The 138,442-nt window shown below is 41.5% G+C and overlaps 2 protein-coding genes across 11 annotated transcripts; one reads left to right on the forward strand and one right to left on the reverse strand.

The window, feature by feature from the left end:
• Positions 1-18,054: 18,054 nt before the first annotated feature.
• On the forward strand, positions 18,055-28,213 carry METTL21C (methyltransferase like 21C). 3 transcript variants are annotated; one of them, XM_035003079.1, is made up of 6 exons: positions 18,422-18,469; positions 18,923-19,164; positions 20,574-20,705; positions 23,730-23,881; positions 26,679-26,796; positions 27,792-28,213. In XM_035003079.1, exons 2-6 carry the CDS (start codon positions 18,966-18,968, stop codon positions 28,184-28,186), a joined length of 996 nt encoding a protein of 331 aa, XP_034858970.1. In that variant the 5' UTR covers positions 18,422-18,469; positions 18,923-18,965; the 3' UTR covers positions 28,187-28,213. The 3 variants fall into 3 exon arrangements, with proteins under 3 accessions (XP_034858971.1, XP_034858970.1, XP_034858972.1); XM_035003080.1 differs by lacking the exon at positions 18,923-19,164 and having other exon boundaries at positions 18,055-18,469; XM_035003081.1 differs by lacking the exons at positions 18,422-18,469; positions 18,923-19,164 and adding an exon at positions 19,244-19,299.
• Positions 28,214-34,361: 6,148 nt separating this feature from the next.
• On the reverse strand, positions 34,362-104,411 carry TPP2 (tripeptidyl peptidase 2). 8 transcript variants are annotated; one of them, XR_004678856.1, is made up of 31 exons: positions 104,171-104,410; positions 96,849-96,977; positions 87,966-88,061; positions 86,105-86,209; positions 83,169-83,293; positions 79,988-80,151; positions 76,787-76,941; positions 76,074-76,150; positions 73,647-73,774; positions 71,487-71,586; positions 67,629-67,777; positions 65,708-65,823; positions 64,994-65,162; positions 64,132-64,289; positions 63,545-63,621; positions 61,734-61,840; positions 59,915-60,069; positions 58,674-58,790; positions 58,333-58,433; positions 57,617-57,713; positions 56,655-56,792; positions 54,663-54,907; positions 54,327-54,405; positions 51,940-51,978; positions 46,356-46,507; positions 44,160-44,256; positions 42,815-42,956; positions 39,026-39,233; positions 38,861-38,932; positions 37,112-37,231; positions 34,362-35,298 (listed from the first exon to the last, which is right to left on the reverse strand). XR_004678856.1 is itself a non-coding variant. In XM_035003082.1 (31 exons), the coding sequence occupies exons 1-31, from the start codon at positions 104,333-104,335 to the stop codon at positions 35,209-35,211; spliced, it is 3,861 nt and encodes a 1,286-aa protein (XP_034858973.1). In that variant the 5' UTR covers positions 104,336-104,411; the 3' UTR covers positions 34,362-35,208. The 8 variants fall into 8 exon arrangements, 5 of the variants coding, with proteins under 5 accessions (XP_034858973.1, XP_034858978.1, XP_034858974.1 ...); XM_035003082.1 differs by having other exon boundaries at positions 42,826-42,956; positions 104,171-104,411; XM_035003087.1 differs by lacking the exons at positions 38,861-38,932; positions 51,940-51,978 and adding an exon at positions 40,643-40,727 and having other exon boundaries at positions 39,026-39,283; positions 42,826-42,956; positions 104,171-104,411.
• Positions 104,412-138,442: the final 34,031 nt, after the last annotated feature.

The raw sequence follows: 138,442 nt of genomic DNA on the forward strand, positions 1-138,442 counted from the left end.
AGGATAATACATAAACATGCACAGATCGTAAGTGTCCAACTCAGACATTTTTGCAAGAATACACCAATCTAACCATCACCCAAATCAAGATATAGAAAGTTGCCCGCATCTCATGTACCTTCTTCATGACCCCTTCCAGAAATTACCACTCCCACACAGAATCACTATTCTGACTTTCATCACTATAGATTTGTTTTGACTTATTTTGAACTTTATACAAATGGAGTCATAGGATATGTTCTTTTTAAAAAAGTACACCTTTATACCCAGCGTAGGGCTTGAACTCATGACCCCAAGATCAAAAGTTGCATGCTCTACTGACTGAGCCAGCCAGGTGCCCCATAGAATATATGCTTTCTGTGGGTGGCTTCTCTTTTTAAACATTTTATTGGGCCATTCATCCATTTAGAACCGGATGGTTTATTCTCCTTGTATAATATTCCATTGTATGAATGCACCATAATTTATTTATCCATTCTAATACTGATGGACAAACAGGTTGTTTACACTTGTTGGCTATTCCACCCCTATGAAACATGCTGTTACAAGCATTTGTATAGGGGTACATGCGTTTGTGCAGGCCTGTAGGCATACACACTCCATACTCTTACGTGTGGAGTTGCTGGTGCAAAGGGCACACATATGCTCAGCTTCATTAGATACTGCTAAGCGACTGTTCAAAGTAGTTGTACCAGTTCACACTCCCACAGCAGCTTATGAGAATTCCTGTTGCTTCACATCATTGATAGTACTTGTATATAATAATTTTTGCCCCATTTTACCCATTCTGATGGTTACTAGTGATATGTTATTGGGACTTTAATTTGCACAATTGATTCTTATTTAATAAACTGCTATCCAGTAAACTTACTAAATTCAGTTATTAATTCTACTACTCTGCCTATAAATCCTTGGTTTTTTTTCCACATACACCATCATATCTGAAAATAATGGTAGTTTTATTTCTTCTTTTCACTGCTATATGCTTTTTAAATTTTTTCTTGCTAGAACTCCTTGTTCAGGGATGAGAGAAGTGGTGACAGCTGGTCTCATGGTCTCATTCTCAGTCGCAGAAGGAAAGCCTTTGGTACTTCAGCGGGAAGTATGATGGGTGCTAGGGGCTTTTTGCAGATGCTATCCCTAGTTTCCAACAGTTTGTTTAACCATGAATAGGTGTTAAATGTTATCAAATGTGCTTTTCAATCCATGAGATGATCATACAACTCTCCTCCTCCCCACCCCCTTTCTGGTAATGTAATTTTGTGTATTAAACCACCCTGATGTTCTGAAATAAAACCTGTTTAGACATAACATATGCCCTTGTCGTGCATAACTTGATACACTATTATTTTGTCTCCTTCAATTGCCCACTGAATTTTTAAATTTCAAAATAGTATTTTGTTTTGTTTTGTTTTTTAGTTCCAGAGTGAATTCGTATGCCAAAGTCGAGTCTCTTTGAATGTTCTTTTTTATGCACTTATGCTGGAGTTACCATCTGGGGCCATTTTGAAATAGCTCTCTGTTACTAGGCCCTGCAGGTTCAGTGCGTTCTGCTGGTTCTTCCGCCCTCTGCTGCATCCACAGTGTTTCCTTGTGCTCCTTTGTGGCTCTAGTCATCCCAAGGGGCTCAGACCCAGCTCCCAATGTGGCATAAGCAACAGGTCTATAAGTTGCAGGAGTCCCTGGTAGCAAGTTGGCCATTCCCTGTGGACATGGAGGAGTCTATTTTCTCCTAGTCTTCTCAGCTGCAAGGCCAATGCTCTCCCAGCCTTGCAACGTGGGAGGGTTCAGCCCAACTCTGCTCTTTCTCTGCAGGTCCTCAGTGGCAGAGGCACGAGTAGGTAATCCTAAGAAAAGCCATGCGTCTTTCCCTTCTCGGGTCTGTGGATCTGCACAAGCCAACCTTCTTCCATGAGCCCCTTTATCTAGACCATCTCGAACTCTCCCCTGCTGGTCCTTGGGCTGTCTTGTAGATGGTGGTGGGGGAAAACTAGCAAGGTCCCTCCCCATGTGCACCCTGGCAGATCCCAAGGCCCCTTCAGCATATCAAGGCAAACCATGGAAGTCTGGACAACCAGCAGCTATTTTGCTCAAAAGAAGTCTTGGGAGAGGAGGGGGTCAGGGCTGCATTTAGGTCACTGTCTTCCCAGAAAGCAATTTTTCTAATGCACCTACTGAATCTTTTTTTTTTTTTTTAAGATTTTATCTATTTACTTGAAAGAAGAGAGAGAGCATGAGCAGAGGGAGAGGGAGAAGCAGTCTCCCTGTGGAGCGGTGTGCCCGACATGGGGCTCGATCCCAAGACCCCGAGCTCATGTCCTGAGCCAAAGGCAGACACTTAACCGACTAAGCCACCCAGGTGCCCCACACCTACTGAATCTTGAAGGATTCAGATGAATCACCCTCCCAGATGCCTCTCCCTATTTATATCCTATAAATAACACACGGCAGTGTTTTCTTTCACATGATCACATCACATCATTTCTTCGCAATGATCACATACCATCAAATCTTAATTTTTTCCCATCTAATGAATGTTAAATGGTATCTCATTGTATCTCTCCTTAAATAGCTGTATTGAAGTACAGTTGAAGACAATAAACCACATAATCTTAAGGTGTATAGTTTTCTAAGTTTGACTTACTTATGCACAAACATGGTAATGAACATATGCATCACTCCTAAAGTTCCCTTGTGCTGCTGTCTGACCCCCCCACCGTGCCCTCCTCGGCCACCCGGCCCCCGTTCTGCAGGGAACCACTGATCTGCTCTCTGATACTATAGACTGGTCTGGTTTTTGTAGAGTTTTATATAAATAAATGGCACAATTATTTTGAGATTCATTCATGATGTTGCACATATCAGTCACTCACTCCTGCTTATTGCTAAGCCATACTCCATTGTATGGATATACCATAATTTGTTTATCCATCTACCTATTTCTAGATACTAAGTTATGTTCAGTTTTTGGCAATATGTACAAAATTGCTATGAGCATTCATGTACAAATCTTTGTATGAACATATTCTTTCATTTCACTTATATAAATATCTAAGTGAATGGCTGGGACTTAGGACAGGCCTATGTTTAACTTTTTAAGAAACTACCAAATTATTTTCTAAAGTAATTGCATATTTTACATTCCCATCAGCAACGTATGAGAATTCCAGTTTCCCCACACCCTCAGCAATACTTGGTAGTATCAGTCTTTTATTTTTTTTTTAACAATTTTTTTTTTTAAGATTTTATTTATTTATTTGACAGAGAGAGGCACAGCGAGAGAGGGAACACAAGCAGGGGGAGTGGGAGAGGGAGAAGCAGGCTTCCCGCTGAGCAGGGAGCCCGATGCGGGGCTCGATCCCAGGACCCTGGGATCATGACCTGAGCCAAAGGCAGTCACTTAACCGACTGAGCCACCCAGGCGCCCCAGTATCAGTCTTTTAAATTTTAGCCATTATCATAAGTGTTTAATGGTATTTCTTGGCTTGAATTTATGTTTAATTAATGACAAGTGATTTTGATCAGATTTTCATGTGCTTATTTGCTATCAGTATATCTTCTTTGGTAAACTGTGTTCAAGTCTTTTGTGCATTTTTTACTTCGTTGTTTTCTTATTACTGAGTTTTGAGAGTTGCATTTTGTAGACATTTTGTAGAACTGGATATAAGTCTTTTATCAGATATTTGTTTTGCTAATATGTTCTTTCGTTCCAGGCTTGTATTTAATTATTCTAGTGTCTTACAAAGAACAGAACACCAATAGTCCCACCACTTAAAATTTTAACTTTGCCTTGATCATATTTGCTCCCAGGTTTTCTTCCAGATAGAGAAACACTTAAAGGTCTCTTTCCACAGATGTAGTATGCCAATCTTGGACTTCCTGCCTCTCAGCTCCAAATTCACCCTTTCTTGACTGCTCTGAAAATGTATGTGACTCCTCTATAAATTTTTCCTTTGTCCGCTGGACTGGTACTGAGCTTTGTCAGTAGAGAGTGCAGGAGGAAAGGGTTTTGCCCCCTCATTCAGGTGTGGCCCAGCAGTCTGGCAGACTTCCCTGGGGCCCAGCTCCCACGGAGCCTGCAGCTTCTCTGTGCTCTGCATGCAGTGCACATACTGGGGGGTCTGGCGCCAGCCACACCCAGCAGCAGCTGCCCCCAGAACCCTTGGGTAGTTTTGTAGCTCAGTCCTTCCCTCCCAACAGCCTTCTGCGGCACCCTCTAGGGCAGATTTCCAACGAGTATGACCAGCAAAACAACACTTGGACAAGTCTTCTGCCATCCAGCAAACCACAGCCAGCCGTGTCTTCTCATACAAATCTGGACCTCAGCCCTATCGGTTCATGGGTGAGGAGCATGGCAGGGAGTCTTATCCCAGCTCTCAGTGTCGGGGCTGCTCCTTATATTTGCTATTTCTATATTCTTCAGAGTTCTCTTCTTACTAGCCAGTGCCTTATTATTCCAATCCCCTGCCACAGTTATAATTCCTTCCATTTCACTTTCTTTGTTAAATTACTGTGTGGTTTCTTTCTCTTTATTGGACCCAAGCAGAAATAGGTACCAGCAAATGTCCCTTTCAACAAGTATCTTAAATTTATATTTTTCTAATAAGGTATAAAGTTAATTAATACTGCTGATGTAGCTGCTTTTACATCCGGGTGTTTGGTAGGGTGTTTACATTCTATGCTTGTGTTTCCCATCCCATAAGTGCCAAAGGGGATGGTTCTGATCAGGAAGAGCAGATATAGAGAAGTGACAGTACTCTTAGGGACTCACCCTCCCAATTCCTCTGAGCTGTAGTATATCACTGTGACTAATGGATATGTCCAATGGGCAGAGGGACACAGCCTCCACCTCAATGCACAAACTAGGGGGGTGGGACTTGTGACTTCCCTGGTGTGACCACCAAGCACACCCCTTTTGAAAACTGCTATTGACTTGCTCTTGGGCTCTGAAACTGCACGCCTGACTCATGGAGACCATGTGACCTGATAGTCCCATCATGGGGAGGGGCAAGGGGGGGTAAACCCAGACTCAGTGATGAACAGGACGGGAAGGACCCAACGAGTCTCGCTCAAAAAATGGCATCCAGCCAGCCTGGCCTGAGCAACATGTCAGCTTTATGGGAAAAGGTAGCTTCTAGCCCCCTGAGGGAAATGTTATTCCCACTTCACCACTGAAGCAAGCCTTCTGGCTCCATGGGGCCCTCAACTCACAAAGGGGCACAATTGGGGAATAAGAAACTTATAATCATTCAGTTCATTTAATGAGTTGAATATATGAGAGAGATACAGAGAGAGACCCAGCTTATTGGACATCACGGGAAGTACCAGGACACCAATTTCTTCCTCTGAAAATTGGCAATTAAAAGGAAAGAATTAAGCACTCGTCTTGCCTTTCAGGATAATCAAATAGCCCCAGTTGAAGAGAGAAAGTTCTTACTTACAGAGGGAATTCCAGCTAATAATTGTGTAAGGAATGATGGAATCAGAAAATCACCACTTTGTCACCCCTAATGAAATAATTGAGTCATGCAACAATCATCAAAAGATAGTATTACTTGATCAATATTTGGTGGAAAGCTATAGTGGAGAGATCAGGGCTGTCACCACCCGAACCCTTTGATCAATCTTAGCATCACTAAAAATAGAAACCAGATGCCTCCTGATGTAATTCAATATGAAGAACACAGCACCAACTGTAACATATTCTTGCCAAAAAAAAAAAAGTTAAACCTGCTCTAGTCAATTCTCCCGGGTGAGCTAGAGGAAATACAGGGGATGGAGAAGAAAGTTAAGTAAAATCACAAGGAAGCAAAGAAACGAATCAGAACGTGGGACATTCTATGGGACAACTCATCTAACTTACTGAAGAAGCCGTGGCAGGAGAAAGGGCGGGGGGGATTCCATTTGATTAAAAGGGACTAAAAAAGCAAAACAACCAAGTGTAATGAGTGAACCTTGATTCCAACCTAATTTGAATAAACAATCTGTATAGATATTTTTCATACATTTGGGAGAATTTGATCATGGTCTGATTTTAAAATGATTCTGAAGAATTATTGCTGATTTCATTAAGTGTGATAATAACATTGGGTTAAGGAAGATAAAGTTCTTACATGTTAGAGGCTGAAATATGTGGGAGGGGAATGACACAATGTCTAGGATTTTCTTGAAAATAACAAAGGAAAAGGAAAATGGAAATGATAACATGAAACAAATGTGGGAAATCTCAGTGACTGTTGAACCTGGGCAAATGGTATGTGGGGATTCATTGTACTATTCTCTGCAGTTTGTGCATATTTTATGGTAAAATGATTCAAAGCCTTTTAGACCCTAGATTAAATAATATAACAAAATAGAAATTAGAAACCATGAAAATGAACAGCAAGGGAACCACATGTCAAAAATTGGAGGGAGGTGGAAAAAATATTCACAGGAAACCTTGTAGCCTTAAATGTCGCGATTATGAAAAAAAATAGAGTGAAAAAATTAATAAGCATTTAAATGAAAAACTTAGGAAAAGTTATTCTTCTGCTGCTGGCCAAGACGGGGTAGCAAGGGGCTGGGTTTACCCTTCTGCCTGAAACAACAAGAGTGGCTCCCAAAATATTGAGCATCAGGCCACAAAAGAAAGTAATCCCAGAGAGACACCAAAGACGTGAGCACCCCGATTAACGCAGCTCACTTCCTGCATCAGACTTCTGGGCCATGAGTTGAAGAGACAGATATCGTTGTTGGAGAAAAGGCAGCCAAAGCTCAAAGAGCAGAGACACAGAGAGAAGAGAGAGCGGCATGGAGCTGGCAGGGGACAAATAGATAAAGGACCCACCTCCGTTCTTAAACAGAACAGGCAAAAATGGGTGAACTTGGAGCCAAGAGGCAGAAAGTCCATGATCTGCACAAGGTATCTGTTGAAAGGGACCTTTACTTGTATCTTTAACTTGAAAAGTGCCCAGGAACAAATATGATAAAAGGTTAACATTCTAAGTGGTGGGACTTTTGGTGTTTGTGACATGAGCTTTGTAACTTTCTGTATATTTCAAGTTAAGCAAAGAAGTCTTGGTGAAAAAAAGGGACTGATACATTCTTTAAGCTCGAGAAAAGTTGAGCTAGTAGTTCAATCCCCCTACATCTACAGAAAGTGATCTACCTCAACTTTTTACACTTTTGTGATCTGAAATGTGTTGAAGAAATAAAAAAGTTGTTCCCAATGCTCACTCATACATTCATTTACTCATCGAACATGTAATGACTATCTTCTCGATGCCAGTAACCAGACCAAGTACAGGCTCTCTACCCTCAAGTTCCTCACAGTCCAGTGGGCAAGACGCAAACCTCAGACAGTTAAACTGGACCATAACCGAAGAGAATGCAAGCGGACTATTTACCAGGAAGAGGTTCTAGAAGTCTTCCCCGTGCAGGGATTTCTGAGCTGTGCTGAAGGAGAGAAGTAACGAGAGACAGGAAAGATTTTTCAGAGACAACAACTGTTTGAAAAAATAAAAAGTCTAGTTCAGTTTTCACCTATAAAATAATTAAACCAAGAGAATGGAAGAAATTAGACTCTACATAAGAAATGTCTGTAAGGAAGAGCTATCTTCTAAATAAAATAATAATTTTGATGGTGTTAAGGCATTTATAAACAATCTGTAATCCTACGGCTCTCATTGTGCCCACAGAGTTTTAAAAAAGGCTGTACTGGGGGTACAGTTAATTTTCTGGTTATCTGCGATGCTGAAGGTTTTAAGCGGTTGGGATAACTGAGCATGCATTTCAGACTGCAATCAACATATTCTGGGATAGGTGACACAGATATCATTCATGAAGTGTGCATTTTAGCACATTCATCTTCTCCTAAGTGAAAGTAGTATGACCTTTGCGTGTTCTCTCCTGCTTATGCTGGGTTTTGCGAAGAAATACTGCAAGTAAGATTGCTGTTTTCCATGTATGTGTAACTGAGAGTATTTCCGATCTCATTGTCTATGAGTTAAGGCATGCTGCATTCCTCTCCTTTGGGAGAAGTCACTGTGTTGTTGTTGTTCCAATACCTGAAGTGATTCACACGTCTGGAATGAAAAGATGATCCCATATCGGTGCCACTGATAAAGCCATCGTTATTGCTGTGCTGGGCAGACAACCAAGGCAGTAACTAAATCAGCTGATCTTTGACACGTGTAAAGCACTTAAGCTACCCTGCAATTCAGGGTTTCAACTTGCACTGACCTGACGATTGAATTCTGATTTCCACTCAGGGCTTTCTATTAACACTGTGAGAAGCGATTGTAAAAGATTGACTCGTTAAATGTTTTCTCACAAAACTAACATGGAACCCACCCTAGTGATTGCGATTAAAGTCTCCTTAACTCACGAGAAATCTGGAGGACTTCTGTTGCCATTTACTTCTGTTAATTAGTACTTTCATTTGGGGGGTAGTTTTAGGTTCACAGCAAAATTGAGCCGCAAGTACATGGAGTTCCCATAGACTCCCTGTCCCCACAGGTGCGTTGACTCCCCTACTAGCCCACAGAGGGGTACATCTGTTACAACGGATGAGCCGACATCGACCCATCGCTGCTACCGCCCAAAGTCCCCGGTTTACACGCTTGGCGTTGCACATCCTGTGGGTTTCGACCAACGTATCATGACATGTCCATTTTTTTACTGTGTCTATGGTTTTGCCTTTTCCAGAATGTCATGTAGTGGGAATTATATGGTAGGTAGCCTTTTCAGACTGGCTTCTTTTACTTAATAACCTGCATTTAAGGTTCCTTCATGGGCTTTTTATGGCTTGGTTGACAGTTCATTTCTCTTTATTGCTGAACAATATTCCATTGTCAGGATGTTTCTTTGCCCATTTACCTACTGAAGGACATCTAGGTTGCTTCGGAATATTGGCAATAATGAGTTTATGAGTAAAGCTGCGATATGTGCGTGCAGGTTTTGTGTGGACACGTGTTCAACTCCTTTGGGTAAATACCAAGGAGCACTAACTGCTGGAGAGCATGGTAAGAATATGTTTTGTAAGAAATGCCACACTGCCTTCCAAAGCGGCTGGACCCTTACGCATTCCCAGAGTTCCTGTTGTTGCACCGTCTGTCCAGCATGTGGCGTCATCACTGCTCTGGATTTTGGCCATTCTCATCGATGCGTAGTGATATCCCATGTGCAGTGTTTCTAGTGATCATTTCCCTGATGACATTCGGCGTGGAGCATCTTGTCATGTGCTTATTTGCCATCTATTTATCTTCTTTAGTGAGGTGACTGTTTAAGGTCTTTGGCTCATTTTTAATCAGGTTGGTTTTTTGTTGTTTGTTGAGTTTTAAGAGTTTTTTTTTTTTTTAATATTTTGGATAACAGTCCTTTATCAGATATGTCTTTTGCAAGTATTTACTTCAGCCTATGGCCTGTCGTATCTTTTGGCATATATTTTCTTTTGCAGAGTAGACGTTTTTAATTTTAATGAAGTCCAGCTTATTAGTTATTTCCTTCATGTTTGAATTTGTTTTTATTTGACTCATTATTTTCCTTTTTACTCTGATAAAGATTACTGTCCTATAAGCATCCTGCTGCCCTCGAAGAGATGACTAACTGAAACTTTCCTCCTCTTCATTCCCCTGGTATCCATGCTGATGCCTTTTCTGCAGATCTCACAAAATTGCTCTTGGCATTAAATGAGATCATGTTTATGAGTAGATTCTGAAAACCGACAGCAGCTGTATACATCGGGTGGCATGAGCGGTCTCTTGAAAACGCACGCACACTGACACACAGGCACACCTTTTTTTCTTTCAGGACACCAGTTTAGATTTTTTTTTTTTTTTTTTTTTGACAGAGAGAGACACAGCAAGAGAGGGAACACAAGCAGCGGGAGTGAGAGAGGGAGAAGCAGGCTTCCCGCTGAGCAGGGAGCCCGATGCGGGGCTCGATGCGGGGCTCGATCCCAGGACCCTGGGATCATGACCTGAGCCGAAGGCAGACGCTTAACGACTGAGCCACCCAGGTGCCCCCAGGGAACCGGTTTAAAAGAAACTGACTTCTCACTACAATTGACAGCAGTCTTTGGAATCTAAGAGATAAGAAGTGGCAAATGTCATTTTTGATCCCCGAAGTTGTCGACCTTCACTGTATTAGAGAGACTGTGGGTCTTTTCCAGTGCTTTTGTCTCTGCAAGCACCAAGAATTATTCTGTGGTTTTGCAAGGTTTCCCCAATTTATGTTCATCTCCTGCTTCAGGTTTTTCTCTCCACTTGTTTTGATATGACTAAATAAAACTGCAGTGAACTTTGAATAATTGAAAACAACAAAAGAAAACAGAGAAATAGGGTGAGGGGAGGGGGGAGGAACAGAGGGAAGGGGTGAGGGAGAGAGGAAAGGAGAGTTTTCTTGCTGCCGATCTAGTTAACAACTCTAGAAAGGAAGGTGTCATTCTTGGCAAATGTCCTAACCGGGCGGTTTGTGATCCGTTCATGTCACCTCTATCCCATCAATTGTGGCAGTTTTGTTTAAGGTCAAAGCCAGCATTTCCGGGAAATTGGGACAGTTTAAACCTTGGTTAAGTGACTAAGTACTTGGTCTGGGGTGTTTGGGAACTGTGGCCACAATCTGTTTTTCCTTTAACAACATCTCCGTTTCCAGTATTTATACTGGTGTGTTCTCTCTCTCCATACATGTGAGTGCGTGTGCGTGTGTGTCCCTGGTCCTTTGTCCCTTGTCACACATGTCCCCATAAGTGCATTAATGTTTTCTTTGTCTGCTTCTTGGAGTCCAAGTCCACAGTACCTGGGGCTCAAGTACTTAGACATAATGCTGCTACCACTTAACAAAAAGGAATAGATAATATGAAGAGATTGAGAAAAGAGATTAAACTTCTGTTTCACATGAAATACAGACAGTGAAGAAGACAAAAATAAAACTTACAACCCATTACAGGGACCGGGGCATTGATCACATCCAGTGGGTAAGGGCCGCCAATTCAAACAATATTTATGATTCATCTATTAATAAGAAAAAATTACTTATTTTTTTAAAGATTTTCTTTACTTATTTGACACAGAGAGAGAGAGAGAGCACAAGCAGGGGGAGTAGCAGAAGGAGAAGCAGACTCCCCACTGAGCAGGGAGCCCAACATGGGGCTGGATCCCAGGAAAAGCCACTTATGGATCACGACCTGAGCTGAAGGCAGACGCTTAACCGACTGAGCCACCCAGGCGCCCCAGTAAGAAAAATTTAAATGCCTTGTGATCTTACAACTCATATAAGAGAAAAGCAAATTTGACAACAATCCTGAAAAGTCACGCGACATTGCCAGTTATAGGTTGTAAAGATAAAAGAAACTTTATCAGAGTATCACTAATTTAAATAAATTTAAATTAACCATGACATTAGAAAAAAAACTTCATTGATGGTTTATCTTTCCTACAGAAGTAGGATAATATATTGGTATCATATAAAGTAATGAAAAAATAGGGAGCCAGAATTTTAGGAAATAATATTTTAAAGCATTGCAGAAAGTTAATTGATATAACATCTAAAATACTATTATATCATAATTATTATATTGTTATAATTCTTATGTGATACGGTTATAAAATTATTTGGTAATATATTATTAGCATTATTTTAAAAATACTTTGTTATTTTTCATCTTTTAAAATTTTATTTTTGATGATTTCTCATCTTAAATATTACTTTTGTATCCAATTCTGTATTTGTAATTTTAATTTTTTTCTTTAAAGAGGATACTCCCTGCAGGTTTATATAAATTTCAGGCTTCCCAAAATGTAGATTTACTCTGGCCCCAGATCTCATGTCCTGTCAACCCAAGGACATACCTTTTGTCCCCCAAGTGCATCAAAACCCCAAAGTCTTTGGATTCCAGAGCCTACACACAAATCTGATACACCCCAGGCTTGTGGTGGCATGAACTCATTCACTCACTAATGTGTCTCTAATTCTCTCCTTTTATGCTATTTAAGGCCTTCCCTCCTTTCAAGGTTGGACATGCATTTTTTTTGTTTTGTTTATGACAATCTATTTTTTATTATTAACATATAATGTACTATTTGTTTCAGGGGTACAGGTCTGTGATTCATCATTCTTACACAACACACAGTGCTCACCACAACACATACCCTCCCCAGTGTCCATCACCCAGCCACCCCATCCCTCCCACCCCCCGCACTCCAGCAACCCTCAGTTTATTTCCTGAGATTAGAAGTCTCTTATGGTTTGTTTGTCTCCCTCTCTGGTTTTGTCTTGTTTCATTTTTTCTCTCTTCCCCTATGATCCTCTGCCTTGTTTCTCAAATTCCTCATATCAGTGAGATCATGTGATACTTGTCTTTCTCTGATTGACTTATTTCGCTTCACATAATACCTTCTGGTTCCATCCACATCATTGCAAATGGCAAGATTTCATTTTTTTGATGGTTGTGTAATAGTCCATTGTATATATGAACCACATCTTCTTTATCTATTCATCTGTTGATGGACATCTAGGCTCTTTCCATAGTTTGGCTATTGTGGACATTGCTGCTATGAACGCTGGGGTGCAGGTGCCCCTTCGGATCACTACCTTTGTATCTTTGGGGTAATACCCAGTAGTGCAATTGCTGGGTTCAACTTTTTGAGGAACCTCCATACTGTTTTCCAGAGTGGCTGCACCAGCTTGCATTCCCACCAACAGTGTAGGAGGGTTCCCCTTTCTCCGCATCCCCGCCAACATCTGTCCATTCCTGTCTTGTTAATTTTAGTCATCCTGACTGGTGTGAGGTGGTATCTCATTGTGGTTTTGATTTGGATTTCCCTGATGCCAAGTGATGTTGAGCACTTTTTCATGTGTCTGTTGGCCATTTGGATGTCTTCTTTGGAGAAATGTCTGTTCATGTCTTCTGCCCTTTTCTTGTCTGGATTATTTGTTCTTTGGGTGTTGAGTTTGATAAGTTCTTTATAGATTTTTGGATACTAGTCCTTCATCTGGTAAGACATTTGCAAATATCTTCTCACGTTCTGGACATGCATTTTTAAAGCATATTTAAAAACACTTTACCCAGTACCTTATGTGTTCAGAGTGGGAAGGAATGTGTCTATCAGCTTTGTCAGCTAACATGACTGGAGTGAACTTTTATTTTCTTCTGTAACTTTATGGATGCACACATATCCTAGGGTCCAAATTCCTCTCGAATGAACTAATGATAATCCCGACATAGTCCCTGTAATGTCCAAAAGTGTTTCATATGCTCTGCCTCACTTGACCTGTAAGAGAACCCGGGGCATGGTAGAGCTGTTCTCACCCCAAACAGACGGGGCAACAGAGCCTGGAGATGTGGCTTCCCTGCGATCGATCCCCCAGCTGGAGCCCAGGAGCTGCCCCGTCCTCCCTGCTGCTTTCCATCTGGACTGAGACTCAGATACCTCTGCCTGTTTCCCCCGAACCATGACAACACAGCTGCAGATGAAAACATGCCTTTCTCAGATCCAGTCCGCCCTGGAATGGGGGGAAAGAATGAAAGGAATTCCCCTTTTGTGCCACATCCCAGAATAGGGCCACCAGGTAAACATTCTTTCCTAATAGAAATCTGTTGGGAAAACATTATTACCTTCCTGAACGCTAGTCAACTGCTGTTGCTAAAATCGGAGCATGATTCATGACCACTAAGTCCCTCTAAAAAGTGCCATTTCCAAGCAGCTGTTGGCCATGTGGAAGGAACGGCTGGCTTTGGAGATGTCTGCCTCTGGGGGAGGGCGGCTGTCAGGCTCGTCACGGTCACGGTCACAGGAGCCTGGTGGTGCTGACAGGAACCCTGGAACTGAGGGGTGGCCTCTCACCCTCACTCTCCAAGTTCAATCACTGTGAGAGAGTTTTTTCCTTACTGATAGATTCATTTGGTTCCATAAGCCATTATTTACTAAATTGTATTGTATTTAAAAAAAATTTTTTTAAGATGTATTTATTTGATAGAGAACGGGAGAGAGAGTGAGAGAAAGCACAAGCAGGGGGAGCAGCAGAGGGAGAGGGAGAAGCACACTCCCCACCGAGCAGGGAGCCCAATACGGGGCTTGATCTCAGGACCCCGGGATCATGACCTGAGCCGAAGGCAGACTCCCAACCAACTGAGCCACCCAGGCGCCCCTATTTACTAAATTTTAAATTAGGAGGACTGTTGTTATTACCCAACAGACCCCAAATTCCTAGACATTTCAATGTCAGAATCTCCTATCTAAACCCGTTTCCCAAGCGTGACATCCCTCCCTGTAATTAATATCACAGGCGTATGGCTCAGCTCCAAGCGTTCTTGGCCGTGTGGATGACATGACCCCTGGCTATTACCAATTGTGATTTACACACTGTTGCAGGGGAAGATGCTTCTAAAATAAAAGAGAATTTCTTTGAGGGCGAAATCTGTCTTAAGACCTGGCTTGGGGAAAAATTAAAATAGCGACCAACAGCTCAGTGCATCTCCTCTCCAAAATGCTCCCGAGGCCGTCGAGGCTGCTCCTGGGCATCTGGTGAGAGCCGCTCTCTAAGGCCGATGATTTAGGCTCCTTTCCTTGTGGTGGGTGTGGGGGGCAGCCATGCGCTATTTTTAAGATAAAATGACTATAACTTCACTTGCCGTTTCCAAACGGATTGGATTCTTTCACTCGTATTCTCCTCCCTTGCTGGTAACATGATGTAGATTTGAAATGACACAGAAGGAAATTCTTCCATGTCCACCAACTATAAAATTTCTGATGGTGGTCTTTCTTCAGCGGGAGGAGGAAGCCATCGTGCTCATGCCCCAGGCAAACCCCGACAAGAAGAGTCGCATTCCTGTCCTGCCGCCTTGGATGTCCGTGGGTGGTGGCCGCACAGCTGGGTGCTCTGAATCCTTCCATCCTGCTGGCGGCGTTTTGGACCAACCCCCGCCCAGGCATTCAGGGGCTGCCCCCGATGGCTGGCAAACGAGTGGGCGTTGAAGCAGACCCTAAATCATTCAGCAGAGAGGATTATGAACCCAGAGCCACTGTGTTGCCAGAGAGTTGAGGGACCATAAGTTATGGAATTACGTTTCACTCTGAGCAAACACACTGGAAACCCCACGCATCCCTGAGTGTTGGTTACCAGGTTGTTTCGAGAACATCAAGTTCTGCCATGACACCCCAGTGCCCTGGAAGGGGGAGTTCTTACACCGTCTCCCCTGTAAGTAAGTATGGTGGACATATCTTCTTTCGTCTGGTCAGCAACCCTTCCTTTGTAGAAATTTGGGGAAGGTCATGTGAAAAGCAGGGAGCCCCCACTTTGCATTCCCGGGGAGCAGCAATGCATCGTGAGCAGTGACGAAATAGCTCATCAGGTTCTTGTCCGTGGTCGCTGGGGAGCTCGTGCCCACTGAGGGAGAGGCAGGGAACCTCATCTGGAGGTTCTGAGTTAGGAACAGCTCCGTTCCCTCCACAGGTGATAGCCAATGAGACTTAGACCATCCTCCGTCGTAGAGAGGATGGGTATCCATTTTGAAGTTGTATTTACGGAAATAAGAGAGAATGTACACACAGGGTGGCCAGGAAAGGGAAGAAGGCCATCCAGAACTCTTGCTTGTTGTGCAGCCAACAGCCCTCCTTTAGTTCCCAGTCCTACTCCTCATGATTTGCTGGGATGCTTCTCACATCATCCAGCCCTACCTCTAGGGCTAGCTTATGACAAAGTTAGACCAGTTGGAACCTTCTCCCCTGGATCTTGAAGCTGTTGGGCATCACTCACCTCTCTCAGACACATCTGCGTCCTCCAGCTGCTGGTTTCTGCATCCGTGCTGAGGTGTTGGAATCCTCCGGAAGCCCTCTGAACCTGGAATGGAATCGTTCTGAGCTGTGTATTTTTTTTTTAAGATTTATTTATTTATTTGAGAGAGCGAGAATGAGAGAGAGAGAGAGAGTACATGAGATGGGGGAGGGTTAGAGGGAGAAGCAGGCTCCTCGCTGAGCAGGGAGCCCGATGCGTGACTCATCCAGGGACTCCAGGATCATGACCTAAGCTGAAGGCAGTCGCTCAACCAACTGAGCCACCCAGGCGCCCTTGAGCTGTGTATTTTGCCTCATCTCCCAGCCTTGCCCCAGGGGTGCAAGTGTTCTTGCCCCCTGCGGCAGCTGGCTGTGCAGAACACCCCTTCCCTGGATGATTCCCCCCCGCACCCCCAAATCCTTTCTCTCAAATCCTCATCTCCAGGTCTGCTCCCAGGAGAAATCTGATGGAGCCAGAGGGTGTGATGTTGGATCTCTCTATTGGACAGTCTGCAAATGCTAACCCACCCCATTTTATAGGCAAGGATACTGAGGCTGAGGAGGCAGGGATCACCCAGCTAGCAGACCGTGTCTGTAGGATGGAAATTAGAATTGACCCTGTGGCCCCCGGCTGGCTCAGGCAGTAGAGTATGAGACTCTTGATCTCGGGGTCATGAGTTTGAGCCCCATGTTGTAGGCAGAGTTTACTTAAAAAAAAAAAAAGTGTCCTGAGAATTCACCCTGCAACTCCGATCCCCCCCCACAAGACAAGGGTTTCTCAGGCTTAGCCCTAGAGACATTTTGGGCAGGATCACTCTTTCCTGTGAAGGGTTATCCTGTGTAAAGCAGACCATTTGTCAACCCCCCCCCTCCCCGGCCTCTATGCACTAGATACCAATAGCTCCCCGCCCTAGCTGTGACGAACTACAAAATCTCCAAATTGCCAAGGGTCCCTGGGAGGAGGGGCGGATTCCTCCATGGTGAGGACCACTGGCTAAGAAAGTTAGGTTCAGTTGGAAAAACGCTGTGAGAGATCAGAGGTCTACACCGTTGAAGAAAGGCAGAGAGACCGCACACTCACGGCCTGTTTATTGACCCTGTATAAACCTCTGGTCCAATCTCGTGTGTTCTGACTCCAAGTCTGGCCCATTTTCCATTACGCTGGCTCCCTGAGATCAATTGTTCCATTGTTCTGCTTGTTAGAAAGTTCTTTCCTATTGAGACTAAATGTGCTTCCCAGGCACTTACTTCATCCGTGTGTCCTCCCAAGCCATGCCCCAAGCCTAATCCCTCGTCAGGGGCTGACATTTCAACTATGTGACAGTCAGTCATGAGTCCCCTCCCCTATAGATTGGCACTGGCCGGGCGCCAGGTGCTGAAAACACACAGAGACGGCTGTTGGACTTGGAACTCAAACGTCTGGAATTTCCAGGGGCCTGGAGTCTATGTGTTTTAAAGCTTCCAGGTAATTCTGATGTAGCCAGTATTTAGGGACACATTCATATACATTGCAATCAGTTTTTAAAAGTTATTTATACAATTGTAATGATGACCATCTTTTTGCTACTGCTTATATCTAGGGATGCTTACATAGCAGTGCTGACCCCTGGTGGAAACCAGTTACCCAACTGACACCATCAGAGACCTGGACCACTTGGGGAGTAGGCAGCATTCGAATGACACGTTTGAGCAAGGCTCCAGGTCACCTCCCCTAATTTAAGGGAATGGGAAAGCAAACCTAATGGTCATGGGACCACAGCACATCCAGATGAAGATCCTAACTTAAAAGAAATGCACATAAAGAAAAAAAAAGTGACAGCAGCGAAGAGAGTACCAAGGTGGGGTGAAAAAATTAAAATAGGCTCTTGTATGCACTCAAGCTCAATCACTATTCGCTCAGCCCCTCATAAACACGAGTGATTGTTTAAGTCCCATTGCCAAGGTTTTAATTTACATGCCCTATATTCTATTTTAAGGGTTCCCAGGCTTCCCAAATGAACACATGATTTTCCTCCTTCTTTTTTAACTGCCTTTTTTTTTTTTTTCAATGAAGGAAATTGCAATGGCTTGCTTTTTTCTTGGAAGAGTTTTTCCTGGTTTCCTGTTCATTGTTGCCCCAGCTAAATACTCCTCATGCAACCTTAAGCCTTTAACTCACGTCCCTTCTAGTTAGATGTTCTCCTGTCTTCTCTTGGTAGAGTCCTGTGTTATTTCCGCCTGCTCGGAGCAGGGTCCAGGACGGTTCACAGCAGGCACGACTCCTCCCTTCAGCCACAGCAGTTTGGCTGATGAGCACAGAGAAAGTCTGCACGTCTGTACAAAACCCTGACCAGCCCAACCCCCACTTCTTTTTAAAGTGAAATATGTCTACATTTCAAACTCCATCACAGCAACCGGATACCATGGAGGAGAGCCTCTGTCTTGCTGGAGGCATTTTCTGGATCTTTTGAGGGTGATTCCATTTCACATTGCAAGGATTGCATGTGGGTATGTAGGAAAGAGAGAAAGAGAACACTGAGAATTGAGAGAGGGAGAGAGAATGGATATTCTAGCAAAGTAATGTGTCGAGTCCTGGTGGGTCATGCTACCCTAAATAACTTGGGCTTGCACTGGCTGGCTTTTGTTCATAAAATGCTAATCCTTTCAGGTGCAGATCTATATAAAACATTGGGGAGTCAAGGGTGCACAGAAATCTCACCTCTCTTCTGCTACGTAAGGTAATGTTTAAGCTAACAGTTTGAAATGATTTTGAGGGGACTAACAAGACATTGTTTGAAAAACTTCCGGAATCTTTATCGAATACTAACACGTGCCATATGGCATATGTGATGTTAGACTAACAGCATCAGGTAGAGAGCACCGTCATTGTTTTCTAGATTGCCTTCCAGTGCACACATGTCAGGGAAAAAGTTAATTTCTCATGTCAACTATGATGATGGGGGAGGGGGTCGTTTCCTTTCATAAGGAAAAGCACACCTGGTATTGGAAAACAATTCTTTGCTTGCAGGCAAAATGAGGAAATGTCTTAAATGTAATGCCCAGAGTCCCCTGGTGCTGGATGGAGTGTGGCTTGAGTGACCGCCCTCCTCGCTTCGCACAGAGCGGTTGCTGTTGTTGTACGTGCGATGCTTTGCATGGCTTACCTCTCCTAATTCCCACAACCACCATAGGAGGTCGTATCCCCATTATCTGCATCTTCGATAAGGAACGTGCATGGCGGAGCTAAGATTCAGTGGAGGCTTCCTCCCTGAAGACGCAGTGTGTTCTCATCAGCAACCAGGCTGCCCTCAGTTTAGGGGAATAATTAACTTCCTGGAGTTGGGGAAACTTGAAAGGAATGCAGGAGGAAGTATCTGCAAGAGAAAGAACTTCGGCGTGAAGCACAGACCCCCAGGGCACTCGGGCTGGTTTGGTGAGTTGGAGGAGTGGGACAAATATTTGGTTATTCAATTCTAGAGCCAATGAAAATGTTAAATTGCTTTCACAGAGATCTCATTTGTTTGCAATCCTGGTGCGCATTAACGTGAGGGACAAGCGACCTGCCCAGGTGTGCAGTGGAATGACATTTGCTTCAGGGGATGTGCTTTCTTGCATTTTGTCTGTTTGCTCACTGGAGTAAGCCAGTGCCCGAATGGCTCTTGGTCAGCTAGGCAGTGATGGTGTATGGCTGGCGAGTCTGGTTGCTATCCCCGGCTGGCTGGAACGATGGGATTGGGCAACTCGGAGACTTGGAGTGGTGGAGACTAACTCAGGGTGGTAAACAGCTTTTTGTAAAATAAATAAATAAACAAATAAAAGACTCGGAAACATCACTGTGGTAATTTCAGGGCAAAGTAGGCAACGGAACCCAAGGCTGAACAAGCCCACCCAAGGGGTACCTGCCGGGCGGTTAAGAGCGTAGATTCTGCAGCTGGACCTCCTGGGCTTGACTCCGCCTCTGCTCTTGGGCTGCTTTTCGAGCTCTCTGCGCCTGGATTGCTCGCATCTGAGAAGAGGCATAATAATAGCATCTACTTCATAGGAGCGATTGCTAGGACTAGATGAATCGATAGACGTAAAGCAGCAGAACAGGGTTTGGCCACGGTACACGCCCTGCGGTGATGTCCTGTGTTACTATTTTGATGCCGACCAGTGATCCCCACAGCCAGGTCTCCTTTTCTAAATCAGGTGGTTTTCTTCTCCGTACTTATCACTTTCACTCTCCTGTTTCCCACTGTGGCCCTGGGAAGTCAGCAGATACTATATTATCCCCTTTATGCTGATGAGGAAGTGGCGCGGGAGGGGATTATGTGAGTTGCCAGGTGCCCGGTCAGGCTCCTGGCTCAGTCCCCAGCACTTTCTACGATCTTGCAATAAAGTCTCAGAAGAGAAGGGAGCAGCCCTGTGTTTGGTCCAAATGCTGCCTTCTCATCCACGATATCATTAACCCCTCCATCCACATGGTGCCCCCGATGGTAGGATGTGCTGCTGGCTCAGAGTTTCTTCATTAAGGTTCATTTCCAAAAGCTATTAGAAAGACATTTTAGACCCCAGCCACATTGTGCCTGTCCTCCGGCGACACTTGCTCTGTTTTTGCATTTCTTGATGCAGAGAACAGGCGCGGTGATGGTTAATGGTCCCCCCTTCTCCTTTGCTTTGCAAAACTAGGAGGGCAGCTCCTTGGGTAGCTGCTTTGCTCACTGGGGGAAACGAAGCTGAAAAGCAGGGGTTCTTTTCGGCTCAGCAGATGCTAAGGCGATAAGCTGCACCTTTTAGAGCCTCCAGGAGGCTCAGCCAGCCTGGGCTGAGCTCGTGGGGCCTGTCTGGTTCTCTGCTCTCCAGTGGCTGCGGTTATGGACGTGTGTCTGAGCTCCGAGCTGCGGGAAGCACCGTGCACCCCAGATGGCTGCTTAGAGCCGGCGGCGGCGGCGGCGGGGTCTCTCCAGGAGGATGGCACCGGCGGACCCCCAGGAGGTAACCTCCTTCCTCACCGCCACACCGTGTCAGTTGCTTTCCTGGCCACGGCATTTCCCAGTTAACTTCAGTGACAAGAATTCCCATCCCCTTCTAATTCTAGATTGTTCCTATTAGTGAAGCTTAGTAGGAAAGTGCCTTTAGGCAAGCGTGAGCATAGCATTAAAAGTAACCTCTATTTTTTCATTATTTACTTATCTAAATTTGTCTTGTGCTGTGTATAAATCTCAAATGGTCATATTTTTATCACAAGAACTTTTTAAAAAGAAACAAAATCTTGATTCGTGTCTGCTTTTCGCCAACATGTTCTCCTGGCACAGCTGGGTCACACGTGGGTTGCATTTCTGGACAGGGACTCGGTAGTAATAAATAATAGACCTAACAGGTAATGTCAGAAAAGCCGAGGTATGGCATTTCAAACATTTATAATCATTTAACATGGTAAAATTATGTTCCAACTCAACTAGGACGGGATGCTATTTATTTTTACTAAACTAGTTTACGTAAAAAGGCAATTCTGCCTCTAAAATCTGATCTCTCTAAACTCTCAGACTAGCATCGATACAATAAATGAAAACATTTAGTGTGCAATAAGCATACATTTCTTTATCTTTGTCGAAATAGAAGGGTCTTATGGGAGAATATTTATGTGCCCGCGTTTCTTTACGATGTTGGTTGGGAAAACATATCTATCAGCTCGTTCGCCTGTGAAATGATGAGCTGTTCCAATTCAGCCCATTGACTTTTTCTACCGTCTTGAGAGAAAAATAGGTCCCCAGCTGGTGAGACATGGGAGGAAGGGAAGAAGGACCTGCCTGAGCCACAGTGGGGAGGGAAGTCTGCAGGGGCTGGCATGGGTCCTGGCTGGTCTGGCTGCCCCCAGTCACCTACCCCAGGGACGAAACCTCAGAGGAAAAGGGGGCAGCCCTGTATTGACTCCTTGCCCCAACCGGCCTGTACCAGCCCCTGAATTTCAGGGATTTTTTTTGAGGGTTATTGTTAAACATGGCCATTATTGAAATTGAGTTATGAAAACTTACCACTAAATAGATGATATAAAAGCCAAAGATATATTAAAAAACCAAGGTAATGAATACTCACAACGCATCATGACTTACTTTACTACATTTTGAGATTATCTTTATGAGTACCTATGCTCTTCAGCTTCCTGGTGTCTGTTGCCCTGCCTGGTGGAAAGCACCCGTCTCAGTGGGCAGCGCACGTCCTTTCCTGGGGACGTCTGCGGAGAGTGTGGGAGCATTCCCACCGTGGTGACCATCAAACCCTACAGATCAGTGCTTCCTCCCCTCGCCCCAAGCTGATGGTTGAACATGTCCCAGCACACCTTTTTATCATCTCTCCAACAGTTCCATCAGCCTCTCAGCTCGAGGGGAGAGGCTAGGGCCTCTTTGGTCATTCACAGAAAATGAGCTGGTGGTGTTGGATGTTAGGAGCTTCCCCTAAGTGGTGGGTGCAGGCCATGTCTCCCTCCCGCCCCTCCTGCCTCCCCACAGCCCCTACCAGGACGATGTTTCTCGCCTTGGTCACTATTTATTAGCAGGTTCCTGCAAGCTCAGTGAAGTCCCAGGTCTCTGGAAGCTCCCCTTGCAGGTCAGGGCACAGAATTCTCCCCCCCGGGGGGTGGAACTCAGGCTACGTCAGACCCGGGGGCGGGGGAGGGAGGGGGTGGGGAGGGGGCAAGAGTAGCACCCTGGAGAGCTGTGGACATCCCTCATGCTCCTTGACAACCCAGTCACTGTGCTCAAAGACCATTTCTCAATCTGCTGCACACGGACACTTTTTGGGTAAAATAGAACAAAAATTCATTTCTAGAAAAACACAGTGAAAATACATGCGAAGATAAAACCCAAGCCCTGTGTTTGGATAAGGGGACGTGGTCACGTTGCTGGAAACATTTCTAAGAGCTGACTCCCAATGCCTGAGCTCTTCCGTGAGCCCGTTCGGGTTTGCAGACTAGCAGTACGGACGGCTCTGGTGCGGGTGCTCGTCGGTGACCCCCGGCGTCGCCTGCCTCTGAGGGGCGCGCTCCCGAGTGGGTTTCTCCAAACGCCCTCCACCCTCCACCCTGGATTCGCGCCCCGCCCCCGCCCCCTCTAACGCCTCGAGGGGACGTTCCTGATTAGAGCACCCCCAAGGTTAGCGGCCCACTCGTTGCAGCTCTTTTCCGAAGCCCACATTCCACCTGCGGTTAGGAAGGTCCCGGGCGGATCTCGGGGAGCAGGGGCCGGTTTCACGCCGGCTCCCCGGCAGCTCCTCGCCGCTGATCCCCTCCCACCGCCGGTACCCGCCGCCTCTCTTGTGCGGGCGACCCCTAGTGCGAGTGCGCTCGGCGTCCCCACCCCTGACATTTCCCCACGCTGCTCGTGTTATCCTGGAGACTCAGCAGGATCGGCACAGTCTGTGCTTCTATGATGTCAGCCCCGGTCGGGTGCTCTTTCCTGCTCATTTTATATGACCTATGAGAGCGGCTCACGAGTTTAAAGGGTATTTAAAGCCGTTGTAACTTAATAGGCTGAGCTCATCTGGCCGCCTCCCCGGGCTGTGGAGCGAGCTCGTCTTTGGGTGACCGGTACCTTTTGAGGAGCAGCTGCAGGAAGGACTTAAGGAACATGCTCCAGCCAACATGCGGGGATGTTGCTTCGCCTCAAGTCCTAAAAATAGCCAGGTCCGTGTGTGCCTAGGTCCTCATCTTGCCGTTCTGCGGTAAGCTGGCTTTCTCCGGCCACCAGAACAGAGGCTGGGGAGAGAGCTGTCCTCGGCTACGTCGCGGAACGGACCCAGGGCATCGCCGGGCGCTTGGGCATCTCACGGAAACACCGCGGCTGAACTCCGCGTCCCCAGCGCCCCGTGTCACTCGGCGCTGTGCCAGCTCGCGGCGGTCACTGCTGGCGTCAGCCCCTCTGGGGGAAAACCGCCCGGTCCGCTCCCATTTACCAGTGGCCTAGTGTGTGCTTGTTCGGCAGCAACAACTCACGGAACCTATTTTATTTTCTGCCCCCACAGATTCTAACAAGATAGAACCGTCTCTGCATAGCCTCCAGAGATTTGTCCCTACAGATTACGCCAGCTACACGCAGGAGCATTACCTGTTTGCCGGCACAAAGATCGTCATCCAAGAATCCATAGAGAGCTATGGAGCGGTGGTGTGGCCCGGGGTGAGACAGCCATTACCCTCGGGATGTCGGGGCTGCTGGGGGCGACAGTTGCACCGTGGACAGGTCGCTGAGTGCGTTCACCTTCTGTGCTTCTGCAGGGGAGGACCATGTGTTGGCCCGGGGCCGGGGGTGCGCTTGGCTCCGCAAAAGCCCAGCATCTCTCCCAGAAGCATCATTTCCCTCTGTGCCATGTTTCCTGAAACATTATTTTTTACATCAGCTCAGCTTGAATATATCAGGAAGTAAGATGAAAAAATCATACGAATTTTGAGGAAAAAAACAATCGGAGCCGGGTGCTCGCTTCCCTTCCACGCCGTGGGTGTTCCCGCAAAAGCGGGTAGGAAGCCGCCCCCCTCTCCTCCCTGCAGCCCCCCATGCGAGGGGGGCATGGGAATGTGGGAGACGCTCTGAATTGCGAGCCAATCTGCTAGTTCCTGGCTGTTTGCTTCGCCTCCCCCACCTTCCCCCCCCCCCCCCCGCCCGCACTGGGGAGGTTGGGCGGTGTGAGCACTTGTGGAAGCTGCGTGTCACGCCGGCCACCTGGGATTACCAACGCGCCACTGTTTGCACCTGCCAGTTGGGGAGGTGGGGGCTCAAAAAGTCGACTCATTTGGGAGAGCTGTGCCACCGGCTTTGGGACATTGGCCCTCCGATGCCCGCTGGGTTGTTCTTTGAGAGGCCTGGGCTCCAAGCTGCTCTGTCGCTGGCGGGGAATGGCCTGGGGTTTGTCTTCCAATGCAGACCTGGGACTCAGAGGTGCCGCCACTCCTGGGGGGGTGGGGGGGGGCAGGCGCCTGCTCCAGGGACTGCAGCTGAGCATCAGGGGTGGAGATGCCATGGAGCTCCCTGGGGCGGGGGCCTGGGTACCAGTGGCAGGTGACGGGGGACAAGGAGGCTGGACAAGGGGAGGGGCAGACAAAGGGCTCCAGGCTCCTAGAGCTGCCCACCCCCATCCCCTAGCTAAGGAAGCTCAGTGTTTCCCCCCATGCATGTTAAGTATGATTTCCTTCGTAGGGAAATCCTCTTCTCTGGCTTAATAACAAGTTTGAAAACCACCAACCTGCTCCCCAGCTTCCTACTGTAATAAATTTGGCAAATGGACAACCATAAGCAGGGCTACCAGGAGATCAGGAATGGAAGAGTATTTGTCCGCAGGACCCTTTTATTCCAAGGCCTCAACCTTCCGCGCACCAAACCCTGGCTTCTCCTGGCACCCCCATTTCCCGAAAGCTGCCAAGGAAGGGTTTACATACGTGCGAAAACACGCTTCCTCGTGGGACTCCAAGGGCCGCTGTCGGTGAAGGAGCTCACTCTTGCGCGTTTGCTGACGGGGCTGGGAAGCTGGGGGTGGCGCAGTGCCGGGCTTCCTGAGAAAAGCTTGGTCGCCAGGCTGCTCACCCGCCAGGGCACTGAGGGACGCTTGGAAAACCCCTCAAAGCACGTCTCTTTGGTGGCTCTAGGTGACACTCTTCCTCACAGGGAAACCCCTGCCATCACAAGTCACTGTCCTTCCTCTTCATCCAGAAGCTCCCTCCCCAGCGCCAGAGCTCTTGGCAATGCGCCGTGCGTGGCCGTTTCACCCGCCGCCCCCCGCTGGACACTCGGGGGGCTGGACACTCCCCATCCTTCAGCGCCTGGGGCACCGCCGCGCCCCCAGCGTGTGCCCCGTTGACGCCGCTCGCCCGTCTGAGTCGGCGCACAGGCCCCTTCCCAGCCCAGCCTGCGTCCCCTGGAGAGGAGCCGTGACCGCACGTTCGTCCGGGCGTGTGGCCTCTTCACTATGAACACAGGGCGGGGCGGGGCGGGGCGGGGCGGGGGGCGACAGCAGCCCCTCCCCCAAAACGTGGCGTCCCATCAAGTTCTGAGCAGCCACAGGAAGAGAAGAGCTGAGAGTGCACACAGACTAGAGCTCGGTTTGCTTTGTCATCTCAGGATTCACGTCCTCGTGCCGAACCCTCCCGATCTCTCACATCCGCGGCGCTGCTGAGACCCCACTGGCATAAAGGCGAACGCCTCATCAGTCAGTGCAAATCCGATACCCTTGATCTCTCCGTGGAAAGGTCAGGAGAAGGTGGAGGCAGAAGCGAATGAAGGGAGAAGGAAAGGAACGTTTGAGCTTCTGTCTACAAAGTTATCCCAATTCATTCACATGCTTTTTAGCATCTCCTCGCCGCTCCGCAAAGTGTGGTCCACGGACCAGCAGCACCGCCCTCGCCCGGTGCCCTGCAGAAACGCAGTCTGGAGACCCCCACCCCCGACCGCCCCAGAGTGTGCGCCCCTTAGAAGCACGGTATTGACAGTCTGTTTCTTAGATGACCGCTTAAAAAAATAAACTGCCCAGCCGTCCAGGGGAGCAGACAAAGTTCTAACCCACCCGAACTTCGAGAAAGGAGTCAGGAGGGAAGTGGGGAAGACGTACAGCAATGCTCCTGAAGCAGGTGGCGGCCGGCGGGACCAAACCAGAGCAAGAGGTCGCTGGTTTCAGGCCTCCTTCCCGGACTTGTAAGAGCCGAGGGGACCTTCCTCTTCCCGGACACTGACCCAGAGTCTTCAGATAGAGGATAGAGGCGATTTAGCAAGTCTGTCTCCAGTTCCTCTGATGCGTGTCATACCTTTCATACTCCAGAGGTCCAAATAGGGCATTCAGTGCATATTTTGATTCTTCGGAGCCCCTCGATAAACTGCAACTATTAATAACATCTCTTGTAGTATTTCGCTTGGGGTAGGGAAGGGAGGTCGGGCCGCCACTGTTTTCCAATGTTCCAATGCTCGGGTGACGCCTGCCAATGTTTTTTAGGCTACGGCTTTGTGTCAGTATTTGGAGGAACATACAGAGGAACTGAATCTCCAAGATGCCAAGATACTTGAGATTGGTGCTGGACCAGGCCTTGTCTCCATTGTGGCCAGTATTTTAGGTTTGTCTGCTTATTCCTGACTTTGTTTCCAAAACACTTTGACAGCAATGATAGGGAGCGCTTTCTCTCTGGCCAGCTGTGACTCAGGTGCTTGGCCATGATTTCACTCACTGAATCTCCCAAAATATCATGAGCTAGGAATTAGTACTGTTGGCCCAGAAATAAGATAATCGCAGGTGAGAGAGAGGTTAGGGGACCTGCCTGGCCCACCGAGGACCGTGTGATGAAGCTGTAATTCTGGAGCTGTGACTCTCCTGTTGTAAACCGCTACGTTACGCTGTCTCCTGCTTTTCGTTGCGAATATTGTAACATTCTGAAGAAAAGTAAGTGAGTTAATCCAAGGTGGAGACAGGTTGATACACCAAATGCAGGTTGTGAGTTCCGGGCACTGAGCAAGAGGTGGGTACAGATGTGGCGTACTTCTGACTACACCGTTACAGAGCTTCTTCTATTAAATCCAGTCTGGAAATGGGGTGGTCCACTTTGTGAACTCTTGTCACTAGCTTTAAAACGCCTAATGATTAATTTAAAAATTTAGGTTGGAGGCAGGCAGTCGTACAAAATAGATCAAATCTTCAGATAAGAGTTTTAGAAGGAAAACATGATTTATTAAGCAGCTAATCTCCCAACACCACACAACTATTTCTTAAAAAATGATACCATTATTCTATTTCAGTGGTTCTCAACCAAAGGTGATTTTGCCCCATAAAGGACACTTGGCCACTTCTAGAGACATTTTTGATCGCCAGGAGCTGGGGGTGGAGTCCGGGGGTAGAGACCTGGGACGCTGTGAAACAGCGGACAGTGCACAGGGCAGAGCTCCCCATGGGAAATTATCCAGCGGGATTGGGTCAAGTATGTCCAGTCCACGCGCAAATGTGGACAAAGCTGAGAAGCCCAGTTCCATTTCTTGTGTCTCCCTGAGTGTCTATGTCCACTGTGGCTGCCTGCATGTTTCCAGGTAATTGTTACAATTTTTCTCTTTTATCTCTTAGGAGCTCAAGTCACAGCAACGGATTTGCCTGATGTCCTAGGAAACCTTCAATACAATCTTTTGAAGAACACAGTAAAACGTGCAGCATATCTGCCGGAAGTGAGAGAGCTGGTTTGGGGAGAGAGCCTGGAGCAACACTTCCCCAAGTCGACGTTTTATTACGACTACGTTCTGGCCTCGGACGTGGTCTACCACCACTACTTCCTGGACAAGCTGCTCACCACCATGGCGTACCTTTGTCAGCCAGGGACGGTGTTGCTTTGGGCAAACAAATTCAGGTTCAGCACCGATTACGAATTCTTAGATAAATTCAAGCAAGTTTTTGACACAACACTCTTGGCTGAATTTCCAGAGTCATCAGTCAAAATTTTCAAAGGAATACTAAAATGGGATTAAATTAAACAGAATGCCTTTCGAAACATTAGTGTCTTTTGAGCAGTGTTGGAAACTGTATTGTCAATAAAAGACTTGTGAGATTGAGAAGGTAGTGCATAAAAATGACTTGTATGCCTAGATAAACATAATTTAGTATTACAGCAGCTTTCTAAAATAACCTATTTAAGATTATCTGTTTAATCTAAATATCTACAAAGAGTAATATGAAAACTTAAAAGTAGCTGTGTTGGCTTCCAAAAAGTCTCAATTGTTTAACAAACTTTACGTGAATAAATTTGTAAACAAATGGATTTCCCCCTTGTTCTTTCTACTGCAAATCTGTCAATACTACACTTTGGTCACATGCTTTTTGAAACTGAGCTTGAAAGGGTCCTTCTTAGGGCGCCTGGGTGGCTCAGTTGGTTGGGCGACTGCCTTCAGCTCAGGTCATGATCCCGAAGTCCTGGGATCTAGTCCCACATCGGGCTCCCGGCTCGGCGGGGAGTCTGCTTCTCCCTCTGACCCTATCCCCTCTCATGCTGTTTCTCTCTCTCTCTCAAATAAATAAATAAAATCTTTAAAAAAAGAAAGGGTCCTTCTTAATTTTGAAGAATCTACTTATACAGATTTTAGCTGTAGCAAAAGAAGAGGCTACTGAGTGACAGTGTAAAACAGTAACATGGACTAAAAGTGAAAAATACGGGAATGGTACTAGAATAAGGAAATTGTCAAGGATGTTGTCTTAGGAACTTCCTAAGAGAATCCACTCTACGAATGCCCTGCTTCTGTGCCAATGAATTGCTGGGATCATTTCAAGTTAGATTTCTGGATTGTCTGTTTTCCCCCCACAAATTTATGATTAAAATTTCTAGAAAAGTAGAAAAGAATGGAATTTTTGTGTGTTCTGATAAAGGAAGGCTACAAAAATACCTAAAACATCATGATTATAAAATGTTAAAAAAGCAGGGCGGCCTGGGTGGCTCAGTCTTTAAGCATCCGCCTTTGGCTCAGGTCATGAGCCCAGGGCCCTGGGATGGAGTCCCGCATCGGGCTCCCTGCTCGGCGGGAAGCCTGCTTCTCTCTCTCCCACTCCCCCTGCTTGTGTTCCCTCTCTTGCTGTGTCTCTCTCTGTCAAATAAATAAATAAAATCTTTAAAAAAAAATGTTAAAAGCTTCTTCTCTAATAGGGGAGAACAATAAAAAATCCAGCTACCACCATTTCTCAGCATTATACTAGAGGCTTTAGCCAATGTGGGAAAGCAAGGGAATAAAACATGCACATTTAGAATGCAAGAAAAGGGCACTATTTGCGGATGATAACATTGTTTATGTAAGCCAGGGTCAGCAAACCTTTTCTGTAAAGGGCCAGCTAATAAGTATCTTCAGTCCACATACTGTTTCTACAGAATATGTGTATTATGTATATATTTACAGCCAATTACAAAAATTCAAGATCTACTCTTAGCTTGTTGACCCTGCAAAAAACAGGCTATGGATAATCTACAGTGGAATTACTGGAATTCCTGAGTTTAGCAAAGTTGCCAAATATCAATATTTTATATAAAGCTCAGTGATGTTACAGCATGGGACCTGACCCTTAAATCTCTTCTTAGACTTATAAGTAGATTTCTTTCACATTTCCAGGACAAAAGGATATGATGATCATATGCTTATTTCATTATGTTCTAAATGGATACAGGTCTGCCCTTTTAGAAAAGCCAGACTGATCACAATTCTAAAGACTTTGTCTTCAAACTTCTATAGGAAAATTTAAATATATTAAAAGTAGACGAATTGTACACCTTAAACATGCAGTTTATTGTGCAGCAACTATAATTCAATAATGCTGGTTAAATAAGTGGATGAAAGAATCATGACCTCCCCCCTCCCCAGCTGGCCGCCATGGATTTTCAATTCCTGGCAAATCTTGTTTTATCTGTACCTCCACCTACTTCTCCAATTCTGTATTAATTAGAAGGAAATAATAGATATCCGTTCTTCTGTAGATTTGGTTCATAAATACGATACACATAACCATAACTTTATCACCCTAAAAATATATTTTATGTAATATAAAATTTAAACTAAGTAATTTAGTATTATATATTTTGGAAAATCCAGGGTTCCAATTTCCATTTGTCTCCTAAATGCCATGACATTTATTTTTAGAGTTTGTCTGAACTGGGATCCAGATGAGGTCCACATTTGATTCACTGACTGGCTGGCATGTACCTGAAGTCTCTTTTGACCTGTAGCTTCTCCCTCCCTCTCGCTTTTTCCTCTGGCCATTTATCTGCTGAAGAATCTGAGTTGTCTGTCCGGTAGCATTTCTACCCGCTGCGTTATGTTGAACAGCATCATCAGAGTATCCTTCAAAATGTCCCTCCACCCTGTTCTTCCTGTAAATTGTACATTTTCATGACTCAGCTTTGGGACCACCCAGGCCAAGCGCAGCTTGGACCAAACTCCAGCCAAATTATACTCGTGAGTGAGAAGAAGTGGTTGTTAGAAGCCACCGAGTTTTGAGGTGGCTTGGTAGACACATCAGTGAGGCATATAGGTTAGTACCTTTTAAAATCACACATAAGATGAAGATTATAGAAGATATTTCCGGCTGCTTTATATTCGACTCACATTTTGGATAGGACTTGGCATAGTCAGGTCCTAGAGCTTTCACGTCATGACTGGAAATGCAGGCAGTCCCGGACATCTGTCCCTGATCCTGGAACTGTAATTATTCATGTTTGACCCTTGAGAGCACATGGCTTCATAAATTAGACACTGGCTTGTTGAGTTTTTGAAATCCTCTCATAAAAGCAGGGCTTCTAAGCGACACTAACAAGACCTTTGCAGGAGGCGTGCAGCGAGCCTGTTGCCACACAGTGCACAGCGTCTAGACCGTCTCTGCCTCTTGCCTGGCCCGCCGCCCGCCGTGCACTCCGGGAAGGCCGCTCCTGCGGGTGAGACACCCTGGGGCCTTCACCGGAGAGCAGTACTTACACCTCCCGCTTCTTTCCTAGCTTCCTCCTTCAGTTAGGACTAATGCCGTTTTTTCCTCTTATTAACCATGTTCAGACTAATAAAGTTCAGAGCTTATTCTTACTTTCTTATTCCTTAAGGAAGTCTCTGTTCAAGAGTTTTGAAGATTGAGGGAATGAAAAGGATCCCTCTTTTCCATCTCTATGCATGCTTCTCTGACTTAGATCCTACAGAGAAAGACAAAAACATACCTTTTAATGCTAGGCCACTGAGAGCACAGAGAATGAAATGCTGCAGAGGAAGACTCAAGTTAATTCAGATTCAATAAATTTTGAGTTGTAACAGACACACTGAATATACCGCCTGAATTTCTGGAATAGACCCATGGAGGTCTAGTGATGGGGCTCATCAGGGCCTGAGCCAGGACTAGAGAGCAGAGATCTGGGCTGGGATTCCAGCCATTCGGTCCAGACATCTCACTGTCAAGTGGGTAAGGAGGAGAGGGACCAAGTGGGAAGGAGGGGACCGGGCCGTGCTCTTCCAGGGTGATGACAAGTTATCCAAGGGAGGGGTGAGAAATCCCATGATGGCAAAGCTCCTACTGATGACAACTGGGGAGCTGTCACTGGAAAGGGGCCAGAGACCTGTGCTGAGCACATGCTCTGTACCATCTCTAATGTTTAAGAAGTACCTACCTCTTTCAGTTGTCTTCAGTGGACGTGGTACAAAAATTGGCTGCCATTACCTCAAACAGGAAAACTGTCCCTGGCTTTTTTTTAAGATTTTAGTTTATTTGAGAGAGAGAGCACACGCATAAGAGAGAGAACAGAGTCGGAGGGAGGGGCTGAGACAGAAGCAGGCTCCCCGCCCAGCAGGGAGCCGGAGATGTGGGCCTCCAACCCCGGAACCCGGGATCATGACCTGAGCTGAAGGCAGGCGCTTAAAAGACTGAGCCACCCAGGTGCCCCTGTCCCTGGCTTTTCTGAGTACTATTTTACATTCTACATTCACAGTAATGATTTTATTGAGGACACTTTCTTCTAGAGCTTATTCAGGTTCAGCTATCACCATGGAGGCAGTGTGATCAGGACAGAAAGCAGAGGCTGACAAGACAGCCACCAAGTCAGGGCCTCTCACCATTGGTTCCACAGATGGAGCTGATCTTTCTAGAAATCACAGTTCACAGCAGATTTTGCCAGTCTGTGGATGTATCTGCAACTCCCACAGCAAACTAACCAATCTTCATTTTAAAATTTTACATCTGTGGAAGACTTTAACCCCAATAGAAGAGGTAAGTTGGTAATTAGAGAAGTTTTTGTTACAACTGAGAACTTCCTAATGGCTTATAGAGCCTTAAAAAACAAAAAACAAAAAAACCCAAACTTGCCTGAAAATATTCATGCTTTACCGAATGTACTATTAAAAGCTCCATTATTTCACTACCTCCTTCTGAAAACACATAGCTCACTTGTTTGCTTTTCAGTACTGAAGAGAGGGAGGGCCAGGGGCCGCCGACTCATGACATCACATACAGCAGGCTGCCACTAACTGGCCTGCAGGGAGGGCCCAGCTGCTCCCTGTGCCTGGAGCTCCGCATTGTTCTTGAAAAGCGTATCCAAAATCCACCAGGGGCTGAATTCTTCTTCCACATTATAAAATATAGCACAAGGACCAAAACCTGAGAGAGAAAGTAAGAAATCAGGGAGCTCTGGATTGATGGTGTTTTTATATAAAAATAAGTCGTATTTGAAGGATCCTAGAATTAATTGTATCTTTACCTAACTCAGAAGATAGTCTTTCAAAATAAATGTACTACCAGAAAGTTTCTAACCTTAAATTTATATTAAAATTGGATGCTAAATTCATGTGCTTAAAAAAAAGTGTGATGTCCATGAAAATGGGGGACCCATTGTGTCAGTGAAAAAGCACTATTGTAAAGATTTGCTTTCTAAAGAGTAATGAGAAAACTGGCAAAAATTCTCAAAGGCAACTTTTTTCAGAAGTGTGGGAACTAACCAAAGGCCTGGAGCAAGCTGTGTGTTTTACTCAAGTAAGCTGGCCGAATCTCAGTAAGAACAGCATACTATGATGTTCCTAACTCTCCTGTTCCATCCCATCTCCAGCTCGACAAGTTACCTGGAAAACCAGCAGCCTGGGAATCACTGGAGGGAGCCCAACACGGGTGGGAGCTCTTCCCAAGCTTGTAGTGGTTGTTCCCTAGAAGACCGTCTTCATGAAGGCCATCTTCATTTTACTAGACTCAGCTCTCTCTCAGGCTGAGGGGTCTTTTCCTGAGGGGATGTTTGTCTAGATGATTACAGGCAATTGTGTAATTTTGTGGCTGCCTGAGATGGTGAACAGTTGGGGCTAATCCAAAGGCTTAAAAGGAAAAGCTGGGAAATGAGATGTTCACAGGGGCTTTGAAACCTGGTATCCAGAAGGCCATGCACATCCTAGGGCTGCACACATCCTCATGAAGAACCTGAGAAGGACCCAAGCTTTCACCTCTGGCTGCCCCTGGGGATCTATGCAAGCAGGCAGCACTCACTAGGAATGGCAAAACCTGCGTTATAAAACGGATTCTATAAAATAATCAACCAGTCAGTCACCCTACCCTTTCTGTGCCTCTCAATTTCTCCACTGGATGAACATGTATACATGGGAACCTGTATGACTGAGGATAAAAGTACGTGTTTGTGAGAGAATATACATGTGGTTGTTCGTGGACGGACTTTAAATTCTAGATGGCTCAGAAATTGTTTGCATGCATATTTGTATTTTTTCATAAAGGCTCTTGTTTTTATCATATAAAGGGGTCAACTAACCCAGAAAACAGTTATGAGAGACTAGGTAAGATTAACTGGGAGGTCTTTTATAATAGCAAATTCTAAAGGAACGAGATTTGGAAACCACACACACACACACAAACACGTCTGCTGTCAGTGAGTAGAGGCTTTTCAATATTATCTATGTGTGTCTTTTTATTTTATGGAGGAAGGATGAGAGAAGCAAGTATAGTAGCCAGAAAGATAAAAATAATAAAAAGCCAAAAACATACACAAAAGTTAATCACGTAAGAATTGGCAATATATTCAAATAACTGCAAGCCTATAGGAAATATAAATTACTTCACGTTGAATTTTTTGTCTATTGATTTAATATATTATTTCTGTACTAACCCCAAACCTTATTTATGAAAAATTAAGACCAACTTTAAGAAGCTTCAATATTCACTTTTATTATTTATAAAAAAAATTAAGGTATCAGAATGCATATGGTATATACTGTGATCTTGGTTTTGCACATTTATTCACGTGTTTTACATTATTTCAACTTTAATGAACATACCATATGTGTATCTTTTACAATACCTGATAAAGATTTAGCTGTCTGGCACTTATACATGTATTATTAGTTCATTCTGATGCTCTGCATGTCAAGAGGATGTTAAAAATGATTGACCTGAAATAACGCCAAGATGAAGATCTAGATTTAGTGAAGCAGTTACGCTCCAGCAATTGCCACACATTTATTTGTGCCCGTTTTATTTTTTCCCCTTAATTGAGTGTAAACTTTTGCAAAAAGAAGAAATCTGGAAATGAAGTTGTGTTACTTTTTAGTCCAATAAATAATTTTAGCTACGCTTAATGTAGCTTTTTAAGGCCTTCATACAATTGAAAAAATTAAAGTTGAGCATGTTAAAACCCTGTTCATTTATAAAATAAAAAATAGAATTTTACAGGTTTGCAGTTAAAAGTCACTGTTCAAAACCGATCATGCATGTAATAGCTGCAACCCAACTGACAGTCCTCGGTGCTGGCAGTCAGGGCACAGCCCGCTGCCAGCAATGTGAGGCATTAAAAAAACACCATGATGTCAGAGGTCTAGGTTTACATGTATTAAGCCACACGCCAGCAAATTCTCTGATAAATACACATCATTTTAATAATCAGTATTTGATAGCGGATGAAAACATGCATTAGACTAAAAATGCCACAAATTTGTTTTTATATCCATTCACTATAAAACTTTCTTTTTTAAAATTTAAAGTCTTGGTTCCTATTTTAGAATACACAATAATCAGGAGGATACATGATGGGGAGCCAGTTTTCAGTAAAAGATGCACAATGGGTCCATCCAAGTAACTTCATCAGCTATAACAAAACACAAAAACATATTATTAAAGAACAGATTTTCTAAGCCCAATATTCAGGGTAAATTCTGTATTTAATAATAATGAAGGGTAGCATGCAGAACTTTCCTTCCCTCCAACCCACCCACCAACCACCCTTCCTACTAACTGATCTTCCTTACCATCAACTAACCTACCCACTTTCCTACCAACCAACCTCTACAGGCGATAATGACCATCCCGGCCAACCTTCCTTCCTTCCTGTCTTTCTACTAACCTTTCTGTCTTCCTTTCTTTCTTCATTCCGACTTACTTGCTCCCTTCCTTCCTACCAAACCAGTTGCCTATCTTTCTTAGTCTGACTGTAAGCCAAACACTGTTCTAGACATCGGGAAAACAGCACTGAATAAACTCACTTCCCACTTGCAGGAAAGTTGTGTTTGGAGTTTGGAGAACCAAAGAATAAATAAGCAAATCAATGAACAGATGAATAAATGAGTACGTACTTAAGCTGCATATATCAAGTATACAACAAAAATAAAACCTGATGAGATAACAGAGTGACTGGAAAATGAGATGGTCAAGAATGGGATCTCCGAGGAGGTGACATTTATGGGGAAATCTGAAGAAGAAACCTACTCTGAAAACCTGGGGAAGAGCTTTCCATACAGCTGAACTAGTTAGGTCCCCTGGCGGGAAGGGGCGGGAAGGGGCGGGAAGGGGCGGGAAGGGGCGTGGTCGCTGTTTCAGCCAAAAGCAGAGCCAATCCGGGAAGTGTGACAAGGGATGCGGCTGGGAAGGAAGGCAGGAACCAGATCACCTGGGGCCTTATGGGCCACAGGAAGGAGTCAGGATTTTATCCTAAATGTGATGGGGCTTCACCAAGAGGTGTCTAAAGCTATCTTTTCCAGCGGTGGTGTGGAGAACAGACAGTACGGGAGCAGAGTGGAGGGGACACAAGTTACAAATCCCCTGACGTGAACATGCAGGCCAGTCGCTGGCTTTACCGATGCGGGAGCTCACAGATCATAGTCGACGTGGATGAGAATCACACTATACACATTAACGATTCGTTCCATAAAGAGTTCTCTTAACCTATTCAAAGATCTGAAGATGCTAATTTAAAATGTCTTACAATTTGGACTGACCAGTAAAGGTACACAGAAAAGGTCTAAGAGGGAAGATAACCTACAGTTTACTCTAATTATAAAAAATTTCCCCAGGAACTTACTGATTAGTTTTATATCCAAAGACTACCTTAAATATAGAGACCAGACCTTGGCCACATTTGGCATGACCAAGCTGCCCACCCAACCTCATACGCCCTTTAGGCACAAACCACCTGTGCGTGTCCAGAGACAAGATGAGGCTACGACAACTTCTGAGAAGTTCATTAATTTTTACACTTGACAATTAACTTGTACAGGAGTTTTAAAAATTTAATAATAAGTTTAAAAAAGGTAAAAAGCTTACTGGCTGTCTCTCATGCTTTTTTTTTTTTTTTAATTTATTTATTTGAGAGAGAGAATGAGAGAGCACATGAGAGGGGGGAGGGTCAGAGGGAGAGCCAGGCTCCCCGCCGAGCAGGGAGCCCAATGCGGGACTCGATCCCGGGACTCCAGGATCACGACCTGAGCCGAAGGCAGTCGCTTATCCGACTGAGCCACCCAGGCGCCCCTCATGCTTTTATTTTATAGTTCACATTGCATGAATGAGAGCAGCAATCAGTCATGATAAAGTCAGTATCGCTAAATCACTACAATAAGGCTTTTAGCTATCTGATCACTATGTGATACTGAGGTGACACTTAACAGTGACAATTTAATACCACTTACTTGAATACAATTTTTCCAGTTTTCTTTTGTTGGTTTTTCTTCCACAAGTTTAGTTGCAAATTTAAGGCCTCTCCCATACAATTTATGTACTAATGCATGCTTGTATGCAAATGTTAAAACCTATAATGTAAAACAAGATAAGGCTTATCTGTGAAATATTTACATTTTATGGCTTATAGCTTTAATAATGAAAAAATTAAGGTCTTAACAGAAGTGTAGCTTTTAAAATGAACATTTTATACCAAGCAAATTTCAAAGATGTCTTAAAACAAAAGTTGAATATTCCACAAAAAAACTTATTTGGGGGTAAAAAATTAAACTGGGATAAATCACTAGCTCTTGGAATCTACATCAAAACACCTCTTCATGCAAAGGGGAGCTAACATAAATGATCACAAAAATGCAAATAAGGATAGCAGTACAAAACTATAAAGAGTCATTATAAATTACCAAAACTGTAAAAGGGGATGAAGTAAAAAAAATAAAAATAAAAAACTATATTGTATAAACGTAGTCTTACTTTCAATTAATTCCTTTTGTGTAAGTTTGTACCTTCAATTAGTGCATCTGTCAATTATACTTGTAAGCACTTATTCATATTTTTGGTCTCCACTTTTAGAACGTAGAGGATGACCTCAAAGAAAGGAATCCTATCACGTTTATTTGTATTCTGGAGCCAAGCAAAGTGTAAACGGACAGGTAATACAACGCAGGGCCCCTAGTTCGGTGCCGGTGTCACGGCAGACGGGGCTGCTGCGCGGTCCAGCGCTTACCCCGCCCCCGGCCCTCATTCCTGTGTTTCGCGCAGCAAGCCCAGCACTAGGCGAGCAGCAAACACACCCCAGTCGTGTGTTAGTAACGACAGCAAATACTGCTCAGGTCAGTCCCTGTACTTAAGCCTCATTCACCAGAAACTGTGAGATGTCACTCTCCTCATTCATCAGGGAAGAAACGGAGGCATCAGAATTCAGTCACTTGCCCAGGGTCATACAGATAAAAATGGCAGAAGGGGGATTCGAACTCCAGGGTCTGATTCCAGATCCAAATTCTCACCCTCTGGTGCCACACTGACTCCTTCAGCTTCCTGACTCTAACTCCCTTCCTTCAGCATGAGCACAACTGCACTGTGGTGGGAAAACCTCAAGCATTTAGGAAACTTTTCCTCCTTTCTCATAGGTCTTCACTACAAATTATCGTAGTTTATCTAGAAAACAAGCATCTGTCCAGTAAAACAAAACTAATGGCTTGTACTGGGTTAGGAGAATTCTACTGATTTCATTTACTTTATTTTTATCTTCAGAAGAAAGGAAGATTGACAAAAACTTGTAATTATATAATCCCTACTGTACGAATTATAGTAGAGAGCTACGAGATTTAACATGTTTTTATAGCCCAAATCCAAAAAGTTCGTCAATGTTACTTTTTCTTAACTGGGTCTTAAAACTGATGAGCTATAAATCCAGTTGATAATTATTTAAAAGTCAAAGAGCTTTGAGAAAAATAACATCTAAAGTAAACAGAATGCCCACCCCCCCCCCCCCCCCCCGACAAATCAGTACATAAACAGATACGGGAAGGCATGAACACAATTTCTAGATGTTCTTAATTCTAGCTTCATACATAACTGGCTTAACCAAAAGGCACATTCTCAAACTGTTTTCCAAATTAGTTTGGCTAAAGAGCCACTGTGCAGATAGAGAAAATAATAGTAAAATGGTTCTAAAACAGGTAAGACAAAGGAGGTCTCACTAAACACAATGTCTTCTTCAGAGCCCAGCTTAGCCACACTCCATATATTTTCTTCCTCTTCTGGCCAGGGAGCTGGGAAACAGTAAAGAGTAGGCAATGGGGCACAAGGGAGGTTTGTGAGGTAACCCCCAAGAACTGTGCCAGAGCAAGAAGCACAAAGATTACCTTATTGTCAAAAAGATCAGTCCATTTTGTAGTTTCCCAAAAAGTTTCCATCACAGAATCCAGAGTGTTTTCTCTTTCCTCCTCTCTTCCTTCGGTGTCGCTTGAGACAGCCCCGTCTTGATCTTGGGCGTGAAGAAGATGGTCGGCCAGGGCACAGCCTTTTCTACAAAGGGCATCCACGAGGGTAGATTTCTGTTTGTCCATATCACTGTGCGCCAAATCAAAAACAATGCACAGATCAGTAAAATTCCTTAAAAAGTACAGACTTGTCTGAAACTAATAAGCTCATGCATTCTTTGCGTCAGATTTACAATGCAGAAATATTATTATACATCAAATAAGAGTCCTTATTTTTAATAAACATCAAAGAAGCCACTACATTGTACATACGGATTAAATGAGTTAGGAGAGCTGTCTTCGGTTGAAACAGAATACCATAAAGCAAAAGAAGTGAAAGGCTGTTCAGCTCTAAATTCCGCCAGCTTACATCAGAACAGCATCTTTTAGGTATTTAGATTTCTTGTAAATAGCAATCATCACACATTTATGCACCGAAGTACAGAAGTTCTTTCAGGGCTGAACCTAACTTTCATTTATAAATCGAGCACACCCTGTAAAATGCTTCCTCTATGCCAGCAAACTGCTTTAGCACTTTCACATATTAACTCATTTACAGTCAAAACAATTCTGTAAGTAAGATACTATTAATTACCCCCATTTTGCAAAGGAGGAAACTGAGGCACATAGAGATTTGTTCAAGGTCCAACGGTTAGGAAGTAACAGATCCAGGACTTGAAGCTACTTAGGTCTGCTTCTAGAATCCCTGCTCTTAATCACTACGGTAAAATTGCCTTGCTGTATAGGGCAGGCATCTGGGTTGTTCTGATGTATTCCAAGTGCCCAGACAATGCCTGGCATAGGACAGGACAGAAACTCAATAAATCATTGCTGGATGAAATACAGTAACGACCTACACTCCAGGGGATAGCGGTAGTCTTTAGGATACTTGCTTATCTGAGGCATTTTGTCCAACTCATATCCCACATGTGTGAAGACAATGAGGATTAAAAGTGCTGAGAAGGTGCCCACAGGGCACTCAGACATGGAAACAGACTGTCTAACAGTAAGAACGATTCTGAAGGACTCAGGAGTGGAATGTGCAACATATGAAATCTGCTGGCGCCACGAAATCAACAATTAGTACAAAAGATAATGAAAATGAGAAAACAACAACTTGTTACAACCCAACAAAGTTACCCATCTTAATACGTTTGCAACAGATAAAATTAGGCCAAAAAAGATGCCTAGGACTTTCAGCAAAGAGTTTCAAAGCTTAAAAGAACTAACTTTCACTCTTTTTGGGGAAACGTGTCAGGGAACTGCTTGGTTACTTTGGACTCAGGAACAAAAGGATTTCTGAATTGAAGGACATGTACATAGCTTCTCATTTACTAAGCGCCCCCCGCCCCCATCCCACCTTTTCGATGCCAGTCACCTTCTGAAATGTCTTACACCAGTATTTCATTTATGCTTTACAGGAGTCGGACACAATTATTGTCCCCATTTTGTGAAGAAGGGGGCCTTGGTACAGAACTGGATTGGCAAGGCGGGTTTGATCATCCATGGCAGTGCTGACTGATTGGTCCTAGCTGCCCAGAGAAGGGCTGGAAGGACGCAGAACTTAGGGGGTGACATAGGTGTGCTGTACGTGCCAGTCCTCGATTAAACTACCTGCCAGACCCAATAACCCAGTAACTCCACATATTTGGAATATTCCTTCCCTACCCTCATCTAACTCAGAACGGATCAGCTCAGATCAAATACTTTATCCACAAGGCTTTCTCCACTCCATTTCAAGTGAAATCAGCTCTCCTCCCTACAGGCTTTCACAGTTTAAAATATTCACTATAACTCTTAATCACATCCTAGCTAGTACCTTCACCTTCTGCATCAGAGGACTAATAAGATTGAAACACAGCTAGTCTTGGTCTGTGACTCACTTTAACCTGGAATTAAGAGTTTCCTCTGTGGACAGGAAGACGTAGGAAAGACAGGCCAAACTACCAGCAGGGCTAAATGGACCTTCATATTTAAGTTTTAAACATTATTTCCTAGACACGTGAGTCTGAAGAGAGGACACCACTTTCACAAACTAAGAAATAACAGATGCTAGAAGGGACGGGGGCAGCTCCTAGCAGAGGCCACAGTGAGGTCAAGGCAGCCTCAGAGGGGCCACGGTTTCCCGCAATGAGTTTCTCACGGGCGATCCAGCCCAGACTCCTCCTCTGGCAACAGGGTTAACCTGGAATGGAATTCAGGAAGTAAGTGCAGTGTAGACTACTCCAGCCAGAAGCCAGGGGCCCCAGAGGGGACAGGAGACATCCGGATATGACTATTGGCTGAGGGGTGGACCCTGAAGACCAGGAGAAAAGGACTTGTCAGCGGAGGGTAGCTATGAAGGAAATGGAGGGGAGGATTCAGACCGAGACACAAAGGTCAGCCTCGGAGAGGGGTCCCTGCCCTCTCCGACACAGAAAGGAAGCATGAAGATGGGCAAGGCGGAGCTGATGCCCTATTTTTCTATGAGAAAGAAATGAGGCGTATGAATCTTCTCAAGATGGGCAGGAATGCAAGGGCTGCTTATCAAGAAATGGAAGACCTAGCTTGGGACAGACCCGGCGTGAATCTGGCTCTCCCGTTTCCAGCACTGGCACCCTAGGCCGGCCACGTATGCTCTGAGCCTGTTTGTTCTTCGGCAGATACGGGGTAAAAACGCCCGTGGTTGGCATGTTATTTAGAAGACTAAGTTTAAGTGAGATAATGTATTCAAAATATCTCAAATAATTCCTGGTACATAACTGGCACTTCACAAACGGACAATGACAACACAGCCATGTTTGAGATTATTCCTTTAGAAGGTGGGGAAGGGTGCAGATCATGCCAACAACCTAATTTGAGTAACTTTTATTCTGCTTGAAAACTACTGCTTGTAGACTTATAAGAGCTGTAGTATTAGTATAAACAACATAATACGCAGAGTTCTAGCAGTTTAGAATCAAGAACTTCAGAGAGAAAGAAGTGATCTGACTGAAGCTGCAGGAATCACTGTAACAGCTCTAAGAGGAGGCGATATTTCTACCCTCACAGGTAATGACCTCCGAGTGATAATAAACCAAAGTGAGGGAGGGAAAGCTGGTATCGGAAGAGCTCCCACAAAACGGTCCTGAGAATTCACGGAAGGTGGAGGCTCCGGAGGCTGAGGGGCCATCACACTCCACACGCTCAGGTGCCACCAAGCGACGCCTGTTTCACGTGTTGCGCTGGGTTTCTTGAAGCGAAACCATTACCCCCTTCCCTTCACCCCACGTGATACCGTTATACCAGTTCCTAACTCAAGTTGCTAGGTGACAGTTTCAGCCTGACTTTATTTGTGTTACCAGGCATTACAAACTAAATCTGGGCTTTTCATGCTATTGGTCAATTAACATTTAGAAATTAATCTTTTTTGCCTTCTCCGTATGTCCAGTTCCCACAAATCCCCAAGTGGCGGGACTGTTTGATCACAGCTACTCAAGTCTCTCCACCACAACAGCACCTAACGGCAGCGAAAGCAAACCCCTTTTCTTTTGCTTAATCTCAAACGATTGAAGAAAACTATTATGAAATATCTAAGGGTGGACTATCCAAATACTGATTAACTCCAGGGACGTAACAAATAGCAGAAAAGAAGAATATTCTCATTAATTTTAAAAAGTAACTAAGAAATGAGATGCAAGAAAGATTATTTACTGGTTAGGTACTTTTTTATAGTAGCTGCATCGGGCCTGGGGTCAGTCTTCATTGCCATATAAACTGCTAGGGCCGTTTGATCTATATGAGAAATAACAGCATCTGCAGCTTCAACAATTTCATTAAGTCTTTTCATCCGTTCCTAGGGAGGAAAAAAAAGAAATAAGGAATGGATGTATCAGCGAGTACACCAAAGTACCTTCATTTCTGTCGTCCTAACCGCGAGAGTCACAACTCCGGAGTGAGGGGGCTGGGCAGGCTCCTCGGAGCCCAGAGGGCTCTGTGCTGCCCGTGCTGTGATTTTGCCACGATGTCAGCATCGCGGACCTGAGCTCAGACGGGGAATACCCAAGACACATCCTCACTGCCGTTGGATGGTGAGGGTGGGCAAGATAAAGGGTTCACAGAAACGTAGTGCTTTCTACCAAGGCAACTCCTTTTCTGGGCATCTTAGAAACACGACTGGCTAGGTTACTCCAGTCGCACACCACATGAAAACAGGATGGAAAAAAGCACCTGCTGATGAACATTCTTCCTAGTTTATTATTAAAACCACAAAGATGAGAGTAAACAAGAATAGACCCAACAGAGTCTAACTACAATCACCACGGTGCTCGTGGTGCTCTTAGTAATTTGCTCCTCTCGTGAGTCTTAGAGGTCTCCTTTCAACACCTTCAAGTTCAATCTGAACCCCAGATAATTTTTAATTGTTTATGGCTAGCACTTTCCTACTGGCAACATTAATCAACGAGAGCTGTTAAGACAGTTTGGAACGATGGCCAGTTCTTAAAAATTAGCATCAGTAACAAAGTTAATGCAAAGCAGGAGTTCTTTGTTTGCTGCAGGTCTTTAGATCTGCAGCAGGCCAGGACCTGTGCCCTGGAGGTGAGTGTCAGAAAAGCAACCCTCAGGATATCTTACCTCCTAGTCTTCCCACTGACCAAAAATATGAGCGGGAATTCTACGCTGAACTCAGAGTAATGGCTAAGTCCTGTAATTACCTTAATGAAAATAGTTAATATCTGAGAAACAAACTGAGGGTTCTAGAGGGGAAGGGGTGGAGGGATGGGTTAGCCGGGTGATGGGTATTAAAGAGGGCACGTATTGAATGGAGAAAACAATGAATCATGGAACACTACATCAAAAACTAATGATGTAATGTATGCCGATTAACATAACATAATAAAATAAAAAAAAGTTAACAGAACATGCAATTTGTAGAAACATGTTTTCATTTGGCAAGAACCCAAGACAAATATAAGGCTGCATTTTTATTCAATGTATAAACTTTATCTAATGTTACAAACAAAATGAAATACTCATATTAAGAATGAACATGTCCAACCTTTTCAGCATCCAACTGATGAAGTCTTGCAACATACAGAGGAAGATAATTAGGATATGTTTCTTTCAATTCATTATAAATGTCACTAGAATCCAGCCTATGTATATAAGAAAGAGAGAAACATATTTTGTTTCTTTTAGAAAGAAAACAATTTCTGTCTTCCCTATTATTTAACACTGCTTTGAAGTTCCAGTCCATAACATAAGGCATCAATCTGAAACATAAGTATCATTACTGAGGATTATCATTATTTGCAGTAGTATAAATATGCTTAACCTAGAAAAACCAACTGTAAGAATCAAGTTTTCATACATGCTAGGTATAGATGTATAAAGAGGAGGGAAAAACATTCATATAGCAAGAAAGATGAAAAGATCTAGAAATGTCCAAAATGTATAAGAAAAATGTAAACTCTTCTGAAAAATCTGAAGTCTTGGATGAGTGAAGAGACATTCTGCGTTCTTGAATGGGGAAGCTGAATAAAGCTGACTAAATGGGTGATGAGGAGCAGTAGTCTGGGGTCTTCCTGGCTTGCCTTGCCTGCCCTGAAACCACCACTCCCTGGGCTGGGCTGGGGGGGCCCCAGTGTTCTCAGCAGCACCACCCTAAGGCAGGCCCTCTGTTCCGCGCCCCCCCCCCCCGCCCCCCCCACTGGCTCATCACTCCGCCTCAGCGCTTCTCCCAGGAGGAGAGTCCCCTGTCTGGGAGCCGAGGGGCGAGGGAGCCTGTATTCCTGGTTGCAAGTGGCCTGGATTCGAGGAGGCGTGTCCCTGAGCTGGCGGTGTGGAAGCAGGGAGTGGCCTGGGCTCAAGTACCACAGATTCTCACTTTTCTTCCCAAACTACAGATGTTCTTGAATAGGTGTTTCTTCATCCTTTGCTGTATGCCCTTACGATCATCTCCAGAGGTTTTAAAAGGCTGATTTTTTAAAAAGGATTTTCACTAGTTTCCGGGGGATTGGGTTCCTGGGACTCCTCACGCTTCTGTGCCAGAAGTCAATCTCTGCCGTTTCACTTTTGAAGGATTTACATTGTATTTTCAACTGTTTACAACATCTTACAATCAGCCAGAGACTGACTTACAGACTTTGACTTCTGGTGGAGACGCAGTCTAGTTTTTAAGTGGAAAGGTTAAGTCTGAATGTAGACAGACCCTGTAACCGGTCCAATCCCTGGGAATTATTTTCACCATATGATGACGTCTGTTCTCTAGAAGAGCTCAAGACTGCAAGGATGCACACATGTTCAGCTAATGAGGACTCCCATAGAAAAGCAGTGGTCAGAGAAATATTGCATAACACAAATGGAAAAAGCAATCCATTTGATTAGAGAAAATAAATTTCTACTATGTAAAAAGTAAGCTAAAAGTAAAAAAATAAGCTGGGGGAAAAATGTGTACAAGTACAGCAAAGCATTAATATCTTTTATGTTAAAAAGTTAAAAGAAAAATCTGCTGTCCCAATAGAAAAACAGTACAGAATATGTTCAACTGACAGCACCTACACCAAGAATGCAATGACAGCATTTAAAAACCCCAAATGCAAACCAGCATTTCATAACTTAAGAAATGCAATTTAAGACCACGATAATGGCCTTTTCTTTTTTCGCCCTCTAGCAGCAAGGCTTTGTTTTCAATTCCACGGCGTAATAGGCTCTGCCATACACCACTAGAGGGAGTAGGAATTGTGACATTCCCTCTAGAAGGCAATCTGGCAAAACACTTATCTAGGTGATTTTTTAAGTGTTAATAATACGGATTCAATAATTATACCTTTAAGATGCGATCTGATGGATATTTAAAGAAACTACATGTATAAAAATGTCCATCACGGCACCATAGAGAAAAGCTATAAATGTGGATGCCAAAAAGAGTATTTAAGTGGGTTATATTTCTTCAACAAGACCGCATACCACATAGTCATTAAAATGGCATTTTAAAGGACTATTAAATGACCTAAGAAACACCCAAAATCAAATAGTAATTAGAAAACTAGGACACAACATCATTTACACTGCTACATGCATAACTACAGAGAAAATAATAATAGGACAATGATTACCTTTGGAGAGTAGGCAAAAAAGTGATTTTTATTTTTTTTCTTTTAATGCTTGTCAGTAAAATTCTCTTCCAAGAACAAATCAGAATTAAGTGGTTAAAATAAAAGCCCCTGTAACCTTACCACCCAGTTAAACTTACTTTGTCATCCACTGAATTTTAAGATCTCGTAATGCTTCAGTGAACTCTTCTTTTAAATCTTTCTCTTTTTCTGAATCTTTTTCTTTATCTTTGCTGCCATTCTTAGTCTTTGTTGGCGGAGGTATTAGGTAGTAATGAACAGGGATCACATCCTATGAATGTGGAGAGAGTCTCAGATTAACAGGCTTAATTTTACGTATTTCAAAATCATCTTCAGTACCTGAGTATCTCAGAACACGGGCTGCCCTGAGTTGTACTACGACATATTCCAGATCCTAAGGGCCACAAAACATAAAAAAATCCCAATCTGTGATCAAAGGAATCTTCTCCCAAACTTTAAATTACTGATGCTTCTGAATCTCCTTTAAAATAAAGATGGAAGGGGTGCCTGGCTGGCTCAGTCGGTGGAGCATGCGACTCTTAATCTTGGGTTGTGAGTTCAAGCCCCACATTGGGTGTAGAGATTACTTAAAAATAAAATCTTAAAAAAGTTAAAATAGAGGAGGTAAGAACAAACTTTCCTCCATTTGAGGGTATTTGGTATTCTTAGTTTAACTTGACAGACTGGATTACGGAAAATGCTAATTACCAAAGTCTACTGAGCTTTCATATCTTCTACTTGAAAAGGGAAGGAAATAACTTACAATTTTTAAAAAGATCCTCTTTTCTACATAAATTTAAAGAGAAATCTCTTCATTCCATCAAGAGGACTTACTGAGGCCCTGTGACGTGCTAGGTAATGCTCTAAGAGGTGAAGGGCAAAGCAGACAAGGCCCTCTCTTGCCCCCCGGGAACATATCCTAGTGGGGGAAGACAGACAACATATAGGCAGTGAATCGTTTCAGAAGACACCACATGATATGGAAAAAATGAAACAGAACGCAGGGACAGAGAGCGGCTGCCCGGTGAGGTGGGGAACAATGCGGGCAAATGGTGCTGGGAAGCCACTCTGAACAGGGAATATCCCATCTAAGTGAACGAACCTCCGTGGACCTAATTAACCAAACTGAGGTGAAGAAGAAGTGTCTGAAGACAGAAGACGGGCACATGCAAAGCCCGGAACTTGTGCACAGGGCAAGCGCAGCTGGAGACAGTGGACACGTGGGCAGCAACCACAGGGACTGGGGCTGATAGAAGGTAGTACCAAAATACAGATTTTATTCTAAATGCAACTGGAAGCCTACCAGGAGAGTTGTAGGCAAGGCAGGGAACACGATTCAAGATTTCTGCTTTTTGTTTCATAACTTCATGAAACATGTTCTTCCTACTATTTGGAGAATGGACGATAGAGGGCAGAAGTCGAGAAGGAAGAAGACAAGTTAGGAAGCGAGCCCAGACTCCCAGCACTGCTCTGATCTTTAGATCTGAAGAACAGGCTGTACAAGAGCAGGAAGTGGACGGATTTAGAAATTGTGACGGCAGAACCGACAGTACTTGCTGATGGTGTTTAAAATGAGGGGCTAAATAAAACTGGGCAGGACTGGGGGAGGGGAAGAGGAAGCCCAGGCCTTGATCCAAGGCATTCTGCGGTCTCAAAGATGCCCAGCAGTGAAGGAGACAGACGCCAGACGGGCTCCGCGGAGGAGCCAATGGAAAGAAAGAGGAGAGGTCAACCAGTGGCAGTCGTGGAGGTGGTGCCAGGGAGAGGAGGGCGCGGCCACAGAACCGGGCAACCGTGGCTGGTCCCCACGACAAGAGATGCGGTCTCTGTGCAGAGCGGGGGTGAGGGCTGACCGAGAAAGAGATGCAGAGAGAACAGGAAGTAAAGAAGCTTAGATAGTTCCTTTGAGAAGTTCTGCTTTGAAAAGAGCAGAGAAATGTGTAATTACATCTAATTACATCTATTTCCATCTATTCTGTTAAAGCACATAAGTCTCCACTTGCAAAAACTAACGCAGTATCTGGGAAATGAAATCCTGTTCAGACTCGCTAGATCTGGTTCTGGCACAATAACCAGGTATCCTTAATTAAATCGCGAAGTCAATTTCACCAATTCTAGCTTTAAGTTTACATTAAAAATGCTAAATTAAAACCTTTTTTGTTTTAATCAACAAAATTTCTAAAATCGGGAAAAAAAATATGTACCAAGACTTTTACTCTCCTAATCTCAGTAATTTCAGAAAAAAAACTTTACACAGGTTGAGACAAAAAAATAGTATTGTAAGCCCCCACCTTCCCCTAAATAGGATTTTTAGGTGTAAATACAGCATACTTATGCACATGTTAACAATTTTCACAACTAAATTTTATTTTGGGGTAAAATTATAATAGTAAATATAAGGAACTACTGTTGCAGTAGTTCTAACAGCATTCCAACATAAAACAGTACCTACTACTTCAGTATGACTCCTTTAACACACATAAAACCACTCATGTGACATAACCACACAAATCCGCTTTCAGCCATGTCAGTGCCATGCTCTGTCTGAGGCCAGGAGCCAGCGCCTGCAAGCCAAGGTCGCATGTGCAGTGTGGGATGGGGCAAAAGAAGCAGGGTTCTGCTTGGGCAAGCTCCTCAGGACCCTGCTACCCATCCTTCTTCCCTCCTCGAGTTCACTTTCCTAGGTGCTGAGGCGAAAAGTGTCTGCAAAATTGGGAGTTGCTAATTAATCACCAAGCTCTTATGGGAACAGATCATTTCCATATCATCTGTACAGCACAGATAATATACTGAAGAACTCGAGGGGCAGAGACAGCCCCCAACATTTACCCTCTGTTCATGTAGTCCTGTACTTCCACAGCACTAGAACAGGGACGACACTTGCCTGGAGGAGGAAACTCGGCAGTCCATGCTGATTCTAACCTAACGTGAGCCTCCCTTAGTCCCCCCCCCCCCCATCCTCGACTGATTAGGGAGAGGGGCAACTTTCAGGATGGGAAGGAAGTCTCTGTTGCGAGGCAATTCCTCCACTGAAGCTCAAAGGTAAGGCATTTGCTATTATGTTTTAGTACAGAAGAGAGAAAACAGAATTGAATTTAAAATGAGCAATCCATTAAACTTAATTTATGATTAACAATAAACTCTAAGAAAGATCTATAAATAGAAAGAAACCCTGTACCATGGCAACCATAAACTGTCACTAAAAACTAAAAGCACAAGAGACAGGGAGAGTTTGTGATGAATGACCTTGTGTGTGCGGGGGCGGGGGGGGGTCAAGGTTTTGTGATCAGCATTTTGTATTTAATATATAAAATATGATATACTTAAATATATCAAATTAGCCATTATAAGTGTTACTATAATCCTAACAAAATATTTCAGGACAGTAATTTTTTATTATTAAAAATTACAAACATGGTAGTTTTAATTCCTAATCAAAAGAAAAATGGAGTTATTTTTTGTTTTATCATGTTCACCAGTTCTTTTTGTATTTTTTCAACTTGCTTCTTGAGGACTTAGTATAGGGTCAATTTAATATAAATCATTTTGTACCATTAAGTCTTGAGAAACTTTGATTACGATTTAAAAAGATAGTCAACAGCAATCTTCAGAGCAGAAATGCTGAAGTTCTTTATAGTAGCTACTTAAGAGTAAGTTTTCTAGGGCGCCTGGGTGGCTCAGTTGGTTAAGCAACTGCCTTCGGCTCAGGTCATGATCCTGGAGTCCCTGGATCGAGTCCCGCATCAGGCTCCCTGCTCTGCGGGGAGTCTGCTTCTCCCTCTGACCCTTCCCCCCTCTCATGTGCTCTCTCTCATTCTCTCTCTCTCAAATAAATAAATAAAATCTTTAAAAAAAAAAAAAAGAGTAAGTTTTCTAAAAAATCATATTATTTCTGCTAGTCACCGAGTATTCTGACAGTGTTTGGACAATATCCTTGAAAGTCAAATCTACCTGCAAAACTCATAATTATTCTTTGGATAACGTAACATACCGCCGTTTAAATTTTGGTTCAAAAATTACAATTTCCTTAAGTTCTTAAGTTATTAACAACTAAATTCAAAACTTTAATACCTTTACACAAACTAAAATAGTTATTTTAAAGATTAAAATCATACTGGAATGCTATTTATCATGTTAAAAGTAACTATACTCCTTCATATGACGATGAACTTAAAAAATGTAACCTGCATTTGCCAAATCGAAAGTCACTGAGACCCAAAGGACAAATCCATTGAGGATTATGCACCAAAAGCTAGTTGGTATTTTGTTCTGACAATAAATTAAGATATAGATCTTTCTGGTAATGAGACTATAAAGCAGGGAGAACTGGGAAGAGGTAACTGTAGTTGCCCAAGTTCTTTATATATAAAGCTTTCCTAACCATCAAGTAATAATAACCTTCCTATTCACTTAAGAGTTTCCTATCTTATACAATCTGATCCAAACAAAATCCACGAAAACTCCCAAAAGGTCAACCAAAATATACAACAGGAAGAAAAAACCCCAGCTATGCTTTTGTGATAAGCACCTTTTATTTTTAATGGGCTCCTAGAAGACCTTTTCCTCATTTTCTAAAGCAGTGGCTTTCAAGCTATTTTCAGGATGACCCAAAGATAAAAAATCTATAAATACACAGAAATTTGTTTTATGAGTCTGATGAATGACATTTCCTACTTTATTGTTTTCATGTTAAAGCTGGTTATATTTCATGAATGTACACGGCCCACAAATGGGTCACAACGCTCAGCTGAGAAACACTGGCCTACGGTGAAGTAGATATTCCTTTAACTGGAGAGATGACTCCCAGTGGGGCATTTCGCTTGAACAAAGTGTTTACCGCTACATGACAATATAAAATTACAGAAGTCTTTTAAATAAAGGAACTTCATCTGTTCTAAAATGGTGATCCCCAGTTTCACATCACTGTGAATTAAGAAACAGAGTTATCTCTTATTTATACTTCAAAATACAAATTCTCCTTGCAAAGCTTCCTGCCTGCAGAGGAGATCACTAACATGCTAAACGATGCCAGAGAGTGGAGTCTGTCTATCCCTTTCACTAAGTGCACTCGAAGTACAATTCTACTTTTTTTTCGTTAAATTTGGCTCTAGCAGTCAATCAGAGATTGTCTAATAAGTTGTAGGAAGTTATGTTCTCAGTGTCAACTTTAACCCGGGGTGGACAGTCCTTGTGCCTGGGCCCCCGGCCACTGCTCTGTCTCTGCTCCCCCAGCACCACGACACAGAGCAGGGAATAAACTTTTTTTTCAAATTCCTTAGTAATATTTTAATAATCAAATCATCCAACTTAAGAATGTTTTTAGACTTTAAAAAGAATTGTTTTGGCTTATATAGCTAAGACAAAAAATTACATTCATTTCTCTGTAGGATTTTAGATATGCAAAATTTCAAATATTACTATTTGGTATCATATCTGTGACTAAGAGATGAAGAGCAATAATTTTTTTTTCTAGACACATGTAAAACAGGGGTCTTCCAGCGATTTATGGCAGGAAAAAAACGCTTCAGGAAAGCAGTATGTCAACACTGACAAGCTATAAGCACTATACTGCAGAACTTAAAGAAAGGAAACTAAGGGAGAGATTTTTTAAAAAAAGATTTATAATAGGTGACAGAAAAAAAAGTTTAACTAATATGCAAATAAGGCTTTAAGACATCTTTTTTAAGAACTGACAATCAGTACCTTTTTAAATTTTCCTTGTCGTTTTGCTGCAGACTGCCCCTGGGAGTTAGAAGGACATTCTGTAAGAAAACATGCACAATCTACACAGGATGGAGACACCACCTCTGTCTAATTGTCTTCCAGTTTACGTCCCACCTGTGTGTGTCTCCGTACTTAGAAGGGTCAGGTCTACGATCAAAATGGCAGGCTTTTAAAGAAAGCAACACTGCCACTTTCACTTTAATAAAAATGCAATCAAATAGGTTATTTCTAAGGGCAAATGTTTTTCAACTCTGTATTTGAAAACTGAGTACAGTAAAATCTATTAGTTATCAAAACACTTTTAAAAACATTAAATTTAGCTGACAGTCTAGAGTCGGATTTCAAGGACGTCACAACGATCACATATGCCCAGGCATCATCATTCAAGGTGACCGTGAGAGGCAGAAGTAAAACAACACTCACCTTCCCAACTACCAAACCGGTGAGAAATGCAAAACTATGAGATAAGATTAAACAAACAAGGTGCTGGCAAGTATAATTAACTCTATGCCTTTAGGTTTTTGCTCTCTCTCAAGAAAATCTATCCCATAAGTAATTACCTGGTAAGTAGTAACTCCAGTTAATCCCATACTTTTATAATTTATGCCTCTGAAAGAAGTAACTATCTCTGAATGGCTAAAAGTGCAGTTTTAATAACAATGCTTTTCTGTCATATCAATCCAAGGAAGCAGACACCTGAGAAGAGTTATCTGGGTGAGAATCCCATCTCCCCATCTAGGGAGCCCCACAATTGGAAGCAGCCCTGCTGCCCAGGAAGTGAAGCCTACAAAAAAAGACTAGGACTTCTTAAATCAGCGCATCTATGAATTCCAGTATCAGTGACTACTGATTCACTTCAAATGATACTAAAGTGTATATATAAATAAGTACAGTTGACCCCTGGACAACACGGGGGCTGGGGACACTACTTCACCCCCCAGCTGAAATTCCTTGTATAGACGACTCCCCCAAAACTTAGTTACAAACAGCCTACTGTTGACTGGAAGCCTTAACGATAACATAAACAGTCAAATAACATATTATTTTGTATATATTCTTATGTTAACGTAAGCTAGAGAAAATGTTATTGAGAAAATCACAAGGAAGAGAAAATATATTTATAGTACTGTACTATATTTACTGGAAAAAAAAACCCCACATATAAGTTGACCGCGCAGTTCAAACCCATGTTGTTCATGGGTCAACTGCAGTATCGACTGAAATGAGACTCAAGAAATGTCAGGGCAAACGATTTTTTCAAAGCACAGAATTCCTAAGTTATGCCTCTAAGACACCAGTAAGTGACTTCTGGTTCAACAGCGGCAAGAAGTAAGTATACTTATTAAGATGCAAGAAATCCATTCAACTTGGTAATGGCATTTATGATTCCAGCATCAGGTAGTAGACCACTATGTAAGAACTGATGCTGAGGAGAAATGCAAAACTGTAAGAATGACAACTTTACTGGCATTGAACTAATATGATGACAGAAGGTGACAGATCCACATAAACACTATTCTCATAATAAATATATAATGAAAACAGATGGAAAAGTTAAAATAGGTACCTATCCAGTTGTAATGTTTATCTCTACAATGTAAAAACCAGAAACATGTTTTTAATAGCATGATTTTAAAACTATAAAATAAAAGGCAATGCCAAAAGAAATACTCCTAATTATCTACACAATTATGCAAAATTCCAACAAGAGAAAGGTCTGTACAAGTGAGGAAAAATACTGCTCGTTAGAAATGATATGACTAGTTTTCTAGAAGTAACCCAAGAAGACCTGACTTATTTTTATATCCACAATATTATGTTGGTTAAAATCCTATAAAATGTTCTAATTTTAAACATCCCATTCACTTAAGCCAAGTTTAATCTGGACCTACATGTTTCAAGGGAAGTTCAAGTATATTAGTCATGAAAGGTAGGACCAGTTCAGGGCCAAGTACTTAGGTCTGGGGAAAAAGAATACTAAATATTTTAAAATACAATCAAATCTTAATTGACCTTTACTGGTAATTTGGGAAAAAACTACTCAATTTTTTTCCCCCAGGGAGAGCTTCTCTTTTACCCATTCTAAAGGGTTAGATTAATTCCCATCTTTTAAAGGAATGGAAATTTTGGAATAGGTAATTACAGTGTTTAAAAAAAAAAAAGAAAGGAGGGGGGCCTGGGTGGCTCAGTCGTTAAGCATCCGCCTTCGGCTCAGGTCATGATCCCAGGGTCCTGGGATCGAGCCCCGCACTGGGTTCCCTGCTCCACGGGAAGCCTGCTTCTCCCTCTCCCACTCCCCCTGCTTGCGTTCCCTCTCTTGGTTAAATAAATAAAATCTTTGGGGGAAAAAAAAAAAGGATACTTACAGCTTTCTTCCCAAGTTCAGTCTTTGATAATGTTAAGGATCCTGCAAGGTAGCATCCAGGTCCTGCCCCTTTAGGTATTCTAGTAAGAAAGTTCAAAAGAGAAAAAAAGGAACTAAAGAGAAAGTCTCAGAAAGAAAATCAAGGGGCAAAACATCAAAACAATCGCATTCTGAAATAATTCCCACAGCTCAGATTTCCAAAATCAAAGGGAGAAATAATCTTAGTCTAAAATGGTAAGTGACAACATACCATAAATTTAGCCCAATGTAATGATCTCACATGAAAAGATTACAGTATTTAAGATACACATTAAGTGTAAGCAACACTGTCACTTACTTGTCATCAGGTAGGGAGGTAACAAAGAATGGTTGGTTATATTTGGGTGGTAATGTCAAATTACTTGATTTCTTCTTTCCTAGAAGTGCAAGGCTATGATTTTCATGAATATCTAAGCTCAAGGTATTAGACAACCTATGAGAAACAATGAATGGGAGATCTTTAAGACGTTCCAAATCACTGATCTGCTCATGACGAATCTGTAGTCGAATTGTATAATCTCCTTTCTCCAGTTTCAAAGAATACTAAAAAAGACAAAGAACATTTGGAAAAAGGAAAGTTTAGCCAAGTCAACAGAAATTATAGTAAGAGGATAAAGAGGAACAGTTACTACATACAGAGTGCTTACACTGTGTGAGGAAGAGTGCATGAGAGTGTGCACGCCTACACACAAGGACCTGAGGGTGCAGGTGAGGAAGCAGGGCCAGGACATCCCGGGAATTGTCCAAGGCCACGTGCAGAGTAAAGGATAAGGGAGCTGAAGGCAGGTATGGCTCCAGAGCCCTCAATTTCCCACAATAAGCTATGCCCATAGTCTCAGCTAAATCTGTATCTGCTCAAGACTGATAAAAGCAATGATCTTCTAGTTCATGAGTCTTTAGAAACATGTATAAACCACCACCAAAACTAGCAAAATTGAGGTGCCATATAATATCTAAGACAAATATACACACACACGTGTATACACAACTGGTACTCTTTATGTTATAACCAAGATGCCACACCTCTTTATCACAGGAAAAATAGGGAGCCAGCAGAGACAAATCCACTCTGCTCCACCTAGTTAACCTGCTCAGGAGCATGGCACGCTGTATTCTGCATCAGCAGTATCTTCTGAGATTTTAAAAGCAACCAAGTAATGGCACTGCAATAATCCAGTCTGTACTGAGGAGATGTGACTTGGCTTGCTTTGAGGAAAAAAAAGAACTCATTCTCTGACTAGTTAACTGAAAAAAACCTGATGAATTATTTTCATTATTTGGCATAATATTATAGATGTTTACAGGAAATACCTCATTTCTTTGTAACAATATTTTATTCAGGGATAAAATTTCTACAAACCACTGATTAAGGGGCACCTGGGTGGCTCAGTCGGTTGAGCTGCTGCCTTTGGCTCACGTCACGATCCCAAGGTCCTGGGATGAAGCCCTGCTCAGTGGGGAGTCTGCTTTTCCCTCTTCCTCTCCCCCATTGCTTGTGCTCTCTCTCTCACTCACTCTAATAAATAAAATCTTAAAAACAAACAACAAAACCCTGTATGATTAAGTTTTTCTCCCTTTAATACAACAGTGTGCCAAGCACAGTGATTGGCATACACCGTGTTGAGTACACAGCTGTCTCGGGAAGAAATAAATCTGAAGTTCTAATAAACACTTGGCACTGCTATTTAGTGCTTTTCATCCAGTTCAGACCCGGGATCATTTCAAGGTGCTCATATTATCTTAGATGATTTGCTCCCAGCCATCAGATGTGTGGAGGCAGTGGGCAGGAAGAAGACATAATTAAAATAAAAAGCTACACTAGGGGTGCCTGGGTGGCACAGTCGGTGAGCGTCCGACACTTGGTTTCAGCTTGGGCCTGATCTCGGGGTCATGAGATCGAGCCCTGTGTTGGGCTCTGTGCTCAGCGTGTGGTTTGCTTGGGTTTCTCTCTCCCTCTGCTCCCTCCCCTTCAAATAAATCTTAAAAAAAAAAAAAAAAAAAAAAAAAGGCTACGCTGGCTAGGGTTCGCAAGCATCATCCATGCCCTCCTCTATCCCAAAACTTGATTTAGCAGATCTACATGGCTGAGAGGCTGTCATAGTCTGTTTTATAATAAGACAACTAACTGAGCTTCTAGTGGTATGTCAAAGAACTAAATACAAAACTATAGCGTTAAAAAAAACTCCAAACAAACCCAGAAAAACAAAAATTACCATAAATAGCAAATCAGAGATTCATTAGTTCAGGAAACAGCCTCAGTTAATTCTAAAAATCACTGCCAATTTTATACCTGATGTGGATAGGCATCTCCTGAACCCATTTGTCTTTTGTTCTGGTCAAATATAATCCACAGTTGGCTGTCAAATTCTGATTCATATAATAGTTCACAAAGTAGTGGGCAGCTTGGAGTTACTTCCCCACTCTTGGGCTATAAAAAAAAGAATAATTACTTGATATAATTTATATGATTTCTAATGCAGATTTGTAATACTGCTGTTGATGAGATTTTTACATTACAAGTATTAAAAATATTTTCCTCTGGTAACCAATTTTAAAAATGCAGAACATCCAATATTTTGGCACTAATTAAAGGTATTTTTCTTTAACAAGTTTTTAAAAATACAAACCTAGCTATTTGTAAGCATTAATGAATACTATATATTCTTCAGTACCTCTAAGTACTTTATAAAACTGAAATTTGACAATTCATTGAAATCAATCATCTCCTGAACATTAAAACCAAATTCATATTATGCTTCAATAAGAGTTTCGCTGAAATCTTACTGATCCTACCTAAACTCTTAAGATTCTATATTTACAGTAGTCTCAACTACCTTTACTGCTCATTCAACCCAAGAGGTATTCTGACTTCTCACTGTTTTAACGCCTGCTTCAGAGAAAAGCAATCAGACCCGCTCTCATAATCAGACAGCATCTGGCGCTGATGAGACCTCTAACCACTGAACAGGTATCAATGAATACAGAAACTACGGCTCAAAGGCCAGGTCACCACTAAATTAGTTTATGACTTCGGACCCAAATAGTACTTGGACCAATTGGTACTTGGTAACCAATTCTCCCAGAGATTATAATTTCCCAAAGAATAATTTCAAATTAACCAGTGTTAATCATTTGACTCTATTTCATACATATACACACACACATCTACACTAAACTGCTTGTCTCTTCGTTTTTCACTTTATGATTCATGAACAAAAAAGTTCATTTTGAGGTTATACTTTAAACACTTACCTGATGAAAGTTATAAGTCAGGATCATCTCATAAAGCTGACGATTATTTGGCAAAACATCTCGTGATCCTAAAGGTTTTGTTTTTGCACTCAGTGGGCTGTAATTAGACAAATGCGTAAGTAATTTGATTCAGGAGTTCATCTACTGAGAGAAAGGAAACTATAACCAAAAAAATCTATTACACAGTACAATAAAAGTGACAATAAGCATTCCTAAACTCTGTCCTTCTCAGTATATTTTATAATATTTTAATCATCAGCTTATAGAGTTCTTCACTGACTGACCCTTAGCAATACGTAGTGTTTAAAATTTGCAATATTATGGAAACATTTTCAAACGTAAACAAATAGTTCTTAACATAATCAGATCCCAATATTAGGGCAATAACTGCTAACAGTGTTAAGGACGGACAGGTTTTGACGTGCGCCCTCCTGTCCACAAACTGCAGATGGCAACGCACATGTCACAGGAGGGGTCCTGTAGGCGCCACACTGAGAGCTTCATCACATATATGTTACTTAAGGCTCGAAGCTACTGCTGGGGCTGCCTCTTAAGAGAGCTGCCAGGATTGCTAGGCTGCGAAGTCAGAAACCGCATTTTCATCTCCAGCACTCAGATGATTTAAAAAGATGACTCTTTTCAAAGAGTGCAAGAGATGTCCCCACTCCCACCATGCCAATGCTCAACACCTGTAGCCCTGAAACACTAAATGATACCGGAGGGTCTGGACCCAGCTCTTCAAAGTTATGCAGGGAGCCAGATCTTCATACTTCAAGGAGGACTGAACATCAAAACGATTGATTCCTTCCGACGCATGCTACAAAGAATATTTATCAAATTAGGTTCTCAAGCTTTATTGATAATAAACCGTATTTTTAAACATTTGGACCTAAAATAAACTTGTCTAATGCAAAGTTTATAAGCATCCATGAACAAAGACGACTGTTATTTTCAGAACCACAAGTAATCTGCCCATTAACACTTAAATCCAACCAGTGAATTATTTCTCAATAACACAAATAACTGACATTAAAAATGATGGAAAGGTGGAACTTACAATGTTTAACTGAGGAGCAGTACACACTATTCCATGGAAAGAAATGGTATAATCAATATTGACATCACTAAGACTTGCCCACCAACGAGCAATGCAAAACTCAATTGCTTTCCCACCCTGTAAAGAACAATAAAAATCACAAATGTGTAAATCCCTTTTCTCCTTTTCTTTCAAATTACTGAATATAAATAGTGTTTTAAAGCAATTCTGGCTTTTTGTACAGCCGTGTGTGGAGTTACAAAATTACAGTTGCAAAGACAGAGTACAGGCGTTTAAACACACGGTTATCCTCTCAGACTCCTACGGTGCTTGTCATAGAAGATCGGAGGCAGCTTTTGGGAGCACACACTACGAAATAATAGTGAAAACAAACTGGAATAAAAACTTCAGACCAAAGGAAAAATGGCAAGAACAATGATAAGAAAAGGCGTGGGACAGCTCCGTCAGGCAGAGTCAATACCCGCAGCTGAGTTTCAGGCTCAGAGCTGCCTGGCCATCAAAGCAAAATGAAATTATGGTCACTTACATCTTTCCCCCTCTTAAAAAAAAATTAAAAACAAACACCATTTTTAGTGCTGAGTTTTAAATTAGGTTTTCTAGTAACCAGTACGTTACGAAGTCTGCGGGGGGGTCAGAGGACACTAGCACAGACAAGAGCACCAGCCGGCATCGGAGACCCAAGAGACCCAGGAAGGCCGCTATCACCGCGTGAACACACGAGGCAGCAGGCTTAAGAAAGAGCATCAGTCCGCTCGGCTTCTGTGGAGGAAGAACCACAGCCCAGCGAGGGTGGGGACCTGCCACACGGAGGTCATTCCGGTGGAAAGCAGCAGCGGCCTCACCTTCACGGCAAAACAGCCTCCTGCAGTCTTCACGGCTGGGCATTAATAAAATAACAAGTAGAAAAATCTTAAATAAGGAAGTAATTTCCTGTGTGATGAGGAAACAATCCCAATCAAGCTCCACGGTATAAGCCATCAGAATCTAGCAGACCAGCACCTTCCTTTGACTACATTTATTGAAGAGTTCAAATGATTACTATTTACCTCCAACTTGGTCTCAAGTACCCCACTGAGACTACCCACCTTCCTACTTTGTTTATTTAGCGTTAATAAAATATTCAGCCCCAATACAGTCTGAATACAAACTATAAAATCAAATTCAAATACTGAGTCTTAGCCTATACCAAAAATAAAAAACGAAATCATTTTTGGGATTTCAAACCGGTAATTAAAACTTACTAAGACAGGAAAAGCTTCAGTCAGTGTTCCTTTTTCTGGAAGGGAACAAAACTTATAGAATTCATGACTTCGATACGCTCTTTGCTTCACAAGCTGCACCGCATGAAGAACAAACTTGGCTGACACCTCAGAAGAACACGAACACACAGTAACTTCTAAAATGAGAGGGGAGGAAGCCAAGTTTTAAACTGAGAGGATTTAAAACCAGACATATGATTGTCTTAATACCAACTTTTTAGAAAACAACGTCTCAAGAAAAAAAAAATGATCTATTCAAAGGAAATCTGCATATTTCCTTAAAAACAAAGAATCAACAGAATATTAATCAAGATGAAAGGGTAGGAAAATAAACAAATCAGTATTAAAATTAACAACTGCTATGCTGCAAACACCACGGAACAGCAAGCTGTCCATGGATGGACACAATTTTCCTAATCAGGTTATTTTCAAAACCCTTTGCCCCTCTGCTGCTATGAGGAAACTTGCTTTTATGAAAAACCAACCAATTCCTGATAAAGAGAATCTTAATTTTAGAAATTTCTATTTGTTATCATGCCTAAATTCCATTAGTGTCTACTTATTCAACTTCATTGATAACTTCCTAGTCTCTCCCTCCTGTCTACTTCTAGAAAGTATGACCATCAACTACACATCCTCAGCTTTATTCTGAGGCCGAGCTGGAGGCAAAACCAAAATCACCGTGAAGCAGAATCAGCATCTTATCTAATGCACACCCACTCTAATACAGAGAACTTAAAGCAAGGCTTACGTCTCTGGTTCACAAGGTCAAGTGGGCGCAGAGCTCTGTGAACCTAATCAATTGCTAAGAATAAAAAATCTAGTGTTAGGACAGTATTTCTAATTATTTGAAATAGGACACATCTGCAGTACATTTTTTTTTTTTTTTGCTTTGATTCTTTATCACCCCCATTTTACTGACACGCAATTGACAAATAACATTGCATAAGTTTAAGGTGTACACTGTGAGGATTTGATATATACATATATACTGTAAAATCATTATCACAATAAGGTTAGTTAACACATCAATCACTTTACATTCACCAATTTTTTTTGGTAGTGAGACTATTTCAGATCTGACTTTTAACAAATTTCAAGTACGTAATACGGTAGAGTTAACTACAGTCAGCTTGCTGGACTTTAGATTCCTCGAACTTATTCACCTTATAAGTGAAAGTCTGTACTCTCTGACAACCATCTTCCCATTTCTTCCCCCTCCCCAGCACATTTCTAATCTAAGACTGCTGAATGCTCTGAGCTACTCCCATTCTGGATCATTCAATAAATTCCTATTTAAAAAAAACCTAATTATTTTCAATACCAACCAAGACAAATCATAATGAGAGCACTGTAATTACTGGCATTTACCGTTGAAAAGATACTAGATTCAATATTAATTAACCATAGATTTTCCTTCAGTATTATTAGTGTACATTTTATCAAAGCTCACTGTTCGACAACCCTATGGGGCCCTGTAAGAATTAGGTAGCCCAGAGTTGTTCAACAATACAATTCTGACTCTAATCATTAACAGATATGGTATTATTCTAAATTAAGTTAAAATCTTGAATGTTAAAACGTCTTAAGATAGCCTGAATGATCTGATGTGTCAACAGTGCAAAATAGTACGTGATCTTAACAATATTTCAAACCTAACAGCAAATCTAGGGTGTCAGATGTTGTACTGTTATGACAAAAGCGTGGATTAGAGACATACACACTTCCTGTGGTCACAATCCTAGCAGAGATAGAAGGTACATAAAGATAAGTGGTCAGGACAGACTCAAATGTTACTTACCAGCCCATGTTGCACCCTCAGGAACCTCAATAAAATGCCTTCGAATCTGACCAGGTTTAAAATGTACATCTGTCAAGGCTAGATCATAATGTGACGATTCGTTTACTCTGAAAATAAAAATAAATGGCCAAATGTGATGCTGTCACCCAGAGAGACTTTATATTATAAGCCCACTGGTACTCTAGATTTTAATAGTTCATCAGAAACAAACACAGGGATTTAAAAGTTGGTTACAAAACAATGTGCACAACATTATCTCATTTTTGCAACATGTCAGTGGTGGTAAGTTCCGGATAGCCCAGTGTAGATGATTTTTCTTTTTACTTGTCTATGCTACAATTTGTCTATAAGACACACATATACAGCTCCCTCATTCACAGGATTTCCCTATTATTAGAATCTGAACTATCATGAGTCCTAAATATTAAAATCAAAGGTGATGTTTTGTGTCACTGATTCGGTCTTATAGCTCTGAGACTGACTGGTATTAAACTCCTTGTATAGCTCCAAAATACCCCGCGCCATCATGACACAGGAAAGAAGAAAACTATTTCCATAGCATTTTTGTAAGAAACCAGTGACATATAAAGGTCAAATGTGTAATTTTCTACTATGGAGACCTAAAGAATATGCAAGGGACAAATTTTAGTCGGTATGACAAACACTTAATGAGCGCCCAGTATATATACGAGGCACTGTTGTTAAGAGCTACAAATACACTGAATACATTTTCCTTTGCCCTGGCCAATCTCAGGAGGACAGAAAAATCACCAGAAACATTTAACATAATATGCTCTGGGTGGACAGAAGTGTTAGTGGAAAAGACATAAAAGATAGGTGGTTCGTGGAAAAGCTTCCTGAAGGAGATGATGTCTCAGCTGATTCCTGAATCTTATAAATTATCTTGTCTAATTTCCTACTGGACTTCAGGGAAAATCTGAGAATTTAAGTGTTCTGCAATTTCTCCATGTGTGTGTCACTTTTTATCTCCTGAATCTCATCTTATGTTTCTTATGGGCTGAGACCTGCTGCATACTTATTATTTACCAGTTAACTAATTCAGTACAAACTATTAACTGAGAGCTCTCCGTTGTCTCCAGAATTCTCATCTCAATTTGTCCTTCATCTACTGAACAGTTTGTTTTGTTCTGAAGATACTGTATAATGGGCACCACAGAGGAACCTGTAGGGCACAGTCCCTGAGTCTTCAGTGGGCTCACAGTCAAATGGGGTAAACCAAAACTAACAACATCTTGGCTAAAGTCTGTACCGCAGACGGGGTGACAGGAAATGCTGGCTCTGAAGGACTGCTGTTTGCTATTTTAGAGAGCATGATTCTGGGCAGAGCCACCAACAGATCTTAAACAGGAAGCAGTACGACGGGAGCAGAGTTCCTCGGTTCTGGGATAAAAGACAAGAAGGGAAGGGAGAGTCTGGAAACAGTGACAGGAGAAGTGGAAGAACCAGAGAAAACAGTGATCCCACAGATGGGGTGCGACGGTGGAGGCGGCTGAGCGATGAAGAAGGGACGAAGTAATACTGTCCAATACTGCAGATGGATCAGACAGGGGCATTGTCATCCCAGTGGAATTTTGGCACAGGGAAAGGGCACGGGAGATGCCACCGGGGATTCTCACAGTCAACAAGCAATAGAAAGACCACATCGCACTTGAATTTTGTGAGCAAGAAGCAGAACTAAAGCCCAGTTACCTGATTCTGGTCTATTCATCCTTTAAAAGTTCACACTATTTCCATAAATAGCCATTAAAAAATTCCATGTAACAGTAAGCTGTTGGTAACTTGTTACTTACTTGGTTGCTATAACTGCAGTGATTGGAACTCTGAACAGAGGACCTGCATTAGGGGATGCTATATCATAGCCACATACCTTGAAAAAAGAGTAAGTTTCAGTAACCATAAACTTTTACAAGAGAAAAAGAAAGAAAAAAAAAAGTGAAATCTATTCACAGAGTAAGTTAATCTAACATTAAAATGTAAATGTCTTGGGGTGCCTGGGTGGCTCAGTCGTTGTCTGCCTTCGGTGCAGGTCATGATCCCACGGTCCTGGGATCAAGCCCCACATCGGGCTCCCTGCTCCGCGGGAAGCCTGCTTCTCCCTCTCCCTCTCCCCCTGCTTGTGTTCCCTCTCTCGCTGTGTCTCTCTCTGTCAAATAAATAAATAAAATCTTAAAAAAAAAAAAAAAAAAGTGAAGATCTTAAACACAAGTTCACGCCAATTTTCTGACGTTGGGTCACATAATTAACAGCAAATAGCCTAAACAAATGCATGCATACCCACCCTTGACCACTTCAGACCAATGGGGAAAGAGACCACCACACAGGGCACTCTCACACATTTCAGAGTATTCAGAAAGTAGCACTGAAGATGCACCAATACCTCTGTATAATGTAATCCTTCTCTTAAGCCCCTGGGATCCACACGTATGTTTATGTGTCTACATTGATTCATGAGTTCCAAATGGCTGGGACACTGAACCCAAGATGAATTTGAAGTTAAAGCTAAATGAAGCTGAAGGGATATTTTCTCAGCGTTTTCTAGCATGAAAAAGACCAAAAATTAAAGATTAGTACTTTTTTCCTTTTCTTCCATTTTAAAAAGTTCTATCTTCTCATAAAATCTAGTAGATGAGTTTAATCAGCTGTAAAACACACTAGGGCCTGGGCTTCCAAAACACAGCTTAAATAAAGCAGTCACAGAACCTTCCCTATGTCTTAGGGCACTTGTGATCCATTCACACTTTTATCCAACATGGCTGTAACCTCAAAATAAGGCGTTTTCGTGAATATCTGTCATTACTGCATGCAGATAACAGCATCTGACTGAAAGGAAGGTGCCAAGTACACAGTGGTGACTACTTCATTTACACCTCCTTGAGCTGCGGTTTTCCCTGGCTGCTTCTACTTCCCATTCTCCAACCGAAACTCTCTCTTACACCCAAGTAGTAAGAGTGGTAAAGAAAAGGAACTGGATGCTTTACCATCCACAATTCGATAAAACCCTGGGTCACTGAAGGCCCAGGCTACTGCTTTCCTCAGTGGTCACCAGGCTGAGCTGCGACGATACTGGGATCCCTGCTTTGCTATCACATCCATCCCCCTTAAAATATATATGATTTAAAATAATATTGTTAACTCATGTTTTCTCTTTAGAACATTAACCCAAATGGCATTTCTCTCATACGACAGTATTCATTCAAACCACAAATGTGAGCCCTTCGGCTTACTGTCCAATTACTAACCGGTATTTTCCGGAAACACAGGTTCAACGCCAACGCCATGATCTGAAGGTGCAGCCACCTGAACAGGGTCTCGGAGGTAGATGCCGCGGTTATTTCCAACAGTAACAGTGAAACCTAATTTATTAGCAAATGATGTATTCTGAACGAGGTAGTCATAGGCTTTATCAACCTAATTAGAAGAATACAAACAGTAAAATATCAGTGGTTCGGTCAAGAAAACATTTCGTTATAAATTACCAATTTGATTTCAGTTGTAAAAAAAGTACAGGCAAAAAGCTGGTTTCTACATTCACCTCTCTAAACTACGTGCTAACCCCACATGAGGGGGCAAGTCTACCTTTTCAGACAAAGCACCAGCCCGACCACTCACCTCCAACTCCGCTCTCTAGATTCACACAGCTCGTCCCAAGTAACCAAAATCAGGCACTCCTCCATACGCCATTAGATTCACAGGTTTTGCCCTCGCCATCTTCGCCTGGAATTTCTACCCTCTCTATGACTTAGGTTTACTGTATTTCTCTCTTACTAAAACAAATCTGTCTCAACTACAAAATCTGATTTCATATCCTCTTTGCTTACCAGTTCAGAAACTATTATGATCATATAACGAAAAATTAGATAAACTCAATCACTGTTACAACAGGAAATGTTATCCAGTAATAGCTAAGACCGTATCTTAATGATTAATCTATCTTTCGTAACAAACAACACTACCTGAATAATACCATGTCCTTGGGCAAATACTTCTATATTGTCAGCCTTTACTGCAGTATTTTCTAGAGCTCTTCTGACTGAATGAACCGTGTAGTTAACGTTATTAGCTTTCAGACCTGAAATGTGAAAAAGCAAAAGCAAGAAAGGAGTATTAGAGAGTTTGCTACTTGAAACCTTCTTCCCCTCACCAGTAGAGAGAACATGTACGTTCTCGGGCTTTAAGGTCCTGTGTTTCAACACTCGTTTCTTAATCTTTTTGAAAAAACTAAACTACAACAGCCTAGCTCAAACTGCTAGCATCACGCAAGGATCTCATTCAGTAAAAATCGAGGTGCGCCCGTTATGCAAGGGCACGAGTGTGCACTCTGCGAAGGTGATGCAAACGTGTGAAGCAGATACCTGAAGGCATTCGAATGACATTTTCTCTAAAACACTGCTGGTCAAGTGGGTACCCGGTTGGCTCAGATGGTAGAACACGTGACTCTTGATCTTGGGGTTGTAAGCTTGAGCCCCACGTTGGGTGTGGAGATTACTTAAATCTTAAAACACTGCTGGTCAAACGATATGGTCGCCAGGGACACTAATCAACCTGGCTGTGTTACAGAAACCAAGGGAACTTAACCAGCAAAAAAGATGCCCAGGCCTGACCACAGCTCAATTAATTCCGCATCTTTGAGACTGAATCCCAGGTACTGATACTGACTAAAAGCTTCCTGGGTGATGCCAGGAGTAGCCAGGCTGGGAATGACTGTTCTGTGGGAAGGGTATGGAAGCCACCAATTTGTCAACTTTGTGTTGAATACTGTTAGAGATAAAACAGTAATACCGCATTCCTGTCCACTCCAGAGTTCATCAAACGTATGCGCACTTACAATATGTTAAGAAACGAACAAAACAAACATGAAAGTATGCTGCTTTAGGAGTGAATCGAGAAAGGGGCGCCTGGGTGGCTCAGTCATGAAGCATCTGCCTTCAGCTCAGGTCATGATCCCAGGGTCCTGGGATCCAGCCCCGCACTGGGCTCCCTGCTCGGCGGGAGGCCTGCTTCTCCCTCTCCTACCCCCCCCCCGCTTGTGTTCCTGCTCTCGCCATCTCTGTCAAATAAGTAAATAAAATCTTTAAGAGTGAATCAAGAAAGCGGCCAATTTTGTCAGTGAGAATCCAAAAGAAGGGGACGCTTTATGAGGGGAAGGAACAGGAGTCGAATCTTACCAGAATGTACGGGAATTTGCAAGGCCAAAAAATGGCACAAAAGAATTCTAGGCAGAGAGACTAAGCTGTACAAGGACGGGAGGCTGGAGCAACCCTGAGATGTGGTGAGGTTGAAGAGAACTAGAAATGAAGGCAGAGAGTCCTGGGACCTCATGAGAGGAACGCTCCTAAGGAGGAAGCTTTGTGACAACCTGGTGACGGTAACTGAGTCCCAGTCAATGCCAATGTCACCTGATCAATACCGTGAGCCTCGGGCGCACCACCCCAGAAACTCCCACCTCCCTTCCCACTTTAGTTATCCCCACAGCAATATTACCTTTTAATGTGTAATATAAACTAATTTTAAATTCTATTTAGTCTGTCTCCCACAGCTATGATAAATTCCACAGGGGCGGGTACTATTGAGCCAAAATAATGCTTGAGAGTCATTAACAGCAAATAAATGTATTTGTTGAATGAATGAATACACATTCAAATCCTTATTATCACACAATTATTCGCCATCTTAAACTTTACTTTGAGCCAGGACATGACCAATTCCACACATTTTCTCACCATGAGAACTTCAGAAAACACAAATATCTGTCTGCAATAAAGTAAGAGAAATGTATTCAGTTACTTTTTGTGACCACTGCCTGACTTCGTATTATGCTATAAACTGAAAACAAGAGTAAGTTAGACCAAGTAGAGCACTAAGCAATGTCCTTACCCGAAAGTATCAGGGCGATGCCCCCACACGCATTGGGAGAAGACATGGACGTCCCGTTCATTAGCTGAGTTCCTCTCAACGTCCAGTTGGGAACAGAAGCAATGGCTCCTCCGGGCGCGCTGACACTTACTCCGAGGGCCCCATCAGCACTAAACGAAAAGCCATGAAAGTCTGCTTACGATGGTGAGAACTGGATCAACACGGGCATTCATAAGAAGGCCACTAGTCAAACAGATTAGAGCACAATACCATGGATAATTTGCAGTATTGGAATCAGTTGTAAAAAAAATACCCAGCACAGCTATTTCCCCGTTATGTAGCAATTATCTTCCTTAAAAGTGGGCAAAATCTGGTGTGTTTGTATGTATCTGGGATTATGTGCAAAAGGTATCGGGTATCTTTCTGGAGGGAAAATAAATTGTCATTGCTCAGACTCCTTGATGAATGCACTTTTTTCTTGTCTGCAACAAGTAGAAGCTTTGCCTTTATCTAAAGTTTAACATAGCATCGTCCAATAGAAATATGTGAGACACAGAGGGCATTTATTTATTTTTTAAAGATTTAATTTATTTATTTGAGAGAGACAGCATACACGCTTGCATGTGCGCATGCTCAGTGGGGGGAAGGGCAGAGGAACAAGCAGACACCCCACTGAACTCTGAGCCCAACATGGGGCTCCATCCCAGGACCCCGAGATCATGACCTGAGCCCAAGGCAGCCGCTTAACCGACTGAGCCACCCAGGCACCCCCAGAGGGCATTTAAAACTTTCCAAAAGCTGCATTTAAAAAAAGCTAATGAGAAACTGGTGAAATTTCTTTTAATAATGTATTTTATTTAACCCAACATATCCAAAATATAATTTCAGTACGTTATTAGTAGAAATAAACGAGTTAATTTATATCCTTTCTTGTACTAGTCTTAAATATCTCACGTACATCTCACACTTAGAGCCTATCTCAATGCAGACTAACCTCACGTGACTCACAGCTGTCACACTGTATGGCTCAAGTCCATGGGCCCCCTCGTTGAGGGCTCTTGACTCCATAGGGTAATGAAATAATGTACACATAGTTCATCGCCATGTAGTCACCCAACACAAGCTCTGTCCCCGGCCCCAAGTAAAGGAATAACATGATGACACGCTAACTTCGTCTTCCCTGGAAGAGTGGCCGAAAGTTCCCCACAGAAGCTGTTGGCCCCTCCCTTCTACCACTCTTCTCCAACTGACTGGACTATTCTTATTACTGGCTAAGAATACTAGTGCACTTTGGTTTCAAATTTTCAGAGAGCTGAACTCAATGTAAATAAGATCCCCCTCCTGAAATGGGTTGGTGGCACCTCGTTTAGTGCTTATCTTAAAATAAACACTGTTAGATAAAGACATATTGACCTGTAAAGACTTTCATACAGTATTATTGAGTGACAAAAGGTTACAAAGGTGCCTGAATACTGTGATCTCCCATTTATGGACACGACAATGACTAAAAGAATGTGCACCAAAATGTCACCCAAACACATCACAGACAATGAGATTTAGGGTAATTTTTACTTTCTTCTTTGCACCGTCTATATTGTCTACCAACATTCACAATGAGCACGTGGTATCTTGTAACCGGAAGAGTCATAAATTCTAACTGACTACCCCCTGTTGCTCTCTATTCATTTTACACTACTCTGTTAGTGATTAATCACAAAGCATTTACTAAGTGCTCTAAAAAAGGGTTCCATGACTCTGAGAAACAAACTGAGGGTTTTAAGAGGGGAGAGGGGTGGGGGAATGGGTTAGCCTGGTGATGGGTATTAAGGAAGGCACATACTGAATGGAGCACTGGGTGTTATATGCAAACAATGAATCAATGGAACACTACATCAAAAACTAATTATGTAAGGTATGATGATTAACATAAGGTAATAAATTAAAAAGAAAAAATAAAAAGGATTCCATGATATATAAATATAATTTTTATTAAAAAAAAAAACTGGGGGGTGCCTGGCTGGCTCAGTTGGTAGAGCTGTGTGTGACTCAATCTCAGGGCTGTGAGTTCAAGTCCCATGTTGGGCATGGAGCCTACTTAAAAAAAATAAAAAATATACAAATAAAGTAAAATTTTCTTTACATATAACTTTTATATTCCTTATTAAAAAACTTTACCTAAACATGATATAAGTTTCCTTAAAAAAGCTAGTGATGTTTTTCTTCTAAAATGCAGTATGTAATAAAAATTTAAAACATGCTTATGTAGACAGTATTTGGTAATCCGTCTTTAAGAAATATGCCATACTTGTAAACACCAGGAAGTCAAGTAAATTCTGTATGTCTGACAGTCTTTCCTGACAAAGAGGATTTTTCAAATAGTACACAGAATATGCCCCGTTCAGAGATCACTACTCAATGTTTTATACCCTAATAATTAAACAACATATTTGCAATAATATTCCATGTTTATAGCACAGTAAACATGAACAAATTCTCTCAATTCCTAGAATAACTGGTTTGCGAACCAAGCTTCCCCCGTAATTCATGAACTCATTTTTAAAGATTCTTTTTTTTTATTTATTCATTTGAGACACAAATATACACAGCGAGAGAGCACAAGCAGGGGGAGGGGGAGAGGGAGAAGCAGACTCCCGCTGAGCCAGGAGCTCGACGTGGGGCTCCATCCCAGGACCCCGGGATCATGACCTGAGCCGAAGGCAGACACTTAACAAACTGAGCCACCCAGGTGCCCATTCATGAACTCATTTTTCTTTCTTTTTTTTAAAGATTTTATTTATTTATTTGACAGAGAGAGACACAGCGAGAGAGGGAACACAAGCAGGGGGAGAGGGAGAAGCAGGCTTCCTGCCGAGCAGGGAGCCCGATGCGGGGCTCGATCCCAGGACCCCGGGATCATGACCTGAGCCGAAGGCAGACGCTTAACGACTGAGCCACCCAGGCGCCCCAATGAACTCATTTTTCTTGAAATAATTCTTTAAATGTTCTACGGGCAAATAAGACTAACAAAGGCTGGTTTAAACATTCTTTGTTACTTTGTGCTTATACTGACTGTACATAAAATATTTCAAAATCAATTTTAGAAGAGAATCATTAAGTTTAATAATTAGTACTTTTATTAACTGAATATAAAACATGTAAACCTTTGCCAACTTTGACTCTGAATCCTGGCCACTCTTATTCAGATGTGGAGTTTTAGGCCAATTAGTTGGGCTGATGTGGGCAGTATATGGTGATGATACAGGAAAGGCTTGATAATCCACATGGAGACCTATAGCCTGAGTGCTTTCACTAACAGTTATAGTAAACTACTGAAATAAGTTTATTTTTTAAGAAGAAATTATCTAGGAAAGAGTAGGAAGATATCTGTAATTCAGAGGATTAAATTTGGCATTACCACATTTGACCTGATTCCAACCAATTTTTCTCTTTTTTTTTTTAAAAAGATTTTGTTTGTCTATTTGAGAGAGAGAGAGAGAGCACAAGCAGGAGGAGTGGTAGGCAGAGGGAGAGGGAGAAGCAGACTCCCCGCCGAGCAGGGAGCCCGATGCTGGGCTCGATCCCAGGACCCTGAGATCACGACCTGAGCCAAAGGCAAACACTAAACCAAATGGGCCACCCAGGTGTCCCCAATTTTGCTAATCTTATACTCAGAACAGTTATGTCATACATCTAACAATAAAAATATCTGTAATTTATTCCTTTAATTATGTTTCCCTGAAATTAGATTGTTCCTCAAAATGAAAAAGTTGAAAAGTAAAAACCAAAAAGTACCTGGTAAAGTTACCAAAACTTTGTCCCTTCCCACCATGTAGTTTAACAAAATAGTTGTAACAGACCCGTGTACTACTCTCAACCTACCTGGGGCCTCTTGAAGACCATGTGTACTGATTTGCTGGTAATTTCTCTCTCAGAGAATACTCAGCAACCATCATATCGGGAGAAACATATGCACCAACACCTGTGGGATGAAGTTCATCATGAACAAAAGGACATAAAATTAGATCCTAATTCTAAACCCACTGTTCACTCAGCTGTGTGACCGTGCGTAAATCACTCAATCACCCTGTACCACAGTCCTTGTTCATAAATGGAAAGAAAGAAAACTTAATAAGCAAGGAAAGTTTACTATGTACCAGACATTAAACTAGGTGCTTTGGTTTTGAATATAAAAACACCTACCAGGATTCTCATGTAGATTAAAGACAAAAATATACCTAAAACTGTGTGTAAAAGAAAAAGAGAAATTTGTTTTAAACTATAAAATATAACTTTAGGAAAATAACGGAATTAGTTTGCCTTCATTTTTAAATGACCATTGTATCCAAAATTCTACCCATAAAGTTGGCAGTATCCCTCTTCCACAAAATGGCTGTAAAAACGAGCAAACAGCAAAGACATTTAACATGCTGCAGTCTTCCAGATAAATATGTAAAGGCAGACTAGTCAAAAAGGCTCTAAATTCATAGACTTACAGGGATCAAACTCATTTTCTTCATCCTAGAAATCTGGAAATGGCCTAGAAAGGGCTGAAAAAAATGTACTAAACGTATAGTGACTGGCAGAGAAAAGACTTAGAATCCAGGTCGGCCAGCTCCTAATTCTTTACAACATACATACATGCAGAATAGAAGACTGGATAAAATATGTGAGTTAAGAGGATTTAGGTTAACAGTGCTTGCCACTGTTATAAAAAAATTGTAATCACTTGTAAAATGTAGTTTAAGTTTTTCAGTGAGTCTGGGGATAAGAAAATGCCAAAACACCGAGTACTGTGGCAGAGGGGTGGATTTTGATCTTTAAGTACCTTTCAGTTCTATTTTCTGTTTCATTTTAATTTGTGTATTTAAAATATCTAGAGAAGCGAAATACAAAGGACAGATCACTGGTAGGCACTACTGTCTCAACACACGATTTAACAATTACTTCAGCAAGAGGTTTTAAATTACACAAAGCAAGCTACACCTTGCTTGAGATTTAGAAGCTATAAATAAAAGTATGCCCTATAAGCTAAGATCCCAGTTATTTAAATTTTTTAAAGGACCAGTTTCTAAACTTGGATACCCAAATATTATTATGTATCTGTAACATACAATATCTGTATGCCTTTAATAATAACTATAATATGTATACATTCAAGCGGTTAATGATGTATATATCAGAAAAATTATTTGGGACCAAACAGCATTTCTTGTCATGCAACCAATTACAAATGTTAAGAGGTATTAGCCTTATACTGATCTCAAATTTAAAAATAAAGGAAAAAATTCTAGGCATCAATTATGACCTATTTGTTCTCTGAGTTCATTATCCTCCTCATTCATGCCTTGTATTAAAAAACAGGGGTGGGTGTTACGCTTTGTGGGTGTTTTCGCACAAGTTGGGAGCTACAGCTAATTTTATCATCTTCATATTATGTATGCAACTCATTTTGATCTCCCTTAACTCTTGTTGAGGGGCATCTTCCCCATCGAGTGCAGTGAAACAGACACCACCACATCATACCCGACAGACCGAACGGTGGAAGAGAAGCCACGTTCATAGAATAAATGTGTTTCAGCTGCTTTTCTTCTCATTAATAAAGCTCCCTTTCTTGACATCTGATTCTCTCTGCATGACCCAAGAGAAATTAAAGGAGGAAACTATTCTATAAATAAGCAGTCATATACTATAAATAAAAAGTGAAGCAAGTCTCTGTGTTTATGTTGCTCACTTAGTCTGGAAAAGCCTTTCCTTGCTCATTTCTACCTCTCGAAATCCTCACTGCCACGCTTCTTTCCGAAAGCCTCACCTGGATTCTTGAATCAGAAGTACCTGCACTTCTGCTAAGCCAGACTGCCCCTGTGCCTGCCTCACACCACTTCCTCCCACCCGCCTCAGGGTAGCAGCTCTCCGCCAGACTCTGCCTTCCTGAGGGCACACACTCAAGGTCCAGAGGGGCTTGCATACAGCAGAGATACAATTAACGTCAGATTCCCTGCTTGTTTTTAAATAAGTCTATTTCTCAAGCAGGAAGCTAACCTATGACACTGGATGTCGTTCCACCCGGACAGCCGACCGTAGAAAGACATGGACCGTTATTCCCAGCGCTTGAAACGTAAATGATGTTATGCTTCCACACTGCTTCACTGATTACTTCACAAATTCTCCTGAAACACAGAGAGAATTTCTTTGAGATAGAAAACAGTCCCATTTTTCAAGACATGTATTATTATACTGTGAAGAGATTTTTAAATACAGTTTTCATAAAAACCAAACTAAAAGATGGGTTCTTAGTAGTAGAACTCAAACAGCGGCTACAAGGAAGAGGTGTGCATTAGAAGCAAGGGACATTCGCAGACTATAAATGCTTAGCCTTATTCTCGGTGTGTATAATACCAAAATACTGTTAGAACGTGTGGTTGAGTAACTTTTGGCACATCCACCGTTGGTGGAACATGACAGCCAAGCCAAGCGACACACCTCCGCTGGATTTTAGTGTAAGGAAGGAGTCATGGGACCAAGGTCAATGTGGGAAGAATGCCAGATTCAACGTGGAATATAGGTAGGGCCCAAAAGCAAATACTGCAATAATAGAAGGGATTTGATTAGCTAGTGGGGAAACAGAGAGTTTGTCTTCCACCCTCCTCTTAATATAATGTATTTAGAAATGACTCCGCAGGGGATTCCTACATATATTTATGATTAGTGGCAAAGGTGAAGGGGAACTAAGGAAATAGGGAGAACTTCAGAGTAAGATTTAAAATACAGGGTCTCGTTAGAACTGGACAGCAAACAAGAAATGTACTGGTATTAAATAAAGGAGATGAAGTTAGACCATTGAGAAAATGCAGTCAATAGAAAAAAGGCATACGGCCAAGAACGCCACAATCCTGAGTGGGAAGGGAAGAACATTAGGGAAAGAGGACCTTAAAAGGATGAACGTCAAAGGAAGAAAGAAATACACTTAGGTAAAAAAAGGTACTGAGGCAAGAGAAGAGGGCAAGTTTATGTTCACAAAAGAAATGAGTGAGGATGGCAGGGTGATTGTCACAAGGGCAGGAAAGTGATGTGTCACAAGAAACCTAGTCCTGATTATCGGAGAAAACTGAGCTATTTGAAAACAGCAAACTATAGGGTCTGGCTTGGTAAAATTTTCATCTTGGCAGAGCTTTATTAAAGAGCTTCAGAAACTGGGTGACAGGTAGATATGGATGGCCTAGTGGGAATGGGGGAGAGGTGACCACTAAGTAAACACTCTAAATGAAGTCATTTCAAAGTTATTATTGTGAAGAAAAAAAAGGTGAAGTAACATGAGTTCAAGGCTGAGCCGCTGAATTTAGCAGGAGGACACCATGACACAAGAAGGCAGGGGGTCATGTGACACACATCAAACTGCACCAAGGAGCTTCAGCAACGGTGACTATACCAACCAACCACGCTCTGCTGGAGAAGTGAGGGAAAGCAGTGTGAAAGGAAGAGATCTGTCTGTCTGGGAGCAGTTTTTAAGGAGAGGAAATGGCAACCAGACAGCCAGTGCCTGAGTGACTTTTAACCCTGAGCACTTCATTTACTTTATTCATTTATTTTAATCTTTAAAGATTTTATCCAGTTATTTATTTGAGAGTGTGTGTGCATGCACGTGGGTGAGCACCAGATGGGGGAATAGGGATGGGAGGTGGGCAGAGGCGGAGGGAGAGAAAGAGGCATAAAATCTCAAGCAGACTCTGTGCTGAGCACAGTGCCCAACACGGGGCTCCATCCCATGACCCTGAGATCATGACCTGAGCTGAAACCAAGAGTTCGATGCTTAACCAACTGAGCCACACAGACGCCCCCGCAAGCACTTCATTTATTACACAAGAAGGGAAGGCAGAGAAGGTGGGGTCAGAGTAGGCTGTAGGAAGGTCAGGAGCCCCCTCTGAGGGCTTCTATCTTCTCTGGGAAAGAGGTAAGGACATTAGCTAAAGGAAGAAAGGACAGGTCGCTGAAGGTCTTCGAGGAGAAAAGAAGGTGTAAATGACCATACAGGAGTGAAAGAGTAAATGCAGATGATCGAAGGCAATGCTGAGTGACCATCTGAGATTCCTGCTCACGAACTTAAAATGCAATGTGAGTCTGAGTATCCAACTAATAATAAGTTCAGCAGGTCAGGTGGGATCACTGAAGAGATCAGCAGGTTGCAGCAAGTCTAGCATTCTGTCAGGTCAGTACACCTGGAAGAGTTCAGGCTGCTTGTCAACGAGGAGCTGTAATGAGGGATGGGGCGGTGAGTCTTCCTGGCTAGGAGGGAATCACGACATCACAGACAGGACCGTGGGAACAGGGGCCGGGGGTTTACGAGATACACACTATCATCTAACCATGGGACTGCTCGTTTTCAGTTGTGGTGTACGATCCAGTTATAAAAACACTCCGTACTCTCCATCAGCTAAAGTCTACGGCTCACAAGTATCCGAGAACACTCACCCAGAATTTGGCCAGTGAGTTGCTTCTCCATAGCTGTAGTTGACAAGATCACACTTATGATTTATGACTTCTATCATCTATTAAAGAGATGAAGAGTCTAGTTTAGGCAGCAATTTATACAAAGATCAGCCAGTAAAATAAAGGCATGGAATCCCAGTTTCTTAACCAATCATCTTCTATTTCAAATCCAAATGTATCTGTTACTTCCAACTTTTAAGTTGAAAAACTTAAAAAAACAAAAAAAGGTAGGCAGAGACACAGAGTATAGTAAATAGTCAATAAAAAACACAACTAGCATGTGCAGAATGGAATGGTTCTTACTAAATTCTAAAATCACTGAAGTTAAAGTAAAATCTAATTCATACGTTAAAAGGAAACACAGACTGTAAATGAAATCCTTTCTAGACTGATGGAGCAAGCTGGATAAAAGGTCGGTGTGGGTTTTTTTTTAAAGTATCTCAAAATAGTGTGCTAGGGGACTTAATAGAAATGAGAAGTATAATATAATATTTTTGTATTTTCTAAAAAACTGCATCTTAATAATTTTTAATAAAAATAATTTAAAACTGCATTAACGTTTTAGCTTCCTCAAAGTCCTGTATACCAAATACAGTCCAACATTTCTCAGTAAAATCAAGAACAACTTATAAACCTAGACCTACCCACGGTTACCCATCCTTTTTCTTCTAAAGCAACACCTCCCCAATACTCACGGCGCGTATGAGGCCCGTGCCTGTTTCCATCGTGCTCAGTCGGGTATCACCGATCTTGATGGAAAGAATCTGAGCACCGGGAGCTACACCATTCCGTTCAGGTTCTTCTGGAAAATGCCCAGCGGCTATACTAGCTACGTGTGTTCCATGAGCTCCTAGAGGCAAAAAAGAGGGGACCACGACGGAATATTTTCAGAGATTCTAAGTTTTAACCATTCGATTTACATATCACTAAGCATGATGAAATAAAAATATTCTCTCACTTTAACACCTAACTATATATTATTAAGTCTCATCAATAATTCACAAAAAATGAAACTTTTTCAACTACATACACTATTCTGCTACCCTGGATTCTATCCTGTTCATTGAAAGCAAAATGCAAGTTACAAAGGTGAGAAAGGATCTGCAACATACACAACTGACAAAGTGCTTATATCCAGATTATAAGCTTTCTGATCCAAGAGAGAACCCAGAAGAAAAATGGGTAAAACACTTGAAAGCATTTCACAGAAGGGGGATAACCAATGGCAAATAAATATATGAAAAGATGTTCAACTTCATTAGTCATCTGGGGAACACAAATCAAAGCCACAATGAGATAGCTCAGCGTACCTTTCAGAATGGCTACGCCTTTATGGCCGACAACAGCAACTGTGGAGGAGGACGTGCGCTCACTCCTACATTACTGGTGGGAGTAGAGACCGGCATTTTGGAAAGCTGAACACAGGGCATACCTACGATCCAGCAATTCCACTCCCAGCCTTACCCCCAACAGAAATGCGTGCACATGCATGCTAAAAGACACATGCAAAAACATTCATGGCAGCACCGCTTGCAAAATTCAGAAACTTGAAACAACACCAAGATCCATCAAAAGTAAATGGATATATGGTGCATTCATGGATTAAATATTATACAACAATAAATAGGAACTACTTCTAAACATTGTGAGATGAAGCACACAAAAATAAGGTTGATCTAAAGAATTCACACACAGAAGGATATATACTGAATAATCCCATGTATATAAATGGAAACACATCACCTTGGGTTGAACTATATGAAAGTGCCACTATTTAGTAATTTCTGACCTATAAAAACAGCAATATTATTGGGTGGTTCAAACTAATGCAGTGATAGAAATCAGGACCGTAATTAACTCTGGGAGGACTGAGGGTAGATTACTGTTTAGGAAGAGACAAGATGGGGCTTTGACAATGTTTTATTTCTTGACCTGGTTACACAAAAGTATCCACTTTGTGAGAATTCAATGTGTATACAATTTGTGATTTGCATACTTTTCCATAGTATGTCATATTATCAATAAAGCAAAAGCAAAACAAAACAGCTAGGGTTTCTTTTTTTAAGTGAAAAATTTTCTTAAAAGACATGGGTAGAGAGAAATCTCCCACTACTGTCAGATAAACAATAAACGCCTACTGGCACCAGGCCTTAATGTTTGGGTAACGACACAGTCGTCATAGCTCCAGAAGAAATGGGAGCACATGACCCTTCTGCCTGCTGCAATGCTCAGAGTCCCATGCTCTAGACACCTGCTGTCACACAGGAATATGGACCCAATGTCACCAATTCTTCCTTTCTTATTTTTTCCAATGAAAAATAGGGAAGCTGGATTTTAATGTCACCCCCTCCCCCAAACCACTTGCCACCACCAGTCAGAGTGGATAAATGTCAGCAGGCTGTCCACCACCACATGTGGACGAGAACGTGGAGCTCTGGAGTACTCGTAGTCTGCTGGTGGAGTGTGAAAGGGTGCAGCCACTGTGTTTCTTAAAAGGTTAAATACATACCTACCACATCCAACCAGTTCTCCTAGATACCAGTCCAAATTAAACAAAAACATATTTGCACAGAGACTTGGACCCAAATGTTAGAACAATCCAAATGTCCACTGATAGGTGAATGGATAAATGAACCACGGTGTATCCACATAATGAAATACTACTCAGCAATAAGGAACAAGCAATTTATAACCATAATATGGATGAATTTTATACTGTAACTATTCTACTTATACAAAATGTCAGAAAATGCAGTATCTAGACTGACAGCAAGCAGTTCAGGAGCTACCTGGGGCTGTGGGTAGAGACAGGGCTGGATTACAAAAGAAGACAAGCAGACTTACAGTGGGGATGGATATGTTCATTATCTTGACTGGGATAATGGTTTCCTGGGTATACATATCTATCAAAACTTATCAAATTGTGTATATATACATGCAGTTTATTATACTTCAACTATAACTCAATAGTATTGGGAGAGGGGGTGATAAGAGTTAAAGCTGTCCTTGTTTCCTCCCTAGAAGTAACCACTATCCAGAAGCTGGTGTGTATATTCTTCCCATCTATATTTTCATCATACACACACACACACATCCATGAATACTGTATAGTATTATTTAGCATGTTTTACAATTTTACACAAATGTTTTATCAATGTATTTTTCACTAAAATTTTGTATTTGAGATTTATAAATATAGGTATATGTAGATCTATTCATTTTGTTTGCCATATAAATATTCCACAATGAATAATACAGTTTTAAATTAACCTGTTCTTTTGGATATTTGGAGAGTTTCCAACTTTTTTGAAATTACATAGACTGCCGTATGAGGATCTTTTTTTTTTTTTTTAAGGATTTTATTTATTTATTTATTTGACAGAGAGAGACACAGCGAGAGAGGAAACACAAGCAAGGGGAGTGGGAGAGGGAGAAGCAGGCTTCCCGCGGAGCAGGGAGCCCGATGCGGGGCTCCATCCCAGGACCCTGGGACCATGACCTGAGCCAAAGGCAGATGCTTAATGACTGAGCCACCCAGGCGCTCCCGTATGAGGATCTTTTTACCTGACTTTGTACTTGTAGGTGAATTGCTTAAGAGGTAGTATGTGGAAGTAAAGTTCCTTCCAAAGGAATTTCCATAATATGAATTATGTTGATGATTTTTTCGTGGCTGGACCATGCCTGTACTACTCTTGGAATGGATCCTACATCATTATGACTTTAAAGAAAACAATACCTTACTAAGGGGATCAAATCCCATTTATTATCCCATACCTAGTTCTTTAGGTAGAATTGCTAAAGTTAAGTTCTCTCTAAGGCTGCTTTAAGACTATAGTAGTTCAATACCTTACCATGTCAAAAGTTTATCTCTAATTAGCAAATCTGAAACAGAATACCTCCACTGGTCACAATGGAGAGCAGGTTTCCATCATCATATATATTAACAGAGTAATTTAACATCTCAGCTGTGCCAAAGGAACCATATTCTTGGGCCTCTTTGTAGTTTCGCAATACGGTAGATTTACTCAAATCCCCATCTTCATTCGAATCAATGCAGGCTCTGTAAATTGAGAATAGAGTAGATAGTGAAATTTACCTATTTTCTTTGGCTTTCTAAAAATAACGTGGTATGGTTTATTAGGTACCTTCTTACTGTCTTGTCTGTTTTGTCACAACAAACACACAGTAACTGCTGGCTTTAGAGTCTTCTGTTTCAAAGTCACCAGTAAAGACTAGGTAAGAAGCTTAAAGGAACCAGCCTTTAAATGAAGGCATGTATAAAGGAGTTTAGCAACACCGTCCGTCACAAAACTCCAGGCAGAAAACCATCTAGCCACTTAAGAAATTAGACCAAAGCTTAGCCTAGAGCTTTAGACTAGTTCAGGATGATTATGACACATAGCCTAGGCCTTATTCCCTTCTGCTTCTATTAGAATTGGTTTCATGAATACAACAGTGTATGCAGCCTCCTTGAAACTAGATGAACTATAGACTGTGCCTCATCCCCATAGTTATAACAGCCTTAGGCAAACATTTTTTACACAAGTACTTTCTACACAGTTTTATAGTTGTCCTCCTGTTTGTTCTTTCCCCATTTTATTACCGCTATAATTTTTAAAGTATATATTCCAAATACTACAAAATATCTGATTACAGCTAAATAAAATAAAAATCATACATGGAATGCACATCACTTAAAGGTCAACATTATGTTTTTAGCTATTAGGCCTTCTGCAGATTTGCTAGATAAGAAGAACGGTGCTTTAAACAAGCTAGAGTCAATCACAATTGCTATAGTGAATTAATGGAGGCCCACTAGTATAGAGAGGGCATTTCTTATAGATACTATTTTATTAACAAACTATGACAGTTTGGACAGAACGATCTCTGAAACTGTCCGTTTGTTTTTATGTAAACCCTCATCAATGTGGGCTAAAATGATTTATGGCATTTCAAAAAAAGACACGCAATATAGGAAAATACAGGAGACTGAACACTAATGGCGAAAATGAGACAAACAGAAAACAAGTAGCATTATCAAATGGAATTAGGACTGAGATTAACAGGTAAAATATATTCCACCAAATGTCCCCATTTGCTAGACAGAGTAGCACTTTTGGTTCCTAAAAGCATGTAACTGGCCAGTATCCATCCTGGCAATCATCTCTGAGGTCCTCTGTTTCTTTCATCCAGCCCATCAGACACTCGAAATTCCTGGCAGTTCCTCCCTCATCCTCTTGACTTTCCCCTCTACCTCAAGCCCTGCCCCTACCCTCTCTGCTAACTTGAGCTGATCCTTCAATGAAATCTTTCATGATGCTTCTGAGATGGGCTCAGATGTTCTCATACTTGCTTCCAGAGTCTAGAGTCCATGGAAGAGCTTCTCTAGAATCTGCCTGGTACAAAGAAGGTACAAATACTTGCCAAAGGATGAAAGAACGAAGGAATCAACATCTTTAACAACATTCTCACAGCAAATACATTGACATATTCCACAGATCAGTTTCCTGTAACCACCATCAATATGAAGTGACTCAACATTCAAGCACTATATCAAAATATCAATAAAAAATTGAGAGACTTCCCTCAATAATGCCACAGAGGGCAAGTATGCATAAGGTACAAGGGTACGACTTTCTGAAGGTGGCTGGCTTAGTTCAAGGACAATTGTCAGAATAGCAGAAAGGGAACATGGAAATGAGGTTCATGGGTAGGATAAGAGTACCTGTGTGTGTGGGGCGGGGGGGTGGGGGGCAGGACAGGGGGATTGGGTTATAAATTCCTGGACATTTGTAATACATTTCTTTGTCCAATTTTCTATGGAAAAAATCCACAGCTTTCATCAAACTCAAAGGAAATCTGAGATAACAAGGTCAAAAACCACTGGAAAAAAAAAAAAAAAACAGTTAATGGCCTTTCCTTCATGTAATCCTCCACAAATACTGTCTTCTCAACCAGTGTTTGCTCCATATTGAGTGACAAACACTTAAAGAGTATGGTTATGCTAGGTTACGGGCTAAGGGCAGTGATGTGGGTTTAAATCTTTGTAAAAACAAAAGCCAAGGCGCTTAAGGTCACTTCAGCTTCCCTCAGAAATGGCTGGCATTTCTGAAATGACAAATCTGAAGATTTGCTTTAGGATCTCGAAGATTCTCCTCAAAAAATTCTGGCTCTAACTCTGAGATGGGGTGGGGGAATCAAAGCCCCACATGGTATACAGTACCATGCAAACAAAAGTTAAATTATTTCCAGTAATACCTGACAGCGTAACTCTGCTGCATTTTTCATGGATTATAACATTCTCTAAATTGTTACTCCAGTGACTTCAGCTTTTATCAAGACATTTACTAGCCAATTACAAGAAACACAACTGCTGTGTATAATTCACTGAGAAAGAAACTGACAAGTGTACATGACAGGTAACCTGGTATACACCACCGTTATTATTAACAATAGTAGCAGCAGGAGGAAGAGCTTACATTTATCAAGTGCATACATCAAATTTAATTTTCCCCAAACCCTCTAGGGATGTACTACTATTATTCCAATTAGCAGACGAGGAAACAGGCTTGGAGGTATAGACAGTGTTCAAGGTCACATAGCTCGGATTCCATCTCAGAGACTGAGCTCTTCCAACTGTATTATACGGCCTCACTGCGACTTAGCTACCTGGTCTCTATTTGAGAAATCATCACTCAACTGTACTCCTTTGTCCTTAAAACACGAGTAACAGATGCTCTGCAGCACTCTCTTGCGCTTACTTTCCAAATTGCCCAGCCCCAATCAGGAACATTCCTATGTCTACCAATGATTAACATGGGCTAATATCTGGTTAACAGTTACTGTCTGTTAATGAAACAAATTTCTTTAAAACACATAAGGGTTAGGTTTAGTATCTAAGAAGTTCAAAGGGCTTATCCAAAACTACCCAAAAGCCAATTTGGCTCTCAAATAGTTCCGATTAGTGATATTAATGTCACTTAAACAACTCTCTGGACAGTTCTGGGAGTTTAATGTTCTTCAGAGTAGATAAAAACATATTTTTAAGTGAAGGTCTATATAATACATGAAGTTTACCTCCAGGCTTCACCGTCGTGCCACACCAAGCAGTCATACACAGGGCCAGGATCACTGTATTTTTTCTCAAAAGAATTTAGCAATTCTACTTGACTTTGAAGTTCCTCCTTGATTAGTTTATTTGCCTAGTCAATTAGAAAATATATTAATATAGTACATTTTGTGCTCTTGAAAAGTTCTATTAACATACAACCAAAGACACAGACCAAAAGTAAAGCCATTTATCCTGGAAAAATGTAAGAAAGTTTTCTTTTTATATCTATGCAACTTGTAATTCAATTTAATGATGCAGATATCAATTAATATAGTAAACATTTAAAAAATACTACTACTTCTATTCAATACTTATTTATTGTATCCACTTTGGGAAAGACACTGTGCTACATGGTGATGATTTCATTTGGCTAAGACATGTTACTCACATATCTATAATCTATAACTGAGTTCCAAAAATAACTCTAGAATTACTACAAAGTAGACTATCTACTGAGTTTTAGATTTTTTATCAGGACGGTTTCCATTTATTTATTTATTTATTTTTAGCTTTCTCATTTTTTTAAAATTATGTTATGTTAATCAACATACATCACATCATTAGTTTTTGATGTAGTGTCCTGTGATTCATTGTTTGCATATAACACCCAGTGCTCCATTTAGTACGTGCCCTCCTCAATACCCATCACCAGGCTAACCCATCCCCCCACCCCCTCCCCTCTACAACCCTCAGTTTGTTTCTCAGAGTCCATAGTCTCTCATGGTTTGTCTCCCCCTCCGACTTCCCCCACTTCATTTTTCCCTTCCTGTTATCTTCTTCTTTTATTTTTAACATATAATGAAGGGAAGGACTGTTTCCATTTAAATTTGTTTTGCTTTTTTTTTTAAAGATTTTATTTATTTATTTGACAGAGAGAGATATAGCAAGAGAGGGAACCCAAGCAGGGGGAGTGGGAGAGGGAGAAGCAGGCTCCCCGCGGAGCAGGGAGCCCGATGCGGGGCTCGATCCCAGGACCCTGGGATCATGACTGCAGCCGAAGGCAGACGCCTAAAGACTGAGCCACCCAGGTGCCCCTCCATTTAAATTTGTTTCTTATGAATCTAAATAAACAAGAGAAACCATGAGTTATCTTCTGTCCTTTAGAATATGCTAATAAGTTAAATACATACCATATTCATGACCTTGTACAGATAAGCTGCTATTTAGCCATTTTGATCCAAAAAAAATGAGAATTGTCTACGCTCCAAGTGAGATTTTTTTTTTAAACTACATGCTACATTAGACTGCTCTACATTCACCTGAATAGTCCTACTGAATTAAAACTCAATTTCCACAAGTTCCAAAAATCTTGTTACACTTCATTTTTAGTTATTCAACATGTTCAATATTCACTCCTCCTAAAGGAAAAAGACAATTATATAGACATTTTTGGTAAACAAAATAAAATGGATAATTAAATCCAGATCCCTCTTTTTATAAAATTGGCTGTCTATATGTAGCATCTGAAATACTACACTTAATGTGTCTAATAAAAGGCTAAAGGACAGTGATCTAAAAGAAAATATTACAGCTAAAGAGGATGAATTATACAGTTAAAGAGGACGCTGTACACAGATTAAGTAAATGCAAGTTAAATGTGTATGTAGATCTATGCAGGCCAGGATTCCTCAACCCTAACTGTGTATTAATTAAAGCTCCTGGGAGCTTTTAAAAATGCCAGCCTTCCTGCGAGGCTTTAATTTAATTCCTCTCTAGGGCACAAGCACTGGTAGTTTAAAGCTCTTCATGTGATTCTAAAATGCAGCCAGGACTGAGAACCAGCAATACCATTCCATTTTTGATTTTAAAAAGGTACATACATGCATTAAAAGAAAGATTCAGAAGGATTAACATCAAGTTGTTGGTACCATCCCTGGGGGAGGGCGGGGGGGGGACATTTTGGAGGCTCTCACTTGCTATGTTGTACGCCCATGTGATCCAAAAGTTTCTGCAACAAGCACGTACTATTTTCATAATAAACCAAAACGTTATCTTCATTTTATTAACTGATTAAAAAAAATGTAACGGCTGCGGTACCTGGGTGGCTCATTCGGTTAGGTGTCTGACTCTTGATTTCGGCTCAGGTCATGAGCTCAGGGTTGTGGGACTGAACCCCATGTCGGGCTCTACGCTCAGTGGGGAGTCTGCTTGAGATTTTCTCCCTCTCCCTCTGCCCCTCCCCCTGCTCGTACTCCCTCACACTCTCTTGCTTTCTGTCTCTCAAATAAATAAATCTTAAAAAAAATGTAATGGCTATTTAAGGACGTGGACGATGGGAGCTCTCACAGTATTTCTTGTAGAAATATGAATTGGTGCTAGCATTTTGTGACCCACCAAAAACATGCGTGAGAATGTTCAAAATAGCATCTTCCATAAGAGCCAAGAACTGGAATCAAAGCAAATATTGATCTGCAGAAAGGACACATCAATTGTGGGCATCCATCATACAGCAACAAAAGTGAACAAACTACAACACCCACACATGGATGAATCTTGCGAATACCGTATTGAGTGAAAGGAGCTACTCATAAAAGAACACACTGTAGGATTCCATTTTACAAATTCCAAATAGGCAAAATCTTTCAATAGTGTTAAAAGTCAGGATGGTGGTCGCTTTTGGAGGAGGTAGAGAGCAATGATTAGGAAGAGGTATGGGAGGGAGTGTTCACTTTGTGTTAATTCATGACTACATACTTAGCATTTATGTACTTTTACATATGTGTACTGTATGTTCATTGAGAGGTTTTGAAAAATAAATATGACTTGATTTCAGAATAAAAGAAAAATTAGTAAAATTAAACAATTTAAAACTTGAGAAAAAACCCCAGCCTATTAACTCTCTAAGAACTCTACAGTAACATGGTTCTGTGGTAATGTTTAAATAAAAGCGACTAGCACCAACTTGAGAAGGGCAATTGTTGGCAACATCAAATTCTTCTTGTTTTCTACAGGCTTCTGCAAGGGCCACCCTGTGAACAGGATCCCAGATTTTTTCCTTCCGTTCTTTCTGCAAAGACAGAAAAATTACCTTACAATGAGGTTGACATATATCCTGGTAAACCTAGACAGTCATTTATATATGGACCTAGTTGTTATCAGTTGTGATGCCACACAATTTTCACATAGGAGCTTAAAAATCATTTATAATCAAGTTGATTAAGCAATGGAGCAATTATTGACAACAAGCTAACTCACTGTACCTGGGTTTTAAGAGAACATATTTACCAAGGCACATCCAAATGTATTTTGATACATATGCCCCAATTTTAACCCATCCAAGAATAAAAATAATAGCATGTGACATAACAAACTGAATTCCCAGTCATTTACAATTAAAGCAAATACTGTGTCCTGGGTCGTTATGGAACTGAGAACTGCCTTAAGCCACATGCAAGTGGGGGGCGGGGGTAAGACTAGCGGCAACGAGGGACATGCAGGCTTCCTCAGCTTCCTCCCTTTCTGGGCTTATTTTGTCCCTATCCTCTTTGATTTGACAGGGTTCTTTGGCACTGAAGTTGGTCTTACCGTCACCCCTGCTGTCTTTAACCCATAGGGCCACCCAGTGGAGGTCTGCGACTTAAAAAAAAAAAAAATCCTTTCCAGTAAAATAATCAACTCCCCTGAACTAAGGAGGGGGTTGACATTAACTTACTCTGTTTGCATGTTAATTTGCACTTTATCATACAGTTGATAAAATTTAATATAGTGCCTAAGAATACTGTGCTATGTGTATTTCAGCTTGAAATTTTAAAATAAGATAGTACCCAATAAGTTATATGCATTGTCATTTTATTTTTTTGTAGAATGATTAGAATCTGACAAATAAGTAAAGGTTCTATGTGCAATATGCTGAGTAGCTCTTATGGTGTAGACGCCTGGAGAAGCAAATAACAGTATTATGATTAGATGGAAGTGCCCACAGGTCTTACCCATTGGGCTCATTTTCAAGAATCACATCATCTTTTACAGCTGAAACTCTGAACCTGTGTCAGCTACCAGCGGTACAGCAATCCTCTAAAGTGGTACTGGCAAATATGGGAGACACATGTTGCTATTTAGATTTCAATTTTAGAATATTACATACAATTAAATTTCACACTAGTCACATTTCAAGTTCTCAACAGCTACTGGTGGCCAGTGGCTACCAAAATGGGCAGACAGTGAACATGTCCATCATCCCCAAAAGGTCTACTCAGTAGCACTGTTTTAAAGCAGGCTCCTTCTTCCTCAGTTTGCAACTCTTATTTCTCTTATGTGTTTCCTATACTTCAGCGCTTTAGGTCTGAGTAACCCTTTCCTTAGTACTGAATGATGACTAACCAGGATAAAAAAATCTAGTTAAACGGTAAGAAAAATGGGACAAATTATCATAGAAGCTATAGGACCGGGAATAATTAAGTTAGCCAGGACTTTAAATCAACTTTAAATAGTCTTTAGCCTTTCGGAGGTAAAAAAAAAAAAAAAAGTCCCTCAAAAATCCATTGAAAGCTATATTCCAGCTCCCAGAAAAACACAAATATACAAAAACTTGAATACAATTTCAGTGTATTCACACATTCTCTAAACTTATCCATGTACCCAAGATTAAGAACCGTGACTTTAAATGGCTAACATTCCACTGAACAGAACCTTGAAACAGTCATTGTCTGAAAGCCTCCCAGCCTCCAAAATAATTAGGAGTTCATGGGATCTTACGAAAAATTTTTTTCTTCAGTAGGAAACAAATTTGAGGAAGAAGTCACTGACTCTAGACTGTACATTACCTGTATCCTTTCTTTGAGTGCCTTTGGATAGAAATCATAGCCATTTTTGATGCCAATATGATATTTGCCTGAGGGATTTGTCCAGCTCACAGGAATCTATAGAAAAGAGGTAAATTGTTAACTCACTAAATGCTTCCCAATTCCAATGATTTAATACTAGGGAAAACGGTTACTTCACTTCTATTCTGATGGCTCAACTTGGATAAGCAAGGTTGCGTATTAGAGCAGTATTTCTAATATTCGAAGGTGCCACTTAGTATCTGTCTGGCTTTTCTTCTTATCCCTAAATAAGATGGTTACCTGGGGTACCTTTCATTTACACAATGCTTCATAGTTTATAAAGTGCTTTCAACATACACTACCTCATTAAACTACTACAATCTTTAGTTCTCAAACATCAAGGACATATCACCTCTCCCTCCTCAGATCTACTGCCAAACTAGGGGGGAGGGGAAGCGGTTTACAGACCCTCTTTTTTTTTTTAATAGATCCTCTTGACGACGCTTATATTTCCTGTTAAGAAATGCACTCTCTACAATCAACAGGGATAATCCCTAGATACTTAAAACAGCTCTTGAAGAAAAAAGTTCTATAAAATCATGTTAATTATATATAACATAATAGTCTTTCCAAATATCTCAAAGTATTTTAAAGCTTCTAAACAGAATGATGTAAAGAGCATGCCCAGTGTACAAACAGAAAAAGCAAAGAAACAAAAAGAAATCAAACTGCTTGCCTAAACCACAGGAAGGGTGAAAAGAAAGCTAAAATCTAGCTCTATCATGGAGACCAAAAAATTCAGTTAAAGAATATGTGACTTAGGTAAACCTGGCTGTGAATCCAAACTCTACCACTAACCAGAGGTCGGGACCCATAGGTCCCTACTGTGTAAAAGGAAGAAAATAATCCCTACCTTCTGATTTGCACAGATGCACTGAACATCAATCAACTTCAAATATCCATCAAGAAAATGTGGAATATTCACACTCTTTGTAATCACAGGACCCACGATCATTAAAAACAGTTTTCAAATGTGTATAAAACATGAGGTTGAACTATCAACCACTCAGACTTGGCTGACTCATCAATTCTCACTTGTGCAGTGTCTTTAACTGGCTCACCTCCATGTCCCTCATCAAATTATTCCCCAGGTAAGAAACTTTTGGATGAAATTTTCTCACAACTAAATAGAGAAAAAAACACCATTCACAGAACTTCAAAGATCTACTGATTTTTTAAAAGCCTGCCTGTATCAGTAATCACTTCTGAATCAAATGGACGTTTGGAGTATGTGAAATTTCAAATATGTTGGCATATAAACTAGTCCTTTTCATTCAAAACCTACCACCCTCTTTTAGAGAACAGGGATTCTTAACTCTAGCGTCCCTGTATAGCCTGTGACATAACAATACAGTGCTGCAACAACAAAAAGGTTGTCCCAGTCACTAGCTGGGACATTCAAAAACTATTTCATCATAGGTGTCCCACTACACAGATTTTGTAACCCTAGGCTAGTGGCAAATTCTTTGTACAAGGAGATTTTATTTTATTTTTTTAAAGATTTTATTTATTTATTTGACAGAGACACAGCGAGAGAGGGAACACAAGCAGGGGGAGTGGGAGAGGGAGAAGCAGGCTTCCCGTGGAGCAGGGAGCCTGATGCGGGGCTCGATCCCAGGACCCTGGATCATGACCTGAGCCAAAGGCAGACGCCTAACGACTGAGCCACCCAGGCGCCCCTATACAAGGAGATTTTAAAAGGCTGTGAAATGCCGAAGGATTAAACGGAATAACTGATTAAAATAACTGCAAGGTAAACAGGTGCTAACACATATTTAACCACAGTTACTTACAATATATGTAATACAATGAAAATAATCCACGAGACATAATGTATATTTAATTATAAATGAGATAAAAATCTGCAGGGTCCACACAACCAGATACTTCTCAAATCACTATTATGTATTTTCCTCACAGTAGAGGCAGACTGGTTAGTTACAAAAAATTAAACTAAGGAAAATCATAAAATAAATGTTATAATCACGGTTCTGCTATCTAGCGTTAACCAAATTTGAGTAATTTTACTCTATGAGGCAATTACGGAATATGTCATTTTGCCTATTTGAGTATTTCATACACACGAACTTATTTTCAGTTTTTGTTTGTTTTTTTTTAAGAATCAAAGCTTTATATTTTGGCCGTTTTAAGTGGGTATCTTTAAAATGGTTTTATTACCTGGTAACTACTGTGAAAATTAATAAAAAGAAAACTTGGTTAGAATGGAGTCAGGAGGCCAGCAGGGGGCGCTCTCACGCCCTACCACTCATCAGTTGCAGACCCAAGAGGAAGAGAGGGACCTTGCATGCCCACGCTACATTACCACGGGAGCAGGAGGCAGTTTACTCCAATGGGCTTCCTGTTTGTAACAGCTCTTCCACCATCCCCTTTTCCTCTATATAAAACAGTGGTCCTCTCCTTTGTTCTGGGTAGGGACTTGCCTATGACTTTGCCACAGGCTGCTTGCTCCAGACTGCCATTCTCTGCTATTCCTGAATAAACCCACTTTTGCTGGTAAAATAACTGAGTTTTATTTTTAAGGTTAATACTACAATGGAATAAGATGGATTTTCATATGAGAAACAGAATCTCTTTGATTACTAATTACATCTCTTTTCCTTGATTCTTTTAAAGAGGGGATGCCTAACGAATTGAACATTTTCTTAACAAACCAAATGTCATCCTGAGTGTTAATGTTCCACGCAGTAATTTTTTTTTTTTTTTTTGCCTCAAACTATGTTTCAGCCTTGTCAGCTTCATGGTAAAGCCTGTACACTCCTTTAGCTACCACTGCATCTCAATATGGGGCCAAATTTGGCCAAGTCATTCACTATGCCTGGACTTAACTTTTTTTTATATGTAAGAATAAATATTGATGATTTAAAAACCAACTTCAAGTTGAATGTAGTAGAATTTTAAAAAGCACCATGCTCCGTTCCAAATGTCTACTAAAATTAGAATAAGGAAAAGGAGGGAAAAAAAACACCCAAAGGACACAGAGAACTGGAAATGATACTCAGAAGCTGTATCATCCCCATTTTAAAGGTTGCAAAGTAAAAGGCAGCACTGAAAATTTATGGGGAGATTATGGAATTTTAATAATTGGTGTTGGGGCAACTGGTCTTCAGATGGAAAAGAGGATCCAGGATCCGTTTTGAATTAAGCCTAAAATCAATTCCAGTGAATTCTAGAACATGAAATGAAATATGGTACAAGTTTTTAGAAAATGATAGAGGAGCATATCTTCAGGGTCTTGGGGTCAGGAAGAATGTCTTAAGACATGAAAAGTCCTAACCAAAAAGGCAAAGACTAATACCCAAATACGTTAAATTTAAGAACTTTTACTCATCAAAAGACACCACAAGGGAAGTGAAATAGATACACAGAATGGGAAAAGACACCAGAGACATCCCATCAGAGGACAGGTACTTAGAATGTGTAATGGAATCCTACAAATTAGTGAGAAACAAGACAACTCGGTAGGGGGACAAAGAGAGCAAACGGACTTGAATAGGCACTTTACGAAAGAGGAAATCCAAATGTCTAATCAACATAGGAAAAGCAGCTCAATCTTATTGGTAATTTAAAAAATGCAAATTAAAACTACATGATAGGGGCGCCTGGGTGACTCAGTTGGTTAAGCGACTGCCTTCGGCTCAGGTCATGATCCTGGAGTCCCTGGATCGAGTCCCACATCGGGCTCCCTGCTCGGCAGGGAGTCTGCTTCTCCCTCTCCCACTCCCCGTTTGTGTTCCCTCTCTCGCTGTGTCTTTCTCTGTCAAATAAATAAATAAAATCTTTAAAAAAAAAAAAAAAAAAAAACTACATGATACACCCAGATTCCCAGCATATTTGCAAAGATTAAAAAGCCTTAAGAATACGAAGTGTTAGCTGTGAAACTATTAAAATTCTTATACACTGCTAGTGGAAATGCATTTTAGTACAAATACTTGGAAAATCTGTTTGGCATCACCTGGTCAAGTCGTATCTCTACGATTCAGCAATTCCACTCCTAGGTACACATCCTGGAATTATCTATACACATGTGCACAAGATATGTACACAAGAATGTCCTCTAAAGAGCTGTTAGTAACTCTCAAACTGGAAACAACTGTTCATCAGCAGCAGAGTGGACAGAATGGGGCACATACAAACCATGACATCTTGCACAGCAATGAAATTTTAAAAAATCACTACTACATGCAACATCATGGCTGAATGGGAAGAATCTTGCAAATACCTGATGTAAAATGATACATAAATGAAGTCATTCATATAAAGTTCACAAATAGGCAAAACTAACAATTTATTTCAGGTATCCACACAGAGTTGGTAAACCTATAAAGCAAAGCACAGAAATAATTATCACAAAAGTCAAAGTAGGTTGTGATCTGGGAGAACACAGGAAGCCTCTGAGGTATGGCAATATTCTTTGTCTCATCTGGGTAGTGGATAAAAAGGCATTCACTTTTTATTCATCAAGATGTACGTATGTGTTTTATGCATTTTCCTTTATGTCTGTACACTTCACCATAAAGATTTTAAACTTCTGTTCACTTTTTTGCTTCTACCTGCTCATGGGAGTGTCCCTGGCCAAAGTAACTCACCACTAGTTTCTCGAGAAGGCCTATGAATAGACTCCTTAGAGAATGAGATTACTGGAATGTTCAAAGCACTTAACTAGTAGTTCATCTTAAACTGGGAGAAGAGTAAGACATTAACCACCAGCAGTTTATAGGCTATTTTGAAGAAGCTGAAATACAGATATTTAATTCATCTTAAAGCATGGTTAAGTCAAAGAAACCTGAACACTTTACTATGTTGCTGTCTGAAAACTGTGTGCTCATGAGTTCTGAGAGATCCAGCTAGCCAGAATCCCAGCAACTAATAACATTCTTCTTTTTCATGACCGCTGTAAAATATCTGAACATCAGCACATCCTTGAAAAAAAATTGTCTGAACACCTATGTGGGTACGTTCTGTGTTCTGATGGAGAAGGGAGCTAACACCAAGAAGACTGGTGGAAAGTCTGTATGAGGAACAATCAGACTCCTGCTGCCCATCCCATATCCTGCCCAAACCTGACCGGCCAGGCAACTGGACATGGAACCAGAGAGACACTGAAATGTCAGCTTTCTAGAGAAGTTCACATAGCAGAGGGGAGAGGTGAGACAGAGAGAAGATCCTGCAAGAGATCTCCCTGGGCACTAGGTGTGAGCCCCTGAACACAGACAGCCAGGCTTCTCTCTCACTCTCCCCTCAAAGCCCAGGCCAAACATGTTAAGGTTCTCTTGGAGATAACTGAGCATCCCAATGGGAAAAGGTGTGCCATACACTGCCACCTTTGGGTCATGACAGCACCACTGCTCTCATCCCAAGACCGTGCACAAGCAGAGAGCACTTCCATCACCTTTACGTGCCTTGCTAATAACCAAGGGACAGCCAGGATAGCTAGATACCTTGGAAAAACTCTCAGGTAGAAAGCAGAGCACAAGGAAGGAGGAGAGGCAGAGGAAGGAGGAGGTGAAGAAAAGGAGGAGAAAGGGAAGAGGGAAGAGGTAAAGAAAAAGGGGAGAGCAAGGAAAGGGGAAAGGAGAATAGGAGGAAGAGGAAGGTGAGTAAAAAGAAGAAACCACTAGAAAAAAAATTTTTAGACAATATTCTCACAGATAAAATGTTGCATACATGGCACAAAAATATGCTGAGTGAACATGAACAGAATTGCATTTAAAAATAATAGGCAAAATTTAACAACATTCAAGAGAGGGCTAGAAAAGAATATTGAGAAATCTTAGAAATCTTTCAGGAAGGAAAAAAGCAAACAAAAGCAATGAAGAAAAGGTGGAAAAACGTAAGAAAATTGGAAGATCAACTCAAGAGGTACACTGTCCAATTAACAGGAGTTCTAAATAAAAGAACAGCAAAAACAGTGGGAGAAAGTAACCCAAGACGCCACCAGACAACTCAAAAATGAAGGACCTGAAAGGTAAACTCTCTTCTTCCACAGTGCTATTTCCACAGATAAAGTCTCAAACCACATAAAAACTCAAGAAATAAAAAGAGTTAGTATGTTACTTAAAACCCCGAAGATAATGTCAAGATATCAAAACTTTATCTCTTGGTGAGTGGGAACTGTTGGTCAAAGGGAGAGGTATGGCTTAGTTTTTCCTGTTAGGAGCCTTGAAGAAGTAGTTGTCTTTTTAAACTATGAAGACATGTTGAATACAATTAAAACTTAAATTAAAACCTCCCACTATAGGGGCGCCTGGGTGGCTCAGTTGGTTAAGCGACTGCCTTCGGCTCAGGTCATGATCCTGGAGTCCCGGGATCGAGTCCTGCATCGGGCTCCCTGCTCGGCAGGGGGTCTGCTTCTCTCTCTCTGACCCTCCTCTCTCTCATGCTCTCTCTCTGTCTCTCTCAATAAAATAAAAAAATCTTTAAAAAACAAACAAACAAACAAACAAAAAACCTCCCACTATATTGATGGGCTGAGAATACTTAACAGTAGAGCTAAAGAAGTATGTCACCAAACTGAGAAAAGACTTAAATATCTATCAATTTTCTGATCTTATTTCACAGCCTGTATATGTAATTCTACCTTTGAGCAGCAGTGATGCTATCAGCCCATGTGGTTTATCTAAAGCACAGGCCACTACAGCTATTTAAAAAAACAACTGAGGACACTATAGGATTCTAAATCTGCAGGACTTACTAGGAGTGTTCCCTAGTTTCCCAGAGCAATGTAAACTCACAGGAATCCCATGGGTCTCTCTGAAATATACTCTAACAAGGCTGACTTGGGAAGACAGGCAAAACCTTAGAGTAATTCAGATGTGCAGAAACTCATTTCCCTCCAGTTTACAATCTTTTTTTTTTTTTTAAGGCCCACATGGTCTTAGCTTGGGTCCCATAAGAAAACACCACAGACCCCAGGAATTTATTTTCTCACGATTGTGAAGGCTGGGGGCATGAGATTAGGGTGCCAGCATGGTCAGGTTCTGGGGAGACTCTTCCTGACTTGTAGGCACAGCTTTCTGAGTCCTCACATGGCAGGGAAAAAGCAAGCATAGACTAATCCCCTCATGAGGGCCTCACCCTCATGACCTCATCCAACCCTAACACCATCTCCAAATACCATCAAATCGGGTGCGAGAGCTTCAACATATGACTTATGGGGTCATACAAACAATTCAGTCCATAAAACCTGGATGTTCATGCCTGCTGTCTGCCTGGGGTAGGCAGATTCTAAAGATAACCCATGCCCTTGTATAGTCCTCTCCCCTCAGTGAAGGCAGGGTCTGACTATTGTGAAGGGATTTTGCAGATACAATTAAGGTCTCTAATCAGGTGACCGATTTAATAAAAAAGGACATGACCCTGGTGGACCTGACCTCATCAGGTGAGCTCCTTAAAAGAGAGACTGGGGCTATCCCAAAGGTCAAAGAGATTCTCCTGCTGGCTTTAAAGCAAGCTGTTGTGAGCTCTAGAGGTGCAAGAAAAATGAATTCTTCCAACAACCACGTGAACTTGGAAGAGGATCCTGAGCCTCAGATAAGACCAGGTTCCAACCAACACCTGATTACAGTCTTGTGAGACACGAGCAGAGAGCCACGAAAAGCCAGATTCCTGACCCACGGAAACAGTAAGATAATAAATGCAGGAATGTATGTGGCTTTAAGCTGCTAAGTTTGTGTTAACTCAGTAGCACAGAAAACTAATATACTGCCACAACAATCTTAGCCAGAAGACAGTGCCTAAACATGATTCAGATAGATGGTAAAAGATGGGTAAAGTTCCATATAGCTCTTTAGACGCAGATAAACACAAATTCATCTTCCAAACTAATTCTGCTTATTGGTTTAAACGATAAAGAGTACTGAATCACAATAAAATTCCTGACATCTAACAAGCTCATTAGCTAACATCTCATCAACTGCTTTTAGTATTCTCATCATTTTTCATGTTAGCTTAACTTTCTACCCAGGTCCTTCTACCAAGTACATAGAGTAACACAAAGCCAGTCACTTAAGTACACAATTATTAAAGCCTAAATATTTCATATTCCAAGTTCTCAGAAGGGACAGGAAAAGATGAAGGCAAAACTACAATCTGGTCACTTTTCCTGCCTTTCTATCCAAAACTTAAAATTTTTAGAATTTGGCAATCACATTGAAAAATATATCCCAATTCTAAGCTCACTATCAAACAAACAAACAAACAAAACACTGAATTTTTCTAAGACGGCCCCTAACGACCCCCACCTCCTGGTATTCATGCTCTCGGTAAAATCCCCTTCCTCTTAAGCATGTGCTGGATTTCATGGCTCATTTCTACTGAAAACAAAATGGCAGATGTGATGGGATGTCAATTCCAAGATTAATTTGTGAAAAGACCATGGCCTCCATCCTGGGCACTCTCTCTTGGATTACTCTCCCAGGGGGAAGACAGCTGAATGGTGTGACACAGCCCCATGGAGAGGAACCGAAGCCTGTCAGTAAGTACCTGAGCGAGCTTGGAACAGACTCCCCTTCCCCACTCAGGCTGAGCCTTCAGATGAAACCACAGCCGTGGCCACGGCAAGCTCAGGAGAGATCTTAAACAAGAGGCACCCAGCTAAGTCACACCCAGATTATGGACTCACAGAAACTGTGAGATGATAAATGTTTGTTATCTTAAACCATGAAGTTTTGGGGTAATCTATTAAAGAGCAAGAGAGGTAACTAATAATCTACCACCAAACGTAAGCTAAAACCATTAGATGCTTTGAGGCAACAGTATAAAAAAAAGGAAAAAAAAATTCGATAAAAAGATAAAAGTTCTAACCTTGAGTGCTCTTCCTGAAAGACCGACAACCTCGCCATCTTTGGGCTCCACCACTGTAGCAGTATTCACATCACCACTTCCTGTGGTATCAATGATATCAATGATTTTTGGTTTTCCATCAGTTGTAACCTGAAAAGTAAGAGATAATTAAAATATAAATTATAGATTTAATTTTTTAATCCTTAAAAAAGCAATGCCAACCTCCATATATGTGCATACACATACATGAAATACTCTATGAAATCTGCATTCATTTAAAAAAGAAAACTGAATTGTTTTAAGCCAAAAGTGGGACAGATACTTACAAAAAATTTAGTCATGGAAAGCACCAAAGAATCCTTCAAGTGATTTTATATATTCAGAATAAATATTTACTAAGCATTTACTAAGGCCGGTGTTGGGGACATACAGAGAAATGATCAATACACAGAAGTCCCCGATCTCACAGATCTTATGTTCTACTCAGTCAATAAACACGTCAAATACGTAACACGCCAGATGGTGATAATTACTATGGAGAAAAATTAGGCAGAAAAAGGAGTTAGTGTAGGGGTTTCAACTTTAACGAGGTTGGTCAAGAAAGATCTCACTGAAGGTTAACATTTGAGAAAAGATCTGAAGAAGGTGAGCTTTGGGTTGGACAAGCACAAAAGTGTAGGGAGAAAACATGTAATAACATGTAATTATGGGATGTCACACTAGCACTCAAACTTATTAAGTTCTAAGTTCAAACTTAACATTCAAACTTATTTCTCTCTAGGCTTTGCCATCTCAGGAATTGATACATACCCAGATATTCAAACCAGAAAGTTAAAAGTCCTTCTTCTCTGACTCTTTATTCTAGTTTACTCCTCACGTCCAATCTCTCAGGAAGTCATCTTCATTCTACCTCTAAAATACAGTTCAAGTCCATCTTCTCCCCTTGATTTTCCCCACCAGTATCCAGACTCTCTCCCCACCATCACCCCCTTGCCTTCATAATGCTGATGCTCCTTTCAGGTCTCCCACAGTCTTGGCCCCCACCAAGAGCAAGTCAAACAAGCTGTACGATGCCAGTCTTCCATGTGGTATCCTACAATGGATCCCAATGCACTCACTACAAAAGTCTCTGCGTGACCTGGCCCTGCCACATCCGGTCCTGTACCACTCTAACCACACTGGCCTCCTTTCAATTCCTGCCATGTGCCAAACTTTTTCCTGCCTCTCAACTTTGTACCACACAGTCCTTCCGCTTGAATCCTCTGTCTCTTCAGCTGTTCCCTAGACATCCCAATCTCATCTCTCAGTTTCCTACTGAAATGTCCTCTCTTCAGAAAGGCCTCCCTGATGACCTCTTCTGTAGTTGCCATCCTAAACCTGAATCTTTTTCTTCCTCACTGTACCTTGTTTCCTTCACAGAACTTCTAACTATACAGCTGGCTGATTCCTGATCTATTTCCACTAATTAGAAGAGAAGTTGTATTAAGGGGAAGGACTATGTCTATTTCACTCACCAAATTCCCCCAAACCTAGCAGTGCCTAGTTGATACTCAATACATATTCAACGACTGAATGATCGTGCTAATTTACTCAGCATTAAGAGTGATCTTCCTAAGGCCTGGTCTCTTGGCCAGTCCAAGAAACAGCAGTACTGTATTTTCATACTGCTTTTGTTGGAAAAATCATTTCTGGGCTCGCCTTGCAAAGGGAATATCTAGCATTCAAGATATATGTACTGAGTTATTAGCAGGAAATCAGGCACGGAGACACAAAGACTGAAAAAAGAAGACAGCTACTCTCAAGGAAAAAAAAAAAAAGCAATGTAAAAAATGCCAAGAGTATCACAAAAGCACAAGGTCTTCCAACTCCTTTTCCACCTGGAAAACTCACACTCTAAGTTCAAGCTTAGCATCTCTTTCTGTGTTTTCCCAGGCATTGCTTTCTTCCACCCCCACCCCCCAAATGCATGTGTCCTTAAAGCTCTGCAGTTAAGGGTTACCCAAGGGGGGAAGAGGGCAAGTCACCATGTGGAGGAAACAAAGGCACACATGGTTTTCTTTATGAGGCAGAAGCAAAGGGGTTCTTGATGGGCCCCAAATCTTATTCCAATAACACTGCCATAGAACCACCAGGGGCCATAAAGGCCTTCCAGGCACAGCTGTTTTTTGTTTTTAATGTGTAGTAATTTTTAAGCTAGAGGTCTATACTATTTTAGATTTTTTTTTTTTTTTTTTTTTTTTTTTTTTTTTTTTATAATGGTAAAGGAGAGTGGAGGGGGGGGGGGGGGGGGGGGGAGCAGACTCCCTGTGGAGCAGGGAGCCCGATGCGGGACTCGATCCCGGGACTCCAGGATCATGACCTGAGCCGAAGGCAGTCGCTTAACCAACTGAGCCACCCAGGCGCCCCTGGATGTCTATACTATTAACAAAATAAGTAATATACTCAGAAGGCTCAAACTCATCACCAAAAAATTATTGTGGAAGTCATACCAAACTCTAACAAGATTATGATAAAACTTAAATCAGTTACTGATTTTGAAGGGATTGGCTAAATATCTTTAGAAGTAAAATGAAGGAAAATGTAAGAAAATCTACCAAAATAAAAAATGGAAACAAGAAGAAGTTAATACTCCCCTATAAAATTAAAACTAGCCAAATCATGTACTAAGAATTTAAGAAAACAATTGATTTTATATTTTTATTTTTTTTTAAAGATTTTATTTATTCATTTGAGAGAGAGAATGAGATAGAGAGAGCATGAGAGTGGGGAGGGTCAGGGGGAGAAGCAGACTCCCTGCTGAGCAGGGAGCCCGATGCGGGACTCGATCCCAGGACTCCAGGATCATGACCTGAGCCGAAGGCAGTCGCTTAACCAACTGAGCCACCCAGGCGCCCGAAAACAATTGATTTTAAAAAGTATTCCAAATAAGTATGAATTTGAAAGCTAGGCCACAGCTCTAAGAACACAATCACCTATCTTTATCTTCTCATTCAATGAGCAAACAACTTCAGTGACCTGAGATTAAAAAAATCACAAGAGATCACTAACAAGCCAGACATAGATCCCTCTCATTAGAAACCTCATTATCAGTGTGTGAGCAAAGAAGAAAGCCTAACGGGATTTACTAACTTATCTACCATCTACTATTGCCACAAGCTTTACTTATTAGCATCTCTCTTTCATTAAAAATTCTTATACATGCAATTTTCTATCCCTGTACCTCTTTCTTCTCCTTTAGGTAAAGGCAACCACTCCACTGGAGACAGGAAGACAGAAGAGGGAGTTTGGAGTTAGGAAGAAGAGGTTTTAAAAAAGGCAAACCAGCTGAAGATCGCAATGGAGCTTTGGGAGAAGAAAGAAACTGAACTGCTACCATCAGAACGAAATCCCTCATCTTTGTGGGGGCGAGGGGGCTGTATTACAAGACAAAGAGGGGACCGGACCACTGCCAGAGTTGTGAGTAGAGCTAAGGTAGTAATACAGTCCGTGTACTGGGGTGGGGGGTACTGAGAAGTGCCTACAGAGCTATGTTGGCTGGACAAAACAAACTGCCCAAAGATTTTCCCCAAAATTTCAAGAATCTGAGTTACTTTGTGTCTCCACTGAATTGATTATGGTCAGGGAGCTGGTGAGGGCAGTGAGATATTCATTAAACATTAGAGAGTCAAAAGAAAGGGGGGAGGGGAGTTGCAAATTATCCTAAACAAAACAAAGTGAATGTATAAGTATTTACTTGAAAATATTCTTTTAAGCAAGGGAAGATATTTCATAAGCAAATACTATTAAATGACTATTATTCTCAATAATAGTCTGTCATAAGAGCCTGTCTGATGAATGACTCAGACAGGCTCTGCTTTCAGAAAGCTTACAATCCAGTTGGAAAACAAATCAGTAAAGCGGTAAGTGCAACATAACAATAAATAAAAAAGGTAAGGACAGTATCTATGAAAACATATAGAACATAAAATGCAGCGTCAGGGAATTCAGGAAAACTAACCAAGAGAAAGGTGATAAAAATTAAAGTCCACTGCATAGTACCTAATATTAACAACCAATTATATACCTATAATTTACTTACTATACTCTATTATTTTACTAAATGTAAAAAAACGGAAACATTTTTATAGTGCCGCTTGTAACCTTCTTCCCCCAAACCACTTTTCCTCCATGAAGATATGCTGCACCATACTGCACACACATATACATTTTTTTCCATTCGGCAAAAATATTTAATGTTGTGAGTACATTTCATACAAAATTAATCTGGATATCTGCTGTCAAAGAATTTTAACTTATGCAGGAAAAAAGGTTATGTAAACAGAAATATTAAAACGAAACATTTAGGTGATGTGGGGGAGGGAGGGATCTGAACACACTGCTATGAGAGCAAAAAAGAAAAGAAGCACCGAAGTAACTGTTGGCAAGAATTGGGCCTTATTCATCTTGAACCCTCAAGTCCTAACACAATGGTGGACACACACACATAAATATATGCTGGGGGTCTGAATTAAATCAGTAGATAGCCGAAAAGCTAATAGGGTCAAGACCCGAGTGGGTCTTAAAGGATTAAGCAGGAGTTTACAGGTGATGGTGGAAGGCTTGCAGGCAGATTAATTTATATGTTGAGGAAAGACCTGAGGGTGGGTGAGTGGAAAGGGTGGACTGTTCAAGATGGAAGCAAAGGGTTGACAGCAGGGTGGACAGAAGTAGGGAGGGGAGAGTGAGAACCAAGGCACCATAAGGAGGTCAAGCTGGATGATAAAGGGCTACACAAAATTCAAATTTTGGAATTTTTATGCAAAGGCAACTAGGACATCAAAATTTAAAAAGTTTTGTTTTGTATGAAACAAGGGTGTTACAGAAGGTGTTTTCTTTCTTTTTTTTTTTTTTTTGGAAAAATAATTTGGCAACGTGAAGGATGGAGCAGAGAAGACTGGTGGCAGGGAACCAACTGGCTACTGCATATTCTTTCCAGGTCCAGTGCAAGTCCCACCCTGGCCGTGAAGCCAGCTCTCCTGCTACCCCCCTCCCCCAACCTTGGTGACACTTGCAGGAGGACATCTTTTAACTCAACCTTAGACATGTGCCTGGATATCTGCTGAGCAGAGATGTAATCATTTATTACTCCTCTCATGCTCTCCACCCTCTACTTTTAACAAGCCCAGGCAGCTGTCACAAAAGAGCACTGGGCCCAGAGCAGTCACCAAAGAATGACACCCCACTGCCTTCTCCAAAGTGTTCATTTGTGCCTCGAGTCCACTACGCAGACCCATCTGGCTTTCCAAATGTCCACTTTGGCCTTCTTTTTTCATTCTTTCCTTCCCTTTTATTTCTATCCACCTTCTTATTCTAATGATATATACAGAGATCTATAAAATACATTTGCTAAAGCAGGAAAAAAATCTTAAAAAAACCTCCCTCACATGTGCAAGCCACCTTAACTGAATTTCTTTTAACTGGCCGTATTTATATCAATATCTCCATTAAAGTTGTTAGAAGAGTTACGTTTTCATTTTATTTCAATATTTTATTGCTTGAACATTTGTTATTACATGCAAATATCTAATGCACATTTATCCTCCAGTTGACTTAAATCCCAGCATAAACTCCTTCTAAATAAACCTGCTTAAAAAAAAATTAGTGTTTACTTAACACTTTTCTTGAGCGCTTTAAAAAGTCACATGTAAATAATCCTCTCAATTAATTTTCATAGCAACACTGGATGAGAACTGCTATTACTTTACAGAGAGTAATGGAATGATATGATAAGCAGATTGGGAAGTTCTACAAAAGCATTTTTATTGAGACAGTCTCCTCCAAACTCTCCTGATCCTTTCATTATCCTGACAAAAGAACCAGTAAACACTTACCCAGCTGTTCTCCTCCCACTTACCCCTATAAAAAGTAAACATATACTACAACAGAATGGAAACCATCACTACTCTGTAATAAAGCCTCAATGAGGGGATGGCTGTCACTGCTGTAAGTCTTCAGAGTTATTAACACAACAGCTGTACCACTTGAGCTACCAGCAAGGAACACATCACTTGCTCTTCTGACTCACCAAAGCTGCCTGGCCTTGCCAGCCTGAGGTGTGTGGTACTCCAGAGTGCTGCTTAAGAATTAACAGGAGGAAGCAAGATTCCTAGAGGGATTCTATACAGTCAGCCAGCCTGGTTCCCTTTTTACCCCCAGCATGACGTCCTAACGTCCAAAACTGCTACCTTAATTATTAGAAAGCACAATAAAGGATCCAGAGGCCAGAGAGAACTTGGGAGAGGAAGAGAATTATTAAACTTCAGCGGTTAGTGTAGAAAGGAGGATAAGATACACAGATGAAGGACTGACAAAAGGGAGAGCGCTGCATACCACAGGATTAGCCACGTTCGATTTTTAAGAGAGGGATCTTCAACAACGCTATTTTATGACTGTAGTTCAGTAAAAGGCTAAGGCTAAATTTACAAAAGCCAGACTCTGAAGACTCAGAATACTTTTAATCAAGAGACATTTTTGTAAAGTTACCTTTTGGCATGGTACTTTAAAGATTTCAAAGGTGCCTAAGGCAAAATTAAGTAATTTTTTAAAATCGTAATTAAAGTATGTGGTCTTACACGTCGAGGCTAAAAAAAAATACAGAAGCCTCATTTAATAAAGCCCGAAGAGTTCGCCAAAAGCAAAGTAAATTAGGTTCTTATGTAAAATAAAGACTAAGCCATGCGTTCCAATGACCCTAAACAAGTACATTGCAGAAGATGGTTTAAAAATAGAACACATAAAACTACCAGAGGAAACAATTCCGGAAGTTGACCGAGTTATCTTCTTGAAACCCGGCTTTCATGTGAAAGATAAAACAATTCTCCCCAAAACCAAATCTCCCGAACGACAGCAATAAAAATGAGGTTCTGATTGGTCATTTGCCCCTCTTCTGTTTCCTCCCCACCCCCACCAATAATAAAAATCGTAAAATCCCCGTTTGAAGAGAGCGGACACGGGCCGGTGCCCGAGACGCGAGGGACCTGCGGAGGAAGGCGGCGTGGTGGGAAGGGGCCCAGGGCCCGGGCCTGGCAGCACCCGGGCAGGAAGGGCATTCCTGGGGAAAGGCGGACCCAGGCACCCCCGCCAGCCGCGCCTGGCGCGCCGCTTTTGTCTGGGCCGGGATGACGGCCCAGTCCGCGCCCCCCGCCCGCCCTGCCCTCCGCCGCCTGCGGGTGCCGGCTCGGGCTCGGCTGCAGAGCGGGGTCCGGCCTGCAGGGCTGCGAGGCTGCGTCCCCTCCGCGCCCCCTGGCCGGCCCGCCAACCAGCCGCCCGCGCCCCCGCGCCCGGGCCCTCGGCGGCTGCCGCACCTGCATGCCCGGAGCCCCGGGGTCGACCCCCGTGTCCAGGACGGCGATGAGCACCCCCCGCCCGTCATACTCCGGGTAGCGACAGAGGAAGGAGGCGGCCCCGGTCTCTTTCTTGGGCAGGAGGCCGTGGAAGGGGAAGGGCTCCTCGGCCGCCGCGGTGGCCATGAACGCAGGCTGGAGGACGAGGAAGAGGCAAACTGCCAGGTTGCGCGCGGACGAGCGGCGCGAGGACACCGGGGCAGCCGCGGGCCTGGGCGGGGGCGAGGGGCGGGGCCGGACGCCGACCAATGCCGGCCGGCCGGGGGGAGGCGACCAATCACGTACAGCCACGTAAGCCAAAGGCGCCGCTCTCGGGAGCTTGGCCGGAGTGTTGCGCGGGCCGCAGTGTAGGAGGCGGAGTCTGAATATCCCGGTGGAGATTTTGGTTCTCGAACCTAGGGGTCTTAAAGAGGCCGACTCTTGGGAGTTTTAGGAGAGGACTGGGCTCGGGGTGAAGGGTCCATGTGCCCCGGGAGAGGCGCTCGCCGAGGAACAGGGAAGGAAATGAGCCGCCAGCGTGGAGTAGCTGGAGCTCGCTCCGGGCAAGTGATGGTTTGCGAACTTGAAGTCGTGGACGAAAGTTTTGGGTCGGCTGCTGCAGGAGCGCCCCCGACCCGACTTAAGGGAGGCGACTCTCGAACGCCAAACCCTCTGGGGTCGTGCGATATCGGCAGTTTGCCCGGACGTCGATTTTTGAGAGACAGTTTTTTGAGTCAGTCGTGGCGGGTTTGGGTTTCCCTGCCTGTCTTCCTGTGTACCCCTTTGATCGCGGCCAGGCCTGGGAGGAATGGGTGGGGAGAGACCAGCGCTTCAGACAACAGGAAGTGGGTTCTTGGGCGTTCGGTTGGCCTCGTGGGCGGTGACAAAGCAGGAGGCCGAAGTGGGCCCCTCCTGTCCTCATTGCTTCCTTATCTTTGACTCCCAAGATTTCTAATTTTTTTTTTTTTTTTTTGGCCTTTAAATGGAAGTTCCTGGTTGTTCCTTTAAGGCTCACTCAATCATCGAGCCATAATTTTCAGCTTTTCAGACTCACAGTGACTATCAATCGCTCCATGCCGCACTAGTGGTTCTTTAATGGTCTGTGTGTCTGTATTCACGCCTGAGGAATCCTTGGCCTTTTCGTCCGCGCCCAAGACCCTTGGCAATCTGGTGAAGACCCTTGGCAATCTGGTGAAGACCCTTGGCAATCTGGTGAAGCTTCGGGACCCCTTCTCAGCAGCGTTTTTAAACGCATAAAATGAAAAATATAGGATCACAAAGGAAATTAGGTTGACATATAGTTATCAAAAATATCAAAACCAACTTGGTTATAGAGCAGTAGCTTTATATCTGTGTGTATATAGTTATAACATGTGCTTCCTTGCGTGAAATAACAGGAACTAGCACAGTAAGCGAATAAGCTCGCATAACTTCAAAATGGTGAAGAGCGTAAGTGGTATTTTGAGATATCTGAAATAACTGTACTGTGATAAGAAACTGATTTGTATTGGTGAGAAAGTAGCAAACGATAACTGCTATTACTACCCTGGTTATTGCCTACATCTATAATTGAAGAAAACAAATTTAAGAGGTTAGTGAAATAAAGATAATGTTTTTTTCCTTTTTCCTACACAAGTTTTTGAACTCCTTGGATTCTATCATGGACCCCAGGTTCACAATGCCTGATGGAAAGGGAAGCCCTATTTTTGCCAGTTTCCAATCCACAGGATTTAGGAAATCCTCCATGTGCTCCCAGAAATGACTATAATGGCTGTGTGATTGTTTTAATGATTACTTTGACCATTTACTCATCTCATGAGGCTTAGAGAACTTTGTTCTCTTTAATGGAGAGAAAAAGGAGAATAGTCAATGCTTCCCTTCCTATTCCCAACTGTGTTTATGTTCCTTCTAGAGAAGAACTTCAAATTAATAGGAAAGAAAAGAGACAAGCCCTAAGAAGATAATCAACGTAGAGTATATAGGGACAGAATGAAATAGCTCCCAGCTTAAAATGAACCGTAGTCTAGTCATGTCATTTTACAAATGAGCAAACAAAGCCGAACAGGTTAACTGACTGCAGTGAGTTACAAAAAGAGTTCATGATGGGGGCGCCAGGGCAGCTTAGTCAGTTGAGCGTCCCACTCTTTTTTTTTAAAAAAAAAAGATTTTATTTATTTATTTGATTATTTATTTTTTAAAAGATTTTATTTATTTATTTATTCAATATTTATTTGAGAGAGAGAGAGGGAGAGCAGGAACACAAGCAGGGGGAGTGGGAGAGGGAGAAGCAGGCTTCCCACCAAGCAGGGAGCCCGATGCGGGGCTTGATCCCAGGACTCCAGGATCATGACTTGAGCCCAAGGCAGCCGCTTAACGACTGAGCCACCCGGGCGCCCCACTGTAGGTAAACTTTAATTACAAATTACAGAACTTTAGAAAGAAAAAACTTACTTAAAATGTGGCTTTTAAAAAGATGTGTGAGATTCATGTTATTGGGCTTTGATTAAAGATAGTTTTACTGACAATATTCCAAAGTGTCCCTTTTTTGATACCCCAGAAGCTATTTCACCGCAGACAGTGCACAATAGTAAAATGGCTCTTTTTTTTGCCAAAAAGTGGGAGACCCAGATGTGACAGGTGCAAAGGAGAGTAGGTATATCCTTCCACCACATGCACGTCTTCAAGCAGATAAGTTTAGAAAAGAGTAGATATGACATTAAATGTCTGGATATTGATCGTGTTGAAAATTATCTGTGACTTTGTACTGCAGTTATAACCACTATTACTTATAACCCCTGAAATCACTTTAACTCAGCATGAAGTCCTTTATTCTTTGTCTTCAAACCATAGTATTCATGCTCTGTGTTTACGTTCTTCCTCCTTTGATTTAATGACATTCTCAGCTAAGAGGAATCTTCGGATGCTGAGTCAGTTTGCAAAACTTGACAAGCAGCTCGACAGTTCTTCGGATATGGGAAGGAAACAAGTAGAGGATACTTGGAGGGAACAATGAAGATACAGATAAATAAAACAAGGGCTCAGGAATGGGAGGAGGAGGTGGGGGAAGATAGGACACAATGGGGTCAGACAAAGGCGTCACTCACCTTATCTGGGGCAAAGTAATAGGCTGGACACGCGAAACCCTCCCACACAGCATTATTCAAAGCTCGACGTGCTGAGCCAGGTGTTCTTGATGTCCACCTCCCCTTCCATCACCTGCCCACTTGAGGATGCAAGCCAATGCAAAGGGGCCACGAGAGCAATAGCTTCCCATGAGTCACCTTCTTTGCAATGATCGTGGCACCACATCATTTAGAGAATGTTTTTTAATTGAGTTTCTAAAACTGTGTAGAGATTTTGAAAGCATCCACCTTGTCCCAGCTGCTGGGTTTTGAAATCCTGTGTGGCACGTGCCATGAGGCTGCTCTTCCCAGGGGCCCAAACTTGGAGTGCCAGAAAAACATGTTAGATTTAGGATTCCAATGAAAGGCTAATCCTAATGATGATCCTGAATATCCTGGCTTGAGCAAGAGAGGCAGGGAATATGCTAATAAAAGCACTTAGAAGTTAAGGGAGTTTGTCCTCCAGGACTAGTTCTGCCTCTAATTAGCTTCATGACCTTTAACAAGGCCTCAGGGTCCTCAACTACAAATCTGGGCGTTTTACCAGAACTAAATGGGGAAAAGTATCTCCCACAGAGGCAATCAATAATCGCTGTCAGTATAGTGTAGCTGGTATGCTGTAGAGATTCAGTGCATCAGGGCTGGTCATCTCATTTGGTGTCCTACTCCCTAAAATTCAGACTTAGATAAAGTAGACAAAGTGATTTTTTTCGAAGGATTATTTGGTTTGCAAAAAATCAATTTAGCATATAGTAAAACCTTAAAGCCTGTTTCCTCGAGATAAAGAGATCAAATAGTTTGTGAATTTGTGAAACATAATATGGACAGAGAAGTCTGAACTATTTCTAGGACTTAATTTTTTCAACAAAATATATCTCCAATCTTGTTGAACTATTCCTTTTCCTTTAATAAGAGAATACAGAGAGCAGTTTATAATAATGTGTGTGTGTGTGTATGTGTGCATGCGCCCACATATACTGGGGTGGTAGCGTTTTGAGGTGCCAAACTGATAATTCTCTGAAGTCTTCCGAAACTGACTAAAATCTTCTGGGGGAAAAAGAGATTTCCAATAAATCATAAAGCATGTTTAGCTCTTCTGGGCTAGCTTTGGTGAATATAAAAGGCAACGAGAAGAAAGGAAGAAGGAAGAAGAGACTTTTTTAAAAATTAAAGTCTTTGTTAGTTAACTGAGTTCCTAAAGCTTTTGAATACATATTTGTTAGGTTAAGATAAAGGGTTTAACAGAAGTACATCATATGGATAATACTTATATGCTCATGCACACACACACACACACACGACACACACATTTAAAGTCAGGAAGCAATTACCACATGAAGATTGAAAGAAAAATTTCCTCAACAGGTGTCTCCAAACTGGTCCACTGATCTGAATCATCCAGTGCTTTTGTTAAAAATGCCGATTACCTGGTGTCTACCTCAAACTCGTTGAGTCAGAATGTTTAGCAGGGGGTACCCGTGAGAATTTGTATTTTTAACAAAGACCCAGGTGATTTTTCTCATCAGGGATGTTTGGAAAACTACTCTTCTGTGCAGACTTTCCTACTCCGTTCTAAGATAGCTCTGTCTACAGAGAATTAAAATGGAAAAGTTTCTTTGAGATGTTTATTCCACGGGGTAGGGTGCTAGCTGTCGATGTATTGCCTCTCAGGTTGAGATCCACCCTGCTCTGCCTTGCTTTGTGATACAGGAGCTGAGCCCCAGAAGTATGTTTCCCTTGCCAGTTGCCACAGTTTTAAGCTTTGCCAGATTTCTAGTGTGTGTCTCCAAGTTAAGTCCTCCCATCTCCTTAAGAACCCACTAGGATTAGGATTCTCCCCCCACCTTTGAAACTGTACGTTCAAGGACCTCCACCCAGCAAATGAAGGTGGATTCCTATCTTTTTACTTGACCATTACCAGCAGTTTTCAACACAGCTGCCCGCGGCTTGACAGACTTTGGTCTTATCCTCCTTGTTTTCCGGTTTCACTGTGTGTCTCCTTTGCTGGATCCTCCTTTGCTCCTGACCTCTGGCTTGGAGATGCCCGACAGCTCAGTCCATGGACTTCTCTTTTCTATCTACACTGAACTCCCTTGATGATGAAATCTTGTGGAATGGCTTTCAATATCATCTATTCGCTGAGGATTCCAAAATTTGCGTTGCCAGCTTGACTCTTTCTCCTAAATTCCATCTGCCTGTTTGATATCTAACATCTGATCCCTAGTCGGTTATGGAATAGAAACATCAAAACTTTACATGCCCCAAAACTTAATTGCTGGTCCCCCCAGTGATCCTCTTCTCATTACTGGAAGCATCATGCTTCTAGCTGCTTAGGTCAAACATCTTGGAATCCTTCCTTGTCTCCTCACTCTTCATCATGCATCCGGTTCAGCAGCAAACGCTGTTGGCCTTATCTTCCAAATGCACCCAGAATCTGGTCCCTCTCATCACCTCCGCTGCTAACTCCTTCATCCAAGCCAACAGGATGTGTTGTCCAGGTTATGCAATAGCTTCCTCTGTCATGATAGGCTAGATTACGCTATTGTCGTTCCGTCCTCACCTGCTCAGGATGCTATGACAAAATAACGGAACACCATAGACCGGGTGGCGGAGCGCTAGCTTTGGTCCTGGCAATGGTGACAATGCGGGGGTGACGGCATCACACCGATTGGTTGCTTAGAGCTCACCGAGGGGAGAACGTGTCACTCTTGCCGCGGTGACTCTCGTCTACCCTGGCAGTCCACCATCCGCAGAAAATGCTTTACCCTGAGTAAGATGCTGCGCCTAACGCAAGACAACAGTATGTAGCAGGCGCTCTGCAAATGGTAGTTATTACTAAGGACGAAGTAATTAGATGCTTTCTGCTATCACTCCGTGTGGGGCGTCCTAACCATCTTATCTAGACCTGTTGAGAGGGTCAGGTCTTTCGGCAAATATTTACCGAGCATCTACTGTATGCAAATGTTCCATTAGACGCAGCGGGGAACACAACAGCCCCTGCCCTCAAGAAACTCAAGAAACGTGAGTTTCACGTTTCCTGCCATACAACGTGAGGAATCCAGGGCTGTAAACCAGATACACTGTTCAGCAAGGCAGAGTATTTTTCCTTCCTTTTGTCTCAGCCATTAGAAGGTTCTTTGTGAGACGGCTCCAGGAACACACCGAAGCTGCTCTAGACAAGCTCCAGAGACTGGCTCAACCGTCTTAACAAATTTATAAGTGCACAGTACGTTATTGTTAACTCTAAGAACTATATTGTGCAGCACATCCCTGGAACATAGGCCTCTTGTATAGCTGTAACTTCGTATATATATATATATATATTTTTTTTTTTTTTAAAGATTTTATTTATTTATTTGAGACAGAGAGAATGAGAGAGAGAGAGCACATGAGAGGGGGGAGGGTCAGAGGGAGAAGCAGGCTCCCCATCGAGCAGGGAGCCCGATGCGGGACTCAATCCCAGGACTCCAGGATCATGACCTGAGCCGAAGGCAGTCGCTTAACCAACTGAGCCACCCAGGCACCCTGTAACTTCGTATATATTTAACAATAGCTCCTCACATCCTCCTACACCATCTGGCCACCACCTTTCTGCTGCTTACTTCTCTACCTTTGACTATTTTAGTTTCCTCATATAAAAGGACTCATGCACTCATGCAGAATTTGTTTTCCTGTGGTTGGCTTAATTCCCTTGACATAGTGTCTTCCAGGTCCATCCAGGCAAATGGCAGAATTTCCTTCTTTTTTAAGGTTGAACTATATTCCGCTGTATGTATATATTGCATTTTCTTTACCCACTTATCTGTCAATGAACATTTTGGTTATTGCCATATCTCAGCTGTTGTCAACAATGCTGCAATGAACATGGGAGTGGAGATACCTCTTTAAGAACTGGATCTTAATTCTTTTGGATATATACCCAGAAGTGGGATTGCTGGGTCAGGTGGTAGTTCTATTTTTAATCTTTTTGAGGAAGCTCTGCACTGTTTTCCATAGTGGCTGCACCATTTAACATCCCCATCAAGAATGTACACGGCTTGGGGCGCCTGGGTGGCTCAGTTGGTTAAACGACTGCCTTCAGCTCAGGTCATGATCCCAGAGTCCTGGGATCGAGTCCCGCATCGGCTCCCGGCTCAGCAGGGAGCCTGCTTCTCCGTCTGACCCTATCCCCTCTCATGCTGTTTTTTTTTTCTCTCTCTCTCAAATAAATAAATAAATAAATAAAATCTTAAAAAAAAAATGTACACGGCTTCTACCCTCGTGCACTGTTGGTGGGAATGCAAACTGGCACAGCCACTGTGGAAAACAGCATGGAGGTCCCTCAAAAAATTAAAAATAGAATTTCCATATGACTCAGTAATTCCACTGCTGGGTACTTACCAAAGAATACAAAAAAACTAATTTGAAAAGAGATATGCACTCCTATATTTATTGCAGCATTATTTACAATAGCCAAAATATGGAAGCAATCCAAGTGCCCATTAATAGATGATTGGATAAAGAAGAAGTGGTATGCTTATGCAACGGAATATTACTCGACCATAAAAAGAATGAAATCATCTTGCCATTTGCAACAACATGGATAGATGTAGAGGGTATAGTGCTAAGTGAAATAAGTCAGTCAGAGAAAGACAAATACCATATGGTTTCACTCGTATGTGGAATTTGAGAAACAAAACAAACAAAAAACAGACAAACAAAAAAAAAAAACAGACTTAACTACAGAGAACAAACTGATGGTTCCCAGAGGGGATGGCAGTGGAGTGGGGCAGGGGGCGGGGAATGGGTGAAACAGGTGCAGGGGATTAAGAGTGCACTTGTTGTGATGAGCACTAACATATAGAATTGTTGGATCAGCATATTATACACCTGGACCTAATATAACACTGTACATTAATTATGCTGAATTTAGAAGAATAAAAAAATTCTGAGAAACGAAAGAGTATACACTGATTCCAACTTCTCAACATCCTTGCCAACATTTATCTTTTTTTTTTTTTTTAATATCCTAACGGGGTGAGATGATACCTCATTGTGATTTTGAGTATAATGAAAAGGATCCTAATCCCATTTCTCTGAAATAGAACTCAATGACCAAAATTAGACTTCTTCTGTTTTTAGAATTTCATATACAAACTTTTCATTTAACATTATATTATTCACATTTTCAGAGTTTAAAAACTTATTTATAAAGATTTGTACATAGTTCAATGAACATACCAAAAAATTTTTAATCATTTCCCAATTTTTGAATATTTAAATTGTTTCTAAGGTTTTGCTTTTTATAAGTAATGCTATAACAAACATTCTTCCAAAACCAGAATCTTGATTGCATCTCTGATTATTTTCTTAGAAAAAGTCCCAGAATTCTGGAATTTCTCAAAGTGCATAAACATTTTTTTAAAGATTTTATTTATTTATCTGACAGAGAGAGACATAGCGAGAGAGGGAACACAAACAGGGGGAGTGGGAGAGGGAGAAGCAGGCCTCCCGCTGAACGGGGAGCCTGATGTGGGGCTCGATCCCAGGAGCCTGGGATCACGACCTGAGCCGAAGGCAGACGCTCAGTGACTGAGCCACCCAGACGCCCCAGCAATTTCAAGCTTCTTAGTCAAAAATGCATGAAAAGGTTTTCAGATTTGAATTCTGAAAACCTGAACATGTGGGGAAAAAAATGTTCATGAATCAACAAGAAATGAATATATAAGCAAACAGGTTCTAATTAGGTGACTCTACCCAAATAACCTTAGTGGCCAGCTTTTTTGAAAGAATTTCAAGCCAAATGGACCAAGGTCATTTTCAGATACTAGAATACAGCTCAGCAGGTAGAGTGGAGCACTTGGTAGAGAACAGCGAGAGAGTGCCCTCACGAGTGTCCTCAGCAGTGGTCCATCCTAAAGATTAACTGACTTTATAAAGGATGCTTAGAACTATTCCTGGCACGTGGTGAGAGATAGAGAAGTGTTTACTGCTTTGCTTAAATGCTTGTCGTATTTACAACTGGAAACTGGCTACTGTGGACAGTAAACTGCAAATCTACATATTGTAGGAAAGCATGCTGTTAGGGTCATAAACTTAAACTGTATGTTCAGTTTTACAGTTATAATTCCACCATAATTATCCTTAACGAGAGTAAAAGTTTCTCAGTTTTCTTATCCATATAAACTTTGATTCAGGATCTATTTGTGTGAGTGTGCGAATAGCTCCTTGGAAAATACCGTCTATCGAAAGCAATTGGTTCAGGTTTTTCTACTTGGCATCGGTTTTGCAATAGTGCCACCTTTTGGTTAGAGTTTGCTTTTACAAGCAGGCATCTTGTGCAGACTCGTTCCCATCGTGTCTGGTACACTGTGATTATGTTCCAAGGGATCATTTGAGTGAGCCATGGTAAGTCAATCTCAGCAGATTACCTGCTAAAGGTGCTGTCCTGATGGGTGCTATAGGATGAAAAAGCATTCAGAATACAGGAAACTAAGAAGTGATGCTAAGCATATAAATAAACCTCTACTGTGTCTAAACTTGGAATGCTTCTTTGCCTCTGATGGAATGATTTTCCTTTAGAAAGATACGATGGAACTGAATAAGTTGCAGAAAAGGCCAGATGAAATGATTGTGTCCAAAAGTCTCTATCTCTCTCTCTCAAAACCTGGCATGTGCATAGGTCAGGAACCCCCTAAGGTGGGTCTTTGGGCCAGTAGGGGGCCTACTTAGCTTTAACATGAGCATTTGAATGTAGCCATATGAGTCCATCTACAGCGATGGTTCTTGAACCTATCCCTCACCCTGTCCCCTTTTAAAGTAGGAAGTTAAAATTTGAGACAACTGCTGTCAGCAAACCCAGATTTTCACAAAACTCCTCCCACTTCTATTTTGGTAAAAATAATGCCTTACAGCAATTGATATTCAACACAACACAATCTGTATTCAGATTCAATAGTCAAGATCACTTACTGCTCAATTCGGGTACCTTTCTCACTCTCATTCACTTTCTCACTCAGAGAAGCTTGTAGAATGAATGGGAGTCTTCTTTTTGTTGGAGGAAAACCCTTGAGTTCCCTCCAAGGGGTAAAGCTCAAGGACTTTTTTTCACTACCTTTGTTCTTGGATCCAGCCTCAGGGTAAAGAAAAGAAAATCCACTCCTATCAAGCAGCTCCTGGTTAACATAAAATTGACAATTTGTAAGCTTCAACAATTTACTTGAGTCAAAGGTCACCAACGCAATGAAGACAACTTAGACTGAGCCTCTTGGGCTGAGAATCTCCCATCTCGATGTCCCAAATTCAATGACTACATGGATGTACACGATTTATTCTTGTTTATTCAACCTTCCACAATGGATTGGAAGCAAAATCTTCCTCTGGTAAGGCCACAGCTTACTGAACTAACATCTGGTTGTGTGAAATCCTTTGTTGTATTGTGATACTTTTAAGCAAAAAACGTATACTAATTCTCAGTTATAGAAAATAATTCAGAGGTCTTCCCTGAGATAAAAATGACACCTAAAGGAGTAACTGGCTTGTTTGTTTGTTTGTTTCTAAACTTGTTAAACAGACTTCTCAACAGAAAATAAAGCTGACTTAAAGGGCCTGTTGATCTTATTTGAGGCACAGAAACCAATTTAGTCCTGAATTGATACATGAAAATTAAGAAATTGATAATGATTATTTCCCTTTATTCCTTCTCTAAAGCTCTTAAATCTCTGTCTTCCTCTCCCTCCTCCCCACTCTTGTGAAAACTGTTCCTGTCGTCTGAATCGCAGTCACCCCAACTAAAAGTAGATTTGACAGACTAGATCTGGTGGCTTGTAAATATAGGTTTCCCTCAAAGAACCAGGACCTGAGTGGTGGTCCAAACAAGGAAGAACCCATCGACATCTCCGGTTCACCTGCTATATTTGGGTTTGTGAGATCATTAGTCAGAGGCTTACTTATCTCCTACACAAAAGTATTTCAAGGTCTGTGGGAGTGTTCTCCAGTCAAGGTTGATCAATCTTTATTACTTTCAATTTATAGCTTCCCAGATGCTCAAGTTGGCAAAGACTTTTTTTAATTTTAGAAAAGCAAGTTCCTTGATTATAGTTAATAATACTGTATTCTATACTTGAAAGTTGCTGAGAGTAGATTTTCAATGTTCTCCCCACAAAAAAGGAAATGGTAATTATGTGATACGATGCAGGTGTTATCTAATCCTAGGGTGGTAATCATTTTGCAATATATAAGTGTATCAAATCAACGCCTTAAAGTTACACAATGTTATATGCCAATTAAAAAAAGAAAAGAAAAGCGAGTTCCTTATCTGCCCTTCTTTAGTCATTTTCAATGACCTGAATTCATGTGGTTGTTAGAATTAATAGCAGAGAGACTTAAAGAGATTTTCTTTGAGAGTCTCTGAGAACATCTAGAGTATAGCATGATAAAATAAGAGAAGGCAGAGGGGAGGGGGTAGGGGGATGGTCAAGATGGTGAAGGGGAGTGGGAGGAACAGGCTTCCCGTTATGGAAGGAATGCGTCAGGAGGCTAATAGAGTCCATAGTCCTGTGATAGGGTTGTATGGTGACAGATTGTAGCTACCCTTGTGGTGAGCAGAGCATAATGTATAGACTTGTCACTTGTCGAATCACTATGTTGTACACCTGAAACTAATGTACCACTGTGTGTTAACAATACTTCAATTAAAAAAGGAAAAAAAAAGAGTGAGGGCCGACTGTTAACAGGTGTAGGTGTTTGAACCCAAGATGGCTGCCCTGAACCTTTGGAAAACCCATAAACTCTCCATGTTTAAACTGAGGGGAACTACAATTTAATTTGTTCAGCTAAATAAATCATTTATATGGGAGGAGAGATTTAGTGCTTAAGACCTAATTGACCATAAAACAAAGAGCTAGATTTAATATAATTGTGTTTCTGCTTATAATAAAATCTCTCTATAAATGTTATCCAAACAATGAATTCTTAAACCCGTCCCTGGCCTTCCATGGGAGTCTGGCTTGTTGTTTCCCAAATGCTCCACCTGCAAGTCTGGTTTCCCCACCTTGTATTGTTATCCTCCAGTACTACCTCTGCCAACATTTTCTTCAACATTTCCCACCCGTAAATGTTGCACATGTCTATGATCCACGATTTCTCCTGCAGTGAACCATCCCATCTGTGGTTCTTTGCCTGGTCCTCCAGGGACTCCCAGGGCATCGTGGCTTATGTTGGTTGGTTTCCTGCCCCACCCCTGGGTATTGGATTCTGGTCCCTGGCTCTGGTGGTACAGTGCTATCTTGTCTGCTCCCTGCCCCCCACCCCCCCACTGTCCTCCATCTTGTTTCCCGCAGGTCCCTTTCAAGACCCTTTCTCTGTTATCAGCCAGACAGCAGCAAAGGAATCTCAATTTTTATATCCATGCCTGACCCTAATTCCACTTTGCAGCGATCGCTGGTGTTTGTCTTAATTTAATCTCTACATTAACCTGCTCAAAATTTTTCCAAAAGTTACTACTTGCATTTGCATCAATTCTGCCAATCAACAAATATCCCACAAATTTGGCATTTAAAACCTCCTACAAATGCAACTCAAATAAAGGGTTCAGTTTAGAAAGAGCTTTCAACACACCATCTCAAGAGATCAGTAGTCAACTCTAATGGAATAGACATCCATGCAGTCCACAGTAACAGCTGCCTACTATGAAGGCTGTTCAACATCTTCAGACTGAAAAAAATACTGTATGTGTAGAATGATTCTTTTCCATGACTGTCAAGGAGAAAGGAATGGCTAATATTTCTGGAGAAATTAGCTCTCATCCTCAATGAGTGTGAAGATTGGAGGAGATACTTTCTTCCAATACAGTAAATAGGCTGGAAAAGTGTGATTTGTTGGGACTTTTCTTTCCTTTTAAAAATAAGACACTTAGATGCTTGTAAGCAGGTATATGCGTAGGTGTGAGTTAAGGGCTAAGAGTAGGGGGGGAGTAATGAAAAGCAGGAGGTAGACCGACTCTATTTTCCTTTTAGTATTTAACAAGTATGGGTGCCCCAGGGGTGACTGCACTGGGAGAGGCCAGCATCAGAGGGGGGCGCTCAGTGTCAGGAACAGCTGGGACCAACAGTCCTTGAACCAGAGAGGGACGCCGTGTGTGAGATTTGCATGTGTAGCCTCAGCATATGCTCCTTTGTAGACTCTCAGCCACAGTTCTAATGTCTTTTCTGTCACTTACAGCCCTTCACTGCTGGGAGATTGCCCTCCCTCTCCCCCAGATTTGACCATTTCACCGAATTTCTGGGGATGTACAGGCTCCTTAGCTGAGGACTGAGGAATGCGCCTTCCATGGCAGATGACATGCACAGAAAAGAGTCTTCTTTGCTAGGCAAAACCACACACTATAGTAAGAGTGGCTGGGTGATGGAAGAAGTCTTTGATATAATAGATTTTATCCCTCTTTTTTTAAAGATTTTATTTATTTATTTGTCAGAGAGAGAGAGAGAGAGAGAGAGCGCACAAGCAGGGGGCGTGGCAGACAGAGGGAGAAGCAGACTCTCCACTGAGCAGGGAGCCAGATCTGGGACTCGATCCCGGGACCCTGGGATCATGACCAGAGCTGAAGGCAAACGCTTAACTGACTGAGCCACCCAGGCATCCCCCCCTTTTTTTTTTTTTTAAGATTTTATTTATTTATTTGTCAGAGAGAGAGAGACACTTAGGTTTTCTGAGCAAAGTGATTTGAGCACAATAGGTACTTCATAAGTATTTATGATTAATATTTTCCAGGACTTAACATTATTCATACAAGCCCACCATTCTGGCTGGAGAAATGGACATTCTGAGGAAACAAGCCAACCCAGTATTTCTACGTATGAAAAAACCTAAGGAAACAATCTAATATCATAAATTTCCTACCAGACTGCGATTTCCCAATTGTTTATGCTGAATTCTGTTAAGCATACATATGTGACGACTGCTCAGACTACTATTCCCCGTGACGCCCCCTCAAATGGGAAGGCATCTGTTTGGTTTCGGTTGGGAAAGCATGCTAAAAATGTCTTCACTTTGGCATTAAATCAGCTTATTGGAACAGGGTATACTCCAAAGTAAACGTTTCTTACTTTTCTTTTTTAGTAAGGTATTTCACATTTATGATCTATCTCCCGAGGATCTAGGGACTTCACTCATTGCATTTTTTTAAACGTAAAGGTGAGGACATAGTTTTGGTCGTGAAAAATAGTAATGTGTTATTTATCAGAGATGAGAGTATAACTAAATATTTTTAAAAACGTATTCCTGAGATCATGAAGACACATGGAGGTATTTAGTTTAGCAGAAAAATCAACTCCTACCCTAAGCCAAAAATATGCCATCTAACAAAGTTTACTCCAAAAGGAGGATTTTCATAATTTGTTTGGTAATGAACTAACATTTTACTTTCTAAACAATAGAGAACGATTCAAGCTCTTCATGTCTTCAAAAAACAAATTCACTTACTTAGAATATGTAATAATCTTCGATAATGGAGCATTAACAGGTCACTTTTCAATGCTTTAGTGACCCATGAGAATTTACTCCAAATTGGTATCTGGAATAGTCACACTGGGGCTTAGTGCCAGATGAGAGTTATTCTGTGACGAGGAGAATGTTCATGAGCTCGTAACTGGTGATATTGTAAGTGGAAATGGTGGCTAAAATAATAGTGTTGGAGTAACAGATATCTTCATAGTGGAAGGTCTCTCTCCAAGGTAGCCCTGGTTGTCTAGTTTTGTTTGCTGTCATGCGAAAATAGGCATTGACATAGAACCGTGAACTCACATTTCATAATTGGGTGGGTGATTTCACACCCTTCTGGTGTTTCTACCAGATTTGGGGCAGTTTTGGTTTCTCCCATTGGGGCAGCTGTGTTCCTTCAATAACAGGATGAGTGTCCTATTTACTAGAGTTGAGATGTAGGGGCCATTTGCGGCAGGAAAGGTCCAGGGCTGAAGCCGATTGTTCTGGTAGCGGTGGGGGGAGTGTGTTGAGATGAGGGAAGCAGTGGTTGGAGTCTGTGGGAAGAAACCCCCAGGGGGAGGCCAACTTGTCTGCCGTTGCTGCACAAGGACATAGATGACTTTTGCCATTTGGGGTGCCTTCAACCGTTCTTGATTTCCCCAGCCACCCTGGTGTCACAACTATGGTGAGACACCCCTGGATGTGCCTCTGTTTCCCTGAGGTGTGCACAAGAGAACTCTGAGCTACTTAGGACATCATTAGATTAAGGTGCAGTGGCTTCTATGGTTAGTTGAGGGCTGCAGGGCCCAGAGGAATCTAAAGAAGTGTCGACCATATAAATCTGGGAAAAGGAAGAGAGGCAGGGAAGCCTGAGGCCAGACTGGCCCCAGGGACACAAATACCACCAGGGCCCTTTTTTTCCCAGCTCTTGATTCTGTTTTACTCATTGTGTTGGCTTCATTCTCTTATTCCATACACTTCCTGCATTTGATGGACGCATGGCCCCTGAGTTTAATGCCTCACGGTTCCACTAAGGAAGTTTAACCTTTAGCTCTCTTCAGTATCAAGTCAAATAACTTTATAATAATGCTGGAGGAACGGGAAGGTGGCAGTTAGTTTGTATTTCTGAGTCCGACAGTCAAAAATCCCAAGGAAATCCCACTGGAATAGCTCAGCTCACAGACCCATCCTTGCATGCGTCAGCTGGGGTTGGAGGGGTGGGATCACTGAGAACATGGAACCGCCATTCCAGCTGGGTGGATGGAGCAGGCCAGCTCTTGGGAAGAGGGGCATGTGCTTGGAGGACACATCATGGATTTTGAGCACAGGAGTAGGATTTCCATCTAGTTGTGAGTCAGGAGTCAATTCCTTTCATTATTGCTGTGTGAATGTCCCCATTTTTTCCCCACCGAATTCCAAGCTTTATTTCTTGTTTCTCTTGTTCTTTCCAAGAGTCATAGTGCCTAATAGATGTTCAAAAAGATATTTGCTAAATTGAATGGGGTTTGTTTTCATGTCAACGATGGCATGCAACTACACTTTACGATTTTCAAATACAGAGTTGAGAATTTCAGAAATTAGTATTCCAAATTTCCTTTCCACATCTGTCACAAATGTTTTATTTTGTAAGGCGCTTTAGTCACTACCCTTGGCTCTTCCTTCATGTACACCAGTGAAGTTCAGAGATTATGGAGAGTATTTACCTCCTTTCTTTTTGAAATCCACGGTAAAGTGGTTGTACAAAGTGCAAAATGGCTAAGGTGTTGTCCCATTTGGGTGTCCCTATCATACAATAGGGCTCATAATGAATTACATGATGCCACTTCATATAGAAAAGGCTTTATTAAACAAAATAAGGCAGAGCCATCATAAAGAGAAAGCATGAGTCTCCCATTCTTATTTCTCTAGTTATCCCAAGAGAGATGAACTAGAGCCATTGGACACACACTGTGGGTTTGAAGTTCAGTGGAGAGACCGTCCTACTAGGGGTTTTATGAGGCCAGAGTAAAAGCCTTTAGGTCAATGAGGAACACAGCATCTGTTTGGAAGCCAAACAGTCTGGGTTTGGGTGCCAACTGATTATAAGAGTTTTCTGAGGGTACCAGTTGCTCAGAACCTGATAAATAACTTTGGAGGGCATGGAGGAATGGAGCCACCAGAACTATGGGAAGATGTGCTTAGAAACAGCTCTTCCTGATGGAAGAAGGGGCCATGCTTGCTGCTTGTGGAAGCTGGCTCATTACCCTTGGAGTCATTTTTGGGGGTAGGGCATATAGGGGTACAGAGGAGAAAGATTGCTTTTAAACTAGGGGGCCAGTATGCACTGGATATTTTCCATTTACTCCTCCAAGGCCACTTTCCATTCTTCTTTGCCCTTCTCTGTGCTCCAGGAATTAGACCTTATCATCCACATGCCCCGTTCCTCTCTCTTTTGGCCAGTGGGAAGCCTTGGCCAGATGGGATGGGGAGAGGAGAGGATGACCAGGGTATCCACTTCCACAGCTTCAGTCTTTTTGTGAATTGGCCTTGTCCCTCTATGGAAGGCTACAGCTCTCGTTGGTTGTCAGTCTTCTAGTATAGCTAGTCTCTGGTTTTCAGTCCATGCTCCCTGACCTTGCCCCTTTGACGATGGTGATAACTACTCCTAAAATGTGACAGCCCTGCCATTGGCTGGGCCAAAGTTTCTTCACAGAAATGGGACCTTTGTGGTGCATTACCATGTCCACCACAACCTTATGGCTTCCACATCTGTATTTAACTCCACCCCCCCAGTCTTCCAAGTCTTTTCCAAATTAGAATTTTATTGGTTCTGCTTTTAACTTTTTATTCATATTTAATAATCTGAACTTCTGTATACCCAAACAACTTTAACATTTATTGAGGGCCAGCTATGAATCCAATACTTTATCAGACATTTTCATAAATTGTCTTTTATTTTTTTCATGGTAACTATGTAAGATATATTTTGCATCTCATTTTTTTAAAAGATTTTTTATTTATTTATTTAACAGAGAGAGAGAGCATAAGTAGGCAGAGCGGCATACAGAGGGAGAGGGAGAAGCAGGCTTCCCACTGAGCAGGGAGCCCGATGCGGGGCTCGATCCCAGGACCCTGGGATCATGACCTGAGCCGAAGGCAGCTGCTTAACCAACTGAGCCACCCAGGCGCCCCTATGCATTTCATTTTGAGGCTCAGAAAGACTGAGCTTAAGGCATCATGTCTGTTTGGCGTGGATATCTACATCATAACCACTATGCCACACTTCCTAAATCCTTCATGTAGCAAGGCAAAAATAATTTACTAATTCAAGTAGAAGCAAGAACATATCCCACTCTATTCTTTGTCAGTTCTGTCCATAAAATGAAGATGACGTTAAGACCAAACAACCATGTTAGAATCAGTCAGTTGTAAGCTACCCATTTAAAAATGCTAATTTTTTTTCTTAAACTCATATTGAGTTTTGTCCCTAGAGAGTCTTCATCTGTTGCTTCTGCTTACCTTGGCTCTGTCCTGACCATCTACTCATCTGTCTTAAAATCAAGTCACCATGGCTTCTGCATTATTTCCTTCTTTTTTCATCCTAAGCCCCCAATCTGTCTGCTGCTGATTCCAACCCTTCTCCCTTCCTTGGCTCTGCTCTGCTTTAAAAAAATTTTTTTTAAATTTAAATTCAATTTAGTTAACATATACTGTATCATTAGTTTCAGGGATAGAGTTTAGTGATTCATCAGTTGCATATAACACTCAGGGCTTATTACATCAAGTGCCCTCCTTAATGCCCATCACCCTGTTACCCCATCCTCCCCTCCACCCCACTCCAACAACCCTCACTTTGTCCCCTAGAGTTAAGAGTCTCTTATGGTTTGCCTCCCTCTCTGTTTTTATATTATTTTATTTTTCCTTCCCTTTCCCTATGTTCATCCTTTTTATTTCTTAAATTCCACATGAGTGAAATCATATAATAATTGTCTTTCTCTGATGTCATATTTCACTTAGCATAATACCCTCTAGTTCCATCCATGTTGTTGCAAATGGCAAGAGTTCACTTTTTTGGATGGCTGAGTAATATTCCATTGTATATATATACCATATCTTCTTTATCCATTCATCTGTCGATGGACATTTGGGCTCTTTCCATAGTTTGAATATTGTGGGCATTATTGCTATAAACACTGGGGTTCGGGTACCCCTTCGAATCACTGTGTTTGTTTCCTTTGGTTAAATACCTAGTAGTACAATTGCTGGGTCATAAAGTAGTTCTATTTTTAACTTTTTGAGGAACCTCCAGAGTGGTTGCACCAGTTTGCATTCCCAAAAACAGTGTAAGAGGGTTCCCCTTTTTCTGTATCCTCACAAATATCTGTTGCTTCCTGAGTTGTTAATTTTAGCCATTCTGACTGGTGTGAGGTGGTATCTCATTGTGGTTTTGATTTGTATTTCCCTGATGCCGAGTGATGTTGAACGTTTTTTCATGTATCTGTTGGCCATTTGGATGTCTTCTTTGGAGAAATGTCTGTTTATGTCTTCTGACCATTTCTTGACTGGATTTTTTGTTTTTTTTGGGGTGTTGAGTTTGGTAAGTTCTTTATAGGTTTTGGATACTAACCCTTTATCTGATATGTGATTTGCAAATATCTTCTCCCATTCTGTCAGTTGTCTTTGGTTTTGTTGACTGTTTCCTTTGCTGTGCAAAAGCTTTTTATCTTGATGAAGTCCCAATAGTTCATTTTTTGCCTTTGTTTCCCTTGCCTTTGGCGATGAGTCTAGCAAGAAGGAGCTGTGGCTGAGGTCAAAGAGGTTGCTGCCTGTGTTCTCCTCTAGGATTTTGATGGATTCCTGTCTCACATTTAGGTCTTTCATCCATTTTTAGTTTATCTTTGTATGTGGTATAAGAAAATGGTCCAGTTTCATTCTTCTACATGTGGTTGTCCAATTTTCCCAACACCATTTGTTGAGGAGACTGTCTTTTTTTCCATTGGATATTCTTTCCTGCTTTGTCAAAGATTAGTTGACCCTAGAGTTGAGGGTCCATTCCTGGGTTCTCTATTCTGTTCCATTGATCTATGTGTCTGTTTTGGTGCCAGTACCACTATCTTGATGATGACAGCTTTGTAATAGAGCTTTAAGTCCAGAATTGTATGCCTCCAGCTTTGGTTTTCTTTTTCAACATTCCTCTGGATACTCAGGGTCTTTTATGGCTCCATACAAATTTTAGGATTGTTTGTTCCAGCTCTGTGAAAAATATTGGTGGTCTTTTGATAGGGATTGCATTGAATGTGTGGATTTCTTTGGGTAGCCTAGACATTTTAACAATATTGATTCTTCCAATCCATGAGCATGGGATATTTTTCCATTTCTTTGTGTCTTTCTCAATTTCTTTCATAAGTATTGTATGGTTTTCAGAGTACAGATCATTTACCTCTTTGGTTATCTTATGGTTTTTGGTATAATTGTAAAAGGGATTGGTTCCTTGATTTCTCTTTCTTCTACTTCATTGTTAGTGTATAGAAATGCAACCGACTTCTGTGCATTGGTTTTATACTCTGTGACTTTGCTGAATTCCTGTAACAGGTCTAACAATTTTTTGGTGGAGTCTTGCTCTGCTTTTGCAGTTCCTGGACTTTCAGGTCTCATATCACAGCCAGTTTGACTAGCCCTCCTTCAAGTTTTGGAGGGAAAGAAGGCACCTCGCAGGGGTAGATGCAGTTTCCTTGGCACTGGGCTTGACTAGTGGATGTCGCCTTTGTGCAAATAAGACACAGCCCTGAGCTTGGATGGCACATAGTTTGGCTGGAGGAGCATGAGCTGAAAGAGCATTGGTATACTTGGTGCAAGGCAAAGGATTTAATGTGACCAGAGCCTACAATGTGAGATTGTGGGGTGGAGTGTCAGGACAGGCAGAAAGAGCCATAAGTAAGCATAATTATGGTAAATCATTTGTAGCAAAGTGCTCAAGTTGGCGGGGATATAGATCATTAAGCATAAATCCCAAATACATTTGATTATGTTGATGAAAGTTATCTTCAGCACCCATTGCCTGTGGGCCCCTTCCACCCACCTGTGTTTACACATGCTTTTCTAACAGAATAGAAGTTCTAGTTAATAGTAGGAATTTCTGATCCCTACACAGATAACAGTTTGCTATTATCTGAGACTTCTGCAAAATAAACACTCAATTTTTTTTTTAAAGATTTTATTTATCTATCAGAGAGAGAGAGCACAAGCAGGGGGAGTGGCAGGCAGAGGGAGAAACAGGCTCCATGTTGAGCAAGGAGCCTGATGCAGGACTCAATCCCAGGACCCTGGGATCATGACTTGAGCCAGAGGCAGACGTTTAGCCAACTGAGCCACCCAGACATCCCTAAACACTCAATGTTTTAAAAGGGCATATGTAAATAAAAGCAATATGTCAAGTTTCACTAGAAATGACTTGTAGTGGGTTGAATGGTGTTCTCCTAAAAGATATGTCCAAGTAGTAACCCCTGGGACCTGTGAATTTGACCTTATTTAGAAAAGGTCTTTGCAGATGTAACTTAGTTAAGGATCTGGGGATGATGTCCTCCTAGATAGAGGGGGGGCTAATTCCAATGGCAGGTGTCTTTATAAGAGAAAGAAGAAGGAGCTCTGACATGGAGACATAGGGGGAACACCATGTGAAGACAAAGAAAAAGACTGGAGTTATATAGCTACAAGCCAAGGAACGCCAAGAAATGCCAGGGACCCCTAGAAATTGGAAGGTGCAAGGAGTGACTTTCCTTCAGTCTTCAGAGGGGGTGTGGCCTATGGGCACCTTGATTTTACTTCTGGTCCTCAGAACTGGGGGAGAATACATTTCTGTTATTTTCAGCCACCAGGTTTGTGATAATTTGTTACAGCAGCTCTAGGAGAGTAATATATAGCTTTTAATTAAATAGGGTAGAGTCTTCTCCATAATCATATGTCTCTCTAAAGTAGAGTACTATTTTCAGAATTATATGAATTTGTCATCATCCTGGCCATATTCAGAAGGTATAATCTCATGACTAAAGTCATTTTCTCGATATGGTCAACTAGTCTTTTGTAATGGTCTAATATTTAGCCAATTTCGGATGCACATCAGACATTTTAAATCTTTGATCTCTGCAAAGATTTCAAGGTGGTAATGACATTTTTTTCACATGAACTATATGGTTTTGATCAGGTTTCACCTCATGTACTCATAAAGTCTACTCAAATTTCCAGCCAACGTTGAGCTCTTCCCAATGGCCTACCGCCCTGCAGTGTCTGTACTAAATATTTTGGCATATCAATTAAATTTGATTCTATTTTATATTACCTGGTACAGGTTAATCCTGGTTGCATAACAATAGGTAGCATTTTTGAGCATATAGTTTTTGTGTGTGCATCGTATGTATCATTTCTAAACCCTTCGGCAATGTTGCAAGGGAAGTATTAACCATATTTTATAAAGGAGGAAGCTGAAGTTCAGAGAAAGTAACTGACATCTGATTCAGGGCAGAATCACTGCGGGAATTTGCTGTCTCTTTGACTCCAAGGCTTAACGCCTTTCTACTGGGTTATTCTGCTTTTTCAGAAATTTCTGTAAGTCAGTAAGTTGAAATTACATTTTTTTCCCAGAGAAATAGTATCTCCCATATATTTATTTAACCAACATTGTATCTGTACAACAATCTATATAGCCATAAGTGAACGTTCACAGATGAATTCCAATTGGAATCCTTTCCAGTTGGGTCAGCATAATTTGGGAACTTGAACCCTGGATTACTGGAGGCCATCTGAGAACTTGGTAGGATTGGCTTGGTAGGATTTCTGATGAGGTAAGGGCTTAAAAATGAGATAAAAAAGATCCAAGGTTTGTGGAGCAAAATGCTTTGGTGGGGGCACTTTTGCTAGATTGGACACCTAGGGGCCCAGACTTTTTTCCTTCTGCCTCTCACTTTAAGAAGAGTTTCGTGGTACAGAGGTTTTGTCTGCAAGCTTTCATTTCCGTTGCATTCAACAGTTGATTTTGTTGGGGGTTTCCCTCCTTGGGCCTCCTGCTGAGTAGAACAAAAGCTCACAGTTTTACCTAAATTGTTGAAATAAGCACAGAGCCCTCTAAGTATATTTTATGGTTGCTATCCATTAACATCTGTGGAGAATTATGAGGCAGAAGCAAGAAAAAAGTAAAAATTTTCAAGTTAATAAATCTCTCCCCCCGCCAAAAGTTGCCCCTGGTGTTCATTGGATGCAATGAGCAAAAACTTTCTCTTATTTTTCCTTTGCTATAAACACTTCTCCACTCTTAGAAGCACCAGACAACCTTATCTTCCTTTTTTTTTTTCTTCCAGAATTAGTGGGCTTGGGTCCCACTCCTTAAAAAAACAAAGCTCCATCCATCTTTCCTTCTTAGTTACTTGGCTCTTGAAATGAAATGTCATCCTTTTTTTATTTTGGAGTTTTCTGATTAACCTCTTGGGGGCAGCAACTCCTTAGTACTTAATGTCATTTTCCCAGATGGGATGATGTAAATTTCCAGTGAATCCATGTTGGCTTATTTGTTCTGTCTTCTCTACTGAAGTGTGTTATGATGTCACTGTTTTAATTCTATGCTTCCTTCCATTAACTAAAATAGTAAACATATGAATCAAAGTCATATGTCTTTGTAAATTAAAAGAGGACAAATTTGCATGTTCAATGAAAGAAGCAGTTGATAAAATGGCTCACAGCTTAATTTAGCTCACTTTTCATTTTTCTGAAATCATGGTGAAAAATTCATTTTTCCCACTAACTCACCCAAAATTGGATTATTCTTTTTTTTTTAAGTTTTTATTTAAATTCCAGTTAGTTAATACAGAGTAATATTAGTCTCAGGTAAACAATATAGCAATTCAGCCCTTCCATACATCACCCAGTGCTCATCGTGACAAGTGTACTCCTTAATCCCCATCACCTATTTAACCCAACCCTCCCTTCTGGTAACCATCAGTGTGTTCTCCATAGTTAAGAGTCTGTTTTTTGGTTTGCCTCTCTCTCTTCCCCCCTCTCTTTATTCATTTGTTTTGTTTCTTAAATGCCACATCTTAATGTAATCATATGGTATTTGTCTTTTTCTGACCGACTGATTTCATTTAGCATAATACACTCTAGCTCCATCCACGTCACTGCAAAAAGATTTCATTCTTTTTTATGGCTGAGTAATATACCATTGCATATATATACCACATCTTCTTTATCCATTCATCTATCAGTGGACACTTGGGCTATTTCCATAATGGCTATTGTAGGTAATCCTGCTATAAACATTGGGGTACAAGTATCCTTTTGAATTAGTATTTTTACATTCTTTGGGTAAATAAAAATTGGATCGTTCTTTAACGGTTTTATGTGTTTTGTTTCCATACATGATTGTAACCTCCATTTGCAGGTCAAAGGCTACAAGTTACACTTTTCATTTATTTTTTAACTAGCCCAGTGCTTATGAATATATTTTTATAGGTACTTAATAATGTGAAAGCTATTGGCTTGAATTGAATTAAATTATTTTAATGAATATTTAAGGGTCTGTTTTAGAGAAGGCATAATTCCAGGTAATGAAGACACAAGGATAAATAAGATATGATCCTTTTATTCCCAAGGACCTCACATGTCTTTTTTTAAATCTTTATGTCCAAGTCTTTATGTATTGTTTTGAATAGGTAGTAGAGTGGTTCCAAGTTAAAGCAATGTGTTGAGATTGAGAAGTGTAGCTCCTATTTATGTCTCTGCCCTTCCTCCCTCCAAGTCTAGTCAATTCCCAGTTGTTAATCATTTTCGTTAATTCCATGTGTCCTTTTAATGTTTCTTTATGTAGATACAAGCAAATACACATATACATGTATTTTCCTATTTTCTTTCTTATAAAAAGTTAGCACATAAGCCATTCTTATCTTGCTTTTTCCACTTAATGTCTTCCAAAGACCTTTTTATTTCTGTACATAGTGTTCTTACCCTATTTAAAAAAAATGACTGCTTATATCCAATAAAGTGTTAGCATCCAAAATATATAAAGAACTTACACAACTCAACACCAAAAAGCCCCAAATAATCCAATTAAAAATGGGCAGAATGAACAGTCATTTTCCAAAGAAGACATCCAGATGGCCAACAGACACACGAAAAGATGCTTGACCTCACTAATCATCAGGGAAATGCAAATCAAAACCACAATGAGATATCACCTCATACCTGTCAGAATGGCTAAAATAAAAAACACAAGAAACAAGTGTTGGAGAGGATGTAGAGAAAAAGGAACCCTCGTGCACTGTTGGCGGGAATGCAAACTGGTGCAGTCACTGTGGAAAACAGTATGGAAGTTCTTCAAAAAATTGAAAATAGAATTACCATATGGTCTGGTAATTCCACTACTATTTACCCAAAGAATATGAAAGCACTAATTTGAAAAAAATATATGCACCCTTATGTTTATTGCAGTGTTTTTTTTACAATAACCAAGATATGGAAGCAACCCAAATGTCCTCTGATAAAGAAGATGAGGTATGTATACATACACAATGGAATATTACTCAGCCATAAAAAGAATGAAATCTTGCCATTTGCAACAACATGGATGGAGTTAGAGTATAATGCTAAGTGAAATAAGTTAGTCAGAGAAAGACAAATACCATATGATTTCACTCACATGTGGATTTAAGAAATAAAACAAATGAATGAAAAAAAAGAGACAACCAGACTTAACTATAGAGAACAAACTGATGGTTATCAGAAGGAAGTGGGGTGGGGATGGGTGAATTGGTGGAGGGGAATGAGTACACTTACTGTGATGAGTATTTGGTGATACATGGAAGAGCTGAATCACAATATTGTGCACCTAAAAACTAATATAACACCCTATGTTAACTATATTGGAATTAAGTTAAAAAATGGCTGCATAATATTCATTATGTGTATAATTGTTTAACCCAGGATTTTCACCCTTGACACTACTGAAATTTGGGGTGGGATAATTTTTTGTTATGGCGGTTGTCCCTTTGCCCACTAGAAGCCAGGACCACACTACCCCTGGTGCGACAGCCAAGAATAAATCACCCTCGTTGAGAACTGCTGGTTTAAACAATCTTCTAATGAGGAACACTTGGGTTCCTTCCAATCTTTTATTTCACAAACCATGCAGGAATGAGTAATCTTATACATATGTTATTTTGTATGTGTGCAGGATATAAATTACTAGCCATGGGATTGCTGGTTGAAGTGGAAGTACCTTTGTAAATTTGGAAATATTGCAAAATTTCTCCCCCTTGGGCCATGCCATTTTGGAGACCCAGTGACAATGTATGAGATGGTGATTATCTTTCCATGTAACAAACTACAACATAAAGAAACATGAAGAATCATGACAGGCCTGGTACACTCAGAGCTTCAGTGTGGCAGAGGTGTGGGGCTCATAGAGAGAGCATAGACTGGGAACGGTCTCCTATGACAAAGAAGAAGGTAGGGTTTTATGAACTAGAACATGGAGCTCACCACAGCTGTTTAGCAGGAGAGTGGGGATAGGACAGAGCTTGGTTTGTGTTATGACAAAGCTGGGGGTACATGGGAGACTCACCAGAGCTGGAAGGGCTTTGTGCCTAGATCTCAAAATCCACCGTTGCAGTCATCCAGAGAGAGATGGTGGGGAATGGGGTGGCACAGGGGACAAACAAGGGCAGAGACTACATTGGGGAGGTTCCCCTAGCTCTCCATGCTCTGCCCTTGCTCCCCCTTCATCTGAGGTTACCCATAAGTCAGATCACCTCTCTTCTCTGCTTACACCCTCCAGTGGCCCCTAATGCATTCTGAGCAAACACCTAATTGCTTAGAATGGCCCACAAGGCCCTATGTGATCTGCTAGGCTGTGACTCTGGGGGAAACTGAGGCTTTTCAGGAATTAGGGATGCACACAGGCTCGACTTCTCATTCCTCCCAACCCCTTCCCCCATTCTCCCCCCTACCCCACCCGGCAGAGGCTTCTCTCCTTCTCTCCTCTCTATCTTTCATTCCGCAGGCCTGGCAAGCACTGGGGTGGGTGGGTGGGGTGGGGTGGGGTGGGGGTGGGGGCTGGTTTGGGGGCACTCAAGGCAGAGGCCCACATGACTTGTCAGGGGGAATGGTGTGTGGGAATTTGATGTGTGTCTATAGTTTCTACCCTAGCCTTTAATGTAGGTGGCATTGATGAATGTAGCAAGGAGAAGCAAGCAAATTAATTTTGCTTCTGCAATTGTTGAGTTTCTTGGCATGTTATTTCAGCTAATATAATATATTATATTTTCTTCAGCCCTTGATTGCTTCTAAGTCACCAATATACATATGTTTATTTGTAGTAAGCTTCTTACCTAGGTTCCTTTCATATTTATTTTTTTTTCATTCTCGATGATTTGTGATTTCTTTTATCTTTCTTGTCCTTTTGTGGTAGGCTGAATAATGGCCTACCAAGGATGTCCACCTAATGCCTGGAACCTGTGAATGTTACTTTCCATGGCAAAAGAGACTTTGCAGATGTAATTAAGGTTGTCGAGATGGGGATTGTCCTGGATTATTTTCATGGACCCAGTGTAATCCCAGGGTCCTTAGGAGCTGGATGAAGGAAGAGTCAGAGTCAGAGAGAAGATGTGACCGCAGCACCAGAGGTGGGAGTGATGCATTCTGGTGAGGAAGGGGCCACAAGTCAAGGAACACAGGTAGCCTCCAGAAGCTGGAAAAGGCAAGGAAAGGGATCTGCCCCACAATGAAGTCTCCAGAATAAATCAGTCCTGCTTCAGCCCAGTGACTTTAGTCCAGTGAAACTGACTTCAGATTCCTGGCCTCTAGAGGGTAAGATAATCAACATGTTGTTTTAAGCCTACATTTGTGGTAATTTGTTATAGTAGCTACGAGAAACCAATAACTATTAAAACATCTTTCATTATTATCAATCTCAGGAGCTGTAGTCTGGTGATCAAGAGCATGGACTTGAGGGTCAGGCTACTGGCTCTATTATTTACTCTCTCTGTAGACTATCCAGGCGGTTAAATCCCACCAAGCATCATCTTCCTCACCTACAAAATGGGCATATTATTCTTCTTAGTTTCATTTACAAGACCTTTATTTAGAAAAAAAAACATTTAGTGGAACCAGAATAATCTGAACATAATTTAAGTGAAACCATAATAATATCTGTATCTTTTAGGAGTCTTTCAGCATCAAGTAACAGAAATTTAATTCAAGCAGTATGTATGGAAATCTATGATCTGATCATGACAGAATGTTCAGAGGCAAGATGGCTTTCAAGATTTGGTCCAGTGGTTCTGAAATCCTTGGTGTTGGCTTCATCACCAGCCTGGTGGCATGGTGGCTGTTCCAACCTCCCCCCTAGTCCCCCAAAGGTCAGAATCCTGAGCCAATTGTTGGCAAAGAGAAAGAGATGGTACTGGAAGAGGGGTGGAGTCAGCTCCCCTGGTGGCCCCTGGCTGGGGGGGAATGGCATATGTAGGGATTACTATGGGGGTCTCTTAGGGAGGAAGAATGGGGAGTGGCTGCTGGCTAAGCAACAATGATCATTATAGAGGTGATTTTTTTTCTCTCAAATTGAATGTCTCTAGAAACTGCTTCAAGCTTTTCTTAGATGTCAAAAATGAAATATTTCTACTGAGATATTTACAAATGGGAAAGCATACAACTTCTAAAGACAGAGTTTTAATCTTCAGGCTTTCTTTTAGTGAAAAAAAGACAACCATATTTTCCAAAATTTAAAATAAATTCTTTGGGTTGAGATATACTATAGAAAGTTTCATGTGAGCATGTGATTTAAAAATATTGAAGAGTTTGTTGAACATCTTACTACAAATCTTTGTTAGCCATTGTATTAAAAGAATCCCACTGTTTAATTAAAAAATCTGTAAAATTTTCTCTGTGCAACTGGTAAGTGACATGATAGTGAGGTGTGTGTGTGTGTGTGTGTATATATACACATTATATATAATGTATGTGTATAATGTATATAATGTATATGTCTGTGTATATATGTGTAGGTTGTTATATAATGTAAATAAATGTGTGTGTCTATGTATATATGAATATATGTATATATAGTTATCTATCCATGTATGTATATTTATGTAGAGGGTACATATGTATTTCTGTAGGTATGTTTGTATCACTATAGTTCCATTAGAATGTTAATAGTACTCTATGTTCTCATGTTGACAAAATCATATTTATTCTCTCACAAAGCTCCCATAAAGCTGGCAAGCTTTAATTTTCTACTTTGTGATTTTTTTTTGGAACTGTTCCTCCTATTGCTTCTGGTTCTATTTGCCTCTATCCCAATGCTTGCTCCCTTTGGACTATATCCTAAGGCTGTCATGGTCCTTGTTGCTCCATTTATTTTAAGAGACAAAGTGGCTATATTTCACTCAGAAAAATAATGTTAAATTGCCAGGAGATATTAATGAGAATTGAAGAGATGTAAAACAAAACAAAACAAAACAAAACAACATGTTTGGGGATATTGTTTTTCTTAAATTTACTAGCAGCCCCAAATTATTCTTCATTTTTCTGTAGAGGGATTATTTAATCACAGTAATTGAGATTTTCATTTCCAGGGCAATTTGAAGTTTTTTGTGAAGGTTTCACATTGACTCATTATTATTAACCTCAGGGAGCAGAGACATGAAGAGAAACAACGTGTGAAGGGAGAGAGCTCTTTAGAGGCAGAGAGACTTAAACATAGGAGAATATCAACTATTCCAAAAATAAAGTGTTTAATATAAACAGCCTTGGGAGATTCATAAACACAAAAACTTGACTCATAACAAGGCTCACTCAGCCTTTAAATATTAAGAGGGTAAAATTAACGTGTTTAAACCCGCTCAGGTTCAAGGATGTCTTTGTCACTTTCCGCGTACTTTCCCTTCTTAAAATGAATTAGCCATGTCAATACATATATGATACCCCTTTACAATCACGCCTGTGAAAGCCTCAAGGCTAATTATATAGTTCCTATATCCTGCCATCTTCAAGCTCTTTCCCCCCTTCTCTACTCAAACCTCATTTTTCTCAACTGTCCCCCTGCACAGAGCACTTTAGGGACCTCCAACTCTACTCCTAAAGCTCTCTGGGCATTTTTGTGTATAGTTGTAGTCAGCATCTACACTGATTGGTGTTTGCCTTGTCCGTCTTCCTACTAGAGCACCAACTATTGGAAGACAACGGCTGGCTGTACCTTACTTTTGTGTCCATCATCATGGGCACAGTTTGTGACATGTCCTGTTCTAAACATGTATTAACAACACAAAATAAAGGAAAGCATGATGTACTTTTCCCAGCTCAGTTTTCCTTTAACAATTTCCATGGTTATCTTTGAAATATTTACATGTTAAATAGTACCAGGATTTCCATGTCACTTTAGTCAGTGCTAAAAATGTGGCTGGCTCTTTCTTGTTGAATTCCTGTGTTGGAAGGAGACTGATGGAATGTGGAGCCTCTCCCAGGTGGTCCACAGTCCCAGCTGGAAGTAGACGAGGAAGGGGAATTGTGTAGAAGGTTTAAGACAGAAAAGATCTTCTTCAAATATTCAGACAATGGAGTCGAGCGCATGTGAGATGCCGTGGGGAAATGTAGATTAAGCATTATTGGTTTAATTTAGATTGAGTAGACAGGGCAAATGGCTAATTCAAGAGAAAATCCACTTTGGGTATTGTAATGCCCAAATTCCTTACTTTATTTTGTTAGCACAGAATCACCAAGTCCGGTCTCTTTTCTATTAGGTGATACAACTGAAGCATTTGTTTGTTTTAGTCAAACAGGTAATTGTCTTCAAGTTCTTTTCCTGATCAGGAAGTTTCAGGGAAATTAAATTCACTTTCCATGTCTAAAGGATAACACACCAATTGGTCAGTTGGTAAGGGGAAAGGGGAGAACTCTACAACAGACATTTCAGGGGCAAAAGAAGCAGTTGAACGATTTGTGCAGAAATCCCGGTTGTGAGACTGGTCTTCCTGCTGTTATTGAGAGCCTCATAGTCACAGGAGTTGAGGGGTCCCTTTGGCTGTCTGAAGTGGTGTGAGGCTCAGTTCTGTATAGATAATGGCCTAAGGAAAAAGCCAAGGAGAGCCAGGGCTGGAAGTAACTTCCTTTAGTGCAGACCATTGAAGAGTGCCTTGAAAATGCACTGATTTTGGAGAGTAAGTAAATGGACTATGCAGTGAATTTATTTAAAAGAAAAAATTTTTTGCCATTTCTACTTGGGGCGCCTGGGTGGCTCAGTCAGTTAAACATTTACCTTTCAGGGTCCTGGGATCGAGCCTCGCACCCCCTCATCGGGCTCCTTGCTCAGCGGGGAGTCTGCTTCTCTCTCTCCCTTTGCCCTCTCCCTGCACTCTCTCTCTCAAATAAATAAAATCTTTAAGAAAAAAAAAGAAAAAAAATTCGCACATTTTCCTTGTTTTAGCCTTGAGTCATTTTGCTATTTTTTTCATATACAACGTTCAATTAATTGTAAGACATTTGTCCTGTGCCGTTATCCTTTCAATTATGTATGTAAACATATATAGGCTATAATTGCATAATCACTGGTTGTTAAAATGTTAATGCTTAGTTTTAAAAATGTTAAAAATTAGATCCAAAAAGGAAGATATGCAACAGAAATGCATTTGTTGTATTTCAATTAGCACCATCAAAATAAAATAATTTCTTTTCTTTTGTTAAAGTAAAATCATTTCTTATCACATCACACAAACCTCACTTTTTTTCTCTTTGAAGTTGGAACAAATAAAGTAACTGTTTCATCCATTTTTCTCCTAATAACTTCAAAATGTTTCAAAATCTATGTGACTGACCTACTGACTATCACTTTAAAAATGTAGAGGGAGGGGAAAAAAAACCCCAGTGAAATAATATTTTAATAAGAAAATAAGAATTAAAATGCCAGCTTGCCTGTGTGAATGAATCTAGTTAATTAGCTGTTCAGTTCAGACAAAACTGAATCAGAAAATCATCTAGACTCAAATTCTAAAGCAAATTTTGTCCAAAGTAAGAGAATTCTCTTAACTATGCTATTCTCTACTTTAAATTTTAGGTATATCCTTTATATATTTTATATTAAAAAGGAGTACATAGGAAAAGAAAAAGTAGCATTTCTTCACAGGCCACCCTTTGATGTCAATCATTTTGTTTCTAAAAATTCAGAAAAGTTTTATATACATTATGCATCTTCAATGACATGGTTTGAATGGAAGCTGAACATCTGTGAGCTTCTTGAATAGGGCTGGTTTTCTTTGGTTTATAAAAGGAATTGATTCTGGCCTCTTCTGTTCTCTAAATTTCTTTCTATTTAATAATTCTGTTTTGAAGAATTACCGGCTTCATCCAGGCGATGCGTCTCAGAGTTTAATGGATGTGACTCTGCTGGGAATCTTGGTAAAAGGCCGATTCCAATTCAGTAGGTCTGGGTTGGGCCTGAGACTCTGCCATTTCTAAGAAGCTCCCTGGTGATGCTCTTGCCGCAGAAGCACAGTTTAAGCAGCAAGGGCTTAGAAAAATGTTTTATTTTCAAACCTTCAGTTTTCTCAGTACTCCTTGAAAACCTGCTTGCAAGGCAGACTCGAGGCCTGTCTATAGGGACTGGCTATGATATGCACATTATAGGGGATAATTCCCCTTGGCTGATCTTCCTACTGCTTTAAAAGTACTTACTATGGACACTTTTTTTAAAAAAAGTTGTTTATTCGAGAGAGAGAGAGCACGAGTGGAAGGCGCAGAGGGAGAGGGAGAGAGAATCTCAAGCTGACTCCATGCTGAGCGTGAGCCTGACATGGGATCACCACCTGAGGAAACCAAGAGTGAGTGGTTCAACTGACTGCATGGCCTGGGCGCCCCCTATGGACACTTTTCTTAGCATTACAAACTTCAAAATCTTTGAATAAAAGCCAAGTCATTCTTTCATGAAAAATAATCTTCCTTTAAAAACAAATCTTACCTTGAAATGCAAAATTCTAAAAATGAATCTCAGAGTTATAGAACAAAAATACTTTAAAATAATTTAAAAATGTATTTTAAAAGAAACTAAGAAGGTAGTTTTTGTACCTCTTGAATAAAACACATTAAAATCCAGGGAGTAACAAAATAGAATCTTTTATCCACAGGAACGCATTTGTTTTAGCTTCTCAGGGTCAACATCTATCAAAAAATTCTATGCCTGGGACTTCAGGATTTCTGTCTCTCTCACAGAAAGAGTGTTTCAAATTCATTATAAACTGTGATCTTTTCCATAGTTGTGGGAGGGAGAGTATTATTCACTTTAACTCTTGATCTGGCCTGTTAACTCTCATAACTGTGGTAAGCAGAAAAGAATGAGAATGTCATCTTTCCTGTATCATGAGAGATTTGAAGGTCTCATAAATTTTAAAATTTCATAAAGAGATGTGGGAAGTAAGAAGTATGAGGGATTTTCCATTCAGCAGCATAAGAGTGCTTTTTGTTTTATAATATTCAAGGGCCATGTGTTAATAATGGAAACCTCATCTGAGCTTCCATTTCAGCTTGGGTGTGTGGGAAGAAGTTGTACATTCAGAACTACCATGCCATGGATTTGCTTGTTTTGATTTTTTTTTTGTAATGAAATATTTTCAATAGCAAATACACACAAATGGTTAGGCAGGTGGTTCTCAAAGTGGGGGCCCCAAACCAGCAGCATTAACATCACCTGGGAACTCTAGTTAAAGATGCAAATTCTCAGATGGCGCCAGATCTATTGAATCAGAAACGCAAGGTGGGGCCCAGCCATCTGAAGTTTAAGAAGGTCTCCAGATGATTCTGATGGGAGTTTAGTTAAATTACATCAGTTGTTCTCAACGGGGGTGGATTTGCCCCCCACCCCTCCTCCTGGAGACATTTGACAGTGTCTGGAGATATGGTTGTTTTAACAACTGAGGGAAGGGTGCTACTGCCATCTAGTGGTTAGAGGTCAGGGATGCTGTTAAACATCTTAACAATGGGGGCAGGGGTTGGGGCGGGGGCGCACAAGGAAATGCCCAGCAGCTCAAAATGTCAATAGTGTCGAGGTTGAGAAACTCTGGGCTAAGTCCTTAAAGAAATCAATGAAGAAAGTAGCTAAAAGTTAGTCAACAGAAAGGCAGGATGGATTAGCGACTGAGCAAAGGTGTAGAATTTAGGTTTGGGCTCTGCTAATTAATAGTTGTGTGATTTCATTTAAATCTCTTAATCTCTCCAATTCAGTTGTCTCATTTATAAAATGGGAATAATCCCTGCCTATTGCATGGATTACTATGAGGATCAAGTGAGATAATGTGTATGAACCCACTTGGTAAACTGTAATGCTAATCAAATTGAACCGAAGGATTTTTCCAGTGGGGGGAAGGCATAGACAAGAGGTGGGAGGAGGGTGCTATAAAGGGTTCGAACATCTGATTCAGCTGTCTGAAAATAACCAGACTCCGTGTACATCTGAGTTGCGCCGCAGATTTTTTCCCCAGTGCTTCTTTTCTCAGTGCTTTCCTGTAACTACTTCAATTTAGCTGTTCTTACTTTCAGTCGCTGCAAGATATAGAAATAGCATGTTCTGTCTACGCTAGAGGTTCTCAGACTTTAGCCTGCATCAGCCACCAGGAGATTTCTATTCTATTCTATTCTATTCTATTCTATTCTATTCTATTCTATT

The sequence above is a fragment of the Mirounga leonina genome, unplaced genomic scaffold (assembly GCF_011800145.1).
Source record: "Mirounga leonina isolate KUSES-001 unplaced genomic scaffold, KU_Mleo_1.0 Mir_127, whole genome shotgun sequence".
Classification (NCBI taxonomy): domain Eukaryota; kingdom Metazoa; phylum Chordata; class Mammalia; order Carnivora; family Phocidae; genus Mirounga; species Mirounga leonina.

Excerpts from the sequence above, each read along its gene's own strand:
- TPP2 (XM_035003087.1), bottom strand. The coding sequence starts at position 104,335 with ATGGCCACCGCGGCGGCCGAGGAGCCCTTCCCCTTCCACGGCCTCCTG. Across the intron at positions 57,714-58,332 it reads AGCTGGGTCCAGACCCTCCG|CCCACTGAGTGCAAAAACAA; the intron begins GTATCATTTAGT and ends GTCTAATTACAG. Across the intron at positions 54,908-56,654 it reads GAGATGCCTATCCACATCAG|TATTCTTTGAAACTGGAGAA; the intron begins GTATAAAATTGG and ends TGTCTTTTTTAG.
- METTL21C (XM_035003079.1), top strand. The coding sequence starts at position 18,966 with ATGGCGGAGCTAAGATTCAGTGGAGGCTTCCTCCCTGAAGACGCAGTG. Across the intron at positions 19,165-20,573 it reads AGGGCACTCGGGCTGGTTTG|TGGCTGCGGTTATGGACGTG; the intron begins GTGAGTTGGAGG and ends TCTGCTCTCCAG. Across the intron at positions 23,882-26,678 it reads GAGCGGTGGTGTGGCCCGGG|GCTACGGCTTTGTGTCAGTA; the intron begins GTGAGACAGCCA and ends AATGTTTTTTAG.